The sequence below is a fragment of the Balaenoptera ricei genome, chromosome 15, assembly GCF_028023285.1.
Source record: "Balaenoptera ricei isolate mBalRic1 chromosome 15, mBalRic1.hap2, whole genome shotgun sequence".
In the NCBI taxonomy this organism is placed as follows: Eukaryota; Metazoa; Chordata; class Mammalia; order Artiodactyla; family Balaenopteridae; genus Balaenoptera; species Balaenoptera ricei.
The window spans coordinates 3242264-3365598 of record NC_082653.1 but is presented as its reverse complement, the minus strand read 5'-3'; the positions used below and the strand labels follow the sequence as shown (position 1 = coordinate 3365598).

The 123335-nt window shown below is 47.8% G+C and overlaps 1 protein-coding gene across 1 annotated transcript; it reads right to left on the bottom strand.

The window, feature by feature from the left end:
• Window positions 1-4314: 4314 nt before the first annotated feature.
• On the bottom strand, window positions 4315-78356 carry CDH26 (cadherin 26). Its single transcript, XM_059897818.1, is given in 27 exon segments — window positions 4315-4553; window positions 9254-9313; window positions 17451-17640; window positions 18569-18643; window positions 21128-21181; window positions 24229-24306; window positions 27175-27263; window positions 27266-27304; window positions 27887-28108; window positions 29385-29472; window positions 29474-29523; window positions 29526-29624; window positions 30907-30916; window positions 30918-31050; window positions 35398-35565; window positions 35567-35664; window positions 37257-37442; window positions 39036-39161; window positions 39359-39524; window positions 41071-41222; window positions 52604-52679; window positions 55717-55799; window positions 59591-59745; window positions 60935-61131; window positions 62474-62537; window positions 76666-76896; window positions 78350-78356. Coding segments are annotated over 27 exon segments (3135 nt in total).
• Window positions 78357-123335: the final 44979 nt, after the last annotated feature.

Genomic DNA, 123335 nt, shown 5'->3' with positions numbered 1-123335 from the left:
CGCTTTAGAAGTGAGCCTGGGACACAGAGGTTAATTTTGTAATCTTCTTTTCCAGTTCTGGACTTTGGCTTTGTAATCATATCTGTAATCTGTGAACTGCTACAGGTCTCCCTTCTAATGACCAGTATGCTGATATGATTCAGGATATCTGCAAGCATTTGGCTATAGAGCGACAGAATGTTTATAAAATGGGCTGATTTAGTCTTTGATGAGTCACAGTTGAAATCTATGGAGAGAAGCTACAAACAGACTCCATGGATTGCATAATGAATGAGGAATTGCAGCCCTTGGTGATGGTTTCTTACTGTGAGTCTAGGTGTTCTTTATGATTTCATCACCCTAATACCATGGTCTACCATGAAGCTGAAATTCAAGTTCTAAACCGCAAAGGAAATTTGAAATAAAAATGCCCCAAACCACATGGTGGTATCTCGTGCTACCAGCCTAAGCTTAACGGGCTTCTTAGGAAGTCTGCAGCCTTTGTTCTGGTTTGACATCTGCTGGAACCTGGGCTTGGGTCTCAGGCCTGCTTGGCTACACATTGCCTCCTTCAGGGGGGAAGAAGTAATTTGTGAAGGTTTTCTCCAGTGACTCAAAATTTTTATATACAAAGTAAACTATATACCCTTAAATCACTGATGGGCTTGGACTCTCTAATTTTTAAACAGGCAGAAATTCTCCCAGACTCCAAAAGACATGCAGAGATGACTGTCTAGGTCTTCTGTCTCCATATAATCCCTCACCCCCCTCCACAAAATGTGCAGTGTTTGTTAAAAAGAAGGAATAAACAGTGGTCATAAAGGAGACCCTGGGACAGCACTTCTCAATCTCTACTGAGCAAATAGGTCACCTAGGAATCTGGTTAAAATGTGGGTTCTGTTTCAGTAGGTGGGGCAGGGCCTGAGGTCCAGCATCTCTCACAAGCTCCCAGGACACGCTGCTGCTACTGGCCCATGGGCCTCTGCAGGTTGACTGTGGAGGGCCCAGGACACAATAGTTAACAGGCATGAGCTGTGCAAGGATGGAGCAAAACATGTAGTGCTGGAGGGGTTTTTTGGTTGTTGTTGTTTGATTGCTTTTAACATCTTTAATAACGCACTAAGGTTGACATTCACAATGTTTAATATGGGACTTTGTGCCTGGAAGCTGATGATACTAAAACCACATCCCTAAGAGTGTTTTCTGAAATGTGAGGTTGAGATGGAACAGGTTGGCCGGTCACAGAAAGGTCCCAGGGACCATTCAGAGCCAAAGGAACAGCATGTGGGGGAAATAAACTGCATCCCCATTGGTTCTGCTGCATCAAGATCCAAGGCCCCGTGCTTGGAGCTCCCTGGCTAGATCAAATCCGTGTTTCCATCCCCCGAAGCATCATCATACTTGTCCTTTTACAGCGATTTCTGCAATTATTTACTAGCTGGTCCCCTCTGACTGTAAACTTTCATGAGGGAAGGTACAGGATGGGGACTCCAAGGCCTGCCTCCACTGCCCCGAGGCTCTCGGTCCTATTACCTGCTTTACTTTCTCCTCAACACCTTTCATGACCTGAAATGTACACCTGGATGGAGGTCCTCACAGCCCTGCCGGTCCCCCTTCACCCATCATAGCACCGCCTGGCCCTGGCGACTGGCGAGTGTGAGAACCCTGCCCGGCCTCGGTGCATCTGAGCGGGACTTACATCTCCCACATTCTCTTTGCTCTATGTTCCAGGTCGGGGCTGGCCAGGAGAGAAGTCTCTGGGCCGTCTGTAAGGCAGACATGAAGCGGCGTGAAATGGGCTCTGATGGGCCAGGCCTGGTGGAAGCTCCTGCTTGTTGCCTCTGATGGGGCCTCACCTAGATTGTCCTGGGGCAGCAACGGGACCAGCGGCTCCTCCAGCGCCAGTGAGTCGTGGACCAGGTGCATGACCAGCAACGTGTGAGGGCGGCCATCAAGTCAAGCATCTGGTTGACGTAGAGGTGGTGTGAGACAGAGGCAGGTTCTAGCCCATCCTGTGGGTTCCAGTTTCTCCCCGCCCCTCCTGCTTTGTGTGCTGCCCTGCTCACCCCGGGAACTTCAGGCCAACCACCCAATGTGAAGGCATCAGCCTTCCGGAGACTCGCTCACCTCCTTCATCACTGCATAAGGTCGAGCCCCATCATAAATCTTATCCCAAATCGCTCACAGGGTTCAATCAAGGAAGCACAACTGCTTATCAACACAGCCCCGGACTAGATGGTCCCTGAGGCCACGATTAAATTCTGGGGGTCACAGGTCAACGTGAGAATCGCATGAAAGCTATGCGCTCCGTCACAGACACATACTTGGATATAAGACGTTTGGCCCAAAAGTGGGTGTTTGACCAGTGGGTCTCAAGCTTTGATGTGCACACATGTCACCTGGGGATCTTGGTCTCTTATTGAAATGCAGACACAGGGGCTGCAGTTCTGGAGTGGGGCCCAATATTCAGCATTTCTAACAAGCTCCCCAGGCAGTGCCAGCACTGCTGGTCCACGGACCACACTTTGAGTAGCCAGGTGTCAGAGGGTTCACGGACCGCATGTGAGGAGAGGTCCACAAAGGTTTGCCCAATAGTTTGACGGAAGAGTTTGTCCAAACTTTCACACGTGGGGAGAGGCACAGTGTGAGACACATAGCAGATTCTCGATAAATATTTGCTGAACAGATGAATAACGTGCAGTTTTCACAACAGTTCATCCTAAGTTGATCTCCCTTGGCCATCTGGACCTCCACGCTCCCTGTTACACCTCACACCATTCATTTGTGGGTGTTCAAGGACCATGGACCCCTGTCACCAGTATCTTCACCACAGTCTAGTCAGAAAAGTGAGCCAATGGCTCAAAGGCTGTGGGCACGGCTCTCAGAAGCAAAGAAGAAAGGTAAGGGCAGAAGGTTCGGGTTTGGGCAAGCATGTTTAAACTCAGGCTCCCAGGGCCCCAGCCCAGACCTGCCGAAAGAGGCTCTGGAGGTGGGACCCAGGCACCTGCATGTTAACAAGCTCCCTGTCTGGCACATTCCATCCATTGTTGCTGTGTATCCTGTAGCCATCTGTCCTTAGCATGAACCAGCAAGGGGCTTTGTCCACTAATCTGCTACTGCAGCTCACTCTGATGAAGTGTCCAGCTCGTGCCAGGCGCCGTGTCGTGTACCACAGAAGCAGGTAAGACAGCACTTGCCCCCAGAAGGCTGGCCTGCAGCGGGCTAGGTAGGCAGACAAGCCAGGAGGGGCCATACTTCCCCAGCGCCACGTGAGGGGCGGTGTGAGGAGCCGGGGGCCAGAGGAGAAACACGACCTGGTCATGGATGCTGGCCAGGCCATCCCAGCTGGCACCTGCAGGCCAAGCATGGGAGAGGCAAGCTGGAGGGGCACACCCAGAACCTGGTCTTCCCTCCAAGAACACAGCATGTCAAAGCTGCAAAGCTGCAATGGGTGTGAATGGCTCACATTCTGTAAGTGCCCGGGAAGCGTTGGAATATCACCCGCTCTTTAGAACCTAAATGAATATCGCCCATCTGAAGACAGTTTGCAATAAAACAGTCTTTACCATTATTGAGAGTTTGACCTGATCCTGCCAACCCCCATGCTTGATTTAAAATCCTTCCATCTGGAATTATTAGTTAAGGGCAGCTTATCAAAGTAAAGATGGATGGTGTAAGCAGATTTTGCTGCTGGCATTCAGAAAAACGTGTTATCCCCCGCCATTCAGCAAAAGTTCTTTAATCACGGTTGAATGAAGGTTACCAGCTTTGAATTATTAGTTAATGGCATCTCTGCAAAAGAATGATTTATTGGGCACCTAAACTTTGCAAACGAACGCAGATCCTGAATTGCTGGGTATTTCATCCAAAGCTGAAATGTGCATTATTTGGACAATCTGTCTTCACAGTGAAAACAAAGTCCAAAGCAGAGGCTAACGTTTAGCCTTGAGCTCCTATCTCTCTGTGCATTCGAGATGTTGGGGAGACAGAAGCCTGAGGCACAGTGGAGTCCCCAAATTTTCTGTTCACCTATAGCCTGGAAAGCGCCCCCTCAGCAGGCCTCGCCACTTTGGAGCAGCCATCAGGAGAGAAGCATGCTTTCAGTGACTGTGACTTGGTCACCCTTCTCTAGGGCCCTGTCCTGAAACACCAGCCCAGCCGGGCCAGCACCATTCACTGTCCCACACATACCAGGGACCTGACACCAGCCCCCAGCCCAGCCCTTCCTGAGAGGGACAACTTGCCATCAGGCACCACTCACCTGGACCCACCTCAACCCTGCCTGTCAGCACAGCGGTTCTCAGGGACGGAAGTGAGGGGGACCTGTCATCTACCTCAGCCATCGTTCTCAGACTTCCGAGGATCAGAGCCCTCGGGAGGGCTTGCTAACACAGAGAGCGCTGGTGCCACCCTGGTTTCTGAGCCTGTAGATCCGGGGCTGGGCCTCAGAATGTGCACTTTAAGGAGCTCCTGGGTGACGCCACTGCTGCTGGGCCAGGGGCACCCTGCTTTGAGAACTGCTACTCTAGTCTGAGCCAGAGGCTTCTGGGCCAGGACAAAGGTCACCAGGAGCCCTGGATAACACCCCACAAGGGATCCAAAGTGTGGCTTCTATTTTAGCCTCAGGATTCTGGCCAAATCCTACCTTCAAAAATAACTAGACCGAGGATCATGACCCGGCCTTATTAATCATGGCCCATGAGATCACTCAGTGCACCGGACGAGGGCTCCCTGCCTGCCCAGACCTGGGATTATCAACCCAGGCAGGTCAGCAGTGCCCGAGGACCCTGGGCCAATCCCCACTCTCCCCTGACCAGCAGTGAGGTATAAGCAGCCCGCGGGGCCCTGGTGAACAGAGCAGAGGCAGCAAGGGTCCGGCCAAATGAGCTTGCCATGAGGATTAATCATGATGGTACACAGAGGAGCTCTGTGTGCTTGGCACGTACTAGGTGCTCAGTTAAAGCAGCTGCCGTGAAGTATACTATTAAAGAGCCGCTCCACCCGGTTCTGCCCCACGAACGTCTGCTTGAAGAGACGGCTTGTGCCCGTAAATCGGTTACATAACAATCTTGCGTGTTCGTGTGATTTCTCAGTTAAGTGTCTTCCCTGTTCACAGCTGGGGCATTAATCAGCTCCCCCAGACCCTGCACCAGGCTGGTCAGAAGCAAGAGTTGGACAGAATTCCTGCCCACAGCTGTCCCTCCTCAGAAGCCGAGACATGAAAGCATGTTGCTGGCACCCAAGTTCCTGTGAGTTCTTCTTGTGACTTGCAGTGATTTCCAATGCAGCTTCCCAGAAACAGTGGGGGAGCATTTCTGAAGCCCTGTCGGGTTAAAGCCCTGCCCCTTCCATTTGAGGGGTTCATTGGCTAAGGAGCCAGCAAAGTCTTGCAGTTAAGATAGTAGAACAGACAGAGGGCTCGGCTGCACAGCTCTGAAAATCTCTTAAGCAAAGGAGCTGGAAGTAGCATTTTGTTTGAGCCTGAGTACTAAGGCCGTCTTGGCAGAAGCCGAGGCTGCGAGCATCCTGAGCTGGCTGACCTTTGTGCCTGGGCGGCCTGCCTGCTGCCCGTGTTGTATCAGCTCTCCCCGCGGCTGCCTCTGCAGAGCAGAGGCCCATAAGCCCTCGGCCCATGACCAGGGTATTTTTAGCCAATCTCCTGGTGCCCAGGGCTCTGCGGCTGTGATCAGCATGGGGCCAGAGAACATTCTTGAACTGTGAGTCCCTGCTCTAGGCTGGGCTGATTCCCACGGCTACTTTAGCACTTGTGTGGCTTCCCTCCTGACCCTTACCCCAGAGCTCAAGCTCTTCCTGACCAGTCCGGGGACAGACTTTGGCCCTGCAGGTCCTAATACTGGTAACAAATCATCCCTTCATGGTTAACAGCAGCAGGGATGCCGTTGCCCCCACTGGGAAGAATGTGACATTATTGACAAAAGAGCCATTCACACTCAGACAAACTTCAAGTGTAGAGCTTCTAAGCTGGAACGGACAGAAACACCCTCTGGCCCAGGGTTCCTGAATCTTCAGCTCCCCTGGGCTTTCCACCTTCACTGTTTTTACCATCCCGCTCATACTCTGTAATGTTATTGCTACTGATGCAATTTCTTAACCTGTATATTAACTTTAGCTACATCCCAAGAACTACCATATATAATATCATGGGTTTGACATGCTAGTTATTCTTTTTTTTCCTACTATGCTTTAAAGGAACTTCTATTAAAATTTGTAGAAAGAGGAAAAGAAACTCTTCTGTGTGCCTCTGATAAGCAGTAATGAAAACAGTGGAGAGGAAATCACACTCTAGAAACACCACTGTAGTGCAGTTCCCACGGTTCACGCAGGAAAAAATATTTGTTGCCAGGCCTTGGCATATGTTATTTCCTCTGCCATGTTTTCTCTCTCTCCCTCTCTCTCTCTCTCTCTCTCTCTCTCTCTCACACACACACACACACACACCTCTTGCCCACCTGGATAACTGACACCTCCTCCAGGAAGCCATTTCCAAGGCCCTAACCTCCGAGAACAGACACATGGCCCCCACTACATTCTCCTTAGCCCTGGGGTGGCCTGACAATTCTATTGCCTATGATGCTCTGTTGGCTCCTTGCAAAGACCCCTTTCTGTTAAGGGGTGATGAGGAGTGTGAGCTCTGGACTCCAGTGCCCCCTGTTCACTTCCTAGCGATGTGGCCTTGGGCAAGTGACTCGTCTGTTTTCCCCAAGTCTACCTCCCTCATCTATAAAATGCGGGTGATAACAGAGTGTGAGAAATAACGTAGGGAAATGTTTAACATAGGCCTGGCACTTAATCAGTGCTCAATAAATATTCGTTGAATGCATAAATGCATGAATGGATGCAGTCTGTATACAGACTGAACTTAGACAATAATCCACAACTTATTTAAGAGCTACTAACAATCTTATTTAAAATACAGGTTCCCAGACCTGTAGCCAGACTTCCTAAGTTAGATGTAGAACCTGTACTTATGCCAGCTCTCAGTGTGATTGTTTCAGAACTAACCTATTTCTTCGTAGGGGCAGTGCTCAGCGGCTGAATGACCACTGAGAATCTGCAGACGGTTCCACAGATGCAAAGTCCCCAGGTCAACTCACATTTTCCCATTACCCTCACACTGTATGCACCACTGCTTAAACTTACAGTGGAGTTCTCTCTGAAGCTATGGCAATAGGAGTTAGAAGTTAGCATTTAGAGACCCTTCCATGGGAATGTGGTGTCTAAATAATAAGTGATTATGATGATCTTGGTGGTGGTGTTGGTGATGATGGTGATGATAGTGGTGATGGTGGAGACGGTGGTGGTGATGGTGATGATAGTGATGGTGATGATGATAGTGATGGTGGTGATAATGATGGTGATGATGGTGATGGTGGAGACGGTGATGGTGAAGCTGGTGGTAATGGTGATGAGAACGTTGATGATGGTGATGCCAATGATTTCTTGAAAACCTACAAGAGAGGGATTATTGTTTTCCTCACTTTACAGACAAAGCAACAAAGGCTCAAAGTGTTGAATAAACTTAATCATACAGGAGGTGAATGATGGAGCTGATTTCAAGCCCTGGCCTTCTCCCAAACCACAGCAGATGTTCTAAACACCTACAGTATGTCTTCCATACACAGTGTTTTCATCCTCTGTGGGACACCAGGGTTGGAAATATATTAGGGCTACATTCAATTCTTCATAATTCCACCATCTAAATCAGTCTCAGGAACTCCCTGGCAGTCCCGTGGTTAGGACTCCACGCTCTCACTGCCAAGGGCCCGGGTTCGATCCCTGGTCGGGGAACAAAAATCCCATAAGCCAGGCTTCCCTGGTGGCGCAGTGGTTGAGAATCTGCCTGCCAATGCGGGGGACACGGGTTCGAGCCCTGTTCTGGGAAGATCCCACATGCCGCGGAGCAACTGGGCCCGTGAGCCACAACTACTGAGCCTGCACGTCTGGAGCCTGTGCTCCGCAACAAGAGAGGCCGCGATAGTGAGAGGCCCGCGCACCGCAATGAAGAGTGGTCCCCGCTTGCCGCAACTAGAGAAAGCCCTCACACAGAAACGAAGACCCAACACAGCTAAAAATAAATTAAAAAAAAAAAAATCCCATAAGCCGTGTGGCGTGGCCAAAAAAATAAATAAATCAGGGGCTTCCCTGTTGGCACAGTGGTTGAGGATACACCTGCCAATGCAGGGGACAGGGGTTCGAGCCCTGGTCCAGGAAGATCCCACACGCCGCAGAGCAACTAAGCCCGTGCGCCCAACTACTGAGCCTGTGCTCTAGAGCCTGCGAGCCACAGCTACTGAAGCCGTGCACTCTAGAGCCCGTGCTCTGCAACAAGAGAAGCCACCGCAATGAGAAGCCTGACCACTGCAACAAAGAGTAGCCCCCGCTCACCACAACTAGAGAAAAGCCCGTGCGCAGCAACGAAGACCCAACGCAGCCAAAAATAAATACATAAATTTTAAAAAAAGAAAAAGAAGATTGAATTAGATTGTGTTGTTTAAATCAATCAATCAATCAATCAGAGTCTCAAGTTTAGTTTCTGACTAACAAACACAAGAATAGAAATCCATCTCACGGTGGTGGAGAGGTAATGTGCTTTCAGTATCCATGTGTTCCTCTCCATCTCGCAGCCTCCCTTAAGTTCTGGCCGATAGAATTTAAGAGCCACTGTGATTTCTTCATCTTTTCCCTGCCGCAGCAAACTTGGAGGTCCAAATTGTACAGTTACTGGCTTTTGCCTACATGAGAAATAAACCTTTGTTGGGTTAAGGAAATTTGTGGATTTATCTGTTAAAGCTGCTTGTACTAACTTCCCTAACTAACATAGAAATTAATTTCAGGGTTAATTTCTCATTCCAACTTCTCCCATTCATTTCAACACTCAGGCCTATATGGTAGCATTTTAATAATTATAGTTATTGAATTATAATACTGTTAAATTATTTATAAATTGTTCTTAGCCTGTACGGCTTTTGAGGAACAACTCAGTGTTTGTTCCATATTAAAAACTGACTTATAGAATGTGTCAAGCCTTCCACTCCATGTCACCAATGTTATTAAAAGCTAAGAGAAGCAGACAGCTGTCTGTTGGGGGTCTTGATTTACAAATCACGTGATAGATTAAGTTAATATGCTTCCAAAGTAGGAGATAAAATCTTCAAAAAGACAGATTCGGAAGGTGAAAATACAAAGACAGTGCTTACCTCCCAGCCCCTGATGAACACCCAGAGTGAGGGCAGGAATCATGCAGCCCTCTCACCTGTCCCCTTCCTGCTCTCCCTCAGCCTTTCTTCTAAAGAACCTTGCATATTTCGCAAAGCTGCTCACAAAATGCAACAGAAGGGAAATTACAAACAGAATTTCATGAATATTACCTTCCTTTCATCTAAAGAACCTGAGGAAGTTTTTACAAATAATTAATTAAATTCAATTAACTCTCAGGTATTAAATTTCAGATGCCTGAATCCATAACCAAATCTTTCTAAGGAGGAGAAATCTATTACATGCACAAATATAGAGACTCAAACCTCAGTGACAATAAAGAACTTTCTTGAAAGGGGGCATTTGGGTCAAAGCCCAGTGTTTCCATTTCCCAGGCTCTGCTAGTCTTGGTTTCATCATTCCCTCATAAATATTCTGCTGCAGCCCCTGTCAGCTGTGGCCCAACTCAACAACACCGTCCCTTTAAGCCACTCAAAGCACAGGGAGTAGCTCACGAGGAGGGGTCTCTGGGAAAGTTTGACTCCCAGTTAAAACTTTTGAAGCAAGTCATTTCATTTGAGGAAATTTTCTTACTCAGGCTGGTTTCTAAAAACCTGAATTAGGCACAAAAGTAACCTTATCAGTACAGGTAATTGTCCAGGGGAAGTTGTGGAGTCACAACTTGGTACAGGACCAAAGCAAGGTTATTAGAAGCCAGCCTCTGTCCTTCTCTCATCTCAGCTCCCCTTCATACTGCCTGATGTGGTGCCCTCTGCCCCCAAAGCTCTGCAGCTTCCCCTCATGGTTGCAAAGTGGCTGCAACTGCCCCTGCACTTATACCCACTCAGGTTCCAACCCTACCCAAAGACTTGAGTACAACTGGGCCTGACCCTCATTGGCTCAGATTGGCTGACATGCTCATCTCTGAGCCAATTATGGTTGCTATGCTAACTAGCTTAGGTCATTCATGATCCACCCCTAGAGCCCATGTGAGCAGGGGATGAAGAGAAAGGGAACTGCCCATAGGAATTCCCATATGTGCTTTCCCAGAAGAAGGGTGAAGAGATGCTTGTGGAAAGACAGACATACAGACAGATACCTATAATACTAACAGACCAAAGTTCCTCTGCCATAGTTGATTCTGGGTCACACTGATGTCCCTGAAAATGCTGAGACTCTGGGGGACTTAGGTGGGAAAACCATCCATCAAAATGAACCCTCAACCTTACAAGTAGATGCTGATGCCCAGACTGGGGAAGTCTCCAGCAAGGGGGTGGCAGAGCCCTGCATGGCCAGGAGCCGGACCCTTTTTCAGACCATGTGTCCCATTGTGGGCCTGTGCCTGCCTCTGGGCTCTGAGAACTCTAAAGATTCCATGTAGACTTCCTGCTAAGCATAGTGTTTAGCACAATGAGTTCACTTTTCTGGGTTGAAAGCATTTAATGTATGAGTTCTGTCTACTCTAGGTTCGTTTTGGTCAGGGGCAAGCAACTCCTGTCTAATTATCTTTATTCTGTTTTCAGTCCCTGCAAGCAGTGGCTTAAGAGCACTTTGATGACAGGACAGTGTCAACCCAGGGTAAGTCGCGTGAGGGTGGCAGCCCTGGCCCAGAGGGAGCCCTCGAGATACACAGTTTACTGCACTGCTTAATATCATGTCTCTCAGCTCATCTCAGAGAGGAAGTTCTTTTAAAACAGAGGTCATTAGCTTCTTGCCATCTGAACAGTATTTCAGAGTGGGTCTGAGTGGGACTATGGCAGGGTTTTTCAACCTTGGCACTGTTGGCCTTCTGGACTGGATCATTCTCTGTTGTGGGGACCGTCTCGTGCCCTGTGGGACGTTTAGCAGAATCCCTGGCTCCACCCACCCCTGGCCAGGAGCACCCTCTCCCAAGTCGTAACAACCCAAGTGCCTCCAGACATCACCCAGGGTCCCTGGGAGCAAAATTGCCCTGGATGGGACAACTGGCCTGTGGAAGGAGCCTTTAAAATACAACCTCCTAGAGCTCTCGGTGGCTGCTGACTTCATTAAACTGGGCTTCTCCCCACAGAGACTGCAAAATATAGAGGGAATTTCAGCTCTTGGAGGTGGTTCATTAGGACGATGTGAACAAGAATAACAACAAAGTCATTCTTTTTTCCCTCAATGAGTTATGTAAATGATTAGTTCAAATGGAAACTGCAGGGTCTGGAGACCATGAACAGTGGACCTTGGCGATATCATTCCTCAAACCCGGGAAATGCTCACCGACCTTTCCCTGGTGAAGGCCTCCTTCATGGGTTCAGATCTATGTGTGGATCTTCCTGAGTGCCAGACATAGCGCCATCTTGGTTAACACAAGCATCCTGGTAACACCACCTCTCCAGGTATGTGAATTCATTCTGCCACAGAATCCTAGGGGGTTTTGAACATCACAAGGCAAGAACTAAAGAATAAAAGTGATTGAGCTCACCCGGCCCAGCTGCACAGCGATGCCCATGGGCTCAAACGTTTTGCAGGTTCTGGGCCCCATCGTCCACCTTCACCCCCATTCCCAGCCCACAGTGCTCTCACTCAGGCTGATCCCTCACCTGTTTACCCGGCGAGGCCCTGAATGACTTTCGGCAGTTTCCAAAAACCAGATCCAAGCTCAAAATGATACTGTGTGGACAGAAACAAGGATATTTAAAAGAATCTTGTCACAGGGTAGTGACAGCCGTTTTGGAAAATAATTTTAGAACTATATTAAGCCATCATGCAGCACAGGGAAGAATGAAACATTCGCTGCACAAATATTTGAACATAATGGAAAAAATCTGTTCAATGAATAAAATTAACTAAACAAGGTAATTACTCTGAAGCATAATGCACATATTTTGTTGTGTCAGTGTTTTTTCTATTTATTGGTTTGTTTTTTAGGTTATATAACCTGAGTTAATTAGTACTAAGTTTGGCTGTGAATGACAGAACACGAACCCCAAAAAAATAGAGGCGAGTGTCTATTTCTCTCTTGTAAAAAGTGAGGTGATTCAGGCTCTCATGGTCTCCAGGGTGAGGGACGAGGCTCTAACACATTCTCCCATGGTCGGAAGCCTCCATTCCCACGGTCCCCCGATAGTCTGCTTTTACAGCCGTGTTCCAGCTGCAGGGAGAGGGAGAGGCTGGAAAGAGGCATCCCTGTTCTCCTCAAGGACCCATCTCAGCATCTGCACCTATGCTTCTGCTTCTGCAATGTGAGCCCCATTGGCCAGAACATGGTCACCTGGTCACATCTAGTTCAAGGAGGGCTGGGAAATGTCATTTTCATTTGAGGAAGCCGTAGCCCTCGCTCAAACTTGGGAAGAAGGAAAGAAGGGACAATGGGGGTTGGGGGACAGTAGTCTCTGCAGCCGTCCACGCTTTGGCCACCCACATATCTGTGCTCGCCCTTCGTCTACACACAGAACCCCTCCCACACACACCCCAAGGGAACCAAGTGCAAAGCCCCACCCAATGACTGCATCTGGCTCACAATCCAAGATCCCAGGGTAAAGCACAGTCCTCTCCCACAGATACGGATGAGGTCCTTCATGGTTTCACAACCTACAAACTAAATAATAAGTTCCTGGTTCCCAATACAGCCAACATAAGGTAGACAAGTAAGAACAGTAAGACGCCTGCAATAAAAAGGCCCATTTGGAGAAAAGCAAACTAATAAACACAATTATCATTGATCCATACACATGAGCAAATCCTGGGAGGCAGGAACAGTGAAGACACCTCTGCAGCCGTCGCCGCCCCCGGCCCCTACCTGCGTGCTTGCTGTTGTCTCCCCTGCCACAGCTGAGTGGCGTGGGTACCGGGGGGGATGCCCTTCCTGGGACCTGAATGGTTTTCACAGCTCGCTCCTTGTTTTCAGGGATGGCTTTGGGGTTGAACAATCACAGGCTTTTTCAGACCAGGCTGTGGTTTCTTTGGCAAAGCATTTTTTCAGAAACGTAAAGATTTCTGATCTATTTGTTTCCAGCCAGCTCTCTCTGTTGAGACATAGCTTATAACCCTGGAGCCTCTGGCCTGTCCTTGTTGGCCTCCACGCTCGCTTGGCCGATGTCTCCTGTCCCTCAGCACAATGGCACCGCCCACCTTGAGTCACCTGAAGCAACAGGCCTGGGTAGGAAGGCAACCTTAAAGTGACTTTTGCCACAAGGCTTACAAAGTGGTAGGATGGGGCACTAGTTTTATTTTCCACTAAGTGCACTGCTTTGCACAAAACCTTTCCAATGATTGATGTCATTTGAGAGGTGCAGCAGTTGCTTTTTTCAACCCTGCAAGGCTCCAAATTACCCAGTTCTCAGTCAATTTAGATTGCGTACTTCAGGCAGAAACGGTCTCCATGAGCATAGCTGCCTTACCTTTCATGCCACTCCTGCCCTGACCAGCAGTCACCCATGTCCATCTCTTTTGTGGGACTTTGCTATAAGCAGTGAGAAGCAGCTAATGCATTTCTACATTATGAATTTCTCCTACCATTTCCTTCCTCAATCCTTGTTCAGAGCAAGGGCTGCTTTTCAAAAAACAACAGAGGAGAGTTGTTAGCAAATGCTTTGTTTCTGCACGATATGGCTAACCTGTCCTCTAGCCCCCACTATCTGAGTCCCTGCCCCCGACCACATCCATAAGCCAATGCCCTAAGTTTCAGTTCTGCTACTTACAGCTTGCTTATCTTGGTCCTATATTTTGTATCAGTTAAGATTAGATTTGGCCATGAGTGACAGAAAATCCAAAATAGCATTGGCTTGAACAAGACATATTTAATTCTCTTTCCGTTTGACTCCAGAGTAAGGTAGTCCTGGGATGGGTCCAGTAGGGCTCCCTGGTGTCAGAGACCTCCACCCCTTCTATCCTGTTGGTGTACCATGCGTCAGCTCTAACGACAATGTCCAGGATGGCTGCTCCTGTGCCAGCCATCACATTCTCATTCCAGCCAGTAGAAGAGAAGAGGGGGAAGAGATGAGTCTACATCTCCATGCTTCAAGGACACTTCCTGGAAGTTGCCTTCCATTGGCCAGAATGTAGTCACATGGCCATACCTGGCTGCAAGGAAGGGTGGGAAATGTCATTCCCACTCTCGATGGCCAAAAATTCAGGGTTCCTTTATTGAGGAAGGAGAGGTGACAGATATTGAGAAATTAGCAGTTGCTGCAGTCATTCCAGCACCAGTGTCCTCATGCTGGGAAAAATGAAAGGACTAGTCTTTCCTGTTTTTATATCTCCAGCATTCTTTCTCCTCTTCCTTCTTCCTGATGGCAGATTTGTTTGGCCTCTGACACACACATTTCAGGAGAGACAATGACTACCCAAGGTCTGCAGTCTTCTGCCCACATGCCATCTTTGAGGGGACTGTTGCTATACCTACTTTACAAGTACATAAAATAAGATTTCCTGGGTTAGTGTTTCACTTGGGAAAGTGGTTTTTAAAAAATATTTATTTATTTTATTTATTTTTGGTTGCGTTGGGTCTTAGTCGCGGCACGCAGGATCTCCATTGCGGTGTGCAGGCTTCTCTCTCTCTAGTTGTGGTGCATGAGCTTAGTTGCCCCACAGCATGTGGGATCTTAGTTCCCCGACCAGTGATCGAACCTGCGTCCTCTGAATTGGAAGGCAGATTCTTTACCACTGGGCCATCAGGGAAGTCCCTCACTTGGGAAAGTTTTTAACAATCAAGATAGCTTCTGTGCTCAGTAAATCATAAAAGTAAGCGAAACAAACTCCTCTGATGAAAAACTCCATAAAGCCAATGAGACCGTTAATATAAATGGAAACCCAAAATTGATGAAATGCAAAATAAATATTTAACTTGTGAGATGGCAGCTATCTTTGGATTGCTAAGTAATTTGGAGGCTAATGTTCTTAATAAAATCACATTTTCTAGGAAAATATTTACTATTTCTGTTTTATTGCCTTCTTCGTTGCCATTAGTAAGACTTCGTTTAGTTCATGAATGTACATAAATTCCACTGGAGGCTAACATTTTTTTCCAAAACCTCCTGGTGCTGATGTTTCTAATGGAAACCTTTCTAAGCATGTAGATAGACTTGAAAATGAACTTGTGGGGAGAACCAGCCAACATCCAAGAATGTTCCCTGCAGACATCAGTTGGGACAGATGATAATATATAATATAGTCTGGCATCTAAAGGGAAAAGTCAAAGTATTAACATGCCAGGTATGCTTCATAAAATGCCAACAGGGCCAGTGTCTCCACTGGACAATATATCCCAAAGGCTTGAGACCTACGAAAACATATATATAGGCTTCAAAACACACAAAGAAAGCAGCAAAATCAAAATTAATACATGTCTAATTAAATATCTACAAAATATAACATTTTGTTCTTGTTAATTGCTAAATTTGGGATTCATGAATTTTTCATGAGTATTTTATTACTTTTGAGGACAATTAGTTGGAGAGAGCCTCATAATGCAAGAATTCACAAATACACCCAACAATTGCCAAGATTTCATAACCATTAGTAAATGAGCCAAGTTACCCATAGCCAAAAGCAAACTTATCTAAAACCTTCCCTAATTGTATGGCAATGTATTTGTTTTTAACACAGAGTATGGATATATCTTAATACGTTTGTTGCAATGTGGGGTTTCCAAAAAGAATGCCTTAGACAAGGGGGTCAGCATACTTTTTTTCTTTAAAAGGCCAGGAAGTAAATGTGTTGGGCTTTGTGAGCCCTACGTCTCCATCGTGACTACTCAGTGCTGCTACGGCAGCACAAAGGGGTCATGGACGCCCTTAAACAACATATGAGCACAGCTGTGTGCCAATAAAACTTTATTTACAAAAACAGACGGTGGGCCACATCTACCCCACGGCCATAGTTTTCTGTCCCTTGCCTCAGATCCAGGAAGGTCCAGTGACCACCTACTGATCCTTAGCAACCATTCAGACTCAAAAAGTATACTGTCCTAAGATATTACCGTTATCCTGAATTACCCAGAAAATGTCCTAGACTCTCCTCGGAATCATTCCAGCATTAGCATAGCTGTTGTACACATCTGTGAGTCAGCTTTAGACTTTCCAATGCTTTGGAGATGGTTTTTCTTCTTTTTCAGTTACTCAAAGCACTAGGTGATACATGAAATAACTATGTACAAACTCTTGAGATCTCTTTAAAGTAAGCATTTGCACAGCTTCTTTAAAAAGAAAGGGAAAGTTTTAAGTTTACGTCAGCTAAAACTTAGGTTTAATATAGCATTTCACTGATTTGACATAAATGTGCTTCTCCTGATTTATCCCTCAGGTTCAAGAGGGGACTAACAAAAGACTATGCTCATTAATTATATAAATTTTTTAGAATTTGCCACAGGCTTTTAGATATCTAATATATACATTAAAGTGTCCTGGTAGCATTTAAAATTCTGCTTAACCAGTTTCTTATCTATTACTCAGACAAGAAAACTGAGTATATATAGGGCACATGTCCTACTATTTACATTTTTTTAGATATTTAAAGGAAACTATCCCTTCCCCCACAATTTACACTAGCGGTAGGTGGACATGTAGAAATCAATTAAAGTTTGTGGTTTTGTGCATAGATAAAATTTAATCAGAATTTATTCACTCAAAGGCTCCTAAGTTATTTTACTTACATAATACACGCAAGTTAAATTACATCAGTTTGGTGTTTTTAGTATGTACTGCTCATAAATTTTAAGTATAATCATTTTTCTCATGATAAAATATTTTATCTATTTATCTACTCAAAAAGTACAAAGGGCTTAATATTTATATTTTTTTAAAAATCACTAAAAATACTGATCACAAATGTTCTAGAAAACATTTCCCTATTTACTTATTTTTCACTTAAACTGAAGCAGAATCATAATTATAGAAATTTAAATAAGCACTTAAAAAATCTGTTTCCCCAGTTTTTCCCAAATAGCTGGGGTAATCAGTGGATTATATTTTATTTACCCTCAGAGTTGGGCTATGAGCAGCCATAAGCTGCTTCCATGAGCGGAAGCAAGGAATTACACAATTCAAGTTTCTCTAGAAAATCTGCCTGACAAATCGAATTTTTAAAAAGTATAACCTGCTGTTTCACTTTGGTTCAAGATGTCTGATCTGCGAATGTCCAAGCATTTAATCCAGACTCAGTTTAACCTCATTCAAGAACTAGAAGGTAATTTTTTAAAAAAGGAAGGAAGAAACATTCTAGAAGTGATTTCCCCTTCATGAGTTATTCCAATTCACCAAAATATGCAGTTTTTAAGAAATGAAAACCTGACTCAGAATATATTTCTTCGAGTGGAGCAGCCTTTGGCCCCAAAGAGTCCAGCAAGTCGGGCGACAGGTCATGTTCGGAGAAGGCGAGAGAACTGCGGGTCTCTGCTCGCTCACACTTGCCCTCCTCTGCGTAGACGTGAGGTGGGTAACCAGGGTCTCCCTTGGGGACGTCAGCACCACCGAGCTGCTACAGGGGAGCCGCGAGAGAAGGTAAGTGCCACGGTGGGCAGGGCCTTGTCCCCACTGTCGCAGACGTTTCTACAGACTGGTCTTGAATGAGGTACCTAATTTCTTTGTCCCTGAGTTTCTTTATTTTATAATAAGGAAAATAATAGAACCTGCCCTGGTGGGCTGATGCAAGAACTGAGTTAATACCTTTCGATTCCTTAGGACAGGGCCTGGTACGCAGTGATGATCACCCACGAGTTTGCCAAGTAAAGTAACTCTTGGCAGACGACGCCCACCAAGCATTGATCTATTCCTTTGCACTTATTATCTCACAGGTCTGAGCCCCAACTTTCCTGCAACGTACGGGGCTCCTTAGGGTCGGAGGCAGCCCCTGCAGCCTCTGTGTGCGTCCCTCCCTGCGTGGGGTGGGGGCAGGCACACACAGAGAGCGTCTCTCCACAGCACCTGCTCCGGCCCCTTCCATGTAAACTACCCGTGCGTTTGCCCCAACTCCCAAATCACTGTTTAATTTGCCCAAGAATAGAGGGTGGCTGTGTTGAGGAACCTTCCAGGAGAGACAATGTTATTGTCCAATAATTCCCTCCAGCACAGTCAACCCACATCTTTCATAATTTCACGGAAAGAGACCATTCACTGTGGTCTGAGGCTGTGCTGATCTGCAGAAATGCCCCTGGAATGAGGATTCCCATGAAAACACTTGCTATGGACTGAATTGTGTCCCCCCAAACTCTGATGGTGCCCTGATCTCAGACCTCCAGCTTCCAGAACTGTGAGAAAAATAGTCTGCTGTTTAAGCTGCCTGTCTGTGGTATTTTGTTATGCAGGCAAGCTGATTGACACGGTGATTAGGAGGAAGTGGCCCCAGGTCAGTGTGGGGCCAGATGGGGAAGCAGAACCCACTCACCACCAAGGGGAGGCCTTCCTACCTGACTCAGCATCCCTGCCATCGCTCGTACCCTCACTTCCATGGGTCCTTTGGGCACCACAGTATCCAGGTAAACCTACAAAGCAAAGAAGCAGAGTCCTAACACCACCAAGGACTCACAGCTCCCCACCAAGTTGATGGCCTCTTCTGGCCAGCAGACAGGGGGCCACCACTGGGCGGAGGGTTGTCAGAGCTCTCCTTGAGGGACAGCAGGCCAAGGGCAGTTTGATCAGATGTCACCTACGTGTGTGGTGGGAGAGAGGGTAGGCCCTGCCAGTTTTGACTGATAGACCCTTCAACGCCTTGGCTTCTAGGGAAGAAGTGAGCTGAGCAAGCCTGGCCAGTGGGGTTTGGGACCATTCCACAAACAAGATTTAGCAAACAGTTGATTCCCACAGGGAACCTCATCCTGCTTCCTGCTCCCCCGACCGCATGGCTCTTCCCCAGGTTCTAATTTCTCCTCTTCCTGCCCTTGCTGGGTCAGCCGCACCTCGTGTGTGGTAGTGGGTGTGCCGCCCTCCACTCATTCACCGGTCAAGTGCTCATGGACCTGGGTCTTGGGGTACTGGCTGAGGAGTGGGCTAGAGCAGTGAGGAGATGGACTCAGCGTGCCCCATGTGGGGGCTGCCTGGGAACCCACAGATTCCCCAACTGCATCATGTAAGTCAGGCCCGCACAGGGTAAGGCAAGGCAGCCTCACTCTCGGGCTCAGGCAGGCACGGGGCCAGCACCCAGTGTGAGAGAAGCACAGTGATGACCGTGGAAGATGCAAGAGAGACCTCACCCAGCCTGCGCCTGGGGGCCTCTCAGGAGGAGAAGGACCAGGAGACAGGAGCAGAGGGGCCAGGGAGAAGGAAGGGCCAGCAGAGGCCTGGAGGCTGGAGGGAGCTCAGACCTGCAGGCGGAGGACAGAGGCCACCACACGGCCTTAGGCTTCAGGGCTGCGGACTATCACAGGACAATGGCCAGCCGTTGGGAAGGTTTAAACTGGAGAGTGACATGATGCGATTTGTGTTTCTAAAACACTGATGGCTTTACGGCTGAAGTGACTTCTGATAACCCCTGGGTTTAGGGGTACTTAGTGCACTCCAGAAGATGTATGTAAAAAAAATGTAAAGCTTGGAATAATTTTACATGTCCATGAGGATACACACACACACACACACACACACACACACACCCCTATCTGTACACATATCTATCTATATACATAAACGCAGCACACCACACCATTGTGAATTGAACTAAACACACTTAACCAAAGAGAGGGCAAGGGGTGACCCTTACAAACAGCCCTGGGGACCTGCTGCCCAGAGATGCTGTGCCCTCATTCGGCCACCCTCCGGCTCCCGTGGGCCTCTAAGAGGACGATCCCGGAGACATAGGCCCTTCTTCCAATGTGCTCACGGGTCAGACACCACGGTCCTTCCCGGGTAGTGGAAGAGGCTGCGCCAGTCTCCAAATTCAGGGTCGATTTTGCCTTGAGCCAATTTTAGGTCCTACCACATGCTGCATTTTGCTGCATTTTCCTGCATTTTGCTGCATTTTGCCCCGTGTGTGTCCATTCTGGCCTACAGCACCATTTCCCTTCACCCGGCCTCTCTGCACTGAGACCCTGGCTTCAGCTGTGTCCCCAGGACCTATGAGTTCTCAAAGATACTTTGGCAAGAGGATTTGAATTTCATTTTAGGGAAAATTATTTTAATAATAATATTTAATGTTATTTTTCTAATATAATGGAGAAGGGTTTACATCTTTTAAACTGAGTCCCCCCAACATGTTAATAAAAGCAAGAATTTTATAATTTGCTTTTATGAAACTTGAATGATGCTTTTTGTCTCTTGTTTGCTGAATCAAAGAGAACCTGATATGATAAATTGAGCTCCCTAAAAAATATTTGAAACTGCTTATTGGCGTAAATTGAAATTTTCTTGATACTTTAAGAACTAATTTCAACAATGTGAGGCAATGAATTAGGTGCTAAGGTAAAATTTTGCAAACTTCCTCCACAATATCTAACTTCTTTCTTGTTGTTGTTTTCAACCGAATCACTATTTTTATTTGTTGCTTTGGTAATAGGTATATGTTATAAACGTTAATGTACTTCAAAATTGGTACTAATAAAAAACAACTCTTTTCTGTTTTATTTATAATGGCATTCTTTGTAAGATCTCATTTGTAAGGAAGGATTCTGCTGCCAGTAAGGTTTAGGGAAAAGATAGACTAGATGGCCTCTATGGCCCCCTTAGCTCAAAACTTCTATAAATCTGTAAAGAATCAAAGCAAAAGAAGATTCAGGCCTTCACCAAGTTCTTAGCTTCTCAGCAGCAAAAGAAATTTGCCAGAGACTGAAAAACTCTGATGCTTTCAAGTCTAGATGTAGGTACTTTATTTACTTCTCATCTGTTTCCCACATTCACTTCTTTTGGCTTATTTGGATGTTGGTTGGGTATGTTTTTTCTCACCTCCTCCCTTCCCAGTTTCCCATTTTCAGGGCTTCCCATGGCTATCAGGACAGTAAGGTAACTCTTTTCATGATAACATCTTCATCTGTACTTACAGGAGGAGGGTATTTGTTTCTCACACTTCTTGGATCAAAAAACATGCCACGACCCTTAAATTTTTTAAAAAATGAAAAATTAATTAATTCAAGTAAAAAGAATGAAGTGTTTATTGGTTTCATATAAATTACCCAAGGATACAAACACATAGCCAGAAATTCGTGTAATTATATTGCCTTTTGCTTCTGCACTAAAGGTATAATAATTCTAACGATAGTCGTGTAGGTGTTCATAGCAGAAATCCATGGGTGAGTTTTATAGTTGCTTTGTGGGGATGGAGCATGAAAATATAAGATTTTCAAGCCCCATCTTGGGTCCACAAAATCCCCATAAGACTCATTTTGTGCCATGAGCATGGCCTCAAAGTCTGTGAATGAGACACACGCAATCCCTAAGACTCAGGACTGGCTACATAATTTGCAGGACCCGGTGCAAAATAAAAATGTGAGCCCCTTGTCCAGATATGAAGAATTTCAAGATGGTGACGGTAGAGCACTAACCAAGCACAGGGCCTTTCTGAGCAGAGGGCCCTGTGGGACTGACTGGGTTCCACGCCTGTGAAGCTGGCCCTTCCAGGACCAGAGGGACACATCTATCATACACAAGCCCTTTCAAGGATTCATGGCACCATGTTTGCGCAAAAAAGAAGAGCACATTTTTAATCTTGGCGCAAACTCAGCCTGAGAAAAGATAATGAATTATAGAGATCTTGAATTATTTTTTAGAAGTTTCCATCATAAAAACTGTGGCTCTTTGGACCTTGAGAACCTCGTTTAGTTCTTGTCAGAAAAGTAAATTTTTTGTTAAGATAATATCTAGTTTTACTAGTGAAGTCCAAATAAGGTCTGTGTTTGAGACCTGTGTTAATAGTGTTGTACCACAGTCAGTTTTCTGGTTTTGATAGCATACTATGGTTATATACAGTGTTATTCCTGGGGGGAGCTGTGTGAAAGGTACACAGAAACTCTCTGAACTATTTTTACAACTTCTTGTGAGTCTGAAAAGTCATGTTAAAAAGCAAAGCCATAGTTGTAGAATTTGTACATGGAATATATAAAGGGGAGTTGGGGTTCAATTTGGCAGGAGGTATGGAATCACTGGGCTGGAATTTGCCCAGGGCCAAGGCCATTGCTCTTGATCTTATAGATGATCTCTATAAGAGATGGACACAGGGAAATGTATCTATCTGTGGCTGTTCTGAGAAGTGTCATATTTGATCAGCACTATCAAATAACAACTCAGTAGCAACCAACGATCACAATAACTAGGTAGACAGATGAGAAGGTTTTCACTGACTATGTGTTTGTTCTACCCATATCACAGAATCTTCTAGAAGGGCCGCCTCTCAAGGGAACCAGCTGTCAGTCATCAGTGAAGTCCCAGCAGGGGGGAGTGAGCTTGTGGAACTCACCAGAGTCCCCAGCACAAAGTGGACTTGGTCTGATGCACTTGGCAAAGATGGCAGCATTTCCCCTAAATCCTGGGGGAAAACGCTGGGGGAAACTCCAAAGACAACACGTCTCCCTCCAGTTGAAAACGAAGGCACACCTTTCCCTGCTCAGATACTCATATGCAAATAAAACTGGCATTATGATGGGGATGGTGGTGGCGGAGTGGGAGTAGAAAAGGAAAGGTGGAGAGAAGCAAGGAAAAAGGACTATAGTGAAATGGAACTGCATGCCCCAATGTGATTTGAAGATGTAGATTCTAACATTCTACCGATGACATTATAGACACCTGACAATTGAATATGCCCACGGACAAGATCTAGAAGGTAACACAGACAAATGAAATTGCTTAGCTTTAGGGATAGGAGTGTGGACAATTTTTGCTTTGGGTTTCTATTATTTTAATATCAGCCCTTCAATCATGCAATAAAATGTCAAAGAAAATAAAGCAGGCAATGGTCCTTAGCAACAGTTTTAAGATAGTTCATGTCTTGTCACAGATTTTAAAACATCAGGTTACCTGGTAAGTCATAAGTGACAACTTCACTTAGGGAAAGTATGTGAATGGCTGTCGACTCAACCAGCCACCACAGGTGCACTTACTATTTGCAGGACATCATAAAGGGAACCCAGAGACACTCCAAGAAATAGAAGCCACAGGCCTTGGTGTCCTCCCTTGCAGATGGGGCAGCAAGATACCCTCCTGCACGGGTCTGGTGAAAATGCAGTGGGATTATGCTTGCAGAGTGCAAACCCCAGGGCATGGTCAGTGGATCAGAGCTCTTAATGTGCTTACCAGGAGCAAAGCTCTGGCCGCCGGAAGCTTACAGACCAGTTAAAGAAAGAGAGGCCCCCGCCAGCCCCCCAGGAGTCTCTGCACTCCCTTCCCCTGGGAGCGTAGATTGGTGGGCAGATGCCCTCTGTGCCTGGACCTGCTCACCCCAGCCAGGCACCTGCCCAATAAATGACGGCAGCCCTGGGTCAACTCACTCTTTTTCCAAGTGGGATCATCGTCCTCTTAGAGAAGGGAAGGTTCAGCCAGTTTGGGAACAGGGTTTTAAATGACATTGAATTGCACAGCAAGAAAATTAATCCCTTTCTAATTCCTCTTCCATACTCCTAATGACAACAAGGAGAAAGTCTCCATCGGGTGCCAGCCTGGCTTGGCTCTCTCTCTCCTTCCACATTTTCTACCTGGAATTACTGGGTTCTATTTCTATTGTGTCTGCGTTCCACTTACCTGTTCTTTATACAAGCAAGACTGGTTTTTCATTTACAGTTGAAATATAAAATTTCCTATTTAAAGAAGTGTATTTCATTTGTATGCAAGTCCATTTAAAGAAAAAAAATTTTTAATACACTAGTGCAAGTGGCATATGCATGTGGCAAAAAGTCGTAATGGTAGCACTGGACAGACTGGAGTGGGCCCTGAGTCATCTGACACTTGAGCTGGGAGGCGAAGGCATGTGAGGTTGAGCAGAATCACGGGGCCTTTGCAGGTGGGGCCGGGGTGGAGGCAGGTGTGGGCCGGGCCTGCGGGGGATCATCCTGGGTTGGGGGTTGGGGAAGCAGCCAGGGTGTCCCCCACCAGGGGGACCATCAGCAAAGCCACCCCTCTGTTTCAACCCAAGCAGCAAATGAGCCACACTTACCTTAGCGCCCAGCTTGGCGCCCGCCTCGGCTGTGTTGATGGACAGGGCTGACATCTGATCCCTGATGTATGACCTTTCCTGTGGGACACAGGGAAAGAAATATGACAGGAGCTGAAATTACAGATGGCGGTAATAAATGCAGACAGCAAGGAGTATCATCTCCCCCAGATGCGTTGTTCTATGCCATCACAGAAAGCATCCAGACTCTGGAAAAGACACCTGCCCTATAAAGCAAGAGGACATACTTGGGGAGGGGATGCTTTTGTAATTGCTGGCTAGGAAGTGGAGTTCCTTGTTGTTTAGCGTTTCACGTAAAGTGATGGTAAAAACAAAAACCAACCGACAAAACCAAAAGCCTTGTTTCACTAGGGCCTCGGTATCTAAAAGCCTGTTCTCATCCTCTTCTAAGACTCACAGTGAAGGCTCTTGGGGTTACCGCGGTTGGGCAGTGCTGTGTGCCGCCTTATCCATTCCTCATTCAACAAATATTCACTGAGGGACTCCAAAGTTGATGGGTGCTGGATTTCTTTTTCTAAGAGCTCACCAGCTTCCCCACAGAGAGGGCAGGCCCCTATGCTATCTTGCAGACCCTCTTGACTGGGGACGTCCAGCGGCAGAATAGGACAAGGCTGGTGGAATCAGTGATGGTATCCGGGATGAAGGAGTCTTCCCAGGAGTATACAATGTCCCCGGTGTGTGAATGCAGGCTGGTATATTCAGGCTAACGGAGATGGATAACGGAGAAGCGTGGACACTTTGGGGTAGCCTTATTTACCAATGGTTACAAAGACATAATTGGTAATTACTGTTAATAATACTAGTAGTAGCAGCCACTGTTTACTGTGTACCAGTAATTACTAATTTACATGTGCTATTTGATTAAATTGTCCAATAAGCCTGAGAGAAAAAGAACATCATTGAGCTCACTTTATATATGAAAGTCAAGGATTGGTTAGATTCTGTATCTGATAGGACACAGTTTGGGAACCTAAACCCAGGCTTGTTGGATCCCCGTTCTCAGAGCCCTAAGATACTGTGGCAGGAACGGGGGTGTGTCCTGGGCTGTGAGTAGCAGAGGAGAGGAAGGACATCTTCTGGGACAAGACGAGCTAGAGGCCCCTTGTCCTGGATTGGGTGCTCTTGTCCCTCTGACAGCCGGCCCTTGGTCAGTGCCACCAGACCCCCTCCAACCTGCCTGGCCTAGCCCTGCAATGACCAAGCTTCCCTTCCACACACTCTGCTTCTGTAGCTGCTCCTCCTTCCCAAAAAGACAACCACTAAGCAGCTGGCCAACAAGAACAGGCATCACCAGCACCTCTCCCACCTTGGCAGTGCCCTCAGCCAGTGCCTGGGGAGACGCCCTCCCCACGGGCCTCCTTCCAGCTGGGCAGCCTCAGCTCCACCCACCAAGTGGGGGGCTAAGCACAGCCCCTTGGCGCAGGAGCTCTTCCCATTTTCCTGGATGGTTGCGCATCAGAGCAGAGTAGAACTGCCTGAGGCAGGGGATTCTATCTGTCCCACAAAGCACTGTTGTTTGTCAGGATGGTTTCCTTCTTAAAATTACACAAACAAATCAAAACAGGTAGCTGCTATTCTCATAGCTGGGGGCAGGGGGCATTCCTTCTGGGAATCCAACTATCTAGATAGTTCGGACCATGCCTCTGCCTTCCTGTGTCCACGACAGGGAGGGCTGGACGCCGACCTGCAGAGACATGGACTTACAGGTATGTGCATCCTCAACGTGGTCCAAGGCTCTTACTTCCCCTTCCTTTGCGCCAACAGAGGAGAGAAAATGTGGGAAGAACCCTAGGAGTCTTGGTCAACCACCAGCTTCTCCAACCACCAATCATCTTTTAGAATATCTCCCTATTTATCCGAGCCAGGGACCAAAGTTAACTGGACTCTCTTTTCCCAAAATCATCTCACTAAGTCTCTTCATTCCAGGAGAAAACCAAAGGTAAAGGTCTCAGCCAACAGCAGATGAGGCAACCTGAATCTTCTGCGTGAAAGACAGTGTTCCCTTTTGACATTTCTTGGCTTTCGCCTTTCGGACCAACCAGCCTTAGTTCAGAGTGAAGTGAAGACAGACAGGAGCGCTCACTGTGCCTGTATCTCATGGCCCAGCTGGTGACCAGGGCGATGGAGCCAAGGCAGGGCCAGGATCGGAAGCGGCAGGTATGAAAACCCAGCAGTCGCTGGCTGATTCCACCTTGTGTTGGAGGCTTGTGAGGTGCTGTCATGGGCTTCGTCTTCCTTGACCCGTAACCGACTTGTGAGGCTGGTTTCATCCTCCCTGGCTCACAGCTGAGGATGCGCGGAAATGACTCGCCCACCGTGACACAGGCCCAGGGCTGTCCCCGCAGGGCCAGTGGGCTCTCTGCTCTACCTCTGCTGGAGAGGCTGCATGCGTGGGTTCTGCCTACTTCACCCCACACCACGGCCAAGAAGCCAGCGTGGGCTCACTTAATTAGGGAGCATAGCATGTTTTCCGTGCAGAGAAACTCCACCTGACAAAAGTCATTTTTCCTAAACAAGGTTTCTCAGCCTTGGCACTGCTGACACTCGGGCCGGTGACTTCTGTGTTGCGGGGACCGTCCTGTGTCCGGCAGGATGTTCAGCAGCCTCCCCGGCTTCTACCCGCCAGACGCCAAAAGCATCACCCCCCACTGCACTCCCAATTGAGTCGTGACCACCAAAATGCCTCCACACTGCCCACTGTCCCCTGGGGGCGGGGGGGGAATGGGGGGGCAAAGTCACCCCCAGTTGAGAACCAATGCCCTAAAACAATAAATCAATCTGTGAGGTTAGACAATTTTCACAGGACTTTCTTTCCCATTTGCTACTCAAATATGGTGAGATGGTGAAATGAGAAAGGACTGTGAGTGAGAACAGTACGGCCGTGCCTAACTCGCATCGACATGAAACACAAGCACTGCGTCCCACTACCTGGACAGGGGCGGCTCCGCTCTCGTCGTTCCACGTGATCAGGGTCTGGATGCCTTCCTCACGTGGGACAGAGCGTCCCTGCCTCTGGCTTCAGACACAAAATAGCATCTCAGCAGGAAAAGCAGAGCGGCTGTGATGAGAGAAAGGCGGAAACGAGGTGCACAAGCTCATCTAGATCAGAGGTTCCAACAGGATCCTGTGCTGCTAACTTGTAACTCAGCCATGAACTCAGGGGTCACGTGCACCTTCATCATCTTTGTAACCACAGCACTTAGCACAGCTTGGGGCACGAGCAGGTGAGAGATAACTATTTGTTGAACTGATGAATACCATGTGACGAGTAATATTTTATTATTTCCTTGAAAATTGAGCTTCCTTGTTAGCCTTTGGCAACCCTGGGAGCTTGTGTTCATTGCTGCCCTCAGCTATTATAAACCATACAGTCTCCCTTAGACAGTGTCCATCTCTAGGTTCCATGGCTGTAAGTTGCTGTGTACTAAGTAGAAGCTGCCTTTGCCTGGCAGGCAGCACTTCTGACCAGGGTGGCAACCTCTGATCTGAGTCTGGGACTCTGATGAGCCTAGGGGTTATTCCCAAAGGCATCCCGCTGACCTCGGCCATCATCTGCTCCCCACCCCCGAGGACTCATCCCCCTGGCTCACAGCCTGGGGAGAGGAGCCGCATTCCCAGGATAGCTCCTGTATCTGCTGACCTGCCAGAGCTATGAACGCTGCACAGAGAGAGGCCAGCACCCCCTGGAGGAGCCCAGCTCCCGCGACGGAGGGCTCTGCACATGTGAACCCACCGGGACAGGAACAGACCCTCACATGGACAATCTGCTTCTGGGAGAGTCCCTGTTTGTCTCCGATGAAAAGCGGCACCAAGTAGTCACCACGTGGGAGGCTTCTCAGCATTAAAAGTTCCACTGAGCGACCTGCAGAGGGAGAGGGACCTTAGCGGCATTGACTTGTGCATTTGTTCAGCTGCTCGGTGGGTATTTCCTAGGTGCCTCCCATGTGCCAAGGCTCTGCATGAAGTTAGGGTCGCCAGAAGCACCCTCACTCGGACACCAGCTGCAAGTGCAGGGGTTCCCAAGAACACCCTCCGGCTGATAATTCTCTAGAAGGACTCAGGACTGGCTGAAAACTGTATACGCATGGCTAGGGTTTATTACACTGAAAGGATATGGATTCATATCAGTCAAGGGAGGAAGTACATGGGGCAGAGTTTAGAAAAGTATCAAATGCAGAATTTCCAGTTCTCCTGCCGATGGAGTCAGGACCACGTTACCTCCCGGCATCCATGAGTGACAAGATGCGTGGAATATTGCCAACCAGGGAAGCTCACCAAGCCCTGTGTCCAGGGTCTTTATCAGAACTTGGTCTTGTAAAACTGGTTAGCCACCCACATGGCTGATTAACTGACACCCACACGCTTACATGACCCAAAGGCCACACCCTAAATCACATTGTTCCTATTGATGGACACAAGATCCCCTCCCCTAGGTAAACAGAGACACTTTTATCAGGCAGGGTATTCCGAGGGCTTGCAGATCACCTCCCGGAAGCCCAGACCTCTTTTGGGATAAGTTTCAATGCTTTACGGCACACTCTGGGTCTGGGAACTGTAAACATGGACTCACAGTTTCAACTAAAAAACAGGTTACATCCTAGAGACCAGTTAATAGAAGCACAGAGGAGGATGTTGACACTGGATGCCGGTGGTTCCTCCTGGTAAAAGCACCTCAACTTTCCTTTGGGGGAGCCCACACTTCCTGAACTCTCAGGCCGTGTGGGTCAAGAGAGGCTAAGCCCAGATCCCAGCCAGATCCAGGTGTGGGCTCAGAACCAGCCAATCAGCACATCTGCCCTCCCCACCCACGATGTTGAGCAGGACAGGTAAGTCAAGCCTTGCAGTGAGGTACACCTTCCTGCCAGGTGCCAGGATGAGTCCCAGGGACTCCCAGCTGCTACCCTGCCACCTCCAGAGGAGAGCCTGCCTGAAGATGAAAGGACCCAGAGAAAGGCAGGGCCAAGGTCCGGAGCTGCCTTCTCCAGGAAGTCCTCGGAGCCCCCAGCTCTGCTGGGACACAGGCTCACTTGGCCTCTTTCCCGGTTACATAGCTAACACATTCCTCTTTTGCTTAAGTCTGTGGAAGTCAGGTTTCTGTCTTTTTCCGTCCTTTATCCCTGACCAATGCGAATACTCACCATGATTTTCCCCCAGTTTCCACGTGTCTTCTGTGTTTCCCCAGGTATTGTCCACTTTGAAGGTGAACGGGTCGGAGTAGGGCTCCTTGGTCCCCATCCTCCGCCTCGATGGGGAGGGGCTTGCCTCCTGCAGACTCCAGACCTCCAGGTATCGAGGCCGTGGGCGGAGGGCGGGCGCGTTGTCGTTGGTGTCTCACAGGAAGAGCAGGATGGTCCCCGTCCCCGTCCGCAGCGGGACACCTGTGGCGGGGGGATTCCAGGAGGGTTGCTGATTAACTAAAGAGGCTGCTCCATGCACACAGACCCCTGGGAAATTAGCGTTCTCAGCCTCTGGGAAAAGAACCACTCCACGGAAACACTGAGGCCGTTTCCCTTTCAAAGTCATAAGCTTTCCTGCAGGGGCTCAATCTGTTTTCTTGCTTTTTTGAAAATTCAGAATATCTGGGCAGGATAAGTTAACAAAACAGTTGCCCCTTCCCATCATTTGTAGAATGAGGTAGAATGTAGAATCATCGAGTAGATTAAAACATCAGTCATGCAAGGTGTTAAGGCAGGAGGCTGGGGGTCGGGGGTCAGGGGGTTCGGGGGGCCGGGGAGGGGGGATGGGTGTGACGTGGTGATGAAAAAGTCTGCACCTGGACTGGTGCTGCATCTTGTAATCCTGGTCGTGAGCCTGCACTAGGGTTTCGCAAGGTGGTAACACTGGAGGACGCTGGGCAACGGGTACTCAGGATCCCACTACGTTATTTCTAAAAACTGCATGTGAGTCTACAATTATCTCAAAATAAAAGCTTAATTTTTTAAAGCCATTCCACTGAAAAGAGTGCCATTCGTGAAACCATCCATAACAGAATCATGGAGCCCTCCTCACCTAAGACCAATTAGGAACACAGATTTGGTATCTCCCTAACCAACATTCTACGGTTAATTATACAAATGGGATATACAACCACATAGCCCTGGGAACCTGGGTTTTAATTTACAGATTTTCCTTAAATACAATCACTAAAGTTATTTGAAATTTTTTATTTATTCAGCTTTATGCTTTGGTAGGTTTAGAAATCCAGCCTTGGGAGATTATAGAGAAAAGTGTTAAAACATGCTCATGAGACCACGCATCCTGGTTTATAACAAATTTGTCCTGTACGGTCACATTTACATGAGCTTATAAGCTGGTCCAAGTACAGGGAAACTGTGCTAATGTTTATCATATGCAGTTGGCTTTGACAAAGAGCTAGAGAGTTGTCTTATGAACAGATGAAAAAGATGCTGGGACGGTGGCAGCACCCTAATCAGGTTCATCGTCTCTGAATGAATGCTGCTCCTCTTTCCATGGCAGAGCCCCCTAGTTTGCTATTTCAAGAATTATCATCAAAAATAATCACCAGTATGGATGCACAGTAATAAAAAGGTTTATTTTATATTTTCCCCAGTGTTCTGAAGACACTCACCCATGTCATTTTCCCTCAAGAAGCAAGAAAACACATCCCCACTCCCCTGACAATTTTGGGTCAACCCTTACCATCATCAACAAGTACGAGTGATGATCATGTAAAAGCTGTCACTCACATGAGGGGATTCGCGGTCAACTTGCTTCCTGGTGATTACCGCCCCTGAGAGCTCATCTACACTGACCCAATCTGCCGGATCATAAGCCAGTTCGTATCTTGTAGAAGAAAACACATGCAATTTTTAAAATTAACACTTTACATCAAGAGAGACAAATCCAAATATATCACAGCAGACACAATTCCTATCGTGAATTTAGGAAGTTAGGAGTGTTCACGAATCTGACGAAGGCCCAGGGATCTGAGGCCAGACTACAGTGTTAAATCGGTATTCACTGAACAGGGAGAGCCCTTTCCTTGTCGGGCTGCACGTAACTCTGTCCACCTTAGGGAAAACATTTCGTCCTGGAAAAGAGCCAATCTTCAGTTGCCTGCAGGTGCTGGTGGCTTAATGTTAAAACCAGCCTGCCCTTGCAGAGAAGCACAGGACTTTATTACCCTGGAGCCCAAAGGATTCAAACGTGGGCAATCCAGTCAGGCAACGTGGTCGTCTACATCCTCCCTCACCTGTGCACACCTGATGCCATTTTAATGGGCGGGCACACCTAGCCTTCCGGAATTCCCCAAGACCTGTTGGAATCAGAAGGCAGCCATCCGGGGGCTTCCCTGGTGGCACGGTGGTTAAGAATCCTCCTGCCAATGCAGGGCACACGGGTTCGAGACCTGGTCCGGGAATATCCCACATGCCGCAGAGCAACTAAGCCCGCGCACCACAACTACTGAGCCCGCGAGCCACAACTACTGAAGCCCGCACGCCTAGAGCCCGTGCTCCGCAACAAGAGAAGCCGCCGCAATGAGAAGCCCGAGCACCCCAATGAAGAGTAGCCCCCGCTCGCCGCAACTAGTGAAAGCCCGCGCACAGCAACGAAGACCCAGCACAGCCAAAAATAAATAAATAAAATAAATAAATTTATAAAAAAAGAAAAACCCTTAAAAAAAAAAAAAAAGAAGGCAGCCATTGGAACCAAGCTGGGATGCCAAGCACAGCCATTGTTCCTCCTAAAGGACCTGCAGAAGGAAAGGCCTGTACCCACAGGCAAACACAGAAAAGGTGCAGCTCCCACCAACGGGCCAGAGAAAGGGAGTTCCCGCCTCTTCTCTTTCATGTTGTGTAAAGGCTTTGGAAAAGGTCAGTAACTATCTCTCTGATAGCTGACAGGTCATGGTTTTTAAAGGGACCAACCATACTGTAGGGATGGGAATACAGCACTGGATCAGATACAGGCTCTACATGCGTGTTCCCAAAGCAAGGTCCAGGGACCAGCAGCATCACCTTGGAACTTGCTAGAAATGCAAATCTCAGTCCCCACCCCAGACCTCTTAATCAGAAACCACAAGGGTGAGGCCCAGCAAAGGGCATTTTAACAGGCCCTCCAGGTGATTCTTATTCTAACTCAGCATGCACCTGCGTGGACCTGTGCTGTTCTGGAGCTCTTGGTTAGCTGCCCACAATGAGACAATAGCAGAAACTATTGCTAGACAATAGCAGAGCAAGTGTTGGGGGATTTTTTATAGTCAGTGGCATTACTGAGACCCCCAAGCACATAATCATTTTTTGTAATTTATTTTTTAATATTTTATAAAATTATTACTCCACAGTGAATTGGAAATTAAAAGAAGCAAAATATGGTCCTTCTCAATGGTTAAGTTGAGAAGCATTGCTCTAAGGAAGAATCTCAAACTCTCGTGCCCGCGAGGGTCCTAGCAGGTGGCAGAAATGAGCGAACTGGTCGGATGGGGATTGGGGCCAGCCGCTGAGTGAGAGGTGGAAGGGACATGATGCAGGACCCTCTCTATGCCCCAGATGATCGTGACCTCGTGGGACACAGACCCAGTGATGCCGAATCTTCCTCTTTTTCAAGAACATCCAGATAATTCGGGTTGTTAGCTTAATCTCTTGATATTTAAATGACGGCAGCTTTATTATTTTTTTCTTTTTTTATTACAGTGAAATACACATAACATAAAATTTACTACCTTAACCATTTTTAAGTGTGCATTTCAGTGGTATTAAATCACATTGCTGTGCAACCATCACCACCATCCATTCCCATAGCTCTTTTAATCTTGTAAAACTGAAGCTCTGTACCTATTAAACAATAACTCTCCATTTCCCCTCCTGCCAGCCCCTAGAAATTGGCAATATATTTTCTGTCTTTATGACTTTTGACTACTCTAAGTACCTCCTATAAGTGGAATCACACAGAATTTTTCTTTCTGTGATGGGCACATTTCACTTAGCACAATATCCTTAAGGTTCATCCATGTTGTAGCATGTTGCAGAATTCCCTTCCTTTTCAAGGCTGAATAATACTCCATTGCACGTATAGAGAACATTTTGCTTAACCATTCATCCATCAGTGGACCCTTAGGTTGCTTCCACGTTTTAACTATTGTGAATAATGCTGCTATCAGTGTGGGTGTACAAATAACTCTTTGAGACCCTGTTTTCAGTTCTTTTGGGTATATACCCAGAAGTGGAATTGCTGGCTCATACGATAATTCTATTTTTAATTTTTGAGGAACTGCCATACTGTTTTTCACAGAGGCTGTACCATTTTACACTCTCATCAGTGGTGCACAAGGGTATCAATTGCTTCACGTTCTCCCCAACAGTTGTTTTCTGTTTTTCTTGTGGTAGCCATTCTCCTGGGTATGAAGTGGTATCTCACTGTAGTTTTGATTTGCATTTCCCTGATGATTAGTGATGTTGAGCATCTTTCATGTGTTTATTGGCCACTTGTATATCTTCTTTGGAGACATGTCTATTCAAGTTTTTTGCCCTTTTTTGAATCATGGGTTTTGTTGTTGTTCTTGTTCTTGTTGAGTTTTGGAAGTTCTCTGTATTTTCTGCATATTAATCCCCTATCAGATATATGACTTGCCAATATTTTCTCCCATTCTGGCTTTGTACTCTGTGGATAGTGTCTTTTGGTGCACAAAATGTTTCCATTTTCATGAAGTCTGATTTGACTATCTTTTCTTTTGTTATCCGTGCCATTGGTGTCATATCCAAGAAATCGTTGCCAAATTCAGTGTTGTGAAGCTTTTGTCCTATGTTTTCTTCTAAGAGTTGTCTTATTTTAGGTCTTACATTTAGGTCCTTGATCCATTTTGAGTTAATTTTTGTATATGGTGTTAGGTTACCTGTTTGTGTCTTTGGATCTCAAGAAAGCCTCTTGAAGACAACATAGAGTCAGATCATGTGTTTTATCCATTCTACCAATCTCGGTCCTTTGATTGGAGGGTTTAATCTTTATATATATAAAGTAATTACTGATAAGAAGGGAATTAACTTCTGTTAATTTTTTGCCCACCTTGGCTCCCACAAGCAGTGTGCACGATTCCAGGGACACATGCACAGCTGCCTTCCGTGGGGCTGGAGGTGGGGAAGGGTAGCCGCTGGGGAAGGTACTGTGCTAAGAGCTGAAATGGACCAAAATTAACCACAGTTTACAGTTTGCCTTCCCCTGGAAGGTCCAAGCCTTCAACAGATTCCTGAGTTCCAAAATAGGTACATCAGACAGATTCTGCCAGCACAATTGTCTGGATGGGGAGAGAGACTCCTGGTGCTTCCCACTCTGCCACCTTCTTGGGGATTATGGAAACTTTGTTTTTAAAAACAAAACACTAAGCAACCCAAGTGTCCATCAAAGGATGAATAGATAAAGTGTGGTATATACATATAATGGAATATTACTCAGCTTTAAAAGGAAGGAAATTCTGGGGCACATGCTAGAACATGGGTAAAACTTGAGGACATTATGCTAAGTGAAATATGCCATCACAAAAGGACAAATCCTGTGTGATCCCATTTATACGACATAATTAGAGCAGTCACATTCATAGAGACAGAACGTTGAATGTAGTGCCAGGTCCTGGGGGTGGGGGGAACGGGAAGTTATTGCTTTCTGGGGGCAGAGTTTTAGTTCAGGAAGATGAAAAGAGACGGATGGAAAGATTTTGCAGCTGGACAGTGGTGAGGGTACACTGTGAAGTACAATCTGAATGTACTTAATGTTCCCAAACTACACACCTGAAAATGCTGATAGTGGTAAACTTTACATACATTTTACCACAATGAAAAAGAAAACACTTCTGTTGCCCAGAAGCCAGAGGGCTGCCAGTTTAGAACCTTTGATAAAGGGGAACTAGAAATGCATAACACATTCTTTTAATACAAGAAAAAACTGTAAAAGAATTCTGTGCTAAATGCAAAGGAAATGGACAAGTGGATTCCACCTTTGGGGGTCAGAGACCGCTATAGAAACAAGAAGGCATTGAACCTGGGGAAGGTGTGTTCTGGGGTGGCTTCTGGTATTTTCATAACTGGAATGGAGTCGTCCTCAGGAGCACATGAAAGGAGCTAATTTCCAACAGGAATCCTCTGGGGCATGTGGCTAATTCTGCATAACCCGCCACCCGTCCCGCTCCTGTCTCCCCACCTTATCCGGCTGGCAGTTCTGTCCGGATCCGTAGCATTAAAAATTCCCACCTGAGTCCCAGGCCCAGCGCCATTGACTTCACTGACAGTGAAGGTCCAGGGGTGGAAGGCGGGCGGGTCGTTGGCGCTGGCCACCCGCACACTCACGGTGGTGCTGGCCGCAGCCTGCGGGGCCTCTGCAGCCGCCCCCTTCGCAGGAGAAGAGCGGCCCCTCGTTCTCCACGGCCACGACCAGGCTCCGCACTGGCTGCGTCTCACAGTCAAGGCGGCCGCCGCAGAGAGAAGATTGCATTGGCACCCGCAGCTCTGCTGGCCAGAGGAAGCCTGCTCAGCACGCGGGTCACTGCAAACCCAGCGCCTGTGGCTTTTGTGCTTCATTTATTATTTACATCGTCTTTGATAACGATCAAAAGACAGTCGTCAGCCCATTTTCAGATCATTTATGGAGTTCTTTTTTTCCCCTCCCCCCTCCTGGTTGAAAAGAGCCACCATCCATCAGAGGGTAATGAAAAATGCAACAAAAACCATAACCTAATAAAACATTAATGTGACAACTCTACTGCAAAAAAATTAGGGGAGCTTAGGGAAATACAGATATTAATGATCATAGCTATTCAGGGTACAAAGTGGTCAGTGACTTAAAAGGATTGAAAGACTTGGAATATTTGGGAAATTCAGCCCCAGGTATCCGGTGTAGAGAATCCACAGAGCCTTGCTATTCACAGGGTGGATGTGGCCCGTCGGCATCACCTGGGAGCTTGTTACACTGACAGGCAGAAACGGGTCCCACCCCAGACCTACTAACTCAGGTCTGCCTTTGAACCTGACCCTCAGGTTGACTCACCTGCACTGCACCAGAGGCACTGGTCATTCTAGGGTCTACTGAGGGCAATTAAGACTAAAGGCACTGGAGTCAGACTGCCTCAGTTTGAACTGCTATTCCAGCTGTGTGACTTCCTGAAAACAACCCAACCTCTCTGGGCTTCGGTTTCCTTATCAGTAAATGAGATAATAATACTTTACTGCAGGGCCAACTCTCCACTAGGCACAGCAGGCAAACTGCCAGGAGCCCACAATATTTTTACGGGTCCGTGCAAATGTTCTAATTTCTTTCAAACCCAGGAGGAAAAACAATGAACTCATAGGGTTAGAGAAAATATTTTAAGTGCTTTTATCACAACAGGAAAAAAAAATGTTAGGGACTATATCAATCTATTAAATTTTGTCTAAAACAAAAAAATTTAATGTTGGAGTAATGTCATATCAAAAATAATCTTTAAGGGACTTCCCTGGTGGCACAGTGGTTAGGAGTCCGTCTGCCAATGCAGGGGACATGCGTTTCAGCCCTGGTCCGGGAAGGGCTCAAACATGCCCTGGTCCACATGCCACGGAGCAACTAAGCCTGTGCGCCACAACTACTGAGCCTGCGCTCTAGAGCCCGCATGCCACAACTACTGAGCCTGCGTGCCACAACTACTGCAGCCCGTGCCTAGAGCCCATGCTCTGCAACAAAAGAAGCCGCTGCAATGAGAAGCCCACGCACCGCAACGAAGAGTAGCCCCTGCTCACCGCAACTAGAGAAAGCCCGCGCGCAGCAACGAAGACCAAGCGCAGCCAAAAATAAATTAATTAAAAAAAATTAAAAAAATCTTTAATATTGATATGTATAATTTTGGTGGGAGGAGCCATGAAGGCAAAAGGGCTGAGGGTCCATGGCAGAAATCACTGTGCAGCCTTGCCTTCCTCACTGGCCATGGGGGTCGGAACACAGATCATCACCACTGTTGGCGCCTATTTCCTTGTCAGGAATCCTACAGAAAGGGCCGCAACATCCACAGCTACCTGCGGGGATGCATTTACCTTGATAACATTTAAAATCCCTTCATTGGTCTCAGGATCAGTCAAGATGTCAAAATGTCCCTCTTCATTGCCATTTAATATATTGAACTTCACTCTCCATGCTGACGTAAATGGAGAATCACCATCTTGGACCTCAAGACATAACACGCCCTGGCTGGCTCGGCCTTCCACTATCTAAATGTTATACTGACAGAAGCAATCATCATTTCAGTGTCATGGAGAAAAAGAAACGCAATTGAAAAAGAAAAAAAAGAAAGAAGAAAGAAAACATAGGCCTTGGAGACAACAACCTGGATATTTCTCTTGTGATTGAACTTGACCCCTAAGGATCTGAAACTCTGCCTGTTACAGCAGAACGAGCATCAGTAACAAACATCTCCTCCCTGCTCCCTGTGACTTGGTGTCTGAATAACTGAATATCTGAGTAACTTTAAAAGCACCCTTCAATTCAACGTGATGCACTACTTTTTAAAGAATTTTTAAAGTAATAATACATACCTTAGTTTATGCTGCCTAAAAAAATCTAACTCTTCTCCTAAAATAGAGCTCTTATGATTATTTCAATTAAGATGATCATTTTTCTAACATATAATAGGTCTTTCAAATAGCTCCTTATTCAACACTTTTGGTGACAAGATAATTTCTCTAGATGAGCACATCAAAATAACAGCGTATATTTTTTCCAGCCCTACTTTTGGGAGAACAGCTTTTTACTAAGCCAGAGAAGGATTTTGAAACAAGACTCAAACATAATAAATATGTTTCAGTTATTATATACTGTTAGGTGAGGTGCTTTCATTGAAAACATTTCAACTTTGGTCTATACAATTAATTTTTTTAAATGACAGTTGAAAAAAATAATTGTAGCATTTATTTATTCAACAAAGGCTACTGTGTACCAGATCCTGGTTTAGGTGCTGTGAACAAGACAGCAAAAATCCCATCACCAGGGAGCTCATAGGGAAGAATGAAAAATTAAGAAATTGAAAGTAGATCATGACTGGTTTTTATTTTCTCTCTTAGCAATCTTCCATATTTTAAGTGGTATGGTGTTTCCAGACTGATGGGAACAGTGGGTGCCAACACTTTCTTCAAGCCTGAGGACCTAGTGGCATGTGAAATCCTGTGTGGAACCCAATATGTATAAATCAGGTGAGCTGGGAAAAGCCAGGCCCGAACCCACCTGCCCATCTTTCCTATTTCAGAGCTCTGAACATTGTGTGCAAAGCTCAGGCCCAGACTTCTCACCCAGGGCCAGTTCTGCAAGGTCTGCAGATATTTTCAGTTGTCACAACCGGGGGTGCTACTGGCATCCAGTGGGCAGAGGTCAGGTATGCTGCTCAGCACCCTACAATTCACTGGGCAGCCTCCCCTCCCCCCCCCGCTCGTACCCTTCCCCCAGCCCCAAATGTCAACAGTGTGGAAACTGAGAACCCCTGACGTGGATGGAGCAGGGATCCTCTGTCCTCCCCGAGCCTCGGTTCTCTTACCTGCAGAATGGAAATCACGCAGCAGCTCCAACCAGTAAGAACCTAAGGGTTCCATGTAAATGCTCTGAACACAGTTTCTGGCACAAAATAGTAAAAATGTAAGCTCACGTGACTGTTATTAACTGGTTCTCTATCAATATAGTTGACATCTTGATTCTAATTTACGTTATTTTGGAGCATGGCACACATCTTGGGTGATATGGGGAATTCCCTCAGCAAAACCAAGCCTAGGACGTGGAGGCCATCCGTGTGGGGACTTAGAAGCCGAGGCCGCGCAGGCGCCTTACACTGTCCCGGCTGAACGTGGCATGTGGTTGTCGCCGTCTCGCACACGTATGTGAACCGTGGCCGTGGATGACAACGGTGGTCCTCCACAATCCTCCGCTCTGATTAGTAATGCAAGCCGAGGAGCAGTCTAAGTGGAGAGGAAAAGGAAAGTCAAGCCCTTCAGACACAGGAAAGGGGAACGTTAATACAGAAATATTCCATTTTAGCAATTTCAGTAGCCAGTCTAGCCACAGAGGGTTTCTCACTGCAAACGTAAACCCTAAGGCTGGGGCTCAGAGAGCGAGAACCCATTTCATTTTTCCAAAACAATAAAGTGCGCATAACCTCATAATCTAAGCACCCTGACAGTTGTATTTCTCCACCAATACGGTCAATCCAGAAAGCACTTTTTCTCAGTAACGGTGTTTGGGAAACAAGGAAGTAAGGGACATGAGAATTTGGAGTATTTTCTTGATCCAAATCCACTGTTAACATCTGAAGAATAGGTTGACTTGGACAGAATTTTTTAAATTGTTACTGTCGGCCAAAGGCAGCCTATCAAACCAGTAGGAGGATGATTCTTTGCTAAATGGCGTTGAGTGGATTAAATACTTAAATACAAAGTCAAGCTGTAGACATACTGGACAAAATAAAGATGGATAAATAGTCATACGGTCAAGAAGCACTTTCTTCATGATTGCAAATGTAGCAGGCTTAAAGGACAAAACTGGTACATCGATTTTTAGAAGTGTGGCAAAAAAAAACTATAAACAAAATTTAAAAGGAAATGATAAACCAGGAAAACATATTTGAAATACATATTGGCAGATAGAGACATAGACATTGTTAATATATAAGTAGAAAAGTGACAATCACACCAGCAGAAATGGACAAAGAAAAGAACAAGCAACTGATAAAAGAAATAAAAATGGCCAAGAAAGCTATCGCATGTTCAAGCACTTAATAATCAGAGATGAACAGTATACTGAGCCCTCTCATATGTTGCTGGGAGACGGATAAATTGCAACACTTAAGTTGTGTGTGCAGTTTGAACCAACAATTCTACCTGTCTGAATTTGTGCTTAGTAAATGCTTGAATGGCACACACATTTAGCTCAGATATGTTCACTGAAGCATGTTTTATAAAAATAGCAAAAGGTGGTGAAAAGTTTGGTTAAAAACCTTAAAGCATACCATAAAATAAAATATGACACAATAGGATGCTGTAGGAGAATACTGTTAGGTTACAAACAGCAAAATTGCATTTTTAAAGAGAAAATTCATAAATATGCACATATAAAAAATCATGCCCATATATTTATAAATATTTGATATATACATATACATTTTGTACTACCATAAGGATGAAAAAAAGCATGTAGATATACGAATACACATTTGTAATTATATGTATAAATCTGTGAATATATACACATATATAAATATAACATACCATGGGTATATACACACACACATATAAAATGCAAAGAAAAATATTGAAAGAATATAAACTAAAACATTAATTGTACTTACCTCTAATTGGTAGTATTAGAGATGCTTTCCATTTCAATCTTTTTGTTTCTTGGAACTTTCCAAATTTCCTAGAGACTGTTTTGCAAAATAAGTAATGCTTTTGTGTTATTAAAATAGATGCACATTTTAGTGAGGGTGGTTTGGATTTAAAGACTCACAGATTCATAGCTCAGAAATTTTAGATGCCATCTTGCTGCCATTTTACAGATGAGAAATTCGCAGAGATATTCAGGATCCTACCACCCACCTCTGCTGCTTCTTCCTTCATTCATTTGGCTTTATTTTAGATTGATATTTATGTATCAGCTCTTCCAACTGACAATTTTCACATCATTTCATTGCCAATACAAAATGAGGCTTGCAGACCTCAAAGCATTTTGCTCTAATCCACACCCTGCAACCTTTGGGATGTGAACAGGGAAAAGTCTCCCTGAAGACAGCTAGGACCAAGTGCCCTGTCACTATGCAAGCAGGAAAACCTTCATGGAACAGAGAGGACAGGAAGCCCCGAGGCCCCGCCGTGCACACCTGCAGTGTGGTTCTCCTTCACACTGATGTTAAATTCCTTCTCAGGGAACTGGGGTGCATGATCGTTCACATCGCTGATCCTGATGTTGAAAATCAAGGATTTATCTACAATTTGTCCTATTAAGCGATTCGCAACATCAAAATAAACCTAGGAAGCAGAGAACCACATTAATGTTGTACAAACTATTGATTAGATGACACTAACCCCATACCCGTCGGTGTAACTGTGTCCTGCATCTGTATCCTCACAGACTGAAAGTTCCTGAGGGCAGGGATCACAGGCTCTCATTCACCCTGTGGCCCCAGGGATTGAGCACAGTGCTGGCACAGACCAGGTGCTCAACCAGCATCTGTAGAACAAATCAATGCACTGACTTGAAAAAATACTTCATTCGTTATTATTAGGTTCAAATCTCAATTTCTCCACTTGCGTCAACATAGGCAAGTTGTTATAAGTCTCAGTTCCTACATCCTATCAGTCTTCTGATGAGAAATGAACACACTAATGAATATTGGTGAAACATCGCAGAGAGCAGACACTTAAAAGCTTTTGGGAAAGTGAACATTTAAAGTAACCAGGACTGGGAATTCCCTGGTGGTCCAGTGGTTAGGACTCGGCGCTTTCACTGCCATGGGCCTTGATTCGATCCCTGGTCAGGGAACTAAGATCGTGAAAGCCGTGTGGTGTGGCCAATGAATGAATGAATAAATAAATAAATAAATAAATAAATAAATAAATAAATAAAGTAACTATGACAGCCATTGACATACAGTGGATTCTTAAACAGTCACTGCTGTTACTTGTGTACTTGAATAAGGAAGGTCAATTCATCTCAAACATGTATGTGAGAAGTCTTTCCTTTTAGAAGGTCTCAAATCAATAATTTAAGCTTCCGTCATTAGTTTCTTAAGAAACTTTAAAAAAGGAGCAAATTAATCTTAAACAGAAAAAAGCAATAAAGATAAAAGCATATATCAATAAGATTGAAAACAGCAAAATCAATAACGTCAATAAAACCAAAAGTTGACTGCCTTCCCATATAAATCTTGGGATCAGCTTATGGATGTCTATAAAAATTCTGCTAATCTTTTGAATAGGCTTGCACTGAATTTAAATTTGAGAGAATTGTCATCTTAATAGTCAATCTTTCAATTCATAAACACACTACATCTTTTCATTCAATTAAGTCATCTTTGATTTCTTTCATCAGTGTTTTATAAAAGTTTTGAGTAAACACATCCTGCACATATTTTAGATTTATACCTAAGTATTTTAACTTTATACCAAAGCACCTCATTTGTTTGGTGATATTGTAAATGATATTGTTTTAAAAATACTGATTTCCAATTATTCATAGCTGGTATATAGAAATACAATTAGTTTTGTGTAGTAACTTTAAAATTTATTTCCATATGTTAAAAATAGGCAAATGATTTGATCAGACACTTTTCCAAAGAAGCTAAACAGATGACAAATAATGCATCATTTGTCATTAGAGAAATCCAAATTAAAACCCCAATGCGATACCTCTACACAACTATTAGAATGGCTAAAATAAAAAACCTGACAAAGATGCAGAGCAATTGGAATTCTTACATATTGTTAGTGAGAATGCAAAATAGCTCAGTCATTCTGAAAAATAGTTTAGGAGTTTCTGATAATGTTAACATATGCTTTTCATGTGATCCAACAAGCCCACTCCTAGATATTTACCCAAAAGAAATAAAAACTTACGTTCACATGAAAATCTGTATGCTTTTAGCAGCTTTGTGAAAATTTGCCAAAAATTGGAAAGTACTCAAGTGTCCATCAAATGATGAGTCGGTAAATTGTGGTACATCTGTAAAAGAAATACTAATCAGCAAAACAAAACAAAACAAACATAGAAACTATTGCTGCATGCAACAATATGGATGAATATCAGATGCATTATGCCAAGTGAAAAATCCAGATTTAAAAAGTGACATTGCCTTCCCTGGTGGCGCAGTGGTTAAGAATCCACCTGCCAATGCAGGGAACATGGGTTCAATCCCTGGTCCGGGAAGATCCCACATGCCGTGGAGCAACTAAGCCTGTGCGCCACAACTACTGAAGCCTGCGCGCCTAGAGCCCGTGTTCTACAACAAGAGAGGCCACTGCAATGAGAAGCCCCAGCTCGCCGCAACTAGAGAAAGCCCGTGCACAGCAATGAAGACCCAGTGCAGCCAAAAATAAATAAATAAATTTATTAAAAAGTGACATTCCGTGTGATTCCATTTTACCTTCTAAACAAGGTAAAAATGTAGGGACAGGGAACAGATCAGTGGCTTTCAGGAGTTAAGGGTTAGGGGAGGGTTTGATTATAAAGGAGAAGCATAAAGAAATTTCAGGGGTAATGGAGCTATTCTGTAGCTTGGTATATTAAATGTAAAATACTAAATGTTTTAATTAAAAAACAAAACTAGTCAGACAAAAACATAACTATGTGCTTCTTATAAGGAGATACACCTTAAATATAAGAATATGAAAAAGTTGAAAGGATATATATATATATCCTCTATATATATACGGCCTTCTCTATATATTATCTTCTTTTGGTTAGTCTTTGAAGATAGATAGATAGATAGACTGATTTTCAAAGACTATCCAAAAGAATCTCATCTAGTTATCTAGCTACAGATACCAAACTTTAAGGCAAGAAGTCTTACTAGTCATCAATGGGGACATTTAAAAATCGTAAAAGGCTCAATCTATGAGGAAGATATGATATAGCAATTCTAAATCTGCATGCACCCGATAACATAGCCTCAAAATATAAGCAGATAAGATTAACAAAACTAAAATGGCAAGCAGAGATTTTAACACATTCCTCTCAGATAGAACAAGCAGATAAAAACAGGTAATCAGTAAGGATATCAAGTATTTAAACAACATAATTAACTGACTTGATGTGATTGATGCCATAAATAGAACAATCTATCCAACACTGCAATATACACATTCATTTCAAGAGAACATTGACTCTTTACCAAATTAATCATATGCTAGGATATAAAGCAAGTCTCAACTAATTTCAAAAAATTACCACCATATAGAGTATATTAAGCTAGAAATCATTAAGAAAGATAATTTACAACCCCAAATGTTTGGAAGTTAAGCAAAGCACTTCTAAATAATATATGGGTCAAAGAAGAAATCACATTGGAAATCAGAAAATATTTTGAACTGAATGGTAGTGAAAACACAATAAATCAAAATGCATTTTCCTCTCATCATTCAAACTTCAAACCCAGACTTTATATGCATATTTTGATTCTATAGAGGCTAGCAGGTCAATAAAAGCTTGCAAAATGATTTTTTACGGACAACCAATCATTTTTGTATTTGGCAATAAGGGATTTTTGAGATTTGCCCATGCCATGACTCCTAGGTCTCAAGTTCCTTGTTGAAAGCATGTTACCAAAAAACTTTTTTCCTGAATTATATTCTGCTTACACAAAATGTTGGGTGATATAAATGTGATTCTTTTATTTTCTGCATCAGAGGCTTGGGTGTAAGGAAATAACCAGAAGTCTTTCTAAATCTGACAGTGTGGTGGTGTAAAAGTTTCTGCTTTGCTAGCTTCTTGGGAGATTTTGGAGTCTTGCAAAACTCAACTCATAGTGAATTGGATTGAAGAAGTATTTATGGAATGAAAAAGCAGAAAGGCAATAACCTACACATTTGCCATTGACAAAGGAGCAAATGTGGTGAAGGCTCCGTTGATTAAGGAGTCATGATTGCACAAGGCTTTGTTTATGTCCCTGATTTGTGCGCCGTAACAGAATGACCACCAAAAGCAGAAAGATTGTGGGCCACGTCCACGTTCATCATTCTGCTTCAGCCAAAACACGCCTCTAAGAGATTCAGGAAATGCATCATCACCTACTTATACAAAACAGCTATTACATGTGAAAACAAACAAAAAGGCTGCCTGAACCACAACAAAAGCCTTGATTCTGTTTCTCTGCCAATAACAATACCACCTAGCACTGACTAATGTTTGCTTGCAGGAAAGGGCATTCTCTGGAACTGCTGAAGATGTAAGCAAACTGAAGCATCTTGAGAGAACAAGTGTTTCTCACGTGATCCCTGCTGCAAAGATCCTCCCATCATTCTGCTCTGAGCAGATGCTAAAATCGGTGTGCGTGCATGTGTGCCTGTGTGCCTGTGTTCCTGTGTGCAATGAAAGCTGAGATGCCAGTGGGAATCCTCAGGTCATTCTGTTTCCTTGAAAGCCAGTTACACCCTGTCATTACCATATTTTTTGCAAATGATTATGTGAAGCTGTAAGGACACACAAAATATTAGATATAAAAATATATAAGCAAAGGCAACAATCTTAAGTCCACTTCTGAGAGCATCTTCTTCAAGTGGTTCATCTGGGGCGATGGACCATGAGACTGCATCAGCACCAATGACCAGCTCTTGAAGACCAAGGTTTTAAGGGAAGAGGCACCACTGTCTTAGTCATTTACCTTTAGGGCAGAGGAAACAGCTAAGGACTCAGTGACCACATCGGAGGGAGCCAACAATGACCCTGCTCCTCCACGTGAGCAGTTCTCTAGTATCACAAATGTACCTGTCAGGTCAGTGCAGGCCGATTTAGAAACTGTGAAGAGAAATTATTGTTCTTGCACTAGGTCAAAATGTTTAAATTGAATCCTTAATTTTCATAGAATTGTAATAAATTTTGAGCTTATGTATGCTGACAGCATATAGTAAAAATGCTTGGAAAGACATAGAAGTAAGGTGATCACTTCTGTGGAATCAGACCAGAGTGGAAAGTTGGGGGTCAGGGAGAGGTTTTTAATGACTATTCCATTAAAGTAAATAAATAAATAAAATCTTATGGAATTTAAAATTCCATAAGAAGTCTTTATTAATTTTACACCTAAAAAGTAAGATAAGCAACAGGAATTCTTGTTCATTGATGGTGGGAATGCAAAGTGGTGCAGTCACTTTGGAAGACAGTTTGGCAGTTTCTTACAAAACTAAATTTACTCTTACCATATGATCCAACAATCCTGTGCAATGGCATTTATGCAAAGGAGTTGAAAACTTATGTCCACACAAAAACCTGCACACAGATGTTTAAAGCAGCTTTATTCATAATCATCAAAACTTGGAAGCAACCAAGATGCCCTTGGGTAGGTGGAGGGATAAACAAACAGTGGTCCATCCACAGTATTCCCCAGTGGAATATTATTCAGCAATGAAAAGATATGGAGGGGGCTTCCCTGGTGGCGCAGTGGTTGAGAGTCCTCCTGCCAATGCAGGGGACACAGGTTCGATTCCTGGTCTGGGAAGATCCCACATGCTGCAGAGCAACTAAGCCCGTGCACCACAACTACTGAGCCTGTGCTCTAGAGCCCATGAGCCACAACTACTGAGCCCACATGCCACAACTACTGAAGCCCGCGCGCCTAGAGCCCGTGCTCTGCAACAAGAGAAGCCACCACAGTAAGAAGCCCACGCGCCGCAACAAAGAGTAGCCCCCACTTGCGGCAACTAGAGAAAGCCCGCGCGCAGCAACGAAGACCCAACACAGCCAAAAATAAATAAATAAATAAATAAATTTATTAGGGGAAAAAAAAAGTAAAGACATGAAGGAAGCATCAGTGCACATGGCTAAGTGAAAGAAAGCAACCTGAAAAGGCTACAGACTGTATGATTCCAACTATATGGCACTCTAGAAAAGGCAAAACTATGCAGACAGTACAAGGATCAGGAGTTGCCGAGGGCTCAGAGGGGAGGAAGGGATGAATACATGGAGCACAGAGGAAGTTTAGGTCAATGAAGCTATGATACTAGCAGGGTGGATACATGTCACTAGACACCATCAAAACCCACAGAATGTACAAAACAAAGAGTGAATCCCCATGTAAACTATGGGCTTTAGTTAATAATAATGTATGATATTAGCTCATTGACTGTAACAAGTGTACTCCACTAATGCAAGATGTTAATAATAGAGGGAACTGTGGGATGACTGGGAAAGTGAGGGGATATATAGGAACTCTGTACTCTCCAATCTATTTTTATGTAACACTAAAATGGCTCTAAGAAATAAAATCTATTAAAATTTAAAAAGGATCCCTACTTGTAAAATAAGGCATGGGCAACTATATATATATATATATATATATATATATAGTCAGTCTACTTTGACTTGCTGCTGAATCTCTCATTGCTCTAGGATAAATAGCGATTTTATTTGTTGAAGGCTGAAAAGATTTCAGGGAGTCCACAGACAGGCAGAAGAAGCACTGAGGAGCTCTCAAGGCAGACGACCCCTTACAATGGGAATGTTGGTCCCTCAAGGGGCCTCTGGTTGCCAGGTACAGAGCCCTGCTTGGGGATGCTGAGTAAGTACGGGTTTATTCCCAGAGAAGAAGCTTCAGTGAAGCCCAGGGAGGGAGGACTCACCCGGGGACTGGCTGAGCCCTTGCATAGATCAACTCCTTTCTTCTTTCACAAGTCCTGGAGGGAGACCCCCTTGTCACCCCACTCTGCACCATAGGAGAGGTTCCCTGGCTGGCAGGCTCTGAGCCTGGAAGCAGAGCAGCCCAGATTCAAGTCCCGGTAGGTGTCAACTTGACTGTGCCACCAGCCAGTCGTCTCTTCCCTCTGTGGCCCCAGAGTCCAGAGCAGGCTGCTTCAGCAGACAGGTGTCTTAGGGCCTTGGCAGCTTCAGGCAGCCATCTTCCCACCCCCCTTTTGCTCACAGCTCACACGGTCTCCTTTACTTTGCTGTATGTGCCTCCTTGGGCCTCTTTCCCAGCAGACTTGCTGCCCTCTCATCGGCAGCCACCCCAGTGGTCCCACGCGGCATCATAAGATGCTGGCCTGGGCCCCGGGTCTACTCCTGTTCAGCTCTCTCCTCTCTCCCTACGAGACAAAGGATGCGGTGAGGCTGCTAGTACTGAACTCATCTGCTTCAGGGACTCCAACATACATTTTTACATTTTTGTGCAAGCAAATTGGCTTTCTCAAAAGCAGCATTTTCACGTGCTCCTCCATAATTTATGACTGTGCTGCAATGCTCTGCTCCTTAATCACCCTGACTTCTGGCTCTAAATCTGTGCCAACTGTAATCCTTCCACTTAAAAACAGGAACCACATGTTTGTTTTATGTTTATTATTCTATATTCCATTTATTATCCTAAAAGCTACATCTGAGACCTTTAGTTCTGTAAGATGCCTGAGAGGCCTATGTGCTATTTATTCTTTGGCAAGATGCTAAGAATTTCTGGGGGACTCAGAATCACAATGGAAAAAGGAAATGTCATGGATATTTTCTGCACTTGTAAGGGGCTTTCAGCTTTTTGTTATAGCCTTGAGACTTATATCCTTGGATAAACACACCACAGGGCATTGACATGATGGCTACTTGAAATTACATGTACAAGATCTTTACTCGTAGACACGAATGAGCATATAGAAACATCTTAAATGCCAAACACAATCACATCTATGCATAGGTTATAAGTAGGTAAAGATGACTGTGTTGAGATAAAGATCCACAAATAATTGTTACGAGGAAGATAAAAAGGTGATTTTCTTGAGTGTATTTGTATCTTATGAAATTGAGCATATTTTGATATAAATAGATAAGATTCCTACACAGAAAGAAGACTTTTCCCCTCTCCAACTCTGTCTTCGATTTTTCAGCAATTCTTGACTGGTGCTACTGCTTTCTTGTAGATTTCTTATGGGATTAACAGGAAATTAGCTTCCCCCGCCACTGCCACCTTCCGTGCACAAGTTTTTAAAGGTTTTAGTCAGTTTTAGTGACTCCTTTGCTATCTTCAAGGGTAAAGCAGTGCTACTAGAACTGTCTTTTTGCCAATACGTTAGGGTTACTTAATTTTTAATAACATCCTCTCCTTATGGACAGCCAAAAAGCCATTATAAGCATTCTTACAGAAGCAGATGGTTAAACTAGAACACTCAGTTTGTGTACTGTGCCTGTGACACTCTGCTTATCCCACTTCCATGGCTGGTAATCCTCATCAGCCTGTTTCAAATCTTCCTAACTAGTAAGTTAACCCCTGTGGGTTAGTTTCCTACGGCTGCTGCAACAAACTGGGTACCTATGACAGGAATGTATTCTCTTACAGTTCTGGGGGCCAGAACCAAAACCAAGGTGTCTGTAGGGTTGGTTCATTCTGGGGGCTCTGAGGGAGAATCTGCTCCAGGTCTCTCTCCTTACTTCTGGTGGTGTCAGTGATCCTTGGTGTTTCTTGGCTTGTAGACACGTTGCTCCAATCTCTGTCGCCAGCTTCCCATGGCCTTCTCGTCTGTGTCTTTTTCTCTGTGTCCAAATCTCCCTCCCCATACAAGGATGCTGGTTACTGGACTAAGACCCACCCCAATCTGGTATAACCTCATCTTAATTTGATCACACCTGCAAAGACTCAAATAAGGTCACATTCACTGGTACCAGGGTTAGGAGTTGAACATATCCTTTTGGAAGACACAGTTCAACCCTCAACACTCTGGAAGTCTGACACTACATTTTCCTGTTCTCATTCACTCATCCAACATAATTAATTGAGAATCTACTATGTGCAGAGGCCAATTCTTGACTCTGGGGTAATAAGAGCAAATAAGGCAGGGTCTCTCCCTTCTTAGAACTTCCATTCTAATGGGGAAATTGACCATCATTAGAGAATCAAACAGGAAAGTAGGAAACATGGGCCTGGGGATGCCAGATCTCCTAATTTTTCAGGACAAACTAGAATTTTGAGATTTTAGGTCAAATTTCCTTTTTTTCAAAAAAAAAAATTAGAAATAAATTCGGTTTTTGAAAACTGTTAACCAAACAAAATGCTTTTGCTGGTTGGAATTTTATCCTTCTGACCGTGCCCATTTTCCTCATTTTATGGCTGTGGAAGTTGTGGCTCCGAGAGGGGAAGCAAGTTCCGCAGCTACAGAGCAGCAGGTGTAAGCGCTGGGCTGGAATCCGACACGCAGCCTGTAGTCAAGTAGCCTGTGCACAACCTCCATCTCCCTTCCCGGGAGCTCCAGGGGCCTCCCCCCGTGCCCACCCCAAGGTGGAGGGAACAGAAGAGGAATAGAAGCCGCTTCCTTCAGGCAATGCTTCTCAGACTTCACAGTACTTAGGAATCGCTGGTGATCTTATTAAAACACTGGTTCTAACACGGCAGGTTGGGATGGGATTTGGAGATTTTGAATTTCTAACGACATTCCAGGTGGCGCTGATGCTGTGGGGGCCAGGTCAGGTTTGGGGTGGTAGAGTCTTTAGGCGCTAACAGTCCTGCTGGGGAGGGGGGGAGCTTCCCCAGACGGTTAGAGCTGGGTGTCAGAATCACCTGGAGAGAGTTAACGTGATCTCCTTGCTCAGGTTGCAGCGCAGACCACTGAAATCAGAACATGGGGAGGGGGAGGGTCCCAGCATCAGGATGTTTTAAAGCTCCTCGACTGATTCCAGTGTGCGGCCAGCACTAGATTAGAGAAAGTGGGTTCACACTGAGGCGCTGGGGGAAGTGGTTCAAGGCAGGAGGGGTGCAAGAGCAGCCTCTGAGTTTTCAAGGGGAGGTCCTAGAACTGCAGAAAGGTAGCAACGGGATGGTAGATGGTTCCTGAGCACCTGGTATGTGAGAGCTGACTGAGCTGTGCTGCAGTCAAAACACACCCTTGATTTTTGAAGATTTAGTATAAAAGAAGGGAAAAGATTTCATTTCACTTTTTTACTGGTCACATGTTGAAATGATATATTTGAGATGTACCGGCTATATTGGGATAAATAAAGCATATTTAAAATTTAATTTCATTATTTCCTTTTACTTCTTAAAATGTGGCTATTAGAAAACATTTGAATTGTAGTAAAATACACAGCTATTAGAAAATTTTATATTACAGGGCTCACATTATATTTCTTAAAGTCTAAAAGCCACAGAGCTAGTTTAGAGCTACTGACATAGCTTTTCCCCGTGGTCCCTGGACAGCAGCATCAGTGTGACCTGGGAAGTTGTTAGTGATACAAATTCCTAGGCCCCATCCCCAGACCCACTGAATCGGGGCCCGGCAGTCAGTACTTTAACAAGCCCTCCTGGAAAGTCCGATGCACACTGAAGATGGGGAATGGGGTCAGGCAGGCTTCCCAACTCTTCCCAGGGGGCAGGGCAGTGTCCCAGGAAGATGAGCTGCGAGAGCAGAGGTCCTAGCATCAGCCCCAGTGGGGTGAGCTTTGATTTCTTTAGGAAAATGAAAGTTTACAAGGAATAGGACGGAATCTTCAGAAGCCAAGTAAAGTTGTTGGAACTGCTGAAAGTGACTGAAAAGCTAAGAAACCCAACTGACTTGAGGGAGGAAGGGGTTTGGGCAGCACAGTAACAGCTGTTGGAAAACAACACCATTTCAATTTTGTAACCGAATGTGGGAAGACTCCCCAGTGGGCTGTTCTCCCATCCGGGGGCAGAGCCCCGACTGAAGAAGACGTCTGATTTCACTCCCTGAAAGCACAATGTCTGTGGCCACCCAGAAGCTGACTTTGTGGGGAATGGGAACACGGCCCCCACTCCGGGGAACCCTTCTCCTCCACGGCAAGGGCAGGACAGTTTACTGTGTTTAATCCCCAAAATTACTGTCTTGAGTTTTCTCTTCCTGCAGTGGCAATCTGGTTATTTCAAGGTTATAGCATGCGTCAGGACAAGGACCCACAATTTACCCAGCCACATCCCTCCGGGTCCAAAGCATAACACACACTTGAGTTTTATCTCTACTTTGGGGACAGACTTCAGAGTCATGTTTGAATAGCAGAAGAGAGAGAAAGCAAATTACCCCTACTGGTTTCTGAAGAGGTTCTACCAAACCCACAAGTTATTGGACACCAAAGGGAAAGTGGTTTTAAAATTTAGCCCATTTTGATTATCTGCCAAGAAGAACAACCTAGAAGATGACAGACTTGTGACCAAGATCAAGGGGATTAGCAGCTTTTTGGGGAGCCTCCCTCAAAAAAAGGCTGGCCCGCGGTCTTCCAAACTTCTCCCAGTGTGGAAGTGGAGAGCCACAGCGATCTGCTCTGAGAGTGGAACAGGACCAGGAGATGGTCCTCCTTAAAAACTGCACATAATCTATGCTGGCTGCATTAGGAAGTGGAAGGAAAATTCACTGCCTGAGAAAACTCTTTGTTGGGTTTATTTGTCACGAGAAGCAAAGTACAGGGTGTTGCCTGGAATGGGGACATCTTGGCCACGTTATTCCGAAGAATAAGATAAATGTGAGTCTCCCATGTTCCAATTAGAAATGTCTTTCACTCTCTGGGATGGCAATGTTCCCCACTGTAGCTTACACTTCCTGGTCCTCTGAGCAGTGGCTCCTAAATGCAATTTTTTGGGGAGGCCCCAGAGACAGAAGATTCGAGGTGGGGCATGGGACACCAGGGAAGTGGGGTTGGGGGACCTGGGAAAACAGGACCCCGTGTGTGGGGGGTGGGGGAGAGAGCAGTTAGGGGCTCCTGTGATAGGATGAGGCTGGCTTACCATGCCGGTATCCTCTGACATCCGGTTTTCAGCTGTTTTCTGTTTTGCGGTATCGTATGCCTTTGTCATATTCCTCCTACTCCAAACCATTTTGCAATTTCATGTCCATTAACTCTGCCTGAGCCTTGGTGGGGTGGTGTACTGGGTAAAGAAAAAGAGACCGTGTTCAAGTTTGGGGCAAAATGCAGCAGTGCATGGGCCCCAACGACGACAAAGACATTAAGGGTCCTGGACAGAAGCAAGAGGAAAGGTTAGGTGACTGTCAGAAAGTATAAGCCCTCCTCCCCAATTTCTTAGAATCCTCAGAAGTATTCTGGAGAGGACTGAATTCACCAGAGAAATGTGTGATGTCGAGGCTTGGGTTACTGAAACTGGATGGTGAAGGAGACGGTGGTTCTAGGGGCTGGAGGATTGCTGTCCAGGTATTCTGGAAACATGTGTGCTGCAGTTAAGAAATACTTCCACCCTAGAAAGCTAAAGCCATAACAAAGAAACCCCTCCCCACCTTCCCATATTTACTCCTAAAGAGGTAAGGTCTTTGCTATCCAAAAAATTTGACTTCCTGGATTAACTAAATTTCTGGAGGGTTCCCCACAGTTAAGGCCTTCCCAGATTTGCCTCTTAAGGATATTTTTACAAATGTTTGTTTCCAACATTCCAGATTGCCTGCCTTTCCCCGAGGGCTGGGACTGTCCTTTACTCACCTGTGTGTCTCCAGCACCTAGCACAGTGCCTGGCATATGGTAGGGCTCAGAAGGTATTTTTTCCTGGTGAGTGAATCCTTAGTAACAAAGATCCTTTGAAGATTCCAAGGGCTGCATTCAAGCACAGGACACCGCCTGACTGACTGGCCAGCAGCCCGGGGAGCCCATGAACAGGACTATTCCTGAGTAGTGTGGTGGAGTGTTGGGGCCTCATGAATCCATCCACAACTGTCCCATCCTAGCACCTGATATGTCTGCAAAACTGAAGGTGGCGAGGTGTGACATTGCTTTAATGTTCTCACCAAGAAAATGGGGGTAAAAATGCCTTACCTGGTGGGCTTATGAAGAGGATTAAACTGGACAGAGTAAGTGTCCAGGAAATTTTAGTTTCCCCCTCTTCCTTTTCTGTCTTGTCTAACACTTTCCTTCTGGGAACTTCCCTCCTCTTCTCTGCAGGTTTCTGGTGGGACTGTTAACCTGGTTGGCCCCAACCTGGCCAATCAGAGTGTCCCATTGTTCCAGGACCCAGTGATTGGTCCAGGGGTGAGCACATGACCCAAGCAAGCCAATGGGAGTCTTTTGAAAGGGTTGATAGAGATGCTGGGTTTCTCTCCTTCCCTGGGTCCCTGGGCTGCAGGGTGATGGAACCATGGGGTGGGTGGTGGCCAGCATTGCCCCATGGTGCCTACTGGACATGTGGCAGATTTGAGAGATGGAGAGAGGCTGGGTGCTGACACACTGTTTCGACTCCTGCATCCAGCTTTGCCTGAAGCCTATGCATCTTTTGATTTCTCCATTCCATGAGTCAATATCCCCCTACTTCCTGTTAATCCAATTTTGTCACTTCTAATCCAAAGGGTACTGATAATACTTTATCTCTGTCCTTCTTTCCTCTTTTTTTCCTTCCTTTCTCCTCCTTTCTACTCCCTTTCTCCACCCTCCTCCCATGCTTTCCTTTCTCTCACCCAGATTCCATATTTCTGTCAGTACGTAGCCAGGACCTCAGCTTTGTTCTTATCTTCCTGTCCATTCGTCACTTCAATGGTGTCCTCATATAATTGAGATAGTGACTCCTGGACATTTAAAAATAATAATGAAGAGACGCTTTCATGACTCACAGGCACACAGCTCTCTTAGGAGCACGATGGGCAGGGATGTTGACATTTTGGATCAGGGAATCCTTCAGCCGCAGTCCAAGCCATACTTCACATTGCTGGCTTCTACCTCACTCATTTTTGTCTTCATGTAAATAAAACCATTTTGTTTTCACGTATCATGAGAACCAGCCTGTGTTGACCCCCTGTCCAGGTGTGTTCTGAATGCTGTCTCTAGCTCCTGCTAGTGGCTGACATGGCTAAGGGCTTAACTGGCTGGGACTGAGCCTGTCAGGTGAGAAGTCCCACCCTGGAGATGGGGTTGAGGATGATTGAGGCCTACTGTCCCATCTCTGGGTCTGGCACCCCAGGACTCCACTGAACAATCACAGGCAAAGGATGTCATCTGCCTCCTGGGGTCTCTTGAGCAGTGGGTGGTCTTGTCTGCCAGTGGGGAGTTTGTGGCTATTGACAGGGTTGAAATATTGTTCTTAGAGGAGTGGGGATGAATTAGTCCGTTAATTTGCTTGCGGTCTAAAACCCAAGGAGCATCTGTTTGAGCCATAAGGGGCATTATTTTTTGTGGCTGGAGGGAAGCCCAAGTTGAGGGGTTTGATTACAACCATCAGCAGGGGTTGTTTGGAAGCTTCATGGAGAGAAGGCAATGAATCACCACCAGGCACAGTAGCTCAGGTCCCCTGTGTAGTTATCCCCATTGCCCTCAGAGCCAATCTCTTTTTCCAGAGGGCGGTGGCTGGAAGCGGGTTAGCACAAGCCGGCTCCTTCACTCACACTGGGCCAGCTAACCAGGGCTAATGATGATAATGACAACAGCTCTGCTTTACAGCACACTTACTGTGTTCCTGCTGCGTTACATCCATTATCTCCGGCCTCCCCAACTTCTGTCGTTCAAATACCACCTTCAAGATCTTTGCTGTTTGTGTAACGCTGGTCCTGTTATTTTCTTCATTAAAAAATACAACAGTCATTTTTTTCCCCTTAAAATAAATGTACTTAAAAAGTAAACCTTCCAAATGGAAAAACATCTTCTAAATGGAAAACTAATAACACTTGCCATGAATGGGAGGAAACCATAAAAATATGATGTGAAAAATATAATTAGAGGCTTCTGGTTTCTGGCCCAGCATGTAAGAAGCTGAAAGACGCCACTCCATCCTAAGAACAGATAAAAAGCTGAACAAACTGAAAAAGCACCAGCTCTTCTTCGATCTGTCAGAGAAGTGAGGTCACGGGGCAAACTGCTGCCCCCCAAACTGGAGATAATGACAGGCAAATAGAGAGAAACACAACTTACTTGAGCAGAAACTTCCGCAGAGGCCAGTACTGGGGTCGGGAAATCTGAACTCTGGTGATTTGCTGAAGCTCAGTGTGAAAAACCTGGGAGAGAGAAACTCCAGGAGTACCCTATGTCAGGGCCCTGACACTTGTGTGAGTTTTACCTGGAGGAGCTTGGCCAGGTTTCCGCAGTGAGCATGGGCGGGGCGAGGGGTGGGGGTCGTGGATTCACTCTGGCTTCCAGCAGGGGAGGGAAAAAGGAACCATTTTGAAATACACCAGAGCTTTCAGTTCTTAATCAGGTCTGCCCTCAGGAGAAACCAGTTAACCAGAATCTAACCTCTTGGGGATTTACCAGCCCCTAACTGACCTGGAGGAAGGGAAATGCCCAACTCCCAGCTCACAACAGCCATTCTGTCCCACCTAAGGGGAAGAAAAAAAATCAGAAACACTTGTGAAGTTCACAGCCCAGAGGCACAGGCTCATTAAAAGACTGAGACCTGAATATAGGCTAAAGGACCCTTCCCCTCCCCCAACTCCTCACCATTTTACCAAAGGCCTACTTAGAGCATTTCCTTTTACCCGCCCGGTACATCATATTCACTTATCAATAAAAAATTACAAGGCATGCCAGAAGACAAAAAACACAATTTAAAAAGACAGAGAAAGTATCAGAACCAGATTCAGATATGGCAGGGATACTGGAATTATCAAACCAGGAACTGAAAACAACTATGATTAAGATGCTAAGGGATCTAATGGATAATGTAAACCACATGTAAGAACAAATGGGCAATGTAAGTGGAGAGAAATTCTAAGAAAGAACCAAAATGAAACGCTAGAGATCAAAAACACTAAGAGAAATGAAGAATGCCTTTGACAGGCTTGTTAGTAGATTGGATATGGCTGAGAAAAGAATCCCTGAGCTTGAGGATCTCTCAACAGAAACTAGCCAAAGTTAAAAGCAAAGAGAACAAAAGATTAAAAAAAAAACAAAGAACAGTATAGCCAAGAACTGTGGGGCTATTACCAAAGGTGTAACACACACGTAATGGGAATTCCAGAAGGAGAAGAAAGACAGAAAGAAACAGAAGAAATATTTAAAACAACGATGACTGAGAGTTTCCCAAATTAGTTTTAGGTAACAAACTACAGATCCAGGAAACCCAGAGAACATTGAACACAGTGAAATGCCCCTAAAACTACATCTAGCCTTATCATTTTCAAACTACAGAAAAATCAAAGATAAAGACAAAATCCTGAAAGAAGCCAAAGGAAAAAAACACAATACCTATAGAGGAGCAAAGATAAGAATTACATCCAACTTCTCCTGAAAAACTGTGCAAGCACGAGAGTGAAGTGAAAGATTTAAAGTGTTCAGAGGAAAAAACCCACCAATCTACAATTCTGTTCCCTGTGAAATTACCTTTCAAAAGTGAAGAGGAAATAAAGACTTTCTCAAACAGAAATTGAGGGAATTTGTTGCCAGTATACCTGCCTTGCAAGAAATGTTAAAAGAAGTTCTTTAGAGAGAAGGACAATAATGTAGGTCAGAAACTCAGATCTACATAAAGAAAGAAGAGTATCAAAGAAGGCAGAGGTGAAGGTAAAATAAAAACTTTTATTTTTATTATTAATTGATCTAGAAAATAAGTTTATTTAAAAAAATAATAGCAACAATGTATTCAAGTATGTGTATCTCTCTACATAACCTTTTGTGTGCTTATGTATAACTGAAATGAATGACAGCAATGATACAAGGGACAGGAAGGGAAACTAACACTGGCCCCCAAGCCTGAAGAAGTGGGTGCCAGCTCAATGCCATGTGGGCTGTCTGCCACCCCACACAGGTAGCAAGAAGCCCCCGGAGAGACGGCCTGAGTTGGTCACATCATTTTCGAGCAAGAAGGGATCTTAGGGAGCCTTTTAGCTCAGCTTCCTGAGCCCTTGGTGAGGGGCGGTTCTGGCACTCCCTTCCTGGTGTGACACCGATAGACCTGCACACCCTCCAGGACCCCAAGCCCCCTGCAGCCTCCAAGCTGCCATTCATCTCAGCCATTCTCTTCACAGAGGGGCCAACCCCGATTCAAAACAACACCGTATAATTGCAGCCTTATTCCCATCATTTAAGAAATGAATATCTTGGTATATCTTTTCCAATAATAGGTTTCATTAAATTAAACCCAAGGCACTTGGGTATTTCCCTGGAAATAGCAGGCTGATTCAATTTGGCAGACATGTGCTGAATTTCTTTAGAAATCATCACATTGGTTTCTGAGGTTTCTGGTGATCAAGGGCATAGGCTGCCAGGGTTTAAATCCAGGCTCTGCCACCTGTGGCTGTGTGACCACGAGCAAGTCACATCACCTCTCTGGTCTTAGCATTCCCATCTCTATAATATGGCAACAGCAGTTCCTACCTCCCAGGCTTGTTGTGAGGATTAAATAAATTCACATAACGCTCCTCAAGGTTAGCTGTAAACATGTACACACAGACTTATAGTGCAGTTCTTGTAGGAAAAGAGACGTGGCCAGGAAACTCATTGCCACCCAAAAGGATGCAGGGAAAGTGGTTATTTCTTTAAAGTTGAGAGCAGGAGGAAGCTGCCCTAGACCCTCTCCCCTCTCCTTGCTTTGTTTTGTCTGTCAAGCAGAGGCCTCCTTTCCACTCTATTTCTTAATTGAGTAAACTTCATGATCCTAAACGCAAACACACCCAGAGCAGCACAAACAAGCGCTGTTCTCTGCACACACAGCTTCCAGGAGAGCAAGATGAGTGACGGGTCGGCTGCTGAGAGACAGAGATGGAGCCCGAGCGGCTGCCGCTTTCTACTAAAAGGCCCTGCAGGTTCGACCCATTTGCTCCTTCCTTGTCAGATTGTTCATTCACTCATTCATTCATTCATTCATTTGTTCATTCATTGACTCACTCATTCATCCATTTATTCATTCATTCATTCAAATATTTGGTTTCCTGTCTCATGGGCTCGGATTTTGCCCCCTCATTCTCACTAATCTGTTAACTCCTTGATATCTTAAAACAGGTATTTTTAAATTTTTGTCCAGATTTTATTATTTTTTAAATTTTCTATTTATTTCATTTCTTCTCATGTTTTATTTATTTTATTTTATTTTTGGCTGCACTGGGTCTTTGTTGCTGTGCACAGGCTTTCTCTAGTTGCGGTGAGCGGGGGCTGCTCTTCGTTGCGGTGCGCAGGCTTCTCATTGCTGTGGCTTCTCTTGTTGTGGACCATGGGCTCTAGGCACGTGGGCTTCAGGAGTTGTGGCATGCGGGCTCAGTAGTTGCCACGCGAGGGATCTAGAGTGCAAGCTCAGTAGTTGTGGCGCATGGGGCTTAGTTGCTCCGCAGCATGTGGGATCTTCCCGGACCAGGGCTTGAACCCGCTTCCCTTGCATTGGCAGGTGGATTCTTAACCACTGCGCCAGGGAAGTCCCAGATTTTGTTATTTTTTAAACGGGAGGATTGGTTCAGAGACCCTAGCCTGCCATTGTTGGAAGGAGAACTTTCCCCAAACTACGTACATGAAAACTTGGAAGCACCTTAAACCGAACAATGGGGGTCCATTATGGTATATCCAGGTAAATGGAATAATACACTGCCATTAAAAGTGTTACAATATATTATTATTATGCTAAAATACTAAAAATAAAATTCTGAAGAAAAATCAGAATATAATTTTTTTATATTATCCCCATTTTTTGCAAAAATAAAATGTCTGAGCATAGATGGCTAGGAAGAAAGAGAGCAAACTATTTATAGTGGTTACTGCTCAACGGCTGGGTTTCTTCTCCATATGCTTCTATAAATCCTAAATTTTATGCCTAGAGAATATATTACTTCTATAGTCAGAAAAATTAGGAAGAAATATTTACCTTTGCTTCAGGCATGCAGAACTGCTGGGTTATAACGTCAGTACGTGCCCCTGTGTCCCATCGGTACGAATGTCCACAGGGAGGCCAGTGTTGCTTGGTGAGGGTCCTTGGTCGTTTCAAACCAAGAAGCTTTGTAAACCTGATATTCTCTGAGTCTGGGGGGGAGGTGAGGAGGGTGCTGTCTGTGTCTCCTGGATGTTTTGCTTGCTGTTAAATGTCTTATCCTATCTCTGTCTCATCAGTACCTCTTGGTGAGCATTTATTGATGAGTCATTGCATGCCAATCACCACACTAAATAGACCCAGTTATGAAATGTTTGTGCTGGATGGGAGCTCAGAGATCCTGTAACTAGATGAAGCCTTTGGCATGAGACACACAAGCCCCAGCTGGGCTGCTCTAGATGGTGTATGTGTGTGTGGGTATATGTGTGTGTGTGTATGTGTGTATGAATGTATGTGTGTGTGTGTGTTTAGGGGAAATTCCACCTGTCCCTGAGGTCCCCCATCCTCTCCCCAACAGGTGGCTTCTGGGGCAGGCTTGTGGAGCCCAATGTCCTTTAGAACATTCTGTGAACACAGATGCTCTGGGCTTCTCCCTGTGGAGGTGGGGCTCTCACCCCCACCCCCCCACTGACTAGGTGAGGCCACCATGTTCTCTTTACAGCACACTGTTCAAAACCCTCCATGCTGCCCCGCCCGTGGCCCTGCCCACCAGGCCCCTCCATGTGGCCCTTGACGCCCCATGCCTTGTCAGTCATTCTGTCCTTCAGACGTACCCTGGCCCTTCCTGGCACAGGACGTCCTTCGTCACAACTTCTCCCCCTGCTGGGTCACCCCTTCCCACTTATCTGCTCCCTTCACCTGACCACCCCTCCACTCTCCTCTGAGATGCCCCACTCGGTGAGGTCACCACGTTCACTCTTCGCAGCATCACGCAAAAGGGACATCGTGACTCGCCCGTGTGGGGAGAGCCCCCCGGCATCCTCAGGGCCTCGTCTCAAGCTCCTGGCCTCTCCGTGTCGTGTCCCGTTTTACTAATGGGGGCGGCCCACGGGGGTCTCAGGAGAAGAGTCACTCTAGGAAAGAGCTCGGAAGGCTGGCTGGTGGGCGTAAGATGCAGGCATGCAGCCGTCACCTGGAGCTGGTTGCCGTCACAGCATCAGGGCAGGGGTCGCCCGCCGTCTACATCCAGGCCTCCTCACCACTCCTAAAAGCTCTGATTTCTGGTTCAAGGCTTCCTCGCCCTGAAAAGGAAATGCAGCTCTGCAGCCTCTGCTGCCTGGCCCCTTGAACTCGCCCTCCTACTCGCTCTCTCTGCAGACACTGCCTCAGATGCCGACTTACTTCCCTCCTCTCGACTCCGACCCCAACAGAGAGGCTGGCCACCGGCTTTCTCCATCCATTTCTGGGGTGTTGCCCCAGCAGGAAGGAGCGGTTTCCTGTTCACATCCTGTGCTCTGGGCCTTGTGAAATCCTGGTGAACAGCGACGCCCAGCAAGGCTGAGTGTGCCTGACGGCTGCCGTGGTCCAGGTCGCCCGTCCTGAGAATGAAACAGAGAAAGGGTGTCGCCCCAGTGGGTCAGGCCAAACCAGTAGTTATCACAGCCCGGGGCCTGGAGACCACGGGTCCGCTTTGCAGCCATTTGGCTGATGGTAAACTTTCACGACACAGTGCAAAAGCCATTTAGCACCTTTAAAGAAATTGGAAATGTGTGTTTCATGTGTGGTGGTGCTGAAAATTGAGAATAATGACAGAATTATTAACAACAGGCTTCCCGGGCTTGGACTCTTAATTGCCTGTGGTCTGTAAAGCTGACAAATAAGCGCTGCAGAATCCAAACGTGAAATATTTAGTTTTGGGAGCCTGGGAGAATGGCTCCTAATTCTTTTGTTTATTGGTTGTGAGAACTGCTTTTGGGGTAGAGAGACATTGTAAGAGCAAGAAAGAGCATAGAGCTCGGAGTCAAGGGGCCGGGGTTCCCACCCTGATTCTGCTCTCGGTGGGGCCTGAGGCTCTCATGGCTCTTAGGAAGCAAGGTAAACTGATGAGGGCAAATGCACTCTGTGCAACAATGCATCTTGCAGGGTTCTGCGATGGTTCTGCAGGCAGCTGGGCTGGGGAGAAGCTAAGCTAAAGCTGAGCAGCGGGCTTTCCTGCGGGACTTCTCAGAGCCTTTAATAGCGTTGTAATGACAGGTGATAGTTATTGAGCACTTATTCTGAGCCATCACAGTGCTAACAGCTTTGCAACTGGCCTCATTTTTATCCTCATTAACAGGTAGGAGAGGAGAAGCTGGGGCTTAGAGATTGCACACAACTTCCCTCCTGTTCACAGAGCTAGTGAGTGGAAGTGTCTGGTCTTTACCATGGGTCTTTCTGACCAGAGAGCCTGGGCTCTAACCATTATACCTCTGTCTCTCTATCCTGTCCAGAGAACCCTGGATGGAACCTTGAAATCATGTAGTTCAATGCTCCCATTTTCCAGATCAGAAGATGGAGGCTCAAAAGATGGAGGCTTCTCCAGGCCTCCGAGAGGATGAACTGCAGGACTCCTCTCCTCCGTCCTCCACTCTGCCCACATCCCTCTTTCTTTGGTGCTCCCCTGGGGCCCCATGGAGCAGGAGGGGGAGGGCATCTGGGCCATTTGCACAGTTGCTGGTAGAACGTGCCCTCAGGTGCCTTACTGCTTGGCTCCACCCCCTGTGCTGTGCAGCTCTGAGCGGCTTACTTAACTCTCTGTGCCCTAACGCCTGCATCTGTAATAGTGCCCCTGACTCACAGGCTTGAGGTTGATAACAGAGTTAATATGTGAAATGGGGAAAAGTCATAGCTGCAGGGCCAGTGACTTTCCCCAACCCACCTGTGGCCTAGAACCTGCCTTACTCAAGGGATGGGTCAGCCAGGCGGCTCCTGCCAAGGGAGGGATAAAACTGGCAACGACTTCTTCCTAGAAGGAGACAAAAGCTTGTGTGAGACTGGAAAATAAACCCTTCTTCTCCGAGGCATGTCAGTGAGTGGCCAGCAGATGGCAGAAGCAAGCCAGGAAAGGGAGCCTCTGCCCCGCCTGCTGGCAGCAGCTGCCTTAGAAAAATCCCCTGGTGTTTGCTTGTTGTATTAAGAGATCTCCAGTGTGAGAGCCATCCTTCATCCTGAGCAGGATTCTAAACAAACTCAGCATTGGCTTTGTGGCCGGCACCAAGGACCCCAGGGCTCCCGTGTACTCCCAGTGGGCACTGATGCCCTCTTGCTCCCAAAAGTCGGCCCCTTGCAGAGAGGACTGGCCGTCCTCTCTGCTCCTTGACCGCAGAGGACATTCCTACTGGTGCACCAAGGCTCAGAGAGATGCTGCCTTTAAATAGGGGGTTCTTGACAATGTTTCCATGAGGCCAGTCCCGCTGCTGTGGTTGATCATTCACTCATCAACAAGGATTTATGGGCCTCCACTGTGTGCCTGGGCCTCTTCCAGGGTCTGGAATGCAGCACGATCAGCACACACCAGGTCCATGCCCGCCAGGAAGCTCACATTCCAGGAGGAGGGAAAGAAAATCACTAGCAAGGAGTTAAGATAAAGTGGGATCGTGCAAGGCGCAAGAAAGAAAACCGGATTAGGGAAGGGGAAGAGGGTGTCGGGTGGGACTTATTTGAGGCACAGCTTTAGGGAGGGTGGTCAGGGAAGGGAGGCTGAGACCTGAGTGGCCAGAAGGAGCCGCCGTCCGGGGAGCTGGGAGGGCTCCCAGGCAGAGGGGCGGCCGGCCTGACCCTGGAGGCGGGATGGGCTAGGGTGTTCAAGGCCAGAGAGGAGGCCAGTGTGGCCCAGCAGCGTATACTGCGGGGAGGGGAGGGGAGGGGAGGGGAGGACGGGGTGGCAGGGGCCCAGGCACCTGCAGGGCGGGTCAGGGGTGGAATTCCACCTGCAGAGAATGTGAAAGTGTCCAAATGGTCCAACCTGACCGGTTCTGTGCAGTTCCCTGAGGACCCGGTTGTGACCCTCGCAGACCCTCTCATTCCGCTGGCCCCTCCCTCCAGTGGATCAGGCTGCCCAGGCATCTGGAAATATCTTCAAGTCTTCAGGCGGCTCCTCGCTGTGTCTTGCTGACATCATTTCCAGCGGTGTCCTGTGGGTGGTTGCCTCCTCTCTCACCTGCACATCTGGCTCTCGCCTCCCCACCATCCCCCCTTTCAGCCCCAGGTCTAGGGAGGCCCGGAGCAGTTTCCTGGGGCCTCTTGGGGGTGCTCAGGCCAGGCGGAGCCAGCGCCAGAGGCCTCCATCCTCCCTTCTCCAGCTTGACACGTTCCTCTCCCCGCGCTTTAAAGCCGAGACGTGGTCTCCACATCTGAGAAAACAGTTAAACTGACAATTCCTCGCAGACTCTGGTTCAAATCCTTATTAGGCTGTTAAGTGAGAGGGGATTTCACTTCCTTCCAGGGGCCTTCGTTTCTGCCAGTTCCCAGGCCTCCCCTCAAGGCCTTGCCCATCGTGTCTTCCTGCAGTCGCCTGACGTGGGCAGGGAAGCAGCCGGGGGTCCTGGCAGCCTCTAGGGAAAGTGGGACCCGTGTAGCAGGGCTGAGGGTTGGGAGTCCCAGAATGGGGCCCAGGGGAGGGCGGGGTGGGGACCCAGAAGTGAGACCAGCAGGTAGTAACTGAGGGGTCCTTGGAGAATGTGTTCTGGGGACACGGCCATGGAACACCTGCCTCCTGTCTGTGGGGATCTTACAGTTCCGCCCTGGACATGCACAGAGAAGTACCTATAAGCACGCATCCATACATATAGACACACATATATATACTTACACATACACACATAGACCTACGCATGGACATACAAATATACACACATAGATACATACACACGTGGACACACACATATAGGCATGTATATATGCATACACAGACACACATGCATGTACATGTACACATGGATACACATATACTCCCAGATATGTGTATACCTACATGTACACATAGCTATGCACACATACAGATGCATATATAAACAATGTAGATATATACCTACATAAATCATCCAGCCTGGGTCCAAACCCGGTTCACTGAGGTCGGCAGGGCCTTTGGGGAGCTGCCTGCCCGCTCTGGGCTTAGTTCTCATCTGCAACGGGACAGGGTGACAGTGCATCTTCAATGAGAAGATGCAGGTGGCACATGTTCCCGGTGGAGAAACGGCCGCAGCATCCAAAGGGAAAGGGCTGCAGGTCCCTGTACCCGGGAAGCACAGGTGCCCCTGCTGCAGGAGACCAGGCATTGTGACTCTGGCCCGTGCCTTTGGGGCACACTTCGAAGACGAGACTTCCTGGGGGCGCACATGGCCCCCTTAAAAACTGGATGCTGCTGCACAAAAAAGCGGATTTGAGGAAAAACTGAAACAAACTTTCCAGAGGAACTTGGGGCCCTACCTGTCCTGTCTCAAATCAGTGTCCCACTTAGGGAAGCACAATCCAGCCACCAAAAGCCCTCAAGGTAGTGAATTCCCAATGTGAATTTCTCAAAGAACTTTAAAAAGATCCAGTTATTATTTCTCTCCACACCTTAAACCCCTCTCTTGGCTTTCTCCTCCCTCACGCTCTCTCACTGGTGCCTTTTCCAGAGACTTCCTCTTTCCCAAACTCTCTGGCTGGGTTATCCTCAGGGGTCCTTGTCCTGCTTCCTGCTCCATGTTTTCTTCCTGCATTGTCCCTCCTCCTGGTGATGTCACACCAGCCTGGGCTGGCGTGGGGATGAGGTGGAAGGGGAAAACAGCAGAGGGGCCGTTTTCTTGAGCAGGTAAGGGGAAGAGGAGGGCTGGTCCCTCCCCCCGTGGTCAGAGTCGTCCCTGTGACACACAGTTATTGCTCAAGTAACTTTGGGGAGACGAGACCAAGTACTGAGCACCTCGCCACCCAAACTTCCATGACCTGAATAGTCACCTTAATGACTTGTCAAAATCTCCCCCAAATTCATTCGCAGAATAAAACGTCCCTGAGATGGATCTGTGAGGGTGTGCAGTGGAAAGCACGGCGTGGGTGTGAGGCCGGATGCAGGCCGGGTGCAGGCCGGGCGAGCGCTGCAGTTGCACCCCGGCTCTCCTCCCATCAGGCCTCACACACAGGCTGCGCAGGCGGGTGTGTGTGTTATCCCCCCACCTCCCGGCCCCGGGCTGAGCCCTTGGTGGCGCCCTGCTTGCTCCTGCAGGGTGCCGGGGGCACTCCCAACCGCGCTCTAACTTAGGGAGAGCCTATCTTCAATGTGTGTCTGCATTTGTGGGGTTATGTTTTATACCTGCCCCTTGCAGTGTAGAAGGAAAATAGATTTCGAATCTGATTCTGTTCAGTGCAGTTAAATACTGCATGTAAAATTCCCCTCCATGAGTTCATTCGGTGTGGACTAATTAGAAAGTAGGTGTTTTACATACTTGCATTATGCAAAAATCCTTAGTGTGTTGTTATATAGGTGTTTCGGAGTGTTTTAGTGATATCTGGAAAATTGGTTGGGGGTTTTTGGACGGTCTGGGAATGTGTTATTGTTTTTTCCCATTTCACATAATGGGATATGAGCTTCCGATGAAAATTTGCTCTCCAAAGCATTTCCAGGAATTGACAATATATGGATAATGAGGGTTGCCTGCATTTTACTTGATCTGCACTGCTGGTCGGGGGTCGTTCTCACATGACTGGCCGAAGCCAAACAGACTGAGAGTCAGGGGGAGAACAGGGGTTGACACAATGAATCCCTGCCTCTTTTTGTTATTAACAAGAAAATTAACAAGTGCCTCAAAGAACCCTGCCGGGTGAGCAGCTGATGAAAATGCTCTCTTAGGGCTCCCCCGCGAGTTGTCTGGTAGTGGCTCTGCCACTACGGCAGGGAAGGGCACTTTGCAGCCACACTGCAGCTGGACGCTGGTCCAACTGAGGGCTCTGCCAGGCCGGGATGCAGGGCCCTGCCTCTCATGGTGCCAGTTGTGGGGTGAGCTGAGCCTGTAATTAGAGCTGCAGCTGATTGATTTTCTCAAGGCTGGCACTCACGTCGGGGCCTGGGAAGCCCGGGGGGTGTGTTGTGCCAGCGTGCAGCCTGGCCGCCCGTGTGCCAGCTGCAGCTGGGATTTCACCGCACCTTTCCTGCAGCAAACCGGGGATGGCCTCAGCCCCGCCTGTCACCGTGGCGTGGACTGTGCGAGCCCGCTGCGCCTGGCAGCCAAAACAGCCCCAGATTCCGCCAGAATATGCTTGTGGCCTGAAAGCTCCCTTTGCCGTCACTCTACCCTGAGATGCAGCTTCTGTGCTGGCAGGATTCACGCAAACAGAAGCTGCTCTGCTCTTTCCTCCTCGGGCCTCCCCGGGCCTCCACTGCTGCCATCTGCCAGGGAGAGCCACTTGGTGATACTGTTAATTAAAACCATGGCACTCGGGGCAGGAAACACGCTTAAAACTCTGAAGCCATTTTTCCCTAATAGAAATCTTATTGTGGAGGTGTTTGTGGAGGTCGGGCTGACCAGGAAAACCTGCCAGCCTCAAATGAACTCAAATAGGTTTACCTAATTTACTCACCTGGGGGCCTGGAGGCAGAGCGGGGAGAAGGGCCTGCCATCGGCAATGGGTCAGGCCGGCCACCCTCACCTCTCCCCCCAGATTCTGTCCTGGGACTGGGAGATGGGAGGAGAGAGCCAGGCTTTCGTGGAGGAATCAGGAACTGCAGAGTGGATGCTTTGGAAATCGCTGACCAGGCCTCTGGGAGTGAGCCTGACTGGCCATCTCTGCGCTGAGCTGTCTATAGTCACACAGCTATTGTCACCTGGAAATTAATTTTAAAGTGGCGGCTGTGACTGGGGAGTGGCTCTATGCTGGATCCATTAGTCACCCACACAGAATTCCCCCTTTCCATGTTTCCTGGCCCAAGTCGCTACTTTGAATGCTGACGGCTGTTTGGAGCTGGCAGCATCCAGCAGACCTAGCTGGCTCCTTGGAGAGAAGCTGGAGTGATCTGAACAGGCCCCGAGGGAAAGGGCGGCAGAAAGCATGGTGAATGTGAGGGCCCAAGCCTTCTGCACTGGAGGGAGCCGTACTCCTGCCGCAGAGGCGTTAGCTTATTCAGGGTTCTTGGCTAATTTGTGAAATTACCTCTTCTCACAGGGCTGGGAGAGAACGGTCTTAAATAGGAGCAATTTAATTCTTGGATCCTGGTCCTAGTCAACGAAAAGCCAAATTTTATCCTCTCTCCTTCACTTGCCCATTTAAAGCCTGAAGCAGTGGGGCCGGGAGGGTGAGTGCCTGGAGTTGCTATGGAAACTCAGGGCCTGGAAGTGGACACAGTGCTTGAGGGCAGATAGTGGTCCCTGTGCCGGACACGGCCACTCCTCCTCTCGCCCGTCTTCGAGCTCTGCCTGCCTGTGGTCCTGGAGAGACGTGGAGACCACAGAACCTGGCCTGCCCTTCAGGCACCCTGGCTTTCCCAGAGACTCACATAGCCCTCCTATAGGCTCCTTCCAGAATGTTCTCCAAATTCTCTCCCAGTTCAACTCCTTTATCTCCATAGCAAGCAACACCCCATGATTAATGGCCAGACCCAATAGTGTCTTTTATTCCTGGCACCTTGGGCCTCTGATAAGGAGGTGGGGGTCTCCTGTGCCTAGGGGCTGCATCCCACTGGTTCTGTTGAAGCTCAGAATCCTTCAGTGGCCAGCATTTGTACAGTACAGACGTCCCTGCAATACAATAAAGGATTTGTCTGGCCTTTATCCCTGGTTTCTGAGAGGAAACTTCTAAATCTTTAGAATTTCCTGGGTGATAGCAGTATCTTTGTTATTCATGGGGGCCCCTTGGACCAGACCTGGGTTTATGCTAATGAAATAAATCAGGATGGGGCTGCTAGAAAGATCAATCATGTGGTCAAGAGGGCTGGGGCTTAGACCTCTGTGATATCACACACTGGGGGAGGGGAGGGGGCTAGAGGCTGGGTTCAGTGGTGCAGCCAATGATCCAGACATCCTGCCTACAGTGAAAGCTCTGGAACCCAGGTGCAGGTGAGTTCCCTGGGTGGTGATATACATCCATCTGCTAGAAGGGGGACGAGACAAGCCCTGATTCCAAGGGGAGACAGCACAGAAGCTCTGTGTTTGGGACCTTTCCAGGCCTGGCCCTAAGCACCTCTTCATCTGGCTCCTTGTCACTTGTGTCCTTCGTAACAATGCTAATCCTAAGTATAACGGTCTCCTGAGTTCTAGGGCCCTCCTGGCAAATTACTGAACCCAGGGAAGTTGTGGGAGCCCAAATCTGTAGCCAGTGGGTCAGAAGCGCAGGTGGCCTGGGGACCCAGGAGCACTGGGCTGGCATCTGAAGGGAGGGGCTCTCATGGGGACCACCCCCCCGCAACCTGTGAAGTCAGAGCTAACTCCGGGTCGTGCGCGCCAGGTCGCGCTGCAGTCCCTCAGTGCAAGTTCAGGGAAGGGAAAAGGAGGCACCTTTGCACTCCTGTTCAGTGACACGTCAGTTCAGTGGTTTTCTAAACTGGCTGCTCCTTGAAGTCACCAGAGGGGCTGTTAGGAACAGGAGCTGCCTGGGGCCCTTCCTGAGTGGTCTCATTTGGTGGGTGTGCAATGGGTGCCTGGAATCTGCATGTTTAACAAGTTTTTGCAGGAAGTTCAGAGGCAGAATCGCATTTCAGAGTGACTTTCTCAAGGAGCAGAGCACACGTTCCGGGCAGAGGACATCTGCTTGAAAGGAGAGAACTTGCAGGAGGCCATTTGCCAACATTCAAACCAAAGGGAACAAAGGGACGGTGGAGAAAGAGTTAAGTGCTGGGCGCAGGGCACATTAAGATCTGTGTCTGGAAGGGCGCAGCTTGAAAGCCAGGGTCACCCGGCCTGTGCTGTGATAACAGCAGCCACGTGAGACGCCGTCTTGCCTCTCAGGACGCTCTCCCCTGGCTCCAAGGGCCTCCAGTTTTTCCTTAGGGTCAAGGCATAGTGCCCTCTGAGGGGACCAGGCTGGAAGCCACGAGCTGCTGCTGGCAGGGGCCGGGGACCTCAGCAAATGGAGCTGTGAACATCTGGATGTGGGGCGCAGGGCAGAAATGCCTAGAGAACTGGTGGCACCTGATTAATTGGCCGTGACAACTTTCTCACGTCTGACCCTTTTCCCTTCTCCCCGGCCACTGCCCTGAGCCGCTGTCACCTCCCACAGGGGTGACGCCCACTGGCTCCCTCTCATCTCCCTGCTGCTTCTTCATGCAGCCTTTCCTCCTCACAGCAGCCAGGGTGCTCCTTTTAAAAGTCAATCAGATCATGTCTCTTTTGCTGAAAATCCTCCAATGGACTCTCCTCTCACTGGGAAAAACAGGAGCCCCTGTGATGTGTCCCCGCCTGTATCCTCCACCTCACTTGGTCCACGCCTGTACCAATTCGCAGCCACACTGGCTCCCTTTCTGTTCCTTAGTGAGTCCCACACTCTCTTCTACCGCAGGGCCTTTGCATAAGATGTTCCACTGCTGCAATGCCCTGCCCTCCCTCCCACACCTGGCAGGGCTGGTTTCTTGAATTTTATCATCTCGCCCTAATGTCCCTCTTCAGAGAGGCCTTCCTTGAGCAAAATAGATAGACAGGTCACCCCTACTATTGTCCAGGACATAATCCTGTTTGTGTCCTTCACAGAATTGATCAGGCTTCTTAACATGTGTTTACTTGTTTGTTTTTCCTGTCTTTTCTACTATGCTGTTGAATGTTCCATCCAGTGCCTGGCACATAGTAGGTGCTTATTTCAGTTCAAGTGGCAATAGGAGTGTGGCAGGCGATAACCCTGACACCCTCGGTGGCTTACCTCAGAAAGGGTTCTTTCTTGACCACAGGGCTTACCCAGTGCTGATGGGTGGGGACCTCTGCTCGCCACACTCCAGCTAAAGGGGGTTCTGCCACCACGTAGCTGCTTCATCCTGACCTAACGTTCTGCAAAGTTTGCCAAAGAAGAGGAGTCAAGAGAAGAAGGAGATGCACGGTTTTCACAGCATGGCAGCCCCATGTGCCACTTCTGTTCCTGGTCTATTTGCCCCATCCAGCCATATGGCTCCAACTTACTGCAGAAGGTCTGGGAAACAGAGGGGGCAGGCGGGATGCTAGGTGAGCACGAATGGGAGGACCTGGGGAGACAGAAGATCTATAAGCCAGAGGTCCCATAGGGGGCGGGAGGACCACACCCATGGAAACGAGCCCAGAAGCTTCCCTGAGATTTTCCCTGCCTGTATTCTTCTAGAAACTAATGGTCACGCTGAACAGCAGGCAAGGACTCGGGACAAATCCTCCATTTCCTTTTGCATGGGCCCTGGCCTGTGTGATGGAGTAGCTGTGTCTTCCGCGGGCAATGTATATGTTAGGAGGTGGGCAGAGACTCTGCAGCCATTATCAGGCTCTGCTTGCCTAATGTTCCATGAAGCACCTTGGAAAATAGACCACTGGGGAAAATAAATGATCGCGGGGGCGCAGGCGACCTCCAGCTGGCTTCAGGGGTACTCCTGTTCCCTGTGCGGCCTCCCGCCCTCCTGGTGGGCTCCTGGGAAATGGGTGGCAGAAACCAGCCCAGTGATTTACCTCCTGCCTTCCTGTGACTTCCTCCCCGTCCTGTGCCTGTCACGTTTAATTATAAGGCTGTGGATGGCGGGGATATTAATTATAGGGCTGAGGCTGTGTTACCTAGAGAAAGTCGGTGCACATGTAATCCCGCTTTCCTCAAGGAGGAAAATTGCATTTTTCCTGATCTCAAAAAGAATGCCAGGGAAAGGAGCAGAATCACACTTCAGAGTTTTAAACTAATGAGATTCAGTTAAAAAAAATTAAAAACCTTTTTATATGCAGAAGATTGGGAGAATCTATTTCCGGCATTTGGAGTTTCTCCTCAGCTGCGTTACCTGGCAGTGGTCTGGTGAGGGGCAGTGGCTTTCCTATGGGGAGGGTTGGGGTGCTGTCTTAGGTAGAGCCAGCTTGGCTTCTGGTGTAAAGCCAAGAATAGGTTAGGCTGGGTTTTCTAAATACATAGAGCAAAAGCATTTCTTGGCAAGAGTCTTTCTGGCAAAAAGCAAGCATGTATATTCCAAAGAGTAAGAAGGGGTGAGAGTTTGACATATTTTGGTTTGTGAAAAGTATAAACCAAGCTAACATTGATAATAATAACAACAATAACTGTTCTTTGAGCTTGTGTTATATGCCAGGCCGCATTCCAAGTGCTTTGGGTGCACTCTGCCATTTAGTCTTCACAGCAGTCCTGAAGGTGGTTCCCACTTTAACCCCATCGCTCATGTGTGTATGTGTGCATGCATGTATGTGTGCATGTGTGCACACACACGTTCTTGCACTCGTATGTGCGTGCATGTGTTTCTGTGTGTGTGACACTTCGTACCCCACTTGGTGTCAGGCCCTTCATGTGGTCTCTTTCCTGGATCCCCCAATAGCACGATGAGGTTGGTACTGTCACCTGCTCCACTTTGCAGGTGAGGAGAGCACTGATTTTAGATGGAAACGGAGGCTGCACGGAGGAGGTGGGACCCGAACACAGACTAACCCAGTCACGATCCTGAGGACCCCGCTGGTCCTACACTACTCTTGGAGTTTAGTCTTTTTCCCTGTTTTTTTTTTAATTCTCTTCTGCTTGGTGGGCGGTGGCTGGGACTGTTTGGGTGCAGGCTGTTGGAGGGTCAGGCCACTGGCTAACTTGTTCATTTTGCCTTTCCCAAGACTCGTGGGGCCCCATGAAAAAGTCAGCTTAAGTGATCAATTATTCAACACAAGGACAGAAAGCTCTGTTTGCATTGAGGCTAAAAACAGGGGGTAGACAATGGTAATTTATTAATAAAAGGAATTCCACCACATTCCTCATCCTGTACTAGGAGAGAGAGTCATGGAATCAACTCTGAGTGAAGGCATCAAGTTTAAGCTGCTAATTACTTCCTAATCATGCAGAATAAAAGCTACATCCCTTAAAATACATCAGACAGCTAAACATAATCTTTGCTTTTCCCGGTATCATCTAAGGCATCCAGATGTTACTGTAATAACTGCTCCATAAACAAACACAAGACCCAGCTGCAGGGCCGACTTCTCAGCATTCTTGTGCCTCCCAAAGTCTCTTCCCAGGCTGGGCTCCTGATAGCTGCCCAGTGTCGCCGCAGCCCTACTGGGCGGGGACGGGCTGTGGGTACAACCACACACCAGAGGGAGGCCAGCGGGGAACCTGCCAAATGTGAGCGTGATTAAACCCGGGACCCACCTGAAACCTTTGTCTGTGGTCCTTTAGCAAACCTGAGGGGTTTAGGCATAGAAGAGGATGACTTGAACAGATTGGAATAAATTACCTCAAACACTGAGACATACTTAGGTGGCACAATTTAATTTAGGGCCATCAACATTAGTGATAGTGAAAGTAGCTAACATTGATTGGGGGCTTATTACGTCTTACTGCGTTGAAGCGTCCACTCCGTGAGATGGCTGTGTAACAGAATGAGATTCAAAGGAAACACCTGTTCTGTGGTGATCTATGTCAGCCCTGGCTTCCAGGTTATGCAGCCTTCATAAAAACAGTCAAGTGATTTTTGTCTTTCTCTATGCACTGGAATTGTTGAAATAGTGTAGGAATAATCAGTTCCTTAAAGATTTGAGAAAATAAGACTCTGGCAAGCAGCAATTCCTGCCCTACTATTATTGATAGTGTAAATTGTTTCAGCCACTTTGGAAAGTAATTTGTTAATACCTAGTTAAGTGGAAAACATTTATACCCTATAATCCCACAACACACTCCTGTATCTGTAGCCTAGAGAAACGCTCTTACGTGCACAAGGAGACATGTACCAGAATTTTCACTGCAGTGTTGTTTTGGTTAACAAATTGAAAATGACCCAAATGTTCTAATAGGGGATTGGATAAGGTAATTTATGCAACAGACTAATCTGTGGCAGTTGAAGTGATTGAATTAGATCTCCCATATCAACCTGGAAAATTCTCAAAAACAAAATATGAGGGGGAGGGAGAAGAAAGTGAAAAAGAACATGTCCATTTAGATACAATTTGCATAAAAGTAACACAGGAAACAATATTATGTACGATTTTTAGACACACATATATTACCAAAAGGGAAGGATATTCATCACTTTTAAGAATCCGGTTTCCACTGAGGAGGGAAAGAGAGGAACAGAAATGGTACTTGAAATGTCTTGGTATTATTTTATTCACTAAAGCAAAAAGGTCTGCTGTAAATACAGAACAACCATGGCATCTCCTAAAGCTGAGCGGTGGGACACAGTGTTTGTTATACTAACCACATTTCATTGATGGCTTTACCACATCCTCTGCTGCCTTTATTAATTTTTACCCGGTTTCTCGAGAAAGGGCTGAGAGAGGTCTTCCAAAGTCACCTGTTATGTCTCTAATCCTTTCTCCTGTTTATGCTCTTTTCAGAGTTGGAGATGGAGGCTGGATGGTGACGACTGACATTCTCTGGGTACCCTGACCTGGATAACACGGTGCTCGGGACGCAGCAGGTATCCCGTAAACGCGAGACGACATCACCCCCACCGTCAGCATCATCCCCGCTGCGGCTCTACGCTTGTCTCCCCAGATTCTCTGCACCACCTGCCTCGGTATGAAGCCCCTGGACTGAGGTCACGTCCAGGCGTGGGTGGGAGCGGCAGCCCGTGAGGAGTGGGGGCGCGGGCCCGGCGCTCACTGGGCCTGTGCGTGTCACTTCTCTGCTCCGTCCACTTGCGGTGCTGATTCCCCGGTTGTTCTTCAGGACCTGTCCCTCCGGGTTAGTGGCAATAAGGGGGCTGTAGCTTTGCCCCCTCATCTGTCCTGCCCACGCACAGCAGTTCCTCCTTCTCCCTGGCAGCCTGTTGCTCCTTGCCCAGCTTTCACAACTTCTCCTCTTGCTTCTCCGTGAATTGAAATCATGTGTGTCCCCTGGCAGTCTCCTGCTGTGATCCAGTTCTGATTGTAGCTGGTGGACTTCTGTCAGCGTCTATGGCTTGTGGGGGAGGGGGGGTGCGGTTCTTGTTCCCTGATTTCAGAGGAGGCCAAGTTTACTTGTCCATGTGTAGATTCCTTAGGTCAGTGGTTCTCAACGTGGAGCAATGGTTCCTGCATCCCAGGGACATCTGGCAATGTCTGGAGACATTTTTGGTTGTCACACCTGGCTTGGGGATGGTGAGAACTGTGCTTCTGGCATCTGGTAGGGAGAGACCAGGATGGTGCTAAACACCCCACAAGGCACAGAGAGGACAGCTCCCACCCCAGTAAAGAATGATCCTGGGGGCTTCCCTGGTGGTGCAGTGGTTGAGAATCTGCCTGCCCATGCAGGGGACGCGGGTTCATGCCCTGGTCTGGGAAGATCCCACATGCCGCGGAGCAACTAGCCCCGTGAGCCACAACTACTGAGCCTGCGCATCTGGAGCCTGTGCTCCGCAACAAGAGAGGCCGCGATAGTGAGAGGCCCGTGCACCGTGATGAGAGTGGCACCTGCTTGCCGCAACTAGGGGAAGCCCTCGCACAGAAACGAAGACCCAACACAGCCAAATAAATAAATAAATAAATAAATAAATAATAATTAAAAGGTGCTAATAATTAAAAAAAAAAAAAGAATGATCCTGCTTCAACTGTAACCAGTACCGAGACTGAGAAACCTCGCTTTAGGCTCAATGAGCCGTTTATTCAGGCCTGCCCCATTTTACGCAATGGCTTGGAGCTGTGACATGTGCTTCATCTGGTTTTATTTAACACGCACCAGGCACCTGGTGCTGTACTATTGCTGGGTGACCTTCCATCTACCTTGTAACTTTGTTAATGTGCACAGTACAAAATATCTACTTGAAGTCAGAAGATGGGTTTGAATCTTTGTTATGCCACTTTCTTCTGTGCATTCACTTAACACATCTTTGCAGAGCACCTACGAGGCACCAGATCTGGAGCCAGACTCTGCCCTTCGGTGCTCACATTCCAGTGGGAACACAGGAAGTAAACAAGTAAAGGAATAAATCAAGGCACATTTTAGGACAGCAGTGTTCAGTAGGAAGGAAATAGTTCCGAGAGTACATAGGCAGGTGGTGTATTAGTTTCCTGGGGCTGCTGCAACAAACTGCCACAATCTGACTTAAAACACCAGAAACATATTCTCTCCAGTCTGGAGGCCAGATCTCCAAGCCAGGTGTGGGCAGGACAGAGCTCCTCTGCAGGCTCTGGGGAGGGTCCTTCCTCCCCTCTCCAGCCTCTGGAGGCTCCAAGCCTTCCTTGGCTGTGGCTGCCTCACCCGGTCTCTGCCTTGGCTTCACATGGCTTCTCTGTGTCTTCTCCTCTGTTTCTTACAAGGACACGTGTCATTGGATTTAGGGCCTGCCTGGAAAATCCAGAATGATCTCATCTCAAGATCATCAACTTAATTACACCTGTAAAGACCAGACCCTTTTGCCCAAATAAGGTCACATTTACAGGTTCTGGAGGTTGAGGTGTGGACATATCTTTCTGGAGGTCACCATTCAACCCACTACAGATCCACATAATCCTCCCTGGAAGTCCCCAGCTGATTTCCTTTTTTGATCTTTAACCATCAACAGGAGAGGCTGGATTAGACCAGGCAGGATTCATTAACCCTTCCAAAACACACTGATGCTCAAATACAAACAGAGTTCTAACACCAAGAATAAGGCAGGCAGAAATCCTGTCTGTTGGTTGGACAGAGAAGCAGCAGGCTCTACCACCGTAACCCCCTCCCCCTCCTCCCCGCTTTCCAGACCTGCCAAGTGTCACCCTCCCTCCGTGCTCTTTATCTTAGTTTTCCTGAAGCAGAGGCTCTGAGGCTGGAGCGTGCATCAGAACCACCTGGAGGACTGGGCTTTCAGGTTCACAGCCTGCACTTCTGACAAGTTCCAGGTGACGCTGAGCTGCTGGTCCAGGCACCACAGGTTGAGAATCTCTGGGCTGAAACTGCTTCCTGCCGCTGCCGGCTCCTCGGCCTCTTAACCCTGGGATTCCCGCTCAGCCCCCCTTCCACCCAGCCCCTCCAGGTCCTGCCTCCTTTCCTCTTGTGTGGCATTTACTCTCGGGCTCCCCGCGTCACCTCACTCGGAGCTCGTGTCTTGCAGCCAAGGACAGCGTCTGGTCCCCACGCCGCAGCATCTAGCACAGCATCCACGTGGATGGCACGCATCAGATGGGTGTCGCGAGTGACATTCACGCAGCCTTCCTCCTCGAGGAGCTGGTGGGCTCTGAACTCCAGGCTTCCTGCCTCCAGCTGGTTCTCGGCACGGCTCCCCGGGGAAGCCATCTGCCCTCCCTGGGCCTCCGTTTCCTCATCTGCCAAAGGGGCACAATAGCTCTTACCTTAATCTCAGGACTATCAGGTGTGGGGAAAGCTGGGGGAATGCTCATGGCATGGATGAAGGGCCCGTCAGTGTTAACTGTGGGGAATAGTCTTCTCTCTGGGACGAGGCAGGCCAGATGCGCGCGCTCCCCCGGCTGTGCTGGGTTGAATCGTCAGGTAGAGCTGCTGCAGCTGGGCGTGTTCCTCAGCGGGCGCAGGGCCGAGAGAGGCCAAGCAGGGCCACCTGAAGAGCCTGGTGTGCTGACTGGGAGCGCTGGTCTCCTGCACAGCGCGGAGTCACTTCAGCTTTTGAAAACCATAAGACAGGTGCAGTTACATTACAGCGTAGAATGAAAATGCTCCTAAGTCTTAAGGTACAGTGTGCAGATTTTAGCAGTTCCTTGGGCAGAGGCCCTGGCCCTACAGGGGCTGTTCCTTCGCTGCCCCACCCCCGCCCTAGGGCGCCCTGCACAGAGCTGCACACAGGCCAGGGGCTCAGGCCTGGGAGAGGAGGACAGACTAGTGAAGCTGCTTTCCAAGCACTTCTCTTACCCTAACACAAGTGCTTCTGCAACCCCTGTGCCCCAAGGCCATGTTTCACACTGAGGCAGGGCCTGGAGGCAGGAGTTGACACCAGGCAGCTCTCACCCTTGGAGGAAAAAAGCATTTGATTATTTGAGGCCAGAATGGTCCAGCCTTCACCTCCCTGGCCTTTTGCACTGGGACAGGGCCAGTCAGTTCTGTCTGCTCCTGCCGGCGGTGACTTGGTTTAATCACACAACTGCGTGTCTGGGAGAGCGCCCTGGCTTCCTTGACTGCACACCCTCACCCCTGCCCGGCCTCGCACACACTCCCCAGGTCATTCATCTCATAGATAATTCCCGTCCATCCTTCCTGAGTCTTTTTGAATATTGCTTCCTCCAGGAGCTATGCCTGACTACGTTTGTTTGCCGAACACAGTGTGTGGCACAGAGTGAATGTTTATGTACATTCCTAAATGAATAAAAGAAAAGATTAATGCAATAATAAAACTTAACATTTAGTGAGTGGCCAGAGCTTAATATTCATGAGGGGCACAGCCCTAAGCATCCACACATGTAAAAATGCACACTGTGCCTTTTTCATACTGCTCGGCAGAAACTCAAAGGAGAAGATGCTTGTAAAAGTACTTGATGAACTATAAAGCAGTGCCCATCCCCGTGGTGAAAAAGCCATTTCCCAGAGGATGGTCCAGAACACTATTGCAGTATGCCCTAACACAAACCAGTGCCGTGTGTGGCCCAGGCTTTGCAAGGAATCACGTTAAAAGAAGCAAATCCCACAACCAAAAATGATTAGAAATAAATTGCAATCTTTTCTTGCTTGTCCACAAACATTAATGGGGATCCTATTAGTAAAACAAAGCATCTCTTCTCCAAATTTCCTTTTCTCCCCATCACCTCTTACCCTTCATGTTTCTCACCTGCCAAACCCCCAAATAATCTCCTGATACCCCAAAGTAATCCTTTCTTCCTCTCCTCCTCTCCTGCCTCCCCTGTCATTATGTAGATTCTCCAGCCACTGCAGCATCTCCAAGTTTACCTAAAACCCAGATTCTTTATAACAAAGGAGAACCCTGGGACTTTCCCAGCTAGCCAGAATCCCTTCATTGTCCCTGCACTGGATCCTGACTCCTCAACCCCATTTCCACATTGTGGGGAGGGGAAGAATTCGGGCTAGCAAAAGCAAGGTCATCTTTCGTGGATGGACGGTACAGGAGGAGGAAGTCTGAGGGTTTTCAGCCCCGATCAGTCAAATCTCATTGGCAGTCCTGCTTCTAACTCTGCACCATTTTCCAGTTTGTCGGGAAGCTTCCTCTCCATCATCTGTGTGTCTCCAGGCCAAACCTGGAAGGTGGTTCTCCCTCTGCCTCTACCTTTTTTATTTTCCTTTTTGCTTTTTTTCCAGATGAGAACACTGAGCTCAGGTAAGTGAAGTGACCAAACAAGAGTCACAGCACGTAGGGGACAGAACTAGGATTAGACAACACAGTCACTGACCCCGGGGTCCACCAGTGCCAGCTCTGTCAATTACCAGTTTACTAGCGATCCGGCACAGCACACTAGTGAGCTGATGCTATTCCAATCATCCCCATGTTACAGATGAGTAAACCGAGGCTTAGAAAGCTAAAGTAACTTGCATGAGGTCTCACAATCAAAAACTGACAAATCTGGCATTTGATTTTGTTCGATTAACTGTAAGATCCATGGATATTTGCCTCTTCTATTCTTGTCCCATGATATATGATCAAAACTTTGTACTAGTTGTTTCATGTCTCTTTTTTTTGCTGTATGTATAGCACTTACCCTTGAAATATCAAGGAAGTCAGAAAAATGTGTGCTTTGCAACCCTTCTCAGTGCCTCCTTCCACCCATGTGCCCCAAGGCCAGTGGCCTCACACCTGCCTCCGCACGCCCTGCCCACCCTTGCTCTGGAGGCCACGGCTGCCTGCAGCTTCTCGGCCAGAGCTGTCAGGGTCAGACCTGGTATCTGCAGGGGAAGCTGTGGACACCTCCACCACCAATAACACCAGGTGAAGTTCAAGACTGGGAGCATTCCCAAAAGGCTTAATTTTATTTTTATTTTTTTTATTTTTATTTTTATTTTTTAAAAATTATTATTTATTTATTTATTTATGGCTGTGTTGGGTCTTCGTCTCCGCGTGAGGGCTTTCTCCAGTTGCGGCAAGCGGGGGCCACTCTTCATCGCGGTGCACAGGCCTCCCACTATCGCGGCCTCTCTTTTTGGGGAGCACAGGCTCCAGACGCGCAGGCTCAGCAGTCGTGGCTCACGGGGCCCAGCCGCTCCGCGGCACGTGGGATCCTCCCAGACCAGGGCCCGAACCCGCGTCCCCCGCATTGGCAGGCGGACTCCCAACCACTGCGCCACCAGGGAAGCCCCTAATTTTATTTTTATAGTCTCAAATGTGTTCTCTAGGTCTTTGGGGGGACTTTTGTTTACTTATGGAAGAAAACAAGCATGATCAATTTTCCCTGGACCTCAGTAGCAATACAATTTCATGAGGTTGGCGCCAGAGTGAGACACACGTGGGTTCAAGTCCCTGCTTCCCTTGCACCTGAGGGACCACAGGCAGCTGCTTCAGGTCCGGGGGGTAGGGCTGTTAAGTCAAATAGTATCCTTTCTGTGTGCAATAAACCATTTACTCACCCCTCCCATTCCTGGCACCCTAACTCAAAACCTAGACCCCATGGCTGTTTCACATCTCTCTTCTCTCTCCTTCCTCTGCCCTTCCTTCTCTCCAATTCCCATTGTGATAACAGTCATTCTGAGGTGTCAAGAAAGACCTTTTTTTTTTTAATCAAAAGGGGAGAATTCTAACATCTTAAGTCTGGATGCCGCCTTGAAAGGTCACCTGCTATACACCCCTGTCTTTAGACAGGACCACTTTCAACTGATCCAGACACATGGGAGCTTTCTCTACACATTTGCTTAAGAAGGACGTTCCTTTCTCTTTCTGTGGTTTAGGAAAAGGCTAATTTTAACACATCAGAAGAGATATTTAAAGGACCGCGCAATATGAAGTCAAATGTGCCAATTATACCTGTGCCGTTCGCAGGTAACTGCATAATGAATGGGCCGCTTTTACAGGCAACCGTCTGGGCCAAGTCCTCACACCCTCCTTAAGGGTCAGCCTTTCTTGTTCTTAATTTTGTAAGTCAGACGAAGCTATTCTATACACGCATAGAGGGACCTGAAGGCACAATCAGTAAATTGGGACAGGTTAGTTAAATTGATCTATAGATGATAATTGTGGGAAAAGTCTAGGCCTTATGGCTTCTTAATCAAAAGCCCATCACCTGAATAGGTGAGTGCCTCCTGAAGGGTGAGTGCCAGTTTTTACACATTTTTACATATTTTTGATCTCATTATTTGAATAACTTAAAAAATACACTAATAAAGGGAGGAAATAATATCAGAGCTTCCGGCCAATGGAAGAGAGAAGCACCTGCCGAGATCCATCACCTGCTTTTAAGGGAACCCTCTGACCCCTAAGCCAAGAGCCTCAGGGCTCTCACACGAGGGAGCGAGGGACGTGGAAGCAGAGCAGTGGGGATGAGGGGCAGGAGCTGTCTCAGGACCGCCCGCAGCGGAGGATCGTGCTCAGAAACGAGCGATGCGGAGACTCGGAGGCCAAGGTGAGGCCTGTTCTGCCCCAGGGCCCCCTGAGCAGCCGAGGACGGGCCTGGGGTGCAGCAAGAGCTTTTGGTTGGGGGTGAGCAAGGCCCAGGAAAGGCTCCCTCCTTTGCCTAAGCTCTGACGCATCCCTCGGGTTGACCACCGAGTCTTCACCCACTGAGCGGCCTGGCCCTGCTCTGCACCTCGCTGTCTCTGAACGAGTCTCAGCCGGGCAGTTTTAACTTCCAGGGACATTTGGCGATGTCCGCAGGCATTTTCGGTTGTCACATGGGGTGGGGCAGCTGCTACTGGCATCTAGTAGAGTCCAGGGCTGCTGCTGAACACCCCACAGTGCACAGGGCAGCCCCCCAACAGAAAATGAGCCAGTGCCAAATGTTGAGAAATCCTGCCTTGGAGACTGTGGTTGCAATTCTGAAAACTACAGTGCTGGCCCTTCAAAAGGCTGAAAGCCACTGCTTTTGAAGCAGGTGCCTGAGGAGCCAGCCCTGGCCCGGCTCCCCGCCAGCCACCCCACACGTCGGGGGATGGTGACGCGGAGGGGCCGGGAGGTCGTGCCCAGCTGTGGATGGACACAGCATTGAGAAGAGCAGGGAGCCGGCCAGGCCCCCCTGCTCCCACCACTCGGGACCCGAAACCACTCGGTGCAGCAAAGACATGCCAAGCAGAGCTCACAGAGCTGCTGTGCTCAGACAAGACGTTCTCCAAGACACTGGGCTGCAGCTTGCATCATAGCCCTCCCTGCAGTTCATCTGAAATGGAGTGAAGTCGGCTGACTGTGACCTGGGGAGTGTGTGCGAGGCCGGGCAGGGGTGAGGGTGTGCAGTCAAGGAAGCCAGGGCGCTCTCCCAGACACGCAGTTGTGTGATTAAACCAAGTCACCGCCGGCAGGAGCAGACAGAACTGACTGGCCCTGTCCCAGTGCAAAAGGCCAGGGAGGTGAAGGCTGGACCATTCTGGCCTCAAATAATCAAATGCTTTTTTCCTCCAAGGGTGAGAGCTGCCTGGTGTCAACTCCTGCCTCCAGGCCCTGCCTCAGTGTGAAACATGGCCTTGGGGCACAGGGGTTGCAGAAGCACTTGTGTTAGGGTAAGAGAAGTGCTTGGAAAGCAGCTTCACTAGTCTGTCCTCCTCTCCCAGGCCTGAGCCCCTGGCCTGTGTGCAGCTCTGTGCAGGGCGCCCTAGGGCGGGGGTGGGGCAGCGAAGGAACAGCCCCTGTAGGGCCAGGGCCTCTGCCCAAGGAACTGCTAAAATCTGCACACTGTACCTTAAGACTTAGGAGCATTTTCATTCTACGCTGTAATGTAACTGCACCTGTCTTATGGTTTTCAAAAGCTGAAGTGACTCCGCGCTGTGCAGGAGACCAGCGCTCCCAGTCAGCACACCAGGCTCTTCCGGTGGCCCTGCTTGGCCTCTCTCGGCCCTGCGCCCGCTGAGGAACACGCCCAGCTGCAGCAGCTCTACCTGACGATTCAACCCAGCACAGCCGGGGGAGCGCGCGCATCTGGCCTGCCTCGTCCCAGAGAGAAGACTATTCCCCACAGTTAACACTGACGGGCCCTTCATCCATGCCATGAGCATTCCCCCTGCTTTCCCCACACCTGATAGTCCTGAGATTAAGGTAAGAGCTATTGTGCCCCTTTGGCAGATGAGGAAACGGAGGCCCAGGGAGGGCAGATGGCTTCCCCGGGGAGCCGTGCCGAGAACCAGCTGGAGGCAGGAAGCCTGGAGTTCAGAGCCCACCAGCTCCTCGAGGAGGAAGGCTGCGTGAATGTCACTCGCGACACCCATCTGATGCGTGCCATCCACGTGGATGCTGTGCTAGATGCTGCGGCGTGGGGACCAGACGCTGTCCTTGGCTGCAAGACACGAGCTCCGAGTGAGGTGACGCGGGGAGCCCGAGAGTAAATGCCACACAAGAGGAAAGGAGGCAGGACCTGGAGGGGCCGGGTGGAAGGGGGGCTGAGCGGGAATCCCAGGGTTAAGAGGCCGAGGAGCCGGCAGCGGCAGGAAGCAGTTTCAGCCCAGAGATTCTCAACCTGTGGTGCCTGGACCAGCAGCTCAGCGTCACCTGGAACTTGTCAGAAGTGCAGGCTGTGAACCTGAAAGCCCAGTCCTCCAGGTGGTTCTGATGCACGCTCCAGCCTCAGAGCCTCTGCTTCAGGAAAACTAAGATAAAGAGCACGGAGGGAGGGTGACACTTGGCAGGTCTGGAAAGCGGGGAGGAGGGGGAGGGAAGTCAGCGCGGTGGAAAGCACCCAGAGTGTCAGGCCTGACTGGGGGAAACACCGAGTTCTGCAGAGATCTGCTCATTCGGGGTGTCTCATCATTGTTCCATTTTATGTTCTATATCTTAACTTGGATGTCAGTGACATAGAGCTCAACCTATCTGCAATAAATCGCAAATTACATTTTATAAGTACAATTTACCAAAAGGCAACAAGAAGTTGTTTTACTTTATTCATCATTTTAACCTAATTTTCCCATGTGTGTCACTGATTTTTGAATTTTTAATATTTTATCTAGAATCCGTGTTAGGCTATACCCGAGCCCAGCAATTCTGTGTTGCTCTGTTTTTCTAAAGATCAGCTATTTTTCAAATAAGAAGTTGGTAATGACATGTTAATAGATAAATCGACAAAATAACTTATTTAACTGTATCCTTAAGTTTATTCTTTCAGCAGTTGTATGACATCCAACATCTAGGTTCTTTCAGAATCCCTCAAGAGTTATTTCCATTTTAAAGCAGAGAAAATGGAGGCACAGGATGATTAAATGATTTGTCTGTGGTCCCCCTACTAGGAAGGGGTCAAATTGGGATGAGAAGCCAGCTATTCTGACAGAAGCTTATGTCTGTAAAATCACACATGGGTACTGTGGTAAAGGACTCTTACGTCCCACAGTCTAAGGGCCTTTTCTCTGGACTTGAAGGCCTGCCTGTTTCCCGGAGTTCATGCTGGGAGGGGTGTTTGTGCAGAGGGACCCTTGGGGAGCTGCTACATCATGCAAACTTGATTATCTTGTCCGACATTATTGATGTCAGCAGCCATTGTGAAATGAAGTTTGGGAGATGGAGTGTGGAGGACAGCACTTGTAATTTTTAATAATCATCCTCTTTTACTTCTTGTGGGGAGGCTGTGGGTGCTTTAATGGAATCTGTCTGTCATGATGAAGAAGTGGACACAGTGTCTTGGCACACTCCAGGCAAGCTCGGGGCTTCAGTCCGCTCGTTTCTGGTGAACAAGTTCCTCAAGAACCTCAAATAGTCTCCACCGTTAAGGCAGACTGGGAACGACTGAGGGGCCAGGGAGATTGTGACCCCTTGATGTTTAGTCATCTCTGGAACTGGTGCCCTCCGTAGGCTTGGTACCCAGCAGGTGTTGGCACAGTGATGGCTGATTCCAAACTTAAAGAACCTTTCCACCTAGAGTTTCAACAGCTCAGTTATCCACTGCTTCAAGTTCAAAATCTCCTTATCCGACTACCTTGTCAGGTTCTCCCTTTGCATGTCATATGGCCAGGACAGGACAGGTGATGTCCCCTTCAAGGATGTTTCATGTGGAGCTTGATGAACGGCATCACCATCTGCCCATTCTCCCAAGCAGGATGACGCCCTGGCATCATTTCTGATTTCCAGTCTCCTTTGCACCAGGTACCTACTCATTCATCAAGCGGTGCCTCTCCTATTCCCTCACTATCACCTGAACCCTCACACTTCTCTCCATCTCCACCACCAACTCTCTGGACCATGCCAGCTGCAAACCTAATTGGTTTCCCTGTCAATCCATATTCCACATAGTAGCCAGAGAGACATCTAGTCAACTCCTACTTAAAACCTCCCATGGCACCTTGGGTCAAAGTTCAAGGTCTTCACATGACCTAAGGCCCTGCGAGCTGTGGTTCTCACCAACTTCTTCACCCCCATCTCCCACCCTGCTCCCCGCCTCCCAAATCCACAGTCTCCAACGTGCCGCGCCTCCTTGAAGCCAGCCTTCACACATGCTGTTCCCTCTGCCCAGAGCATCCTTCCCCTGCTCCTTGTCTGGCCAACTCTTGCTCATCTGCCAGGTCTCAGCTTGACAATCTTCAAGCTGAAGCCTGTCTTCAGTGAGGACTTCCCTGACAGGAAAGGCAGACACTTGTAAAGCCCTTGCTCTCTCCCAGGGACCCACCAGAGCGCTTTATATACACTGACTTGTTTAATCCTTGCAGCAACCCTATGGCATAGCTGAAACATATTGTCTGCAGTTTGCAGATGGGGAAACTGAGGCACCAAGAGGTAAATGAACTTGCCAAGGCCACATGTTTAATAGAAGAGCCAGGATTCAAATGCTTACATCTGGGCTCCCCAGCCTTTGCGCCAATCCCCACACCACAGGCCTCTCAGCCCTGACTGCAGGCAATGGCTGGTGATGCACTCACTTGTACCCCAGACCCTGGAATTCATTTCTGCTGCTGCTGCCGCTTACCCAGTGATAGTCTCCCCACCACATCTAAAGCATCACATGGGAAGGACTTGTCTTGTTCACTGGTGCATTCCCCCCATTGCTCAGGAAGACATTCTTGACTCAATGAATAAATGATTACGAATCCTCCCTCAGCACGTTTCCTGTTGGAGCCATTGTTGTTCCCCCAAAGCATTCCAGGTTCACTCTGGGGCAGAAGCAGGGGCTGTTTGTAAACATTCTTGGCTGATCAAAGGTGTGCAAACACGGAGGGGAATCGCCCACCAGGGGCTTGGATGAGGTCCTTGTGTCATAGAATAATTCGTATTTTGGTTGGTATCTCCTCTCTCCCAGCCCAGGAAGCGTCCAAGCTTTCATTTGGGAGCTCTAAGCCTCTCCTCTCTAGAAAAAGGAGGTTTTAGTGACTTCTCTTGCCAAAAGCAAAAACTGCTAGGAACCTGGAAGAAGCACGGTGCCCCGATTCCTGTGGGGAGAGGTGAACTGGAGCCACTCAACAAAGGGGAAGCGGACATCCCCTCCTCCTTGGCCAGGGTCTGTGTGGAGACTCGGCTGCAACAAACAGATGGAGATTGCTGCAGAAGGCTGGAAAGGGGGCTGGCCTGGAGAGCTGCCGGGAGGCTCCTGTGGGTCCTTTTGCACTGGACTGGACAATGGTGAGGGGCAGCCGAGCGCTCTCCCTGGAGCTCAGTGACAGCCCAGGGTCGGGGACCACTGGCATCTGGGAGCTGAAGAAGCCCCTGGGGCTGAGGGCCTGCCCCGGGGTCCCCCCACTGGGGTCTGGTACCTGTGAGCTCAGGTCCTTAATGCCACCCCAGGGTGGGGGAAGCGATGTACCTGAAGCTGAGTGTGCTGTCCCTGGGCCATGTGGGGGTTACTGGCGACTAGACTAGACTCAAAGATGCGGCGTGTCTTTCTCCCCAGTGTCGTCAGCACACCCGAAGCCCTGACAGGGGCCCTGGGACCTTGTCTTAGGTGCTGAGCACACAAAGCAGACTGGATGGGGGGAGGGGGGCGTGGGCAGAGCCTCGGGCCGAGTGGGATCATCCCTGCAGGATGAGCGATGGTGACGAGCTGCCTTCGGTGCTGCTGCAGCTCCGATGGCCTTGAAGGAAGATGTGGCGATGCAGCTCTGAGCTCTCTGCTGCTGCTCTGTGGGTTCTCCCCACCCACCTCCTGCACCAGAGCCTTGTAAAGTCTGGTTTCAGGGGCTTGGGAAATTTGCTCTGCCCGGTGCCTCTGGATGTCTGTGTCTGGGGCTCAGGTGGAAGTCCCTCTTCTAGTGGAGCAGTCAAGCCTCTTCTGGGGTAGGGAGGGCCTTGATGGTGAAGAAAGGCCTGGAAGCCCCTTCGGGAGGGCCCGCCGGTTCTTCAGAGTGTCGTCCTGTTGCAGTGATCAGGTTCATCATGGTTATTCAGCTACACTCGCTTTTCCTTCTGCCTGTGACTCTCCCTCTGTCATAGGGGGACGCCTCCACAGTGGGTCCTCGAAGGGAACCCATCCTCAGGGACACCCGAGGGCTCAGCCTGCCAGGTGAGAGTGGGGCAGGAAGGAACAGTGGCTGGTGGGTGAGGCAGGCGAGGCAGATTGACAGGAGAGTTTTATTCAATAATTAATAAGCAGTGGGCCAAGCAGATGTGACGTTAGGAAAATTTAATTAGAACATGCAACTTATATATGTAATTGGATGCCTGGGGGTAATAATAATGCATTTTCACAATACCCCTCTAACCAAAAAAAAATAAAAGGTTTGTTTCGAGTCATAAAATGGGATCAGTGGTGAACAGCTGCAGACGCTGGGCTGTCCTTTCTGCTGTCCCGAAGGTCACTTCTGTGACCCAGCCTGTGGTGCATGGCATGGTGCCGAGTAGGTGCTTGGGATATTTGCTGTTACAGAGTTTTCTGATGAGATTAAATAAGTTAGGGCTTTCGGGACTTCGCTGGATGGTTGCACATTTAATCCCAGAATGAGTCTAATCAGATTGAAAGTGGCTCTTCTTTATTTGTAGCTTCTCCTTTTTTGAGGCACTGAGCTAAGAGCTCATGGTAATTTATCTCGGGTGGTCCTCCAACAGCATGGCAGGTATTCTCCTACGTTTTACAGCCCAGGAACTTAAGGCCCAAATTCATCTCCAGTCTTGGCCAAGTTCACCTAATAGGAAGTGATGGAGTTGAGACTTGAACCAGGTCTTCAGGCTCCAGAGCCCCTGCTCTGAACTGCCAAGTAAGTACCTTCTCCAGGGGCGTCTCCATGTGGCGACCCTCAGCCCTGTGTGCTTGGCTGCTGGGATTAGGAAGGCATAAGGCATGAGGGATGCAGACAGCTGAGGTTTTCATAAAGGGCAAAAGCTGGATTTCACTGCTTTTCCTGCGTGAGCCTGCCTGGTGAGCAGGGGCTCCGGGGAGCAAGGTGAGGCTGTCAGCCCTGTCTGGGGAGGTGGGCGCCGGGAGGCTGTGGGGTGTTGGGTCAGACAGTCGAGGCCCAGATGCTAGCTCTGTGCCCATGGGCTGTGGGATTTGGCATTTGGGACTGTGGTCATCTCCACGAGGTTGATTCCTGAGAGGGTGGGGTGAGATTAACGACGACGTGTTGCCCATCATGCCCCCATTCATTCCATTTCCTGCAGCAGCCCGAATCCCGCTTTCTAAACTACCTCTCTGCCCTGAGGCGCCGATGGCCTCCCACGTCACAGGGTGAAACTCACATCCCTGCCTGGCCCGAGGCCCACGTGCTCTCCCTCCTGCCTCTCCCTCCAGCCTCTTCCTCACTCACCCCTGCCACCCTGCGGTGCCTACCTCAGGACCTTGGCACGTGGTGTTCCCTCTGTCTGCCATCCCCCCATCCCCCATAGCCTCATGGTTGTTTTTTTATTTCCCTGCGGTCTCAGCTCAAATGCCACCTCATCAGAGAGCATGTCCCCGGCACCACAACTAAGGGAATACCCCCCACCCTGTCCCTGGCACGCCTGGCCCCTTCAGTGCGCATTACAGCTCTGCGTAACACTTTCTGCCATCAGGTTCGCTTGCCCACAGGGAGGCCTGGACCTCACTGTGGCCCCTGTAGTGTCCCTGTGCCTAGAACTAGCTCATAACAGGCATGGAACGAGGGAGTGAGAGAATGAAAAGTGCTACATGGTGAGAGCTGAATCAACATTAGTGGTTCCTGATAGTTTGTTTCTTATTTTTTAGAATTTTTCATTATCAATTGGTTTATAGTTTCTGCACGGAATTTTGCTGTTAATGAAGTCATACAGAATTCTGAAACTGTCTATAAAACCAGTGTGTGTTTATAACTTTTCTAACGTTAAAAGAGTACTTTTATGGAAAATTTAGAAATCGCATTATTGTATAAGTAAAATAAAAATCACCTGTAATATTTTTTAACATTTTCATTCCATCTCATTTAAGGTTGGGTAAATGCTTACAATTTTGGCTTTTCATTTTCTGTTTTTTTAAAAAATTATGGTAAAATGCACATAACATAAAATTTGCCATTTTAACCATTTTTAAGCATACAGTTCTGTGGCAATAAGTACATCCACATTGTTGTGCAATAGTTATATTTTTAAACCCACACAATCCTCTCACCTTTTCATCTCTCTTGGAACAGAGAACAGTTTTAATGGGAGGAAAGCATGCTTCCCTGATTCACGTGTGTGAGGCTGGGTTAGAAGGAGGCCTGGCAGGTGGTCCTCCTTGAGGCTCTGATGGGGAGGCCGCCTCCCTTTCATGTCTCCAGCTTCCAGGGGCCCAGCCTCCGGCTTGCTCTCATTTGGTCTCTTGCCTGCCCTCCCACGGTGCCTTCCCAGACAGGAGCTGTCCCCACCATGGCCGTGATAACTGAAGGCCTAGCGTGGAGGTCTGCTTTGGCTGCTGGAATGTCTGGTTAAAGTGTGGCTCGGCGACCCCACCCCCACCTCCCCGGATCACCGGGCAGCTCCTCGGAGGGGCAGGCCCCTGCTCACCCACCCGGGCCGCGGGGCGGAGGGTGCAGGGCAGCCGAGAGCCCCTCACCAGACCCAGCCTCACAGCATCCCCGCAGGTCACTTTCGTCTCTCCTCCGTTCTTGCTTCAGATTTCATGGAAAAGCAAAAGAAAGACTTCAGATCTTAGGAGATGCCACAGATAAATAATTTCACACTGTGGCAGATGCATGGGAGGGACAGGCAGCGTCTGACTTTCCTGGCAGGTCAGGGAGGGCCTCTCTGAGGAGGTGGCATTTCAACTGGCCCGTGGGGACCAGAAGGAGCAAACAGCTGAGGCAGCAGTGGGTGCAAGGCCCTGGCAGGCACACTCGTGAATTCGGGGCTGGAGTGAACAGGCGGGCTGTGGGAGTAGAGAGGAAGCGCTCAGAAGCTGGGGCGCCACAGTCCTGACCACCGGCAGGAGAACTCCACTCTGGAGTATGAGGACCACGCATCACGTGGCCAGAGGAGGTGGAGCCGGGAGCAGGACGGACCTGAAGCTGACTGCAGGGTGCTGTGTCGGGGTCACACAGCAGGAGCAGAGGAGGGCAGGGCCTTGGGCACGCCCACTCCCCCGGCCAGGCAGCACGTATGGTGGTCTGCCTCTGGGGTGATTGCGTGGAGAGACAGGTGAGCGTGTGGTACAGTCACCCCACTCAGGAGGTCCTCAGCCTCCCCCGTTCTGCAGGAACGTGGGCGACAGGCAACCCTCATCTAGCAGGGCAAACAGCCGCGGCCCAGAGTCCAGCCAGCCTAGTTGTGGAGACTGTGCCATTGGGGCCTCCTGCAGGTTTGCAGTTCCGGGAGCCGGGCTGTGGCTGTTTTCTCTCCTCTCTGTGTCATCCAGGGCCCAAGGGAGGCTCTGGCCAAGGTGGAGAGGAGGCCAGGGGTGTGTGAGTGCGTGTGTGTGCGCGCAAACATGTAACAGAATGGCTACTGCAGCGCCCTCTCCAGGTCTGGCGACCCCAGCGGCCTGAATGAGTCTGTACACACCGGCCAACACCACTTGCTCAGTGACATGCTGAGGCTGCTCCTGGATACAAATTCTATTTGTTTCTCAGTTATTTTCCTAAAATGCCGGTGTTGCCACTCCCTCTGCTTCATTAATTCTTCTTTTTCTGTCTGGATCCACAATGGGGCCTTCACTCTCATCAGCTGGTGCCATATTTATTTCTAGCTCTCTCAAGATTCTTCTGAGATTTTGTCCCAAAGACCTGCCAGGTGGCCACTTGGGAAATACTCCTGGAAGGCTTCGGATCCAGGCTCGCTGCCTGGTCCATGCACCCCGCCTTCCACAGTTAGCTGGCTTCAGAGCTCAGTGTTAGGGAAACACTGTCTCTCTGATGAGGACTAGGGTGGGTCCGAGTCCTGTTTGTAGGGTGTTTGTCATACAGAAAATCAAGTACATCTTTGGGGTCTTAACCAGAATGGAATTTCCCAGAAACACTGGGCTGTCTCTGTGCCTGAGGCCCTTGCACTTATGAACAGATGGTTTAAGGGAGCCAAGGGGTCCCCAGGTTTCCCAAGCCTCCTCTGACGTGAAGTGGCCGCGTGGGGTGGGGCTTCCACTTCTGCACTTGCCAGTGATGGAAACCGTCGTAGCCACCCTGACGTGGCCTCGAGGGGACGGCCTCCTGCCGCCCCTGCCTGGCCATGAAGCTGCGGGCTGTTCCCGTGTCAGGCATCTCCGCACCAGCAGCGGAGTGTTATTTATGGCGCATTGCGCCGTTTCACCCACAAGATATTTTCACTGAATCTGAAAACCTCTTTACTATCATTCTCTCAATTCTCTCCGGCAACGAGATGAGGGGGAGACATGGAACCCTAATGGGGACACGCACAAAGTCACGGCGAGGGACGACAGGGCTGACCACGTGCTTTGGGGGCGGGTTCAAGCCATTTCCCTCCCAAGTGGCACTTTAGAAGTGTGTTTCCCCAGAAAACTCTTTGTTCTAGACAAATATTGCCAATTTCACTGATACTGGTTGTTGACTGGGATGATTTACTGTGGATCTCGTTAACTGCATTTTGGGCACGAGCTTTGAAAGTGGTCCACTACCTTCTGACGCTGAGGAGGAGCCATGCCCCTGCCCCCTGCCTCCATTTGCCTAGGCTGGGCCCCCGTTTGCTTTGGGGACCCACCCACCACTCTGCCGGTGTGGCCATTTGCTGCCTGCCCTTAGATTCACTCCTTCTCCTCCCTGCTCTTCCCCGCATCACGAGGAACTACATTTCCCAGCCAGCTGACGTCAGCTAAGGGGACACACAGCTGCAAGAGAGGAAGGAGGGAGGGAGAGAACTAACCGGGCTTCCCCGCTCTCTCGCAGCCTTGGGAGGGGTCTCAGCACTGGCCCTCGCTCCCACTGGGCAGCCACCCTGCCTTGTTCCCAGCTCCAGCCATGAATTCAACCTCAGCAGGATGGCCTTGGCACCTGTGTTCTGGCAATGCCACCTCCTCCTTCCATTTCTTCTTTGTCCTCGGGGTTATTTCACCAGTGATGGAAGAGCAGAGAAGCCAACGGGATCGGGAGGCAACTCAAGAGATGAGAAACACAGGAAGCCACTCCCACCTCTTGCTGAACCTACCCAGAATCCAGAATGCAGGAAAATCTAGGCTGGCTTCTGTTTCCTTGAATGGACCCTGATTAACCATTCATATGGTGTTCATGTGACCCAGGCCTGTCAATCAAAGAGCCACACCCTCCTTAGCAACAATGAAGGAGTGAAGGGTACGTGACTTAATGAAGCCAGTCAGAAGCAATAAGACTTAATTCTGAGTCTTTTGCTTGAATTAAGGGGAAGCTGCCTCTCTCTTCTGTACGGAGGGGGACCAGGAGCTGCTTCAGACCAGCATCCCAACATCATCATATGAGCTTGGTCTGTCCTGAAGACAGATCTCCTAAACTTTGCTGAACGCAGGCCAATAACTTCCTCTTTCAAAGGGGTTGGATTTTATCGCTTGAACAGAAAGAGTCTTTTAACAGCCTCCCTTACACATAGTGGGAGTCACCCAGGCAATGGGATGAGGTGAGAAGAACATGAGATGGCATCAGTTACAATCGGTCCTGGGCCAAATCTTCTGCTTCCACCTGGGGACCTCAGCTCCATCCCCTGTCATTTGAGAGGTGGACTGTGCCTCCGGGCCTGGAGTCAACTGCTTTGAAACGTGAGGAATACGTGCAAGACTCCGATGTCGTGGTGCTGGATGTCCCACCCCACTGCTCTTCTCAGCCCCCCCTTTAAGATGAAAGGCATGTCTTACAATGCACTAACTCATTTAGGGCTGCCTTCCTTAGGGGCAGGACAACGAGTGTGTATAACAAGCCTGGATTTGAGGGAGGAGAAAGGTGCAAAAAGTTGCCAAAAGGGCTGCTAGATTTGACCAGCATCACATTTTGACAAAAAGTAGGCTCCCAACAGAGGAAGTGCCCACTGCCCGCTAAAAGGCATGGGGCTGTTGCTATCAATAAGAATGCATTTACTTATGCTAACACTATTGCCCAATTATTAATTCCCATTTACTGTGTTAAGCATTTTATGTACATTTTTTATTGACTCGGCACAACATCCAACAAGCTGCATAGCTATTTTCCTTGTCCTTGGTTCACAGACAAGCACACGGAGTCTCAGCTGAGTAAATTTCTCACGGCCAGAGTGGAAGGCTGAGGGAGTTAGTGTATAAACCCCGACACTGGGCCTGTGTTCTCAATTGTACTGTTCTTGGGGAGTCTTACTGATTAAAAAAAATTCTCCTCTGCTTCTGGTAGCAACATGAGATTTATCTGCGCCAGTATATGGTGACGATTGTGCTAACACTTCTTGAGTCTTAATCGTGGTTGTCAATGTTGCCCGTCACCACCCCTTCCCCACCTCTGTGCCCGCAGCTGCTCCCTGGCCCCTGGAATCCCACCTTCCCACGGCGTGGCCACCATCTGTTTTGGCGTCACTCTGGGTATGAATTCCTTGGGAACTGCTTTAGCAGAACATGCGGGGAGAGCCTTGGAGTCCCGGGGAGCACAAGTTAGTGGAAGGAACCTGGGATTCGGAGGCCGGGTCTAATCCTGGGTCCTGTCCCTGAGTGGCTACTAGCTGCTCGCTGAGGAAAAGCCCCAGCTGCGCCTTCTCATGCAGTTTTAAAAAGGCATCCAAAGGTGGGGCTCTGCTAACCCCTGCAGGTTCTGGAGGTGGGAACACTTAGCAGTTTTGAGCACTGACTTCAGAGTCAGGCAGAGCCGAATTCAACTCCTGGCTCCCTGACGAGACCTCACTGCACCTCACTCAGATTCTTCCACTGCAAACTGGTCTCACAGGACCAACAGAGTCACGTACCTGTGGCCCCCAGTACAGCGCCTGCCACCTGCAAGTGTCCATAGAAAGCAGTGTTATTGTTGCTGCAGCTGCTGTTAGTATTATTGTTATTGCGAGTTTGCGGTTCTGCAGTTTCCTTTCTCTCATTCCTCTAGCACCAGGTGGCTGTGGTCCACCAGCCGCCCTTCAGCAAGTGCTGTTCAAGGGTTCCTGAAGTTGTGGGCAGCCCTCATTCGCCTCGGTTCACTTTGAATTGCTTTTTAATGGGAGAGAGATAAAGTGAAATTACAGCCTTGGGTAGCTGCTTGCTTGGGAGGCCGGGGGCAGCCCAGGCCTTTGCCTCATATACTAGAGCTGCATTTACAGTCCCAAGAGCAAAGGGACAGATCGCAAATCAGATCATTTATTGCTGCTGCTAGCTCAGCGAGGAGAAAATTCCTGAGGGATGGAGGCGGGGGCTCTGGCTGTGAGTGTAACACTTTGGTCCCAGGGCTCCTGAGGACCAGACTGGCACGCTGGTGATATTGGCTTATGAGAGCAATAAACGGGCGCCAACATGCTGTGTGTGTATGTGTGGGGGGATATCCATATATTTTCTGCTCATCAATCAACCTGTGATTCTGTGTGTGAGACGGGGAGGCATTCTGATCAAGAGTCTGCAAAAATGAAGCACAGTTGGCAAAACAAACAAACATATTGAAAGTATATTAAGAGCCCCAGGCCTCCAGCTTTAACTGTGACCTTCAGGGCTCTGCTAGTTTGCTTTTAGGAGCAGATGCCAGGAGAAGCTGAGAAGCAAAGCCCATTTCTCTCTGGACCCCAGCGGGCCTGAATCAGGAGGCATTTGGTCCACAGATGGATCTCAGAGTCTTCACAGACCAGCCTATTTTGTTCTTCAAAGTCTCCCTGTTGCCCAGCATGGGGTGTGGCACAATGCACAGGGTGCCTGCTGTAGATGTATTTTCTTCGTAATTTTTGTGAGCCATTGTTGAAAAAGTGATGTGTTCAGAATTCAGAAATTTGTATAAGTCCCTTTACTCCCCTCCCCTTTGTGTTATAGTTGTCTTATATATTACATGTACATACACTGAAAACCCATCCAAAGCCGTAATAGTTATTTCCAAACCTTAAACATATTTTTTTTAAAACTCAAGGGAAGAATAGTCTGTTGTATTTACTCAGATGGTTACCATTTTTGTTGTTTTTCCTTCATTCCTGATTCTTTGAGTTTCCTTCTGTTTGAAGAACCTCCATTAGCGTTTCTCGTAGTGAAGATCTGCTCACAGTATACTCTCTTAGTTTTCCTTCATCTGAGAACATCTTTAATTTGCCTTCGTTCCTAAAAGTTATTTTTTCTGGATATAGAATTCTGGGTTGACAGTTCTTTCCTTTTAGCTCTTTAAAAATGGTGTGCCACCTCCTTCTGGCCTCTGTGGTTTCTGATGAGAAAACTGAAGCCATTCAGACCATTGTTCCCCTATGGGTCATAGACTGTTTTTTCCTGGCTTTTTCAAGATTTCTTTTCTGTGACTTTAGTTTCAGTGGTTTGATTACAATGCGTCTGGGTGTGGATTTCTTTGGGTTTATCTCTTTTGGGGCTTACTAAGCTTCTTAAATCTGTAGGTTTACATCTTTTGACAAATTTGGGAAGTTTTCAGCCATTATTCATCAAATAATTTTTCAGCCCTATATTCTTTCTCCTCTCCTTCTGGCACTCCCATGACATGAGGGCTAGAACTTTTGCTATTGTCCCATAGGTCTTGGGGGCTCTTTTCATTTTTTAACTCATTTTTTTCTCTCTGTTGTTCAGATTGGATAACTTCTGTTTATTTATCTGATTTTTCCTCCTGTCATCTCTTATTCTGCTTTTGAGCTCATTCAGTGAGTTTTTAAAATTCTCGTTGTATATTTCCAGTTCTAAAAATTCTATTTGGTTCTTCTTTACATTGTCTATTTATTTTTTGAGATTTCCTCGTTTATTAATCACTTTTAAATGTTTATTATTGCTTTTTTTGAAGCATCTTTGTATAATAATTTTTTTAAAGTTTTGGTCATAAATTCCAACATCTGCGCCATCTTGGTTTTGGTGCTGCTGATGACCATTTCGCATGTAAGTTAAGATTTTCCTCATTTTTCATAAGCTGAATCATTCTGGATTGTATCCTGGACATTTTGACTATTATGTTATGAGACTCTAAGTCTTGGTTATGGAGACTTTTGGAGAATGTTGACAATTTTGTTTTAGCAGGCATTTGAACTGTTTACGTGCAAGCCACAAGTTCCAACCCACCTGTGGGCTGTAGTTCCAATCATCAGCTCTGTTTTCCAAGTCTTTACCTGCTTCTGAGAACTGCCCTGTGTGTGACACCCAGGGGCCAGTGGCTAATAGATCAGATCTCAGATTACTTGGCATGAGGATTAGGATCAGGTGCTCCTATGTGCCACTTGGATTCATAAACATCTTATAGGGTTGCTTCCCCAGCTCCTTCTCTCGGAAATTTCCATAGGGCTTTCTGACTCCCTGGAGATCTTCTTTTCCATCCTCTATCCAGAATGTTGGCATTTCAGTTATCCTGCTCTGCCATATGTTTCTGTAACTGTGCCTGCCCTGGGTCCAAGTGGTGGGAGGACAGAGAGAATAAAAAGCAACAGGGGTTCACCCCACACTCCTGGTACCACAGCTCCACAGACTGGATAGGAAGAATCCTACCCTCAGGATTTTGGCTCCTGTGTGCCCCTAATTCTGCCACTGTTGCTTGCTTGGGGGCTGAGAGAATGGAGACAAGAAAAAATGGGGTGGGGAAAGATTTCTGCAGTCTTTCAGAGTCTGAAGAGTTCCCTGTCCATTCTTTAAGCCAGAATCAAAGGCCTTCTCCAGAGTCCTCTCTGTCTGTGTCCTGATGCCCACTTCCAGGTCTCAGGCTGTGCTGAGGCTGGGCATTCTGAAGGAAAAGGATAGTAAGCTAACTGCCAGTTCTGAGGTACTTCAAATTCTGCTCTCCTTCCTGGATTTGCCTACCACTATGTGCTTTTCAGAGTCCTCAAATGCAATTTTGTCTAGGTTTCATAGCTGCACAGAACCTGGGAGAGACAGGGTAAAGTGTGCTTTCTCCATCTTTCCTGAAACTGGACCCCAATTCAGTTTTAAATACAAACTTATATATGTTTGTGTAAATTAAATTTCAAATGACACAGAAATATATAGAGTAAAAGGGAAAAAAGAGGTCCTCTCTTCTCCATTGAACCCCCTGAAGGTAAGGGCTGTTGATGTTTTAGTGTGTATGATTTTCCAGATCCTTCTCTCCTACACACAGGCATTCTTGTGGGAGACACTGTGGTCCAGGGGTCAGAGGTGCCAACTCAAGCCTTAGAAGGGTTTCTGATTCAGGTTCCCCATAACTTTTGCAACTTACTGAACTTCACCAAGTCTCAATTCTCAATGACGTAAAGTAGGACAAATAACACCTGCCCCTCAGGGAAGTTTTGAGGGTGAAATGAGCTAAGTAAGGCATATAGGATTCCCAAAACAGACCTTGGCATGTAGTTAAGTGCCAATAACTGTCTCTATATTATGATATTTATAAAACATATGTCTATGTTTGAATATCACTCAATGTGATAAAGCCGTAGAGCGTTGCTTTGCCCTCTCTTTGCCTTGGACATCTCCTGTGTTAACAGCTATAGATTCACATTATTCTTTGGGATGGCTCCATGCGACTTTGCTGTGTAGACATGTAGTAGCTTATTTTCCCTCCTTCCCTGGAAACCCTGTTTCCTCAGGATCTTGCTCTCCATTTCCCTCTAACAGCAGAGGGGCAACTCCCATCCTCTTGATTGTTTTCATGCTCTTCCATAAACAGTGGTGACTTGTGATGAAGCCGCAGGAGAAAGGGCTCTAAAACTCCCAAGAGAGAGGTGGCCACCTTCCGTCTTAATTCACCGAGGTCGCTGGCTGACCCTGTCTGGATTTGGGGTGGGGGACTCATCAGAGTGCAGATTAAGGGCTCCAAGGTTTGTGCGTTACATAAACTGCAGGCCAGGTACTGACTGGTTTGCTTCCAAGAGTGCAGCACATCGCTTTTCTCCTGGACCAGAAATGGCTCCCTATGGAGTGTTCTCGTTCATTCCAGGAGCAGAGTTAAGGTCCTGGGATGGCTTTTCCAGGCAGTGAGTGAGGAGCACGGAGCACCAGGGACATGTTCGGGACTCAGCACTAGATAATGGTGCACACAGGACTAGCTCCCCCTTCACTTCCATTCAGTCTCTGTGGGAGCATCAGAGAGCGCCGTGGACGGGCCCCAAGTCGTCTTTACCGGCCCTCCAGTCCTGTTTCCTCCCCTTCTTCAACAGGGAGAACGGATTTTGGGGCCCAGAGTTGGACAGGCCACAGTATCTAGGCAGAACTTAATAATCTTCATGGGTTTTCATGGTATTTACTGTTTTATTATTGCTTTCTATTTGTGGCAAGTTTCACTTCTAGGTGTATTTAAGTTTGAAAAGTGAGATAATTTGAAGAAAAACATGAAACAAAATGGCGTAGGTTGTACGTGGAGTTGGTATAATTCATGCAGGGGGTTCCTAGATGCTTTAAGTTTGGGAACCATTGAACTCAGGTGTGAACGACTAACGGCAGGGCTTTCCCTGAGAGCAAGCTTGGAAGAGGGAAGGGAAGACCAGTGCAAATGAGTGCAAGAATGTGGTCCAGAGTAACATGGGAGAACTCCACCCGTTTTCTGTATTTGCTGAGAACTGGCCCTTCCTTTGGGCCCCAGGCTGCCTGCTGAGGGGAGAGAAGAGGAAGGAAGTGGGCCAGCCCAGGGCAGGCAGGTGGACGGGCAGGGCAGGTGACCACAGCCTGCTGGCTGCACTGTGCTGCTGAAACCTGGCTTCACCGGAGAGGAAGGTCCCTCCCCTCTGTGCAGACAAGACCTCTCTGCTGTCTTTTTTTTTTTTTTTTTTAGTTAGTTAATTAATTAATTTTTATTTTTTTATTTTTTTTTGGCTGTGTTGGGTCTTCGTTTCTGTGCGAGGGCTTTCTCTAGTTGCGGCAAGCAGGGGCCATTCTTCATCACAGTGCGTGGGCCTCTCACTGTCGCGGCCTCTCTTGTTGCGGAGCACAGGCTCCAGACGCGCAGGCTCAGTAGTTGTGGCTCATGGGCCTAGTTGCTCCGCGGCATGTGGGATCCTCCCAGACCAGGGCTCGAACCTGTGTCCCCTGCATTGGCAGGCAGATTCTCAACCACTGTGCCACCAGGGAAGCCCTCTCTGCTGTCTTATTCCATCTGTTCTCCACTCCCCAGTTCTGCAAGGCCAGCCTCCGTTTTCTCCTGGGGGCATATCTCTCTTCTACTGTTCCTCCACATGGTACTCACAGGAGTACCAGCTCTGGCAAGAGTACATATTCTACACTTTTGGACTCAGTGATTGGTTCAAGGCTGGGCTTGTTACCCAAGACAGTCCAAGCAGGCTGAATCTGGAGGCTGCTCTCCTGCCGGGTTGGGGTTGCTAAGCTGATGGGGGCAGGCAGGGAGCTCCCTGTGAACACAGGGCCCTGAGACTAAAGCCACCACCCACGAAAGCACAGCTGAGAGAAGGAGGAAGGCCTGCTCCCAGTGTCCCCATTTGAGCATCTGCATCCATCTGGGACTGGACTTTTCATTTGTGAGCCAATAAGTCCCTCCTTTCCCATTTTATTTGCTGAAACCCATTTGAGTTGGATCTTTGTTATGAGCAACTCAGTCTTAATACACCTCTTTATTACTTGGAAAAACTCCTGTGCTCTGGATTGCTGTCCTTATAGCAAAGAAGTCATGGAAACAGGCACTGGAGATGGGACCTGGGCTGAAATCCCAGCTCGGCCACAAGTGGGCTGCAGGAGTCTCAGCAAGCCCTTCCATGGGCTGACATCAAGGTGATGCACCCATGCGGAGTACGTGGTGAGTCAGTGTGACTGCTGATGGTGATACTGGTGGTTAAGATATGATCTGAATTACAGTGAAACACCTGCTGCCTCCAGTGGTGAATGTTGTTTCACTCTCTCATCTTTGGTGAGGGGTGTGTGCTGTGGGGAGTGGGCTTGGAACTATGGCTTCCACACACTTCCGGGTGTGTCTTGATAAAGTCTAAGACTGCAGCAAGCATTCAAGGGTAGAGAGACGCCCCTGGTTAGTCCGGCCTGAGTGGCATCCAGGGCTGTGGTGGGCCTTTGGGGAGACAAAAGCTCCATCTCCCTCCAGATGGTGCGCTGTGTTCATTCACGTGGAGCCCAGGTCCTGCAACGACTCTCATCCCTCACAGAAGCCAGCCTGCGGGCTGGACAGACACAAGGAGCCTGGGGAAGGCCAGAGCAATCGCAAAGCAGCCAAGTGTCCTGGTGACGCCGTGCTGGAGCCTTCCCTGCGCTGTTCCACGTATCAGCAGATCAAACTTCTGGGAAGAATTCAGCCTTCAACTGATTTTCTCACCAAGTGTCCCCCAGCCTGGCAGCCTTGTCGTGAGGGTCTGTGGAATATTCCAGTTGTTGGACGTGCTCCCTGGGCTGCTCATCAGGAGCAACTCAGGTGAATAACAAAGGGAGCAGACAGAGCTGCTAGTCAAATGTCTTGTGCTGTCATCGGGCAGGACACCACCTCGCAGTCAGGTCCCCACGCGGCTCCCATGCAGGGCCTCTGAAACCGAAATCTAACCCCTGGCTCCAGGGAGCCCTGGTGCTCTGTCCCTCACCAAGTCTGGGCTCCTGTTTGCTTCAGCCCCGAACTTGTGGCCCCGAAAGGTGGAGGGCGGCTGTCTGTGGAATGCAGATGGATGCAACTGATCGCATGTACTGTTAACTTCCCCTAGGAAATCAAATAAGTTATTTACCTGTCAGCGAGACACCATCCCAAACCAGCTGTTGACAGCTCTGGTGTTCACCATGGAGAGGGTGTAGGGTGAAGGGGGGACCGTGGCACCCTTAATAACTGCTGTGCATTGACTGTGCCACTTGTTAGTCGGCTCAAGAGCTGTGTCCGACTGCTACAGTGTTCTGAAAAGACAAGTGGCCACAAGGACCAAGTCGGTGCCTCAGTTCATTAAGGCAACTTGTCCTCTAGGGAAAGGAGGAGGGAAAGGAACCAGCAGCTCCTGGCTGCTTGAGTTTCCTGAAGTTCAGGTACATCGGGTCATCGTCAGTGGTTCACAGACATGGCATAAAATGACATAAATCACATGGCGAGGAAGTCACTCTGTTCAGCTCTTTGTTGACCTGGTGGCGTCACATAAGCCTCGGCTGGTGCTGGGTGATCACCACACACACCTCTTACTCCTTCTTTCTGACACAGAGAGAGGGCCTTGGGGTGGCTGCTTCTGCAGGTACCTAGACCGAAAATTCAGTAACACTGGTTGTGTTTCATTTGTTTTAAAGGTTATGTATAGTTAAGGAAAGTGGTACTGCTTTTCCATTTATAGGAGTGAATGTTCTTTGGAATTTGCAACTTACTTCCATTTAATATATCATTTATTTGTTTATTTTTGGCACGTAATACACTCACCTGGCTGAAAATGAAATGTATATGAAAAGGTGCATATTGAAAGTCCTGCCCCCCAGCTCAGTCTCTCACCACCCAGCTCCCACCCATGTGACACCCTGACTCTCGCGTCGGTGCAGCTGTCCAAAGACTTTATGCAAATACCACCTCGTGTGAGTAGACATTCTCCACACAGTGGTAGCGTACATTGTATACAGGCCTGTCTTCTGCATCCCTCTTTGCATAATAATATACCCTGGCCATCTTTCCCTATTTGTGTATTTCCGCACTCTGTTCTGCTGCATAGAATTTCATTGTATGGATGTGCTATTGGTCATCAACCATTCCCTACTGATGGACACTTAAGTTGCTTCTCATCTTGTGATACTGGATGCAGAGCAATTGGAGATAACTTGCACTTACATCTGCCTACACGTGCGTGAGCCCGTCGGGAAGCAGCAGTGCTAGGCACTGCCAGCTCAAAGAGAACATTAGCTTGTAGTTTTGATGGACATTGACAAATTGGGGGTTATAGTTTTGTTCTTAACATTGTTTTATTAATTACAGATTTTCAGAGAAGATACTGTAGGGAAGCCAAATTTGCCACCCCCAAATGTGTCTCTTTGCCATGAGGATTTTTTTGGGCTGATTCTTTTTAAGAAATGTAAGGCTCACTTCTTTTTACCTCTCCCTTAAGTGCCTAAAAGAATGCAGACAGAGGGCCTGGTCCAGGAAGAGAGCTCTGACCAGAGGGGACTACAGAGCACATGCGGTAGATTGGCGGAGCTGGGGGGCAGGGCCTGGAGATCAGAGTCCTCTCTGTGTCCCACTGTCTCGCCTGCTGTGGCAAACATTTGTTTACCAAACATTTGCTTTCCCAGTTTCCTGTGAATTGTCTTCCTCCCCTTTGAAGTCCAGACCCCCTTATGTCCTTCTCCTTAGCTCAGAATTGTGCATAAGCCTCAACTGCCTGTCTGTGGGTCTCATATTCTTGTGGGTACCCCATACATATGTAATTAAATTTGTTTTTTCTCCTGTTAATCTGTCCTATGTTAATTTGATTATTAGAACAGTGAAGTAACCAAGAAGGGTACAGGAAAAGTTTTTCCTGCCCTGCAGTACGAAGCCAAGGATAGTGTAGATGGGCTGAAATCTGTGACATTGGCAGGTGACTGCATCGGGGAGGACTAAAAGGCATTGTCCTTAGCCCCAGAATTACTTGGCTGGGGAACAACCGGATGGGGGGCTTTGGGCACTGCATTCGCTCCTCTCAGTGGGGCCCTGGCCTGGCGGGAAGGGTTCCAGGCGCCCAGACAGGGCTGCCCAAGGTCCCAGGGGCCTCCTGTTTCCTGCCTGTCCTGTTGGAGACTGGCCTTTTCCTTGTTCCTGGATTCCATAAGATTCCTCAGAATAAGCTCCCTTTTGAGCCAGTTTGAGTGGGCTTCTTTTCCTTCTAAGTCAACCCATCCTGAGACATTGCCGCTCCTGCCCCAGTGGAAGCAACCTGATTAGGTGATGTTAGAAATTCCTGTTGCATCCGCTTCTTCTGGTCACATTTTAAAAATTAAAAATCCAAAGTTTGTCTTTGCTTTCTTTTGGAAAAGAATCCGACTTGGCAAAGTTTCCACTTTTTGGTGCCTGCTTTTGTGGCTGACCCCTAATGGTGAGTATTAAGAATTTCTTCTTATATAGTCCAAGGGGCGAAAAGGAATTTTTCATTCAAAAATCGCAAAACAGATTTATGTTGAAAATAATAAGAACTTTGTTGGTGCCCTGGAAAAACATGTGAGAGAAGCAGAGAGTGATCTCTTTTATTCGACCAGATTGTGGAAGTTAATGCACTGGTCTCAAGGGAAGTAAAAGGTCTTTTATTCACCTTGGCAATTTGTTTTCAACAAAAGATTCAGAATGCCTTTTCTTTTTTTTTTTTCCTTTTCTTTTCTTTTCTTTTTTTTTAATAAAGGAAGGATATAGTTAGTTGACCAGGGATTAGCTAGGGATTAAGGGCTGGTTGACTTTGCAATATTTCCACCTGCCTGCGGTGCATATACTTGAATTAACAACGGTAAATAATCAAAAGGGTATTAAAATGTGAGCCGGGCCTCAGAGGGACAGCCCAGAGTCTGTCTCTCTGTTGTATGGAGCCCTGGGGCCTCACTTTACCTCGCTGGAATTCTATGGTTTTGAATTTATAATGTCCAGGGATCTGGGGGTTTCCACAGGCCCCAGGATCGCTCCTGTCACATTGCAAATAGTCCTGATTTGGGGTAATTTTCTTTAATGGCGAAGTTGACTGAGAATCCAGGTTCTATTGAATTGAGAGGCCTGTTTATCACCAGCGTACAGTTATCGGCAGAGACACATTGAAATGACACAAAGGGCCGTAAGAGTGGCTGGGCTGGAGCCAGGAAGAAGGCCAGCGCCTGACCCTGACCATCACGACCACAGGACAAAAGATGTAACCCACAGGGAAAGATTCCCACCACAGACACTTTTCACCTGCTTAGTTAAATTTAACTCAGAAGGCTGGGAGGATGATTTGATTAATTCTGTATCTCAGCGGAAATCGGAGCCTTAGAAGATCAAGGCTTCAGAATTCTCCTGGGGGAAAGACATCAGCCACATGGCACAAAGGAAAACCTCCTTTCTGTTTGTCAGAGGAAGACATAATCGTGCTGCTTCCTCACTGAAGAAGTTTACAAACATTTGCCAGTTGTCAGAAATAATTAGTCTAAAATTGTTTCATAAACCATGGAATGAAACAGTACATGCCTTGTTGAGATCAAAGGGCTTCTGTTACCTTCTTGTAAATCCAAATGAAATCCTTTTGAAAGTAAACTCCTGGAATTAGTGGTGGTTTCTGCTGAGTGTTGGTGGCAGGGGGAGGGGAGCAGAAGGGTTAGGTCAGGAGCGTAGGAAGCTGAGGGAGCAGAGCCACGTCCGGGAACGTGGAGCGGGTCTCCACCAGCAGCGACCTCAGGGCGACACACGGAGGACTTCTGCCACTGAAAGCTCAGGCCCTGCCTTCCTGCCAGGATCTCGACGCAAGGCTGGTATCGTGACCCTGACCTCCCAGGTGGGAGCGAGCGTCAGCTTAACGCCCGGCCCAGATAAGCTCTGGGTAAAGGCAGCTCGATTACTTATTACTGTTATTCATTATTGATGATAGAAACTAGCAGACGTTCATTTCCTGAGGGCTTCATCAGTGCCAGGTGCTGGATGGGGGGTCTGGGAACTAACTCAGAACCGAGGAGGTCTGGCTCCTTTTCTTAACGGGAGGTCAGATCCAAAGTCCCCTCACCGCACACCTGCTGGGCTGCGTCCTGTGTGAATGGTGCCCCCTAGAGGCGAGCCATGCAGCTGCCCCATACACAACTCCAATGACAACCCTGGGAGAGGCACGTGGAGAGGTCGTGGAGGGACTGGGGTGGGGGTGGGGCATGGGGACGCCTTCGGGGGAGCCCTGCTTGAAATCAGTGGGCAGAAGGGGGTGAGATGATAAAGGTTTGATGGTTGAGAGGAAGCAGATAAAACAGTCTAACAATCAGAGTGCTTCCTCCCTCCCTCCCTTGCTCTCCCCCGCCATACACACACACACAACATCTGCGCTCGAAGATCCATCTGTCCTTTTTGGTGATGGTTGTCTGTTGCTATGCTGATCAGAAGTTTGATGTCTGAAGACCCAAATGGTCTCCTTGGAGTCACTTTTCCCTCCTCCTCACTGTCTCCGGCCCCACCCTCTCTGGATTCTCCCAGAGAATGGACCCTCTGCACACACCTCTGCAGCCCCCCTCACCCTGTGCTTGTCCTGTCTCCTTGCTGGAGGGCAGGCAGCCCTGAGACCCAGGGAAAGTCACCCAGACAGAGCTGTGGCGTGGCGGCCGCAGGAGCACAGGGTGAGGGCTGAGCTGCTGCCTATGCAGACGGGGGGACCATACGGCCTGTGAAGGAGGCCTGATCGCTTCGAGGGGCCCCGGAGTTCAGACACAGGCGGCCTGATCGCTTCGAGGGCCCCGGAGTTCAGACACAGGCGGCCTGATCGCTTCGAGGGGCCCCGGAGTTCAGACACAGGTGGCCTGATCACTTCGAGGGGCCCCGGAGTTCAGACACAGGTGGCCTGATCGCTTCGAGGGGCCCCGGAGTTCAGACATGGGAGTTTCTGCTCTAACATTACATAGACAGTCCTGAAAAACCTCCTGTTGTGTGAAATCATGCACTGAAAATCAAACCAAAGCAAACAACACTTGAAAACAAATAGGGGCTATGGGTAAAAAAGGTTTAGGGCAGATCACTCAAAACCTGTGGATATTTGTAACCAAAGCACTCACAGAAAAATAACAATTGCAGTAAAAACACTAACCCCATTCAATCTAGTATCATGGTCAGAGAATCCTTCAAGCCTTGAACTCCCGGCCTGTTCTTCCTTCTATGAGATGTAGGTCCTGGAGGGTATTCACTCTGAATAGAGATGATTTTAAAAATGAAAATTAAAAGCAAAGGCAGGGTCTGCCTTTATACATGGATCCATTGTTTTATGGGAGAAATGGCTGCAGTTTCTGCTCATGGATATGCAAATTATCCCGGTAGCTTGACTGGCAGGGAGTGGAGAGGCTCTTGAAACAACTGAAGCAGGACTGCTTGCATGAAAGGAAGGCATTTCTAGAGCTTTTAAGCATTTTTTTAAATTGATGAGGCTCGCTTTTCAAGTGGGAGAAAGCTTGCCCCCGACCGCTTCAGGCCATCACTGCGCTTGGGGAAACCATGTGTGCGGACCACAGAGGCCCGCCTTACACTTTGCCCCTCCTCCGACAATCCACAGTCTCTGTGAGCTAGTTCTCGCCAAGCAACCTGCGGGGTTGCCGAATCCTCCCGCTGCTTAACCCTTGCAGTGAACCAGGGGCTGCCCTCCTGTGTCTGTGCTCAGAGGGGCCTGGCTTGAGGTTCTCAGACCCTTTTGAACAAGGGCCCACATTTTCATTTTGCGCTGGGATGGCAAGTTCTGTAGCTGACCCTGCCTCTGACCTGTCCCACCGCCCCTCGCTGGGGAGCAGACAGTACATAAGGTGAGAGGTGGGGCCTAACAAAGATTGTCCATCTTCAGGGACGGCAGCGAAAGACGGGAGCTGGGCTCCTCCTGCCTGTCTCCCCACGAGCCCAAACCAGTCCACTGCCAAGCTGGGCTGATTCTCCCACCCAGAACCCTACTCTGGCCTCCATCATCCCTGCCTGGACCAACTCGGTCCCTCTACCACCCACTACCATCACTACAGCCAGAGGGTCCCTTTATGGTACAAGTATAAGCACAAACTCCTGGCCTAAACCTCCCAGTGGTTTTGCATTTTCCTTACAAGAAATGACAAGATGTTGAGGCATTTGTAAGGCCCACCCGGCTGTGCTTCCTGTCGAGGCTCACGTGTCTCCCTAACTCCCCACGCTCAGGCAAGACGGGCTCACCTAGTTTCTCCAAGTTCCGTTCCTTCTTTTCGGTTCTTCTTCCTTTTCACACATGCGGGTCCCCCTGCTAGGTGGACCTATATCCCTGATGACTCATCCCATCTCAGGCTTTGCCTGGAAATGCCTCCCTTCCAGAAGGCTCTGTGGTCCCACGGGCTGCATGAGCCTCACACATGTGGCCACAAAGCTCTGCCTCTCTCCACTGCTCCTGACATCTGTCTCCCCGCTGTTTGCCCACTGGGCTCCAGGAGGAGAGAACTGTGACCGACACACTCAGCACTGCTTCCTCAGTGCTTGAACCATAATAGTAAATTATGCTCAGTAAACATCTACACCTTCACTGAGGAATGAGGGATTGGAAGCTCAGTAAGGTAGGGGGTACCCTCTATGTCTTAGAAACATTCAATTCTCAGATAAAAGACACATTCAAAACATATTATGGTGATCATGTGAAAACAGGCAAGAAAAGTGGTACCTCGGTTCACCAGGGACCCTGAGACAGGAAATCAACCCCTCTGGACCATTAACATCAGCAGGGCATGTGAATCCTTGGTGTTAGGGATGGCCACCACATGCATTCTTGAACATTCTGGAGTCAGTCCTCACTCCATGGAGAATCTGCACAAAGAGAAATAGATATGGGTCTTTGGTGTTTATTTAATGCTAGCGTCACAGAGTTATTTATGGTCAAATACCTCCAGATTATGCACTTTGGAATTTCAAATGCCTTTCCTTTTTTTTTCAGTGTAAAAGCAATACATTCTCATTAAATTTCTGCAGAATTTGAATGTTTATGTATTCTGTAAAGTGAAATCCCTTCCATTTAATCCCCCAAATTCTCCAGCAATGTTTTTCTCAGTAGGTGTGTGGTAGTACCTCATCATTATTTTACAAAATTGAGAGCAAACAAAAACATTCTCCTACAGCTTGCTTCTTTTACTTAACAAATTGTGGATACCTTTCTAGGGAAGTTCATATCAACCTCATTCTTTTCAACTTTTCTCTGCTGTTCGGAAAAATGAAATGACCATAGTTTAATTAGTACTGGTATCGATGGTAGCATAGGTGTTCCCAATTTTTCACAATTACAAACCATGCTGCAAAGACCATTTTAAAAAATACGTCCTTGCATAACTGGGTGATAGTTTCTTTAGGATAAATTCATTCCTAGAAATAGAATTCATGGGGCACATGGCATGAACATTTTAAATATTAATTGACATTGCCAAATTGCTTTCCACAAAAAGGTTGTGAAAAATGTACACTCTTAACAATCTGAGGGAACTCATACCAGAGAGGATGCTTTTGGGTGGAAGTGACAGAAAACCCAACTCAAAATGGTTTAAACAAATGAAACGTTTTGGATCATATAATAGGGAAGTTTGCTGTAAGGGCTTCACAGGTATGATCAGAGCCAGGTTGTCTCGGGCTCCTAGCTCAGCTCTGTGGTCTGCTGTGTGTTCGCCTTACTGCCAAGACAGGTCTCTCCTCATGGTCACAGGAAGGCTGCCAGCAACAACTGGGCTACATGGTCCATGGTCCACATCAGAGGAATAGAACTTCCAGAAAGCACTCTGATCTGTTTCCTACTCTGATTTGGCTCACATGCTTACCCCAGAACCACTCAGTGTGGCCAGGGCAATGTGATGCAGGGGCTGGTTTAGCGCAGGGTCACGTGCTCTAGCCCTAGGGTTGGGTGTGGCCAGTGTGGTGCCCACACCATACGGAGGAGAATGAGTGTGCGGCCTGGGCCTGCCCCGTGCTCAGAAGTGCCCTGTGCTTGGTTTCCTGCTCTGCTGTCATTATGTTGAAGTTCCTAAAAACTGTTAAAACAAGGGACCCCATATTTACATTTTGCACTGGGACCTACAAATCATGTAGCCAATCATAGATGAAAATTGGGGCTACTTTTAGAAAACAGAGAGAATGTAGCTGAGTTGACAAAACATAAATGTCCACTGCAATTGTCTGTGCTAAATAATATTATTTAAACTTAATTTTTCCTTGAAGAACTTTATCACTTGCTGTCTCTAATCCTTTGCTCTGTACATAAAACAGTGGGGCTAGGCTAGGTGGTCTCCACCAGTGTTTCAGTTCTGCTATTCTCCAATGGATGTCTGCCTCCTTAGGCTGTGAAAATTAATCTGTACCTTGCACCAAGTTTATGGACACAGTGATATTAAATATAAGTTGTCTCAACTGTACTGGTATTAAAAAGTCGCTGCAAATTAAAAGGAAAAAAAAATACCATGTTACAAGAATGAGAAAACTAAATTGATGGGCCCCAGCTTTATTCAGCTCTTAGAAACCACCAGTGTTATGGAAAATTTCCAAAAAGAAAAATCCCAAGGTTTAGGGCAAAGCTTTTTGAAGATTCTTGTAAATTAACAGCTTGGTGTAGTGGATTAGACATATTTTCTTAGTCTGCTTTCTTTTCACAAGTAACCGAATTATTTTCCTCTAATTGAGGAGCAAAGCAGAAACTTAAATGGCATCTAAGTATTTCTGATGTGTTCCCTTTTCATCCTCATAAATGGTTCCATCTATATAATTCAGTGAAAATTATATTATATGGCCATCTTTCAAAAAGGTGATTAATATTTACTTCAGCTATCAATATGTGAATATATTCTCTTGTAAGAAGAAAAAAAAAACCACAGAAAATGGAGCATTCCAGGTGAGGTTAAAGTCCTTTCTGACCAACTCTCCCACCTCCCTTTCCCCATCACTCATTCTCCAACCTCATCCCTTCTCAGAGGTAATCGCTGTTATCAGTTCTGTATCTTCTTCTAGAATGTTCTAAGCATTTAGATATCTATGTATCTCCACAGAAAATGTCTAAAATTGTGTTGTTCTGTTTTGACATAAAAGGCATCATGTCTCTTTTGACTTTTTTTGAAACTCAACACAGCTTGGAGAGTTTTCCACGTAATCATACGTAGACCCACCTCATCCTTTTTAACTGCAGGAGAGTTTGTGCTGTAGAGATATTCCACATTTTATAAAGCCTCCATGGGCCTTTAGGGTGATTTATGTTTTTCACTATTTCACAAGAAATGCTGCAGTGAACATTCTTGTGTAGGCCTTTGAGGGCAGCGTGCTTGCCCAGCATGGACACCGAGAGGCCACAGGACTTGTCGCTTTCGGAGTCTCCGTGACGTGGACTCTGAAATGGCTGACTGGAGGCTGGTCCCAGGATCCACCCCTCTGAGGAAGCAGAGGCAGTGAGACTGGGCAGAGGGGGGCCTTGGGCTGTGATGAAGCTGTACCAAGGCCTCAGTCACCCCGTGGTTGGGGGGTGCTCCGGAGCAGAGATGGCCCTTCAGTTATTCCAAGCTGGGGCCATGGGCCAGGGGTCTGCACCCCACATCACTTGGTCACTGGTTGTGGACTGCCTGCGGGAGGGGTGTGGCCTTGAAAGGTCTTCAGCAATCCCAGAGATGGGGGAGACAGGGGTGTGGTGCTGGGGGCTTGGCTGTGGCCGTCAGCCGGGAACACAGGGGGCAGCGTCTGGAGGGAGAGCTCCGGTCACGAGGGCGGGCTGTGGTCAGAGCCCCACAGGCCCACGGGGCCCTCACATTTAAAGAACAATGTGAGATTGCCTTTCATGGGCTGTGGACTTGCAGGGTGGGTGCGGTTTGGAGAGGATGCTTGTCAGATAACCTGAGGCAAGATTGGAGGCACCCAGGACAGGTGCCACCAGCCTGCAGTTTTGTAGTCATTTCCAAAAACAGCCTTGATCTGCAGCTGCTTAGATGATGTCATTCTGTAATCACTGGGGCAACTTCACCGCATCTTCTTCCCCTTCAAGGCAAACGGCCTTGAAGGTGACGTCCAGGCTCTGACAGCTTGTCAAATGCCTCTGACCAGCGCCCCCTTCAGAGCCACTGAGACTCTAAATGTAAATTTTCATCTAATAACACATGCTGCTCTTGGGCGGCCACCTCAGTTGGAGGAACGTGAATAAATTGGGGTTTGATAACTTGTTTTTATACAATAAATTTTATTAAACATAAATGGGAATCATTAGATGAAACACTTAATTAAAACCATGGCCAAATTAGATAAATGCTAAGGAGAGTGCTCTAAATTTATCGCCCAATGATCTATAGGCTTGCTCAGTAATATACTCCTGGAAACCTCCTTAATGAAGCTATTAAGTGCATAAATATCATATGTGCCAACTGGCAAAATTTAGTGATGATCTATCCCAATTTACTTGCTAAGTAAATAAACCCCCTTGAAAGAAGCCACTAATTTATGCTGCTGCTGACCACAGGACAAGATCCCTCACCTGCCTGAAAACAGACCTTTCAAAATAGGTAATTTATTGTACCCCGAGGCTAGGAAGCAAGGAGCTGCTCACCACCAGTAGGCCATGGGCTTCTGAAGTTTTGCTCTATTTCTTGAACTTTCCTTCTTTCAAATGCAGAGCATACACCATGGGCCACAGAGGCAGCCAGGCTTTAATTCTCTATGCTAATCTGCTTGGAGTCTGGTGGAAGCGCCTTCTCTACTGGCAGAGGTGGGTGAGTTGTTGGTTGACCGGGCGCCTGGGAGGCCCAGGAGGGCTGCAGGTAGGTGTGTGCGGTCTGGAGGTGTGGCCTTGAAGGCAACTAGCCTCCCCATCCCCGCCCTTAGAGCCTCACTTATCTGAGCTGCCAACCTTCCTTGCTAACAGATGGATGACCTCCGGCTCCTCATTCAGGAGCTCAGGAGGGAGAGTGGGAATGTAAGGATCCCCTGATGGTGATCTTGGCCCAGGGCGGGCGCTACGGGACTCGGCCCACCTTCCCTGTAGACCTCACTGACCTTCCCCACTGCTCTTGTGCTGCAGCTGCATCGGCAACTTGACAACCTGTCTTCCCCCCTTCCCCCAGTGTCCTACCCACCCCCTGCCGCAACTAACCACACGGCTGTTCCCTCTCCCACTGATGCCCAGGCTGCCAGTTAACCTCTCCCCGCCGCGTCTAAATAGGACTCGCGCTCCTGTTGTCCCTCATCCTGCCTTTTGCTTATTTCATAGTGCTTGTCACCACCTGACATATTTTATATTTATCCGTTTGTGGTCTGTCTTCCCTCCCATGAACGTAAATGCCAGTGGAGCCGAGGGAGGGAACAGTCACTTTTTTTATTCACTATGAATCTCTAGCACCTAATTCAGGGCCTGCCACACGGTAGACGCTCACCAATTTTTTAAATGAATGAATGGATGAATGGATGAATGAATGAATAATAAGCAGCAGCCACTTGGAGCCTGCACTGTGCTGGGACAGGAGCTACAGCTGTCCCCAGCAGGGTTCTCAGCGAGCAGGGATCTGAAGTGAAGTCAACAGGAGATGACAAACAAGCAGGCTGAGTTCTTTCACAGGAAGTGAAGTGCGGGAGGGAAGCAGCACACGGGTGGGAAGAGTGGGGACCGGCCAGGTTCCCTGGAGGAGTGAAGTGGAAGCCAAGTCCAGAAGGGGAGCCCCCAGGTGAGCAGGGCTGCAGAGGTGATTGGCTGAATGATGCCAGAGCCAGAGAGCCAGGGCCGGAGGCTTGGTCCTGGAGGTGCATGCCTGCTGATGGGAGGGGCAGCCTCGGGGCAGCTTGATCACTCTGAGAACGTGTGCAGCGAGTGGGGAGGCCGAGGACAGACCAGTGATATGCATGGGCCCCGAACGAGACCAGCAGCAGCTCCCAGAGGCAGGGCGGAGCCAGGAGCTGAGGGTCCCAGCTGAGAGGAGAGACCAGCCACGGGCTCCATCAACCCAGTCACCTGCTCCTCTGCGGCCAAGAAGGGTCAGATCAGGAGAAGCATGTTGGCCTGAGCAAGGGGCTGCTGTGGGTGACTGGTGGGTCCAGGCCAATCCGCAGTGAACGGAGGGGAGCGTGACAGGGTGAATGGAGACAGGGGTGGGGCACTCTTTCCAGAGGTTTGGCTGTTGGATCTGTAACAGTAAATCCCATTGACTGAGGAGAAACCTGAAGCTCAAGGTTGCTCAAGTGGACGCAGGTCCATCTACCTTTACGGCATGGTTGCGGTCATTCTGATAGTGGGTCCCAAGTGCAGACATGTTTGGGAGATGCTTTCAGGTGGCCCAGGGACATGGCACCAAGGGACCAGCCACGTGCATACCAGCCCTGGCCTTTCCAGCTCTGTTAGTCCTGAACACAGAAGCAGAAATGCTCCTGGAGGTGCTAGCTGGTCTCCCACCTGCCAATCTGCCTTTCCCCCCAAGACAGGAGCCTTGGCAGAGAGCAACATCTACTGGGTGCCTAACACAGACTTTCTTTGAACCGATTTCTAAGATCATCTTATACTGCAGGTGAGGGAGGTTTGTTTTTATTAAGGTGGAGATATCAAGTTTCTTGTAAAAATACATTCAGTAAGAAAGTGAGTCAGTTGAATAAAAAAATAAAACGTTAAGTAAATCAGGTAATGTTAACTAATAGGAAAGATGCAGGGCCATGGGAGGTGGTGCAGGGTGGGACACCCTGGGCCCTATCAGGCCACAAGGACGGTCTGACTTCACATGTTCCAGTGAAGGAGTGTTTTGTGACAATGGGTCTGGGGATTCTATTTACCATTCTACTAGGTTGAATAGTGTCCCCTAGAAATTCATGTCCACTGGGAACCTCAGAATGTGACCTATTTGGAAGGAGGGTCTTTGCACATATGATTAGTTAAGATGAGGTTGTACTGGACTAGGGTGGATCCTAATACAATGACATCTGTGTTTGTTAGAGGAAAATCTGGACACAGAGACAGCCATACAGGAAAGAAGGCCCTGTGATGACGAAGGCAAAGACTGGAGAGACACAGTCACATGCTGAGCAACGCCAAGGATCGCCAGCAACGCCCAGAAACTGGAAGAGGCACGGAAGGATTCTTCCCAGGCACTTTGGAGAGAGCATGGCGGTACCGCTAACATTTGATTTGACTCGCAACCTCCAGAACTGCGAGAGGGTCCCATGCTGTCGTTTTAAGCCCCCGGTTTACAGTCATTTGGTTACAGCAGCCATGGGAGACCGATACGGCCACATTCTGAAAACGGATTATTAAACTATCGATTAATAATTAAGAAAAATGACCTTCCTTGGTATATTGATGAGCATTTTGATATTCATAACATTTCTTTCTTGCAGTTATCGTCCTGGGTGAATCCTTCTGAGGCCATAAGGTAAAAACATAAGATTCTGACCCAAACCATGGAGTCTTCATAATATTAAATGTATCTTATCTTAAAAAATATAGAAAACTACCAACCTTTGCATGAAAAACAGGTTTTTGTTGATGTATATTTTTATTTCCAATAAATCTGATGAAATCAGGCAGTGGGACAGGTGGCCTGGCTTGGAATAATGATCCTTCTGGATATATCCTTGTCTTGTTCTCATTCACAGCCTTAGAGGTATAAAAGCATATTTTCATAAAACGAACCCTTCCATGTGAAAGCAGATTCATCATTTGGATCCATCATTAATTTCCCAATGATGTTCTCACTGGCCATAAAAAAGACTTAGAGCTCTTTATGAAAATTTTATTCCGGAGAAAATGGTCTTGGAACATGGTTTGCACCGACCTCTTTTAACCTCTGGTTCCCTGTGTTATTATTATTAAGTAATAATGCTGCTTGCTGCCAACATCATTCTTCCCTCCTTGTACTTCAGAAACCAAGCGATGCCTTTTGGAGTGGAGGACAAGTCAGCACTTAGTCATCGCCTTGTGCTCCTGGCCGGTCCCCATACGCCTGCCTGGATCGCAGTCTTACATCATCTTTTATGAGTACATCAACTTATTTGCAATTAAGTTTAGATTGTCTAATAAAATCTGGTGACATTTTAGCTTACAGTTTATGTCCCAGTAAAAGGCTCCAAATGTTATTGCCATAAGAATCCATGTGACAACCCAACATAAACCTTTTCTTTCGGGCTGGACAGCTGACTGTGCATTTAGAAACAGTCGGGCAGGGAGATGTAGGGACCGGGGTTGTGATGTTGACGATTCCTGAGGGCTGCATTTCCACTGTCAAGTTCCCCTTCTAGAACTCAGAATGGTTCATCTCTTTCTTTCCTTCCTTATTACCGTGGTAAGAATACCTGCCATGAGGTCTACCCTTTTCGCCTTTCCACTGGTACTAACACAGGCACAGTGTTGCTCAGCAGACCCATAGAACTTACTCGTCGTGCATAACTGAGCTTCACGCCTCTTGAACGTCAACTCCCCACTTCTCCCCTGCTCCAGCCCCTGGCAACCACCAATCTACTCTCTGCTTCTATGAGTCTTGCCTGTTTTAGATTCCTCATGGAAGTGGATCATGCAGTCTTTGGCTTATTTCAGTGAGGATCATGTCCTCCATGTTCATCCCCGTGGTTGCATACCGCAGGATCTTCTTTTTAAAGGCTGAAAAATATTCCATTGTGTGGATGCCCCACATTTTCTCTATGTGTCCGTCCACGGACCCTTAGGTTGTTTCCATGGCTTGGCTACTGTGAACAGTGTTGCAATCAACACGGGGATGCAGATATCTCTTCAGATCCTCATTTCAAATTCTTTGGATCCATGCCCAGAAGCGGGATTCTGGGTAGAAATGGGTTGAGATGCCTCTGGTCGCGGACTTTAGGTTTGGGCAATAGACGTGAGAGCTGAAGAAATTGCAGAGGAAGTCAGGCTTGCTGGCAGGATTGTTTCTGGTCCTCAGAACATCAGGCCTTGGAACTCAGCTTAGGAAAGGTTACTTTCATTACAGTCGTTTAGGAGCTAAATAAACATGGGGCTCAGAGATTCTCAACTAGGAATTATTTCCTCCCAGGGACATCTGTCTGGGGACATTTCAGTTGTCATACTTGGGGTGGTACAGGCATCTAGTGGGTGGGGGCCAGGGATGCTGCTGAATGTCCCACAGTATGCAGGACAGCCCTCCACAGAGAATGACCCAGTCTAAAACATTGATGGTTACACGGCTGAGAAACCCTGATCTAACTGAACCCTCTTACGACACACAACCTTGACTTTCAGTCCTTGTCTTTTGTCTTTGAATCATGCTTTGCTCAGTTCCTGAAAGTGACGGGTCTGCTCTGAATGAAATTATGGATAACGCAGGGTGCTGGCTGGCTGGTCTCAGCCCTTGCTTGGTTCGGGAACGCAGTGAACAGCAGCCCAGAGAAGGCTCTCGGTGTTTTCGGGAGAGAGGAGACACCAGAGTGGATGTTGCAGCCTGGGTTTGGGAAGGAGAAGAGACCCAGTGAGCTGCTTCAGTTTCCTACTGAAGGAGATGCAACTTAGAAGCAGTGACTTCATTTTCAAATAGAAGTGCAACCTATGAGGAAACAAAGCCTCCCAGTGCTTTGGAAGTAGCCTTCCAGAAGCCAGCAGGATTTATGACCCGGAACTATGCTAACGGGTGCTCCAAATGAACCTCTAGGTATAACTCGGATGAACTGTGGAATATTCCATGACTCTTACGCCTTAAAAGATTACAGATTCCAGAAATGAAACCAGTTCATGCATAAAATATCGGCTCTCAGAGCAGTCATTTTCATGCTTGCCCTTGTGTGGGGATCTGTGTTATAAAGTATTGTGGTTAGACCCGAAAATCCTCCACCATGTGGATCGAGACCCCGCTATTTATAGCTCTCCTCATGGTGACTTACACCGGGCGCATTAATCTCCGTGTGAATTCTGAGCTCCCAAACGCCTGCCTAAGGAGATATGCTAAAGCCTTTTTCCCTGTGGCATTCTTCCAGACAGAATTTAAGAGACACCAGAGGATGGCACATTTATACTGAGTTTGCAGTTTCCTGAACATGAAGATGAACGGCTCTCAGTTAAGGAACACAGGTCAGATAGGAGCTTGAAATTGAGTATTTGAGCTGACACAGGAGAGAAACACCGAGAGGCTTCGTGAAGTTTGCTGTGTCTCTAAGCTTCCTAAGACCCTATGATTAGAAATAGATTGAGGTCAGAGAGTGTGGTCCTATTTGAATTGATGAAAAGGCCAAATTGCCCGGAGTGCTGGTTTCCGCACTGCGTGTCTGACTGCTGGGTTCTGCGGCGGGGGAGGGAGATGGCGACCAGCGCAACCCCCCCCACCCCCGCCCCCGCTCCGGCCCTTCCGCTCCACTCCTTGTCTGTTTGGTAATTTGAGATTCCAAATAAGATTTCTGTGGAGAAAAAGACAAAATGACTCTGCCATTAATTCCAAGGAGTAGGGACTGTTAATGAAGAGATCGAAGTGAACTATTTCAAAAGAAAAAATCAGTTTACTCTTGAATGCTGGAAAGGCTTGGAGAGCGGGGAGCAGCTGGACCTTGTTGTCAAACAGACCTTGGTCAACCTCAGCACCCATTCGCTAGTCCCGTGACCTTAATGCAGCCGAGTCCCAGTCTCCTCACCATCAGTGGAGAGAGGAACTCATGCCTTCCAGGGGCACCATGAGGATGACGGGTAGTCATACGAGAGCTCACGTGGGCTGCGTCTGCTGCAGAGGGTCTGGACAGTGGACCTGCCTCAATGTGCAAAGGAGGCGGGCTAATGCATGGCAGGGGAGGGGAGGTCTTGGTTTCCCACCTTGGGTTCCTGTTGACCGTTATAAGACCCGGATCATTTCGAGTTCTTTGGTAGCAAGCAACAGAAACCAACTTTGCTATTTTAAGCAACAGAGGAGTTTCTGGGAAGGCTGTTGGGTGGCTGGTACATACAGTGGACAGGAATGCTGGAGACTTAGGCTTAGTCACAGGAAAAATACCAGGGAAGCCCCTTCAGATGCAGCACCAAGCCAAGAGTTGCTAGGCATCGGTGTTTGCTTTCCTCTCCTGACCAGAGTCACTCCAGCTTTGTCTGGGTCACCAGCTGGTTCCTTGCAGGAAGGCAGAGCACTTTCACTGAGATGCACTAAGCCTGAGCACAGGGAGGGCAGCGATGTCCCCGAGTCAATCCAGGCACCGGAGCCAGAATGCTAAATGCCCCGTGCAGGCCTCGTGTGACCTGAGCCTCCTGCCCACTCTGCATGCCCAACGCTGCCTCCTCCCTCAAGTTTTCTTACTGAAGCCGCCGCCCTCTGCCAGCTGGGTAAGAACTTATCGTCAGTTCCAGCTCAGCTGCTCCAGCTTGTTTACCTGAAGTCAGGATTTTGCAGAAGCATCGGTTGCCACTGCAAATATTCCTGTCATCAGGCAGGCAGGCAGGCAGCAAGTGGCATATCCTACCGTCTTAGGCAGTTTGAGAGTCTTTCTAATGATGCGCTCCAAAACTTGGTCTTAGATCTCAAAAGTTTCTGTGTTAACTAATAACCAGAGTCCCCAGAAACAATGTGAGCAAACATTCAATTCCAGTGCCTTTCCAAGGCGGGGCTTGGATGTGTGGGTTTGAACGAATGCTGAATAAATTATCGGCACGTGTTACCCCATGTAAATGCCGGGCTCCCCATTTGTTCCCCTGTGCAATGACTTCTTTAGTATTCTGCGGGGAAATTTCTTAGATTTATTTCAAAAGTATCTTATTCTGTAAGATGATATGAAGAAACCTAGGGAAGAAAAAAGAATACAGGCATATGGGCTAATTAAAAAAAGAGGTTGCAAAACTATGAGAAACAAACAGCCTCTGTGTTTCAGGCTTATGAAATATTTATCCAGTGGCAAAGAAGACACTGTAGTCGGAAATGAACTTTGCCAAGTAATTACTTTTGATCCCAGCAAGATGCATTCAAAGGCCTTCAGGTAAACATCATCCTTGATAGGGGGGAGGTGAATTGCAAAGCAACATTATGCTTTTAAAGGAAACAAGGAATGAATCAAAGTCAGCAACTTGTCCAAGTCCTGTTGAAAAGTGTTCCCGTGTGAAATTTTCTAGATGACGCTCCGTGAGCGCAGAGTGGAGATGTGACTAGGGGAAGATGAGATACGACCAAATGGCGGATGAGAAAAGCCACAGGCAGCAAAACCAGAGCGGATTTTCCTCCTTCTTAAGGAAACTTTAAATAATGCACATGTATTTAAAAATAGAGTATGTGCGGCTAATTTTGATAAAGATCTTTAAAATTACATTAAAATGGAAATACACTCAAACTAGGCATCTCCTGGGAAAATGTCATTAGTTATGTTACATTTGTTTTCCGTTTTGTTCCAGTGCTCTTGTGAAAATAGCTTTATCTTCAATACTCCCAGAGTGGAAGAAAGAGTTTTCAGGGAGACGGGAGCATTTTTTTTGTTTTAAATGAATTCTCTGAGGAGAGTATGCTCTGTGCCATGCACACAAACTTTTCCAAGGACTGAGTTTACCCGGTGCTGCTTCCAGGGGTGTGTTTGCCTGTATTCTTTTACCTTTAGATTTTAAGCCTCTGTCAGAGGGGGTCCGGATCCATTCCCGAGCTTATTAAGTATTAAGAAATAACACCACTGATCAAAGAACCCTGTAAAAATGACCTTGGTTCCAAGGTAATGCATGGCTCTTCCCCTGTAAGACTTGGTTTTCCTGGGTCCATATAGATCCAGCCGGAGATGATGTGATGACCGCAGAGGATGGAAAGCTTATCGTGGAGCTATTCTTATCCAGGTGCAAGCAACTAACCCTTTTACCATTTCATTCCCCAGGAATGCCAACTTCGGGGTTAGTGGGAACAGGTTCCCTTCTTTGAGAGCTGTTATGAGAAGAGAATATTTCATAAATTCCTCATATGAAAAAAAGAGTAGAAAAATTTGAACCTGTCTCTTTGCTTTCATAAAAACCCCCAAAACAATTTCTTATAACCCTAATGTCATTTCTGGAACACTATTCCTAGAACCCTCCTGTTGAAATCTTGGGACACTATTTGAAAAGAAAAGAAGCAAAAAACCTCCCTTCTCCCTAGCTCATAAGTAGAAGTAAAATTCTACGAACATTTTTGAAAGAAAAGCCTGGAATTGGTCTTTTCCCCCTGCTGGATTACAGAGCAGCGGGGAAGGTGAGCAAAGATTCAGAATAGTAATAAAGGTCAGGTCATCCCCCAAAGAGGCTACAGCTAATCTCAGCCTTTGTAATTGGAAACATTGTGGATGTTTAGGGCGTGCTTTGGAAGATCTGGAAACCAAGCCAGAGGTGTTATCTCTGTGGTTATGTCATGGGGCTGATCCTCACTGCCTATTGAAGTGGGAGGGGTGCCTGGGAAGATTCAAGCCTGCAACACAAGCTTACTGAAAGCCAGTGAGAACCCATGCCAGGAGCAGGTGAGTGCCTAGGAGCTCTCCCAGGAGCCTCCAGTGGGGGAGTGGAGAGGCCAGGTGGAGAGGCCAGGCGAGGGTCCATGGGGTCCGTGGAGGTGACCCTCAGGGGAAGTAGGGGGATTTTCAGATTGGGGCTCGCACATCCCACAGTGGTCAGTCATCGGCTAAGGGCTGCCCTGATGGCCGTGAACTCCTGGCACCTGCGCTCTTGGCAAGTGCTGGCAATGGGGCTCAGGAGCCAAGCGAAACCTGGAAGGGAGCAGGGGCCTTGCTCAGAAATGACGTGAGGGACCAGAGGGGATCTAGGTGGACCATTCACAGTGCCCTCTGCACCTGGCGCTACAGGCTAGAAGCCCCCAGCAGAAGACTAAGCCCTCTGAGTACTGCGTTCTCTCAGATAACCTCCAAGTGAGAGCACGTTGGGTATCTGCCCTGTTGATCTCACCCTCTCACAGATGCGCGTGTGAGGCTAGATGGCGGGAGTCATTTGCCCAAAGGCACTAAACGCCAGTCGGTCTAACTCCAAAGCCACTCCCCCTGCATCCCATTCCCTGCCTTTCAACGTCAGTCCAGTGTCCTTAGAGGCAATTTGTTGGAAAACCATTTCCTCCCTGAGATTAAATAGATTCCCTTGCTCAGCTTGCTTCTTTGCATGATTTGTGGAATCCTGGCTTGTTTGTCTGCCTACATTCTTCTCTTCCACAAGGAAGACAGGCAAAGGCCCCCTTTTCCCCCAGCAGATGTGACGGTACTGCTAAGTGACAGTGAGGAGTAATTAGCACCCGAGTCCCACTGCCTGCAACCTGTGTGCAGCGGTTCCCACGTTCCCTGTCAAACGGGCTCCAAGGCACATGTATAATTCATGGTTACAGCCCACATGCCAGCAGAGAGCCTCTGCTCCGGTTGCTGCTGGAAAAAGGAGCTCGGCTTACAGAGGGAGGTGGTTTGCCTTCCGAAAGAGGGTTTCCACTCACGGAACTAACGGGCTGATGACCAGCTCCAAAGGGCTCTTTGGAGCACACAGAGTTGCCCCAGCAACCGCCCAGAGCAGAACCCTGAGGAGGGCTGAGTTGATTCTGGGGTTCTCCATATCCCCCTTAAAGGCTCTGTTTGTAGCTGTTGAGGTATACTCATTCACCCAGTGAGTTTTTTTTTTTTTTTTGCCTGCGTTGGGTCTTTGTTGCCATGCGGGCTTTCTCTAGTTGTGGTGAGCAGGGGCTGCTCTTTGTTGTGGTGCGCGGGCTTCTTATTGCAATGGCTTCTTGTTGCGGAGCACGGGCCCTAGAGTGCGTGGTGGGCTTCAGTAGTTGCGGCGCGTGGGCTCAGTAGTTGCAGCACGAGGGCTCTAGAGCGCAGGCTCAGTAGCTGTGGCGCATGGGCTTAGTTGCTCCACAGCATGTGGATCTTCCCAGACCAGGGATCGAACCTGGGTCCCCTGCATTGGCAGGCAGATTCTCAACCACTGCGCCGCCAGGGAAGTCCTGCCCAGTGAGTCTTCATGGAGCATCACTGAATGAATGAATGAGCCAGGGGCTTCTGTCCCTGGTCCTCTATACGGACAAGCAGATGCTGACGGCTTCCTTTGTCACTCTGATGAGGGGGATGGGGGGGCCGGGCATGAAGTCAGTTACACAACGGCTAGGCCAGGGGGGGTTTCAAGAGACAGGACATAAGGAAGAGGACCCCAGAGAGAGCAGCTAGAGCTTACCTGGGGCAACGAGTTTTCTCCTTATATTTGATATTCAGGATGGAGCTATTTCCTAGTTTCAGGGGCTTACTTACTAACACACTTCCCAGGACAGGGTCTTGGAAAAGAGGCCAAGCTCTCCCCGTGTGTGTTTGTGTGTTTCTATGTGCATGAGTGTATGTGCACATGAGTGCATGCATATGCATGTTTGTGTATGTGTGTCCATCTGTGTGTGCATGATCAAGTGTGTATGTGTGTGCATATGCAATCTTGTGTCTGTGTTTACACACACACTCGTGTAAACATGCATGCATGCGTTTAAGTGTATGCATGAATATGTGCATATGTGAATGTTTATGCGTGGGTATGCACACTTGTATGAGAATGAGTGTGTGTGTGTATTTGAATGACTCATGTGTTTGAGGGTATATGCATGTGTGAATGCATGAGTGTGTACAAGTGACACGAATGTGTCCACACATGGATGTGTGTGCATGTGTGCATGAGTGTGCACCTGGCACGTGTGTATGTGTGAGGTGTGTGTGTGTGTACGCGTGTGTGTGCATGCATAGAGGGCTGAAAAATGTCCTCTCTGCTCACTACCATGTCTACACCTGGAACTATAAACCCAACATACTCCTGGAGTAACTACTCCTTTCTCTCAAGTCACCTTCTGCAAGCCTCCCCAGAGGCACGGCGCCTTGAGGTATTCCTGCTCCTCTGCCTGGTCCAGCCCTGTCTTCCAGGATTACCGGAAGCCACAGTGTCCTCGCTGACTCCCCTCCTCTCTCAGACACAAGCGATAGATGCTAAGCAACGGGGCCCTACCTTCTAGGTCATTCTCCCCTCCTTTGCATTGCTGCTGCTTCTAGCCTAGGTTAGCCCCTCATTCCTTTTTATCTTTTAATGAACTTATTTTGGTTTTTAATTGAAGTACACATTCAGAAAAATAAAACATAACTGTACAGCTTGATGAGTTTTCATGAAGTAAACACATGCATGTAATCACATCTGGGTCAAGAATTAGACATGGCAGTCCCCCTGATGACCCCTCCCAGTCACTAGACCCCTCTTCCCCAAAGATAACCCATCCAACATGGAACACCCCAGATCAGTTTTGTCTGTTTCTGAACTTTGTATAGAGGAAATAATGCAGTAAATTTGCTTTTACATGTGGCTTCTTTTGTTCAACACTTTGTTTGTGAGATCCATCCTTGTTGCTTACAGCAGCATTTCTTTCCTTTTAATTGCTATATAGTATTGCACTGTATGCAAATACCAAATTTTTTTATCCATTTTATTACTGATGGGCATTTGGATTGTCTCCAGATTTTCGCTAGTTTGAATAATACTTCTATGCATGAATATCCTTATAAATTTCTTTTGGTGAAAGTACACATGCACTTCTGTTGGGTATATACCCAAGAGTGGAATTCTGGGCTCCCTCCTTATTCTTTGCTTGGACTCCTGCAGCAGCCTGGACCGGGTTTGCCTTGTTCTATCCCAGCCTGTAGTCCTCATGCCGTGGGCACATGCAGGAAGCCCAGCTCAGTCCCACGCAGCACCTCTCAAAGGCTCCCTGAACTGTGCCACACAACAGGCCTTGTAGGGGGTGTTTTGGGCAGCCAACTGCCACACAGGACCACACACTCCTCCCAGGTGGATCCATGC